This window comes from Lampetra fluviatilis, chromosome 2, assembly GCF_964198595.1.
Source record: "Lampetra fluviatilis chromosome 2, kcLamFluv1.1, whole genome shotgun sequence".
NCBI classification, from domain to species: Eukaryota; Metazoa; Chordata; class Hyperoartia; order Petromyzontiformes; family Petromyzontidae; genus Lampetra; species Lampetra fluviatilis.
The window spans coordinates 6,755,001-6,867,957 of record NC_136276.1 but is presented as its reverse complement, the minus strand read 5'-3'; the positions used below and the strand labels follow the sequence as shown (position 1 = coordinate 6,867,957).

The 112,957-nt window shown below is 46.0% G+C and overlaps 5 protein-coding genes across 8 annotated transcripts; 1 reads left to right on the top strand and 4 right to left on the bottom strand.

Moving 5' to 3' along the window:
- Positions 1 to 1,385: 1,385 nt before the first annotated feature.
- Positions 1,386 to 11,725, bottom strand: LOC144937669 (keratin, type II cytoskeletal 8-like). Its single transcript, XM_078865071.1, has 9 exons — positions 11,287 to 11,725; positions 10,489 to 10,697; positions 7,680 to 7,740; positions 7,412 to 7,507; positions 5,728 to 5,892; positions 5,099 to 5,224; positions 3,382 to 3,602; positions 2,631 to 2,785; positions 1,386 to 1,801 (listed from the first exon to the last, which is right to left on the bottom strand). Exons 1-9 carry the CDS (start codon positions 11,641 to 11,643, stop codon positions 1,755 to 1,757), a joined length of 1,437 nt encoding a protein of 478 aa, XP_078721197.1. The 5' UTR covers positions 11,644 to 11,725; the 3' UTR covers positions 1,386 to 1,754.
- Positions 11,726 to 18,658: 6,933 nt separating this feature from the next.
- Positions 18,659 to 29,892, bottom strand: LOC144937660 (intermediate filament protein ON3-like). The gene is made up of 9 exons (XM_078865059.1): positions 29,599 to 29,892; positions 24,401 to 24,615; positions 22,674 to 22,734; positions 22,449 to 22,544; positions 22,140 to 22,304; positions 21,415 to 21,540; positions 20,731 to 20,951; positions 19,772 to 19,839; positions 18,659 to 18,801 (listed from the first exon to the last, which is right to left on the bottom strand). The coding sequence occupies exons 1-9, from the start codon at positions 29,890 to 29,892 to the stop codon at positions 18,659 to 18,661; spliced, it is 1,389 nt and encodes a 462-aa protein (XP_078721185.1).
- Positions 29,893 to 42,315: 12,423 nt separating this feature from the next.
- On the bottom strand, positions 42,316 to 56,871 carry ARPC2 (actin related protein 2/3 complex subunit 2). The gene is made up of 10 exons (XM_078867097.1): positions 56,671 to 56,871; positions 54,825 to 54,859; positions 54,418 to 54,530; positions 52,002 to 52,047; positions 48,462 to 48,648; positions 48,050 to 48,143; positions 46,706 to 46,832; positions 45,036 to 45,136; positions 43,701 to 43,801; positions 42,316 to 42,770 (listed from the first exon to the last, which is right to left on the bottom strand). The coding sequence occupies exons 1-10, from the start codon at positions 56,742 to 56,744 to the stop codon at positions 42,746 to 42,748; spliced, it is 903 nt and encodes a 300-aa protein (XP_078723223.1). The 5' UTR covers positions 56,745 to 56,871; the 3' UTR covers positions 42,316 to 42,745.
- A 2,935-nt stretch (positions 56,872 to 59,806) lies between these two features.
- On the bottom strand, positions 59,807 to 90,177 carry TOPBP1 (DNA topoisomerase II binding protein 1). 2 transcript variants are annotated; one of them, XM_078867175.1, is made up of 29 exons: positions 89,948 to 90,177; positions 88,113 to 88,219; positions 87,871 to 88,005; positions 86,920 to 87,063; positions 85,754 to 85,935; positions 84,522 to 84,718; positions 83,936 to 84,124; positions 82,516 to 82,706; positions 81,939 to 82,102; positions 81,104 to 81,375; positions 80,401 to 80,750; positions 79,458 to 79,630; positions 78,810 to 79,009; positions 77,776 to 77,993; positions 77,198 to 77,368; positions 75,762 to 75,938; positions 71,747 to 71,856; positions 70,197 to 70,320; positions 69,679 to 69,828; positions 69,020 to 69,119; positions 68,660 to 68,849; positions 68,024 to 68,250; positions 67,197 to 67,327; positions 66,591 to 66,699; positions 65,363 to 65,526; positions 64,001 to 64,141; positions 63,207 to 63,299; positions 61,884 to 62,045; positions 59,807 to 60,179 (listed from the first exon to the last, which is right to left on the bottom strand). In XM_078867175.1, the coding sequence occupies exons 2-29, from the start codon at positions 88,197 to 88,199 to the stop codon at positions 60,039 to 60,041; spliced, it is 4,692 nt and encodes a 1,563-aa protein (XP_078723301.1). In that variant the 5' UTR covers positions 88,200 to 88,219; positions 89,948 to 90,177; the 3' UTR covers positions 59,807 to 60,038. The 2 variants fall into 2 exon arrangements, with proteins under 2 accessions (XP_078723301.1, XP_078723292.1); XM_078867166.1 differs by lacking the exon at positions 89,948 to 90,177 and adding an exon at positions 89,173 to 89,253.
- Positions 90,178 to 90,611: 434 nt separating this feature from the next.
- SMARCE1 (SWI/SNF related BAF chromatin remodeling complex subunit E1) lies at positions 90,612 to 99,131 on the top strand. Of its 3 annotated transcripts, XM_078867241.1 has the most exons (13): positions 90,612 to 90,678; positions 92,903 to 92,971; positions 94,070 to 94,119; positions 94,304 to 94,408; positions 94,598 to 94,675; positions 94,838 to 94,969; positions 95,289 to 95,457; positions 95,910 to 96,082; positions 96,477 to 96,578; positions 96,699 to 96,893; positions 97,132 to 97,333; positions 98,245 to 98,288; positions 98,973 to 99,131. In XM_078867241.1, exons 2-13 carry the CDS (start codon positions 92,965 to 92,967, stop codon positions 98,988 to 98,990), a joined length of 1,275 nt encoding a protein of 424 aa, XP_078723367.1. In that variant the 5' UTR covers positions 90,612 to 90,678; positions 92,903 to 92,964; the 3' UTR covers positions 98,991 to 99,131. The 3 variants fall into 3 exon arrangements, with proteins under 3 accessions (XP_078723367.1, XP_078723350.1, XP_078723359.1); XM_078867224.1 differs by having other exon boundaries at positions 98,245 to 99,131; XM_078867233.1 differs by lacking the exon at positions 90,612 to 90,678 and adding an exon at positions 90,962 to 91,062 and having other exon boundaries at positions 98,245 to 99,131.
- Positions 99,132 to 112,957: the final 13,826 nt, after the last annotated feature.

Here is a 112,957-nt window from a genome sequence, read left to right as displayed (position 1 = left end):
GTGTGATGTGGCGGCGGCTTGGAGAGGCGTTCATCCAGCAGGAGATCGACCATGGCTGCTCGTGATGGAAGACCACACAAATGCATAAAGGCAACAAATATTGCCACCACAGATGGCACTCAAAGTTAACCATTTGGTCTGGGTCAGTTGAATAAATAAAATAAAGAATTGTAGAGCTGGTGATGACTTCAATTAAATGCTTGTCTTTTTTCATTTAACCTTAAGGTCAGTTGTGGCATGTCTATTAGCAGATACATTGCAGCAGCATTTGGCATATGCGGTGTTGTCGCCAGCTTCTCCATTGTGAAATTCTTCATTTCGTGTGGCATTTTGGAGAGATAAGCAACTGATTTTTGGAACAACAACAACAACTGTGATAAATTAATGTCGAGGTTTTCTGATCCATTCAATGGCCCTGGTTCTAAGTTGATGATTTGCTTTGGTGCCACGGTTTGGTGGTGTTGATGACCCCCATTGTTCTGCTCAACGTCAAAATGTGATATGAATTGTGCGTTTACGCATCCTAGTAGAGTCAAGGTGTTTTAGTAACGAAAGTATAGTTTGCCCAAATGTGTATCACTTTGCCAACAGTGCTACACCCACCTAAGAGTGCGTGTAATATAACTGGCAGCAGGCATCACTCGCTTTCTAATCGTTGAACTTCTTTTGCACCGTACGTAGCCAACCGTGCTAATCGCGTCACACTCCGCATGATTGTGAGCATCGTATACATTTGTAAGTGTTTTGTAGGAGACTTAATACATTACAACCTTAGGTTGAGCGCAACCAACCTCCAGGTCATAATTATTGGGGAACTAAATCTCAATAATAATCGCCGCTTTTTAATGTATCTCGTTATAAGCTCATACTTGACATACTTGACAGCTGTAATGTGCAAATTTTCTGATTTACTTCGCTTCTTGAATACCATTATAATTGACATCAGTATTTGATCCTTATAATGAATACCAATACTAACTTTACGTAGAGTATGTATTATATCGATGTTGAATGTTGTAGTGTTTGTGTGGCCAGTATTTACACAAAAATATATAGGTTAAAATAACTAATGTCTAAAAGTATGCTTCAAATGGACGGACTGTAATGAGACCATGTGTCCAGAAATAGGAAGACATTAAACATGAAACATTTGCTAACCATTTAGGTTATTTATTTGATGTATTCCGAGGTGGATTATTACATTACAGGATCGTGCGAGATGCAGTGGATTGATCACGGTGTTATGATTGGATGTCTCCTGCGACTCCCTGCCTGTATTATTATCATTGCTACTGCCAGTGCAATGTGCGAATAAACGATCGTGCCCACTGACGCCCGGATCTCACACAGCAATCACACCCAGAGTTGAGCACAAACACGCGTCGTTAAGTACCAGGAGTGTTTCTTTATTCTTTCTATTAAAAAGGGTGCATGCAGAGATAGTGGCCAACAGCGTGAAAGATCGGAGAACATCAGGCTTATTAGAAAACGTACAAAGCTTTTCCCTACACGCCAAGACCAGCAAATTTGTGGACCCAATTACGACGCCCTCTTCCAAGTCTCACAACCCGCCACCCATTTTCTTTACTGTCACTTAAGGATACACATGCAGTAAAAATGTTATGCCTTCCGACGGCCACTATACCCATGCAACGACCTTTTGTAAAAACGAGCACAGGCGACCACCGGTGTCAGTTGGGGAGCATTGGCTGGTACGGACACTTTCGTTGTTGATGTTCTTGTTGAGTGTCGCTTTAGTAGCTCCTCTTGCTGCTCATACTGGAGGACTCGTAGCTGAATCCTGGGGAAAAGGAAGACGCAAAGGCACCGCGCCGGCACGTCAGAGGATGCATTGAGTTGCACTTCTGGTTTGCGGCAGGCGAAAAAATAAATGAAACAGTTACGACGGGAAAGATACGTTGAGCTTAGGAAAGAACGATATGTCTTAAATGAAATCACTCGTTAAAAGTATATGACGCAGCAAACACATTTCAAGCGCTAGAATGTCCCTACGTATGACAGGCATCACTGATAGGTGGCTATATAAGTAAACGCAAGTGCTTGGCATAGCAGTTATCATTTCTGGATCATAAAATGCTTTCGCTTACGTTAAGGTACAATGTTCCGCAAGTTAAAATAACACCATAAAAAACACATGCTCCAACCAAAGAAAAGGCTGCAAAGTTCTCCTAAGTGCTTTCCAGTTTTATCCACGTGTTTTTCGGCACGATGCCTGACAGTTCGCCTCAAGTGCTGGGAAAAGGAGCTGAGGAAGCCTCAGCACATGGAGTGAAACGTCAGACATGGTGCCAAACGACACGCGACAACGCAAAACCACATTTGAGAGCTACACAGCACGACCATGCAAACCTATGCCGCCGTGGTCGTCGTAAAAGTCAGTAAAAATACGACGGGAGTCGTGCCGGTAATATTCATGCGCTTGGTGAACCGTTCCGACCAATGAGAGAAAGAGAGACGCTAAAAGTATAAAACGAAAGTATTTTGATTTCATCGGGCAAGGTGTGGGCAATATAGCTCAACTTCGGAAGCGACCTGGACACAAATGATCGTCCAACGAAGTGGCTTATCACGTGGACTTTTATAGCAGTCAAAATTATCGAAGCGCTCACCTGACCCGCCGCCGCCGCCACCACCACCGCTTGAGAAGCCGTAGCTACTGCCGCCGCCGCCGCCACCACCACCGCTTGAGAAGCCGTAGCCACCGCCGCCGCCTCCGCTCATGGCCCCGGCAAGGTTGGCAATGCCGGACGCAACGGCATTCAGCCTGCGCGTGCCGGCCCGAAAGAAAAAGGACAGCATCGGAAGACCAGTGTCACGGCAGAGCTATGTTCACGATACCACATTAGCGGAATGGAATCCAAGATACTAGAGTGTCAGGGTCAAATCCACAATACCAGGGTCAAATCCACAATACCAGGGTAATGTCCACAATACCAAGGTAATGTCCACTCGCTTTGTCTGGTATTGCAACATCAATACCAGACTGAAGGAGTATGCACTGCATTGCCAGGGTAATTGACAAGCAATGTATTCTGGACCACACCTACTACTGCAACAAACGAATTTAATATGTTTTTTGCAAATGTACCGCCTGCAAAAGAGATACACTAATTTACATTAATTAGACATATGCTTGTTTGGCTAACTGCTCGCGAAGCATTCATTTGCTGCGCTCAATATACGGTTTATCAGCTCTGCAGAAAACTCAAGCCGGGTCAATCCTAAACACCCAGACCAAGAGCCTTGAATCAGCCCTGGTGCCCGAAACGATCATTACCGCAGCACCCACTCCCCACAGTCATCCCCACCCTTCGCAAATGGACCGCTGAGCTTCGACAACAAAGTTTCTCCTCCGCCCACCTGGACTCCTCTCCCTCCAGCAGCTTGCGGTAGGTGGCGATCTCGATGTCCAGAGCCAGCTTGACGTTCATGAGCTCCTGGTACTCGCGCACGTGCTGCGCCATCTGCTGCTTGGCCTTGTGCAGCTCCTCCTCCAGGCGGGCGATGGTCTCCTTCGCCTCCTTGATGGACATCTCCCCGCGGCCCTCCGCCTCCGAGATGGCTGCCTCCAGCTGGGCGCGCTGTGCACGCGGAGCGAGAAAACACAACGTGCAGACGTTATCTCAACGCCGTGGGTACGGCGCGCAAGAAGTTCAACGTGTGAAAAATAGAAGCTCAACAAAAACAGGTCCCACAATACACATGCATACGTACGGAAGGGCTTCCCACCAGAACGAGCTCTCGGGAGCGACTCTAAGTGGGTATTTTGAGCCCACACTTCCACGCTGACCAGACGTAATTGGAAGAGGTGCGAGTAGCCACACTCTACACCATCACGTGCAACCTGCCGGTCGACCAAGGTAACTGTGGCACATCGCTTTGTTACTGATGGGTAGACACAGGCGGGGGTGGGAATTTAATGAAACTGGTCCATTGTTTCTACTGCCGTGCCGGGTTCTAAAACCTTGGCACTTAACATTTTACTCTACAGTTTTACTCGGCACACGTTTGCCTAAAGTTTTACCATTCAACAAGCCAGAGGCCAACAATTAAAATGATGAGATGTAACCTTTGTTCTCTACGACGACTTAAATTGCATTTTAAACATTCCTCCTGTGCGAATATCTGAAGCAGCCTGCTATATTTTGAAAATGTCAAGTGCAAATTGCATTTTCGAAGCTTGCAGTTTTCGCTAACAAGTGCCCGTGCTTCCAGAGGTTAGATGCAATGACCAATTTTAAGTGGGGAAGCATGTGCTTATGCATGCATATTCAAGCTTTGTTTAGGGCTTCAAAAAAGAGTATTAATGGCCACACAAATAGACGATGTTACGTATACCAACTCTACCCAATAATGTTGTTAAATTATCTGGTCTTTATTACGAATCTAAGTTTTTGTATAGTTTGAAATCATATTGCCAAGGCCCTCGGGTACAGTGCTTTATTTTAGACTAAATGCATTGTACAGTACTGTATTTCATATCTTCTAAGTGTTGGGCATTCGTGTAAATGTTGTTTTATATAAAGCACTCTTTATTGCTTTGAAGTGGGTTGCATAAATAAAGACTCATTGGTTGCGTGAAAAAAACAGGCAAGTGAGCCAATGTTTGTACAATGCCTGGCGTTCATATTTCACGGCAAGTCCGCACACGTGAAGTGCCCAGTGGCGATTTGTGGATTTGGAATCCCGCAGGTGGGAGGGGGCATGGGGGGGGGAGTCGTGGAGGCAGGGGGGTGCAGGGTACACTTATGATGGAAGTTTAATAATCTTTGCAGTGAGCAGAGCGCATCTGGGAGAGCGTGCATCGAGCACAGCACGTCCGTCGAGGAGTTGGAGTGATGAAATCAGTTTGTGTAACGGTGCTTGGTGTATTTTTTTTGACATCGTGAGATTGCGAGAGGAGTAGGCGGCGGCGGCTTGGGGAGGTCTTCATCCAGCAATGGATTGACCACGGCTACTGATGATGAATGAGCAAGGAAAGTATTGTTAAGATTGTTTTCGTTTTACTGTTTTCCACGAGTGGGGCCCGCTCTCGCGAGGAGTTCTCACAAACCCATCCCACTCCCACTGGCCGTACCTGTTTCTTCAGAGCCTCGATCTCTGCCTTGATGCGCTGCATCTGGCGGTTCAGTTCGTTGATCTCGTTCCTGCTGTTGCGAACGTCATCGTCTCCCTTTCCAGCGGAGGAGCTGAGTTCTGTGATCTGTCATTCGTTTTTTTCCCAACGACAGGGGGCAGAGGTCGCATGTTGACGCGTAAACAATGGCTCGTGAAAAAGCTGTTACCTTTCACCATCTAGTTGGTTCTCAAGTGCCACTAACTGGTTTGCGCAAATAGCTTAAGTGGTATTTTTGCAATTCAATTAACAAATGGGAGCATTTTCATTTCAGGAGGTTTATGTACCTGGCCACAAGAGGTCTTCTCCACAGCATTACACAATGGAGAAACATAAACGTGGCAGCACTAAAGATGCTATGATAAGTACGATGGTAAACTTACTATACATTCCAAATCCATCTTTTGAATATGACTGGAAAGGCAGTTCAGTTAACGAATATGCATACGCGTTTCATAAATGTTATTCTCACCAGAGGAAAAGCGTTATTTACTCACGTTGGCAATGTCAACATTCATGGAGTGTCACAACTGCACACAGACAAACACACCTGCACCACCCGGCATAACACATAGCACACATGCATTTACCTTCTTCTTGTAGAAATCGTCAGCTTCTGCCTGGCTCTTCCTGGCCATGGCCTCATACTGGGCACGCACATCAGCGATGAGACCATCCACGTCCAGGTTGCGGCTGGTGTCCACGCTCACGAACAGTGACGTGTCCTTGATCTGTGACTCCAGCTGGCGCAGCTCCTGATCACATGCGGCACAATCGAGCAGGATGAGTGGGGGAGGGGGGGTGAAGTGACTCCTTGGTGGAGTTGGGGTGAGGTCTGCGGTGGGGGTGGGGGTCTGGGCAGGCATGTGGATGGTGGGAGCTGGGTGAGTACTGATGGATTGGGGGAAAACAACAGGAACTTTTATGTGCACAGGAGCTGTAGCCGAGGGGGTAATGATAATTCACGGTCGGCCACTGCGGATTCCAACCACACCACCCACTCCCTCTGGCTACAGCGTCTCTCCACTGACCAATGCTGTTTAATAGCTCAAGTCATCCATAGTTAAGTCTGTGTATACGTGGGACGTAAAAGGATATCACACATATATTTTATTTATTTATTTGAACAATATAAAATAATGTGTTAATAATACATGCTTGTTACCGTTTGAATACATTAAATGTCAACTACAGTTTTATTATTTTCTATTGATTATTTTTACTTTTATTTAAAATATTTTTATTTTATTTTATTTTTTGGGATTTCTTTATTTATTTATGTGACTTTACCGAAAGAACCAAGAATATGAATTCTTGCAGTCACGAATGTTTTAAGTCAAAATGTATGGCAACCACAGGATTCACTGCCGTATTGCAAAGTAATTTGTAGTTGGAGGGTGCGGTTGACGTTTCTGGGGGGCTCACTGCCCCTCCCCTTCCCTGGCCCTCACGCCGTATCCCAGAACAGACGGACACCGTAGATTCGTAGTGTTCCAGTGGGACACGTATAATAACGTCTCAGAGGTCCCACAGGTGAGGTAGTTTGAGTCGTGTAGGCTCGGTACCACAGGTGCACGATAGGCACAACAGTTAAACTCGTGTTAGTGGCTGGCAACTGAAGAACACTGAACCATCAATCGGAAGATCCTAATGTCGGATCCGGGTTGGAGGTCGACTCAGCTCTTTAACCCTCTAGGATCGGTAACATGAGTTCGTTACCACCATGTGGGGAAGCGAATAGTGGTTGCGCTCTGGATCAACTTGCCCCCGTCATAGGAAGGTGGAATTTCCAGCACTGACTCAGGCAGCAGGGCATCCATTGACTTTTGAGTAAGAATTTGAAAGGGAGGCTGAGCCTTCAGTAGGGCGTGCTCAGCCCCCCACCCCCTTCCAGCACAACGTCACATATCCGACTCACTGGGAACTGAGGCATAGGCAGAGAAGCAAAAAGGTCGGATATGTGAACAACTATAGAAAATGTCTGTTCCACAATGCAACTGGACACTTGTGAAAAAGAACTTCATAGCTCATCGGCTATGTCATGGCCGGATATGCGACGTATTGTCCCACTTTGTCAGAATTTCAACAGTGGCCTTTCCATCGACAGACTTCCACCCCGCCCCTTGCACGGTGGTAATGTGGACCTTCCAACCCACAGGTTCAGGGCAGCCAATGGACACGAGGGTGGTCGTCCGATGCTCTTTGAGCTCGCGGGCTTTAGGGACGTAGTCGATGTAGTGAATGTTTTTTGTGAGTGTGGTGTTCTTTTTTCACCTCGGCGAAGATCTTCTTGAGGAACTCGATTTCGTCGTTGAGGCCATCCAGCCTGGCCTCCAGCTCCACCTTGTTCAGGAAGGCATCGTCGACTTCCTGCAGCACAGAACCGACACACGTGCACTTCTTAGGATCGCTGTGCCAAGTACACAACAGCCCCTGCTGTCGAGAATGCCTGAGAACATTTTACAGGCAGCACAAACGAGCTGTACGTCTACCTATAGGGTCGCTCGTGGCACACACATCGAGCAGTGAGGACTCCACTCACCTTCTTGACGACCACGAACTCGTTTTCTCTCTGGGTGCGGGTGTTAATTTCTTCCTCGTACCTGCAAAGCACCGTGCGTTCAAAGTCAGCTCAGACGCATCTCAAACGTGTTGCCCGTTGTCAATAACGTTACACAAATCTGATCACACACACACACACCGGATTATAAGATGAAAACCCCAACTTTTGCTTTAAATTACTGGGAAAAACATGCGCCTTGTAACTTGGAGAATATATTATTCTTGGTTCTTTCGGTAAAGTCACGTAGATAGAAAACTAAAAATCTAAATTGAAAGCAAAAAAAAACCCACGACGTTTCGATCGCAACACAAGCGGTCTTCTTCAGGTGGAGAGAATTTAGATTTTTTTTCTATCTACGTCACTTTAAGAATATGAATTCCTGCAGTCACGAAAGTTTTAAGTCTAAATTGGAGAATACCGTAATTAATGATCGTCGCGAAGTTTAGGGCATCCTGAATCATTCGTTTATAGATACCGCACTCATTTCTGATGACCCTCCCTTTTTATTCCTCAACAAATGAGTGAACACTGTGAAAACATTGGCTCCTATAACCTTGCGTAGGAGAGAGTTAGAGTGGAGTGAGATTGGTGGGAGACCATGTAAGAGACATTATAATCGAATGTAGTTTTCTCTGGGGTATCTACAAATGGACCCAAATATAATCTCATGCGTGCATTTAATATACAGTTCACCGCTTCTTATCTGCCTTAATCCTATCCGCAAATTCTCTTGTCCGAGATATCTTCCCTAAACTATAAATAAAACGTGTAGTCTCCATGCACAATCAATCTCAGCGCACTGAGATATAAACCGGGCCACAGCCAACATCAGTGGCAAGTGAATCCCCCCACCCTCCAGCACCCGACGACACCAACTCGGACTGACCGGCGTGGTGGAGTAATCGTCAAACTCTATGGCCGACACAGCGTGGGGAATACCTTCGGCAGTAGATTGTCAAAGGGATGTAAATTGCGAGATGTATTTTTCACCAAATGCGGCAGCTTATTTGTGCCGACTCCAGCGCACACGAGATCGCATCGCACGATCTCATGTGCGCGTGAGACGTTTTTGTCAAATTCGAGAGAAATGTTTTTTTACGATGAGTCCATACATCCTCCGCGCTCCTAAAGCGCATCCGTACTTCCACACCGATCCAGAATCCAACCACTGGGATCTGAAGGCTCCTGGATCCGACGAAACTCGTCCGCTACAGCGTCCTCGAGCAGGAACGCACGGTGGGACGGGGGGGCGAGACAACGCCCTACCTCTCCCCTCCTCTACAAGCGAGAGCTTCGGCCTCAGGGGCACGGCCGACCACACCCCGGCTTCAAACACCCCGCCCCCCTCTCTCGCTCCCCGTGCCCTTCAGATCTCAAGTGGATCTCAAGGTGTGGCTCGCCGAGAGACGCGCGGACGATGAAAGGGGTCACGTCGCGTACACAGGCACCGAGCGATGTCAATGCGCGTTCAATGTACGGCTGAAGTGTGTGGGGTGGGGGGGTTCTTTTGTTTAATTAAAAGTTATCCGCCCACGTATTGTTAATTTACACTTGTACGTGAAGCGTAGTGTTTTACTTTATGTTATCACGTACGTGCTGTTCGATATTCTGCACTGATTGTGTATTTTTATTGTATTTGCACTGATACCATCTTTGGTCTTGGCCATTCTACTGCTGGAGGCTACCTGGGTGGGTGCACATGTCGTGTACCTTTCGTATCTTTTCACGTTTTTGCATTTAGAAAGTTCCCGTGGATTTAAGATATAACACAAGAAGAAAAAAACACTCCCGAAAGGCCGTGTGGCTGATTGGATGTGTAAAGGGACAGATTTTAAAAAAGGTGTATTGTCTGCGTATTTAGTTTATGGCATGAATATAGTAATTCTAATTTCATTTATGAAGCGCTTGTTATCAAGGATCGCAAAGCGCTATACAAGACGGAGTAGCAAACACTCAGCATAAAGCATAACTTATTTAACAAAAAATACATTCTCAAAGCCAGTTTCTGAATTAATTTGTCGGTGAATAAACAGAAGTGTATAAATACATTTTAGGACGTGTTTTTTTTTTAAATGTCCACAGACTCAGAGATCCTGATATCTCGTGGAATAGAGTTCCAGAGTCGGGGGAGGGGGGGCTACAAGGGGGGAAATATCGGTCGCTCCAACCGACCGTAGCCTCTATGACCTGAGGATGCAGAGAAGATCTGCACCCACAGATGTTCGAGGCGTTGAGGGGACGTATTGGGTGCAACGTGTCTCTGGTGCCGGTTTGGAGTCAGGTGATTTGGGCAGAGTCAACCGAGTCTGAATGTGGCCGCAAGTGTCGTCTTGACGCCCGGCAGTGTTTTATACCCGGTATATACGCATGTATGCGTATATACTGTACCTAGCAGCCACTGGTTTGCATTTCTAGATACCTACAGATCAAACTTAATGGCTTGGTGTGAAATCACAGTAAGAAAAAATACACATGATCAACGTTTTGGGCAACGACTATTCTACAGAGCCAGATTACTGTCCAACACGTGAGTTTAATATACATATAGTTCTGCTATCTGATAATGATTGTCACGGCGAAATTTATTTATGTTCTTTTGTGATCTCTGTTCGGTGTCTTTGTGGTCTTGTGAGATTATTTTATGATATCGTGGGATGTCTGTGGTCTTATGCAATGATGCTGTGGTTACGTGATATGCGGTCCTGTGAGATACATCGCATTCAGCAGAGCGTTACGCTACTTTGCCCTGTGACGGCCACGAGCCGCCCTTCGTTCGCCCTTCACTCACTTGGCCTTGAAGTCTTCGACAGCGCCCTGCATGTGCTGCAGCTCGCCCTGAAGGCGCTGCTTCTCGTTGCCGAGCCCATCCAGGTGCTGCTTGAGCCCGTTGATGTAGGCTTCGAAGAGCGAGTCCAGGTTGGAGCCGCCGCTGCCACGCTCCTGCAGGGCCCTCCACTGAGCCTCCAGCACCTTGTTCTGCTGCTCCAGGAAGCGCACCTGCACGGGTGGGAAGAACGCGTCTGATCAGTGCTCCAGGTGTGTGCACGTCTCGATGGATATGCATGCGTGCGTCGGCGTGACTGCGTGTGCGTGTGGTGGCCGTTTGCGTGTATAGGTGCTCGCTAACAGCGCTTGCCCCAACAGTCTTAAGGCATTCATAAGAGGATTTTTTTGGAATGATATTGGTCGCGAAAGCCTACGTGCTAGTCTGTTAAGGCGATACGGGGCATCTTTGTTTGCGTGTCTCTATGTTACTGTCCGCGTGTCTGTCACAGTTCTTGTTAGGTATATATTTACTCTTCCCGTTACCACAATTAAAACAAAACATGAAAAACGAAGACCAAGATACGTTGCAGGTCTGTCATACAAACTTACTGTCGTGACAACAGGCTACTACGAGAATGTAAACATCACTGTAAAAATACACACATTTTGCAATTCATCACATTTGCGACACCAGTTAGCAAAACAAGTTCCGCGATGCAGCGATCTCAAAAGCTTTCCGTCGTCTCTCTGCAGCCAGCCAGCCAGCCAGACGGATGAACGTCAACGCTCAAGTCACGGAGTCCTGCATGCGCGCACCCACCTTATCGATGAAGTTGGCGAAGCGGTCGTTCAGACCCTTGATCTGCTCCTTCTCCTGGTTGCGCACGGGCAGAATGCTGCGGTCGATCTCTGGCGGGGGCCCCGCTGCCACCTGGGATGAGAAAGACGCCGAGATCCCCCCGAATCCACCACCACCACCACCACCATAGCTGCTGCCGCCGGACTTGTAGCTGCTGCGGGAGCGACTTCCACCGCCGCCGCCGAAGCCTTGGGAATGGCTGCTGAACCCTCCCGACCTTCCACCGCCGCCGCCACCACCAATCCTGATGGAGCTTCCGCCAGAACTGCGGCTGCGGCTCACGCTGGACACACCACTGGACTTGATGCTGTAAGACATGGTTGGCGGTGCAGAGTGGGATGCGTGTCCCGAGTGTGCAGGGAGAAAGTGGTGCGGTGTCGGCAGCGATCAGACAGCGCCCAAAATCCCACCCCAACGGTGCGCCCTTTATATAACGCTGGGGTGGACGCCACTCGAATCGCGAGCGCGGGCGTGGACTCTCTCATTGGCTGGACCCCTCCTTTTCCCCTACAGGTGAATGCGTCAGGGTTCGGCACCAGGCTGTGTGGATGGCGCTCATTGGATCACGCGCGTCTCGGCAATTGCCTTGGTCTCGTCGAGGCGCGCCAGCCGCCTTACTCGAGGCAAGCCACTGGGGTTGATGATCAACGAGACGTGCATTCAGACACCTCGTAACGTGTTAAAAGAGACATGTCAAATGTGCCAAAGCAGACACTTAAACGAACAAACAAAAACCTCACCACCTTCGTTTATTAACGCAGCGTTTTTCAGATTTTTTTTATTTTATCGGATAACGTTTTGGGCAATGGTCCAGATCTTTCGGTATTTTCCGGAAAAGATATCCAACACTTTACATGTTTTTCTTATATGACGGTACACATTTTTGAATTGTGCTCTGCACCACTGCCGACGTAAGTCTTTTTTAAGTTCGGTAATTATTCTTGCTAAAGCAAAACCAGCCACTCAATTAAAACAATCTCTTTTGATTATCAAATTAATTCAAAATTCAAGGGCACGCAAAATAAAGCGGCATGCTGTATGTATATTGTTTGGTATAGACTACACATTCTACCGTACACGTGTCAGCTTCATTACCTGGGGGGGGTGTTCGGCTCTTTAAAATAACACAGCTGCTACTCTCGCTGTACGACACGTGCTCACATCCATTGCACGTGTCGACGATTCCTGAAAACCGTGCTTTGACAAAGAGATCATGTGCGGGAGTGGAAAATACACACTCCGTGAACGTTTGATAATTGTGCGAGAATGACACAGATTGAACTTATTATCATACGTATTAATGTGCATCCCACTGTCAGTCTACTATTTAAAAACGTATCCACGCCGTGTCGGTCGAATGTACGTATGTTGAAATTTTTCCGCAGCGTGCGGGGAAAGGACAACAAACTAAACACAATAAGACAGTTGTAAAGAAACGAGTTCTCACTTTAAACTTAAAAGTGCATAGTCCCCAGTGGCTTCTTAATATCGGAAGGAAGAGCGTTCCAGACGGCCGCAGAAACGCATCTGAAAGCGCGCGATGCAAGTGACCGTCTTTGTTCGATGATTAAGCCAAAAAGGTGCCGCTGCTGCTGCTATCACCACCGGAGTGCGCGTGGTGGTTTACGCTCCTTGGTCGAAGGGTTGTTTGACCACGCTTCACTGCGTTGGTCAGTGCGGGTTGGAGAAATGCAGGGGGGTGAGATGAGGGGACGGGGGGGGGTATGACCGTTTCATATCTTACTCGCCACTGATGTCAATTAGCGTTCAGGAATCGAAATCAGGTATCTGGGTTCATGGCGCAGTGCGCTGACCACGGCCCCACCGCTCACATAAACTTGCCTTTAAAAAAAGTGAATTATACAACGTCTTACATGGAGGCCGTGCTTGCTTGAGCAGCTCTAATTAGCTAATATCTAAACACATTGTGGACAATGCCTTCCGTGTATGTATGTTGAACCTCTTCTTGGTTCTTTCGGTAAAGTCACGTAGAAGCGAAATAATAAAATAATAAATTGTATCATTTCCCTTCTACGTGACTTTACCGAAAGAACCAAGAAAATGAATCCCTGCAGTCGCGAAAGCTTTAAATCGATATGTTGAACCTATTTCGCACCGTACGCAGCCGACTGTGTTAGTCAGTTAACTAAGTACGCAAAGAGCCGACAAGCGATGTGAGCCCAGCAGACAATCAACAGGGGCGCGGGGGTGGAAACGCCCAATCCTCAAAAGATGTGTCTGTGCGCCGAAGCTCTGTGGAGCAACAAGTCACGTCCAAGCTGCCTATACGCTGGCATTTCGAGTGGAATCGAATTCAGGATTGAGTCCTGCCGTCGAGTGTCGACTGCGGCGCAGCACGTGACACCAGATCAAGGGCGCACGTCCATGTCTGCACCTTGGGCAATGGACAGCACAGACGTGCAGACAGTACACGAGGCGTCGCGTAGTGAAATGTGACTCGTGAGTTTTTCCGACTCCGCATACCGCAGAAATACGGCGTCTATGGTGTCTGTTACATAAGCGCCACTGAGGCCCCCTTATTTGCCTCCTCCCCCCCCCCCACATCGTGATTAGCACATATAGGCCGCGGTGCAGTTGCACCGCCTGTACACTCGATATTTCTAAACGCATGCGAATTGTGTGCAATGCGTTCAGCGCCGTGTCTTGTGCTGCGTCTGCCCGGTAGGCGCTGTGCACCCACGTTCAGCGACACTTCACGTTGATGCTGTTAAAAACACTTTAAACTATTTTTTTTTTATTTTGCCAGGGAAAGTCCACTGAGCTATATAGTTCTCTTTCAGAAGCGACCTGGCCACAAATGATAGCTCAGCGAAGTGGCTTATCACGTGGAAATGTATAGCAGCCGAATACTTTCAACGCGTGTTTCTAAATGTGGAGGGAAAAACCGGAGGACCCGGAGAAAAATCCACGCGACCACGGGGAGAGAGACACGCAAACTCCAAATATACAGCAGGCGTCAGGGTCGGGATCGAACCCACGACCTCCTGCATACCAGGCGAGGTAGTTAACATCTCACCACCGCGGCGAGATGTTTAACATGATGTGTCAGTAATCCACTGCTGGATGAGTTGTTTGGCAGCACGTCTTCACGCCGGGCACCGCGGGTTGATGAAAGGGGGTCTCGAAGCGGCTCATGTATCACTCACCGCTGATCTACACCACGGCGGGGAATCGAACTCAGGTGCTGTGATAGTATAGCACGGTCACTAAGCAATTCGAATTTGCCAGTTTACCACAGAGTAGAATTAATAATGAACGTCAGTCCTTGTGCTGAGTCATTAACTTGCTAAGTTCGCAGTCAGGGGCACGGGCGACGGTGACCGACATCAAAAAAACCGGCTGTCGAATATGCCTCCATCATCGCGATCATCAGCCATGGTCAATCCACTGCTAGGCAAAGGCTCCCCCCACCTCTCAGCAATTCGCCTTCTTGAGTCGGCATTGTCGTTGTGAATGTTCGCGTCGCAAGCGACATTACACGGCACCACTCCTCGTGTGCATTTACACGCAGCGCCGCTCGCTGCGACGCGAGTTCGTTACCGATGTTCAGACTCACTCCACCCCCCCCATATTTTAGGTGCTCGTGTGTGTGACCAGATTTGTACAATTGTATTGACGTCGCATACCCGTTTGGGAGTGCGTGGAGAATACGGTGCAGTAAATAGTAGCATCGAATCTTGACTTAAAGCTTTCGTGACTGCAGGAAATCATATTTTTTGGGTCTTTCGGTAAAGTCACGTAGATAGGTTCAAATTAATAAACAAAAAACTACGACGTTTCGATCACAACGCAAGCGATCGTCATCAGGAGGAATATTGAGCAACTGATTTTTTACCGCATGCTGATTTTGCAGGCACGAGGAAGAAACGGGCACCCGCACGCAGAAGTTTGCATGCGACTTTGGGGTTAATTTCAATCAACAAACGAATGCCGCGACCGGGACGCACCCTGTGTGAGAAGCGGGCGTACACATTGTGGGGAAGTCTCCGTAAACACTAGGCGTGTGTCTTTGCATTACCACTTCAGTAAACTATTGATCCTCGGCCAGAACACTCCTCGCTACCCTTCCACCTACTTGACAACCCACCCCTACAGCCTCACATCCCACTTCACAAACCCACTCACCTGCATCCCACCCCTACAGCCTCACATCTCACTTCACAAACCCACTCACCTGCACCCCACCCCTACAGCCTCACATCTCGCTTCACAAAGTCACTCACCTGCACCCCACCCCTACAGCCTCACATCTCACTTCACAAACCCACTCACCTGCACCCCACCCCACCCCTACAGCCTCACATCTCACTTCACAAACCCACTCACCTGCACCCCACCCCACCCCTACAGCCTCACATCTCACTTCACAAAGTCACTCACCTGCACCCCACCCCTACAACCTCACATCTCACTTCACAAACCCACTCACCTGCACCCCACCCCACCCCTACAGCCTCACATCTCACTTCACAAACCCACTCACCTGCACCCCAAAGAAAACCTCACCCATCCTCAAACCACACTCACACCCTTCCACTCCCTTCCACGGGCGTGCAGACAACTCCACCTACACATTGCTCACGAGTTCTCAACGCAACCGCACACCTCCCTGCACACTCCCTCCTCGTGGTTTCCTCTCAACCTCCTCCTCTACGCATCGCCCCACGGGGTCTCCTCATGTCTCGCTCCTCCCTCTCAGCCCACGCGTGTGTGCTTGTTTGCCCGCAGGGAGAGACACAGGGAGCGGCCATGGTACGTGGCCATCGTACGTCTCTATCGGCGTATCCTGGCCACAGTTTATTAAACATTAAGGCAGCAACTGCAGTGTCTGCTGGCCCATTGGAATGCCCTAAAGCAGAAATCACTCCCGGGGTCACCCCTTTCAAATTAGAACCTCGCAATGAAACTATGGAAGAGCTGTACACAAGAGATGATGGAGATGATGGAGATGTGTCCAAAAGATATGAGACGTAATGAGGTTATGAGAGAGATACGGATGAGACATAAATGGAATGATATGAGAGAGATGTGGATGAAACATAGAGATACAGCGAGATGAGAAAAGTGAACTGCAGAAGATATAGAGATGAGAGAAATTCATCAGACATTTACGTTTATTGTGTCTGAATGATTAAGCTGTGAATTTGAGCTGTTTTGGGCGCGTTCCTATTTTATCATGATACCAGGGTCCCTTGAGGTGGTTTGGGGCCTTTTGCTATTTTGTAGTTTGTGTGCCTAGCGCCACCACTGGGTTGACATCTCCACCGATAAGCATGGTTGACTACGTACGGTGCTAAAGAAGTTCAACATACATGCATACGACCCTCCAGATTCAAACCTGTGGCACTTTCCCCGCACTTTAAAGTGGAAGGTGCCCAAGAAAAAGTATTTAGCGCAAGCGGGCCGCGTCTAATCCCTAACAGCTGCCAGACATAAAACGGGTGGCCTTTACCTCGTCGAGATGATTAAAATTTTACAAGATCTATTGTTTACACGCCACAAGGTCGTAAACAAAGTATAATAGGTGTGTATACATAGCGTGGTGTCGTTGCCCGAGGACCATTCGTGTTTTTTGCCTGTTGAATATTGAACACGCAGGCAACTTTGATGTCCCCCCCCCCCCCCCAATAGTGGAACTCCTCGTGGGGCCAATGTTATGGCTTTATTGTGCATGCATTAAAATGGTCCTACCAGGAGGATGCGATCGAGACTCACGGCAACTTCGTGGCAGCCGAAGGAAAAAATAAACACACCCGAGAGGATGCCCACCGCGGAGATGGAGTGATGAAATCAGGTTCACGTGCAGGTGTCAGATGGGTTGTTGCATCGCGGGACAGCGAGGGATTGGCAACGGCTCGGGGAGGCTTTTATCCAGCAGTGGATTGATGGTGGCCGCTGCTAGATCCGTTCAGTTTATTTTGAAGTAACTCCTCGTTCACTGTGGTGGTCATCATTGCACGCTCGTTACACGCTCATCACCGGCCCAGTATAATCGTAACAAATGTCACAATAACCCGAAGGCTTTGCGAAGCCTCTCGAGTTGTCTTGTGAAAGTCTGCCGGTCTTGCACTCGTCTCGTCTCACAGCTGATCAATTTTGCAATGTTTAGATGTAACAAACAAAAAAAGCACATTGGAAGCGCACCGTCGTTTTAACTTCAACTTTATATTGCACGCGTTTCGACTTCCAAATGCAGATAGGCACACGATTGACTGAAAATATAAACACATGTAAATAGGAAGTGTCCTTATATAATGAGAATACATTACATTCACCCGAAACAAAGTAAATATATGTACACCACAAAACGATACAGTAGATTGTACTTCACTTGTAAAAACATACTTCACTGAAACATTTACATCAGTTGCGTTGCAAGAACACACTTGCCGAGATAATGCGTTGCATTATATCGCTCACTCTCCCTCGATATGAGGATGTCATTAAACATAAAGGGGCAGCCCTGCAATTGCTTGCTCGCAACAACTGCTGTCAGAAGGGTTTTCACAAAAAAGGGAGCTTTCGAGAGCCGTGATCAATTCGAAGGTATTCGCCCCTTTCATCCAAGCTGGCCACATGTCTTGGAAGAGGTGGCAGCACCCACACTTCACCCCCAGCACACGCGCCCGACCGATCGACTCATTGAAGGAATGTGTGTTGTCTTGGTTCGCTCTGGGACTGTTGTCGCCGTTGTTTTGCAGCCTTCCCCAAGCTTGGGAATTGGTGCACATCGGCAATTTGAACTTCATAGACTTGATCTATCTTCTTGGTTCTTTCGGTAAAGTCACGTAGAAGGGAGACAGCTGTCTCCCCGACAGACCTGGTCTTCACCTGAGGACGGCTGCTTACGTTGTGGCCGAAACGTCGTGAGAATTATTTTATTATGTTTTATTTTTATTATTTTATTACTTCCCTTCTACGTGACTTTACCGAAAGAACCAAGAAGATGAATCCCTGCAGTCACGAAAGCTTTACATCGAAATGCTTGATCTATTTTACTTGTTTATTTTTTAGTGATTTACTTTGCACGCCGATAGTTTCGTGTATTGTTTGTTGTTGTAGCTTTCTGACTGGACATTTGTGAAAAAGAGCTTTAGAGCTTATCTGATTTCTCGAGGATAAATAAAGATTCAGATTCTCATTCCGACTGTGGTGAACCCATTTTTACTTCTGGGTGGACAGAGGTTCAAATAAATTTGGCAATTTTTTTTCATCAACTTCCGCGCCGGGAGAACGAATTGTCGACCTCAGAATTGTAAGTCAAGTTTGCTAACTGTCACACAACAGCAGAATCCCCTGGAAAGTCAATAACCTAATGGATGAACTCTGAACTTGCAGAAAGAATTCGACCATTCCTGGTCTCGGTGGTTCTGATCTCCACTGTTTTCTTGGGAGGCTTGTACAAGTTGATCACCTTGTCAAAATTCGTCGTGGCCTGGAAACTGCCACGGTGACCTGATGTGAAGAGGACAAACGCGAGTTTGAATACAGTTGTACGATACAAATCGAAAGCAGAAATCTTATTTCGCAGTTGTTTGCGATTGCATTGTTTAGTATAGCTCTGAGAAATATATTTCTTGGCAAGAAAAACCACAGAGAGCGATCTGACTCAAGTGTCACACTCAACACACATTCACGGTGTGCTGACTTCATCCAAACTCCCTCCACTTTCAAGAAGCAACTAAAGGGACATCTGTTCTGATGAGCATACAAAAGTGACTCTTCGTCTGTCCCAGTCGCGATCGAATATTAATTTGTTTGTGTCAGACAATCTGTGTGTGTTACACATTGTTTCATTATTTTTACCTCTGCACACATAAGTGCGCAGGTCACATCTTTTAATAATATTCACGCGGGATTAAGTCAGCATAAACTTAGTACCAAATCACCTGCAATGCACCGATCATGTCAGATATCGAAAGCTAAGCAGGTTGAGCCTGCATAGACCACCATGCACAAACAGGTTGTGATAAGCTGCAGGTCTACATGTTGGGCAGTGGAAAAAAAAATCCACTGTTGTACTCTACTCCTATGTACCCACGTCTATGCTCCCCATCTTTCAACCCCCACGGCCCGCACAGCATACGGAGGCCCTGAGCCAGCAGCGGATTGCGAGGACAGCCGTACCAGTACACACGTCCAAGTAACCACATGCCTACTCGAGTATTTGGCTGCTATAAATTTCCACGTGATAAATCACTTCGTTGAGCTATCATTTTGTGGCCAGGTTGCGTCTGAAAAAGAGCTATTTAGCTAAGTAGGCCTTACCTAGTAAAATAAAAAAAATCTGTTGAATTGTTGTTACGTTTTAATAGAGCACATGCCTATTAAACATGAAAGGTTCAGCTTCGAGACGTGCCAAAGCAGTGCTGCCCCTGTTTGCTTGAGCGATTAAATCAGGGCCCTCCCTTCTCCTTCTCCTCACCTTTGTTGACAAGGTCACTCCCAAAGCTGAGGCTGAAATGCTGCTTCTGCGATGTTACACACCCGAGTCTGTAAAATGAACGAGTTTCAATTAGTTACAATATATTTAAATTATAAAGCATATAAACTAAACTAACCAATGTAGATCTGAAGTTTCCGTGACTGCAGGGATCCATACTCTATGGTTATTTCTGTAAAGTCACGTAGGTATAAAATGAAATTAATTAAATCACGACGTTTCGATCGCAACACAAGCGACCGTCATCAGGTGGAACAGATACAGCAGGAGAACTGCTGACAGTCAGCGGTATCTGTGTTGCGATCGAAACGTCGTGATTTTATTTTAATTTTATTTTATACCTACGTGACTTTACCTAAACTAACCAATTAACTAAACAATTTCCAAGCAAAGTCCACTGAGCTATTCGCTTTGTTTTCAAAGGAGACCTGGACACACATTATAGTTTATCTAAGTGGCTTATATCATCACACGTGGTACTTTATAGTAGCAGTCAAAGTCTGAAGGCATGTTTCTAAATGTGGAGGGCAAAACCGGAGGACTTGGAGAGAAATCATGCGAACTCCAACTATACTGCATCGCCAGGGCTAGGGATTGAACCCACAACCTCATGTGTACCAGGCGACGGAAAGAACATCTCGCCACAGCTGTCTGAATGTGACGCGGGATAGCCAAGATACCCGACAATGGAGCGAGGAAGAACTATGGCAATTTTGTGCGCTTGGAAAATTTGAGAATTATGTTTAGGCTATTATCGGAGCGGTGTGGGCGAGCGATAGGAGGGAACGGGGCAGAGCAAATGAAGAATTGGGAGTGCCTGGGGACCTCTGACCCGTGGTACCCCTGTTGTGCAGTTGCACTGCCTGCGCACTCGACAACTACACGACAAGGTTGTTGGTCAGGAGGGAGGCGCCGGGTATAGAAGTTGCTGAGGCATCCACCTGGACTCCTCTCCCTCAAGCAGCCTGCGGTAGGTGGCGATCTCGATGTCCAGAGCCAGCTTGACGTTCATGAGCTCCTGGTACTCGCGCACGCGCTGCACCATCTGCCGCTTGTCCTTGTGCAGCTCCTCCTCCAGGCGGGCGATTCTCTCCTTCGCCTCGCGGACGCTGAGCCCGCCTCGATCCACGGCCCCTGCCATGGCAGCCTGCAGGCTGGCGCGCTGGGGTATTCACAAAACGGAGTCACAGCACCGCTCGGCATCGTGGTCAAGCAGGTGGTGGGTGGTGCTCACCCTCTGCTGAGCCTCTGCCCAAATTAGGGGGTGCGATGGGGATGATCACCTCCAACAAACAAAATAAGCAGAGCTCTGTGACCCCACATATTTAAAAAAAAAAATGAAATTATTCTATCGCCTTACTGGATTTCCAGGCCAACATATTGAGCAGCATTTGATAATCAAGTAAATATATAGATTGGTTTTGACTTGGTAGGTCTCATCAGTAAAATCAGCCTCATCAAAATCAAATGCTGTGAGAATTTTAGATGTTATTGGCAAGAGTGTCCCATTTAAAATAAGGGAGCCTGTTGAATGCAAAAATCAATATCTTAACACAAACTCATTCCGTGTCTGCACATATGAAAACAATTTTCTGTGGCTCAAATATAAGTGCAGCAGCTCGTACCTGCTTCTTCAGAGCGTTGCCTTCACCTCTCACGCGCTGGATCTGATGGTGCAGATTGTTTATTTCGTTCCTGTTGCTGCGGATCTCCTGGTCGGTCGGATCGGCCGAGAGGCTGAGAACGTCGTACTGTAAAACAAGCAAGCAGCGCGTGTTTGCGTCATCTCGACGCATTCTGGATTTCCTCCCCACGTGCCAAAATGGTCATCAAAGAAATGTGCCAACCAATCGAGCAGGAACCTCCTGAAAAAGTCTTGAAACTCGATCAGATATTTTATAATAAATAACAAACACTTATTATAATAAAAATAAACTTTTTTACCATTTCATCATTTCATCTGACTAAGCATTAAAGAACAGCTGAGACCACCTCGGATGAGTTTTTGTGATCGAATTTCTATCAAAGCAAATCGTTTGGGTTTGATGCAGTTTCAACACCAGCAGGCTTTGTAAAATTCAATCAAATCTGCAGAGCACAGACACAATTAATAATGATGATTGAGTATGAATGTGGCGAAAAGGAATTTATTGTAATGTATTGGTCAGGGTGGCGTGGTGGGAGGGTATGCCTAAGTGAAATAAATAAAAAGTCTTGATACTTGACATTCTACTTGGGAGACGCTTCTCAGTGATCGTGGCAGATAAGTGGGCGGTGTCGCTGTCTCGCCGAAATCCCCTTTCACGTCCGTGGCTTCTGCTGCTGCTGCTGCTGCTGCCGATGTGTTTACCTTCTTTCTGTAGAATTCATTGGCCTCGGCCTGGCTCTTGGCAGCGATCAATTCGTACTGAGCGCGGACATCGGAGATCATCCCTTGCAGGTCAATGCTGCGGCTGGTGTCCAGCCCCGCAGACACCAAGGTGTCTTTGATTTGCGGCTCCAGGTCACGCAGCTCCTAAAATGGAGAGTGGGGATCACGTTCAGGGCACTGGCGTGGGACTGCGGTAAAACCCGGCCTGACTGAGTACCGTGTTCTAAGATTACACACCGTGAATGGAAAAAAAACACATATGGGTGCGGCCAGGTAATTGGTCCTGACCTTTTCAAAAATTCCTCTGAGAAAGTTGATCTCATCTTTCAGTCCTTCCAGTCTAGCTTCCAGCTCAGCTTTCACTAAGCAAGAGTCGTCGAAATCCTGCCAAAGACGACAGACATTGTTGGTTGAGTTTATTGGAATAATTCTGTGATTGTGCTTCCGGGCATACAGTTATAGGCCATTGTGTTTATAGGATGAACATCTCAGCAGAAATGTTATGAACATCACCTGTTTCACCGCATCAAACTCGTTCTCTGCCTTGTTGCGGATCGATATGTCTTCCTCGTACCTAAAAGAACAGAAACATAATTTCTAAGTGGAACTCAACTTTTAAAATGCTAAAGGTTTACACTGTATGTGATAGTGTGACATTAGTGCTACCGTTGGCATAGTGGGGGGTACAAATCGTGCATCGGCCAGTCACTCAGTCAGTCAACCCATGGCACCTGGGTCTGTCCCGTGACCTCCTGCCAGTGGGCTGTCGACACTTTACATGGCCTTAAAGTGCACAGAGCCTGGCACAAGCGCCGTGGAGACGTCACCGCCACTTGGTGGTGAATGGCGGTTGTTGTTGTTAATGCTCCCTGGGGAGCGGTAGTGGAGTGGTTCGTGTGGTCGAAATAACCCTCACAGCCTGCATGGTGTGGGGAGACAAACGTCCAGTCGTGAGTTGACACACGGGCTCTTTATACGTGCAGTGGTGGCGCAAGGCATTAATCCAAACACATTCCTGTGGAGGGAGCTGGTAGGAACGTTGGGTTGCTCGGTCAATGGCCAGGGTCAACGGCGGCGTGGTGTATTCCGCAAATATGCCCGACTGTGAGAGCGGGCACAAGCCGGCGTGAATCGGTTAAACATTGAGTTTTATAAGGGCACCACGGGGTGACCAGCCCCTCCCCACCCAGCCCCACCCCTCCCACCCCCCACCCAGCCCCACCCTCCCCACCCAGCCCCTCCCACCTAGCCCCTCCCAACCCTCCCCAACCAGCCTCTCCCTCCCCACCCAGCCCATCCCTGCACGACGGACACAATAATCCCCTGTGGGCTGGTGTAACCAGGAGGTTCCTACCAGTACTAAGAAAACACTTAGGTCCCCGAGTAACTCAAGTGGCCCCATGTGCATGGAGAATAGGGGTGCATAAAATATCAGCTGAAATTTTAATCATTACACGCATGAAAAAAAGTTAAATAAGATAAAGTGCATGAATAGTTCACGTCCCTATCCTGTCTATCTCTCCTTAATCCCACTCTAATATTTGTATCGTCTACATCCAGTAGCATAACTAGGCTGGGGACAGGGGATGGATGCTGACAACTACCATGAGGTAGGTTTTCAACACGTTGGGGCCCCACCTTCCGATTGCCGCACCCCGCCGAACTGATGATCGAGTTACGCCACTGTACTTATCCCTTTAATTTCACTACATCTCTGTCTCACCTGTATCTCTCCAATCTCACTCCACATTGATCTTTTATCCGCATTTATCTCATCTCGCTACATCTCTCTCTCTCTCTTATCTATACATCTCATTCTATTGCAATTTAATTCGGAGGTTATGAATAAAATGGCCTTCAAAAATAATTTCCGCTTAAGATCCCCAATGGGCGAGGCAAACAAAGACAAAGATCCCCCGTATAGCCTGTACCAAACTGTTGGGGCAAGTACTGCTAGCGAGCAGCTATGAAGGCCGGTATGGCACAGGAGGTGGTGGATGGCCAGCAAGACGCCCGACCGCATTTGTTTCCCCACCAGGACATAATTTGAGGTTGAATCGACCTAGGGGAAGCCCAGGACCAGTTCAGATAATCATCACTGGTGTTGGCCGTGAGCAAAAATTCAAGTCGGGTCGCCGGGTTCGTAGTGCGGCGCGCTCACCGCTACACTACTTGCTCCCCTAACGGTGCCAGGCGCATCGCTGTACACATCCCTGCACATCCGCCACGTCGACGCGCACTTGTTCTTGAAGTCCTCGACGAGGCCCTGCGCGAGCCGCAGCTCTCCCTGCCGCCGCTGCTTGTCGCGCTCCAGAGTGTCGAGCTGCCGCTGAAGACCGTGGATCTGGCTCTGGAAGAACACGCTCGCCTCAACCTTGGAGCCCCTGGCTCCACGATCCTGCAGGAGCAGCCACTGCACCCCCAGCACTTTGTTCTGCTGCTCCAGGATGCCCACCTGTGGTGGGAGACACAATGACAAAGAGGATACTAAGGGGACAGGGTGGGGTACGAATTCATGGCCCACAGCCAGGGCCGCTTCAAAGGTTTTTGAAGTCCGAGGGCGAATTGCCAGATGAGGCCACTTCTGAGGCCTCCTCAGCCTTTTCTGAGCAACCCCCCCTCCCCAACTTGCCCACGCCCTGGATCTGTAACCCATATCACACTTCAGACTCTGTCTTATCGACAGACCTGTTCTTCACCTGAGGACGGCTGCTTGCATTGTGGCCGAAACGTCGTGAGAATTATTTTATAATGTTTTATTTTTATTATTTTATTATTTCCATTCTACGTGACTTTACCGAAAAAACCAAGAAGAAAAATCACATCACACTGTTTCACCTCGCCCCTTCTCTACGGTCATGGACCCTCACACATTAGGGCTACCAGGGGCAGGTAACTAACTTGCGGCCCAGCCTGTATTATGAAAATATGTTTTATACTATTTGGTTCTTTCGGTAAAGTCACGGAAGTGAAAAAAATAATAAAATAAAAATAATAGAAATTTTAAATAAATAAATGTAATCACGACGTTTCGATTACAACACAAGCAATCATCATCAGTTGCGTGTGCGCAAAGCTCCCCCTCCCCTTATCCCCCCCTCCCTCCCCCCCACCGCCCTATCTGACTTATATAAACCCCTTAACTCTGGCATCTTTCCCACTTCAATAAGAAATAATTATTGCTGTGGTTGTCACACCTGATGATGATTGATTGTGTTGCAATCGAAACGTCGTGATTTAATTTATCTATTTTTTATTTTAATTTTATTATTTGTATTTTATCATTATTTTCACCTACGTGACTTTACCGAAAGAATCAAAGAGTATGGATCCTTGCAGTCACGAAAACTTCAAATCTAGAATATGTTTTATATTTAGCTCGAAAGCTATAACCAGGGAATAGAATGCATTTGACAGGACATTTCCGAAGAGATGGAGCAACGCAATCGGTTCGTGTGCAGATACTGTGTGGTTTGTCGCATCGCGAGACCACGAGAGGTGGAGGCGACTTGAAGGAGGTCTTTATCCAGCAGCGGATAAACCATTGCTGCTGCTGCTGCTGCTGACAATGATGAGCTTGGAACGTTCCACTGAGCCAAACTACTAATTTTCTCAAGGGCCTTGATGCGAATGTTTGGCCGGTTTATGTATGCGCCTGGGAGGAAACTGAAGTGCAAAGAGAAAACCCCGGAAAAAAGGAGCCGCTGACACTCAAAACTCGACACAGGCTGTGAGAAACCTACTTGCTGCACTGCTCCATACAGGCGCTTGGCTGCGATTGCAGATGGGCGTCTCCCGCGCGACACGTGGGATCACAGCGCCGATCCGCTAACCCCACTTCAAAGTGACTGGATTATAGGCGAGTACATAATAACCACATCCAATATTCATTTTAAGTTCACGTGAAGGGACTCGCCAGTCATAAAGTGTTTCTTTAATATACTTTAAATATTTAATATTTACCACTGGCAAAAAGTGCAGCACAAGATGGGCAATTGCGCAAATGATGGTTCCCAGGACTGCATCTCGGATAGAAAAACAAGTTGGGTCACAGATTACTTTCATGATTATAGACTCTGAGGTCGGCACGACAACGTCCAGTTATGCTCTACTGAAAGCCCCTCTGTATGTTCTAGATTTGAAGTTTTCGTGACTGCAAGGATTCATACTCTTTGTTTTTTTCGGTAAAGTCACGTAGGTAAGAAAATTAAATAAATTAACTCACGACGTTTCGGAAGCAGCACAAGCCTCCGTCATCAGGTGTAACTGCTGCAGTTGCTTTCGAAACGTCGTGAGTTAATTTATTTAAATGTTTTACCTACGTGACTTTACCGAAAAAACAAAAGAGTATGAATCCTCTGTTGTTTTAACACTCAACACTTTCGTCAGTAAAACTGCCCTCAAAGGGAAAGGGTATACAGCAGAGGTGGGACAAAGTCATTGTTATGCAAGTCCAAGTCGAGTCGCAAGTCATCAAATTCATGACTCGAGTCTGACTCGAGTCCAAGTCACATGACTCGAGTCCACACCTCTGGTATACAGTGCAGTATATGATAGTTGACATTTTGGGGAACGGCCCTACTTCATAGCAGAGAAATTAGTGTTTTCATAGCCAGACTTCATGGTAGAGAGATGAAGATCACTCTCCTATGAAGAAGGGCCATTTCCTGACACATTGCCTATCATGTTTCCTCTTAATGAAGTATTATTGATTTGAAGCTTTCGTGACTGCAGATCCATACTCTTTGCTTCTTTCGGTGACTTTACCGAAAGAACCAAAGAGTATGTATTATTGACGTTAATGTTGAATTTGTACTATTCGTACTTGTGCACAACTGTTTCTTTAATAAGACATCGTGGAGATGGGAGTGGAAGCTCCAGGGACTTAACATCCACATGTCGCGCATAGCTCAAGCAGTCATAAAGGACTTTTAAAACGTCCCTGTCAGCTTGAAAGCGACAGTGGCATGCGTGCCAAATGAAAACCGGCATTCACACATTCCATGCATCGCCACCGGTCCTCAGGACCCCTAGAACTGCCCCCAGGTGACTGAGCTCTGAGGGGTGGGGTGGGCATAGACCGTGTACTTGTAGAGAACCCTTCTCTCCATCCACGGCCAGATGAGGAATTCCCAATGCTGCATGGCTCGGTGGGGTGGGGGGTCATTTGAACATCCTTTAGCACACTGGTGAGTGTGGGGTTACAAAACAGGTGTTAAGGTGTTAAAACACCAAACTCAAACCTTTTGACAAGGAATCATGTCTGCATTAACCACGATGCTTGTGGTCAGAATGCAAACAAAAAAACATACTCTGATAATATATGCATTGTCTTTGAAACTGATTGGTCCACACCAGAGACAGCTTTCTTTTGAGCCTCGTCTCAAACGGGCTGAGACCAGAGGACGCCAAAAGGCTCACAAGAAAGCTGTCTCTGGTGTGGACCAATCAGTTTCGAGGACAATGCATATATTATCAGAGTATGTTTTTTTGTTTGCATTCTGACCACAAGCATTGTGGTTAATGCAGACATGATTCCTTGTAAAAAGGTTTCAGTTTGGTGTTTTAACATTTTAACACCTGTTTTGTTGCCAGAAAAAGGGGAAAAACCTATTATCATATTTTGGTACTGGCAAAGGAGGTCCAATGATGAGTGTGGGGTTGTTTTTTTAATATGGGGAACATAGATAGAATAGGCATAATAATTTAATTTGTTGCAATGCCATCTGCTGCTCACATTATAAACCCGCAGCAGCTTAGAACACCCTTTTTGTCCACGGTGGCCAGTCATCTAAGGACTATACAAACTCTACTGAGCTCTCGAGCGAAGGCGCATTGACAGTGATTTGGTCATCGGCAGGTGTCACGTAGTTCACTGGAATGTAATCGACTGCAGTAATGTTCGGCCCACATTAGCGTTGTTCTGGAATTCCTTAAGTCTCAGGTAATTATGGCAGGCATTAATCGACAAAAGACGAATTTAAGGCATGGCAATTTTTTTTTTATGACTGACAAAGTTTTTTAGAACCCCCAAAAAAAAAAAATCACGTAATTTTGCTAGGATGTACCATTTCCTGTTCATATCCCCATTCCATCCATGCACCGCTGTACGGACAAAAGCACAACGTTGTCACACAAGACTGCACATTAGTATGTCTACTGGCTATTGTGGTGGGAATAAGTGTGAATCTCGGTGAGCAGTGTTAAGATATTTAAGTGTAATAAAATAATGAACGTTTCAGGGAATAAACGAATTTAATGCAATTCATACAATCGTGATACGTGCATAGATGATTTCCGTATTCTATTATGTGGTTATTAGAAACCCTATAGATCTTACATAAACCACACAAGAATATGTTTTTTGCCTAAAAATCGTGACAATTCAACAACACATGCATGGATGGGTGAATTGTTACATCTATAATATAATAATGCGTCATAATAATCATAATATAGAGCCGTGTGTCAATCCACTTCTGGATGAAGACTGGCCCCCCGTGTAATGTCAGTAATGGGGGCTATGTGACCATACTTCACCACGCTGGTCAGCACGGGTTGATAAATCAGGGAGCCCAGGACCGATTCAGATAACCCTCGCTAGCGATGTTAGCCGTGGAATGGAATCGAACTCAGGTGGCAGGGTTCACAGCACATTTTTGCTAACTAACCACAGTGCCACTTCTAAAACGATACGGTAAACTATGCAGTCTACACTTAACATGTGCAGTGCGCGCACCGAGGTGTACATGAAAAAGAATGCTTCAGGCAAATTTCGGGCCAGTGATAGCCAGACATTGGCCGAATGACATGAACATCAGTCGGTTACTAATGACACTCTAATAACGGTGTCACTGAGCACAACGCAGTAGTGGCAGACAGTGCAGGATTATCCTAGTAGCAAAAGTAGCAATGCTACGGCCCCCGTATTTTCAAGGGTCCCGCGCTAAAATGTTTCAAGCTATCAATTCCGGTTCAGTGATTCTGCACTTGCTCTATTACTATAGTACTATACTGCCTTCAACTTTTATGGACGACTGGGTGTTTAAGGTTAGCGATTTGTTATATTGTCTGGCTGTGAAGCAAATGAAAAAATACAATAACTTTACTGTGCAAGTAAAATATTTGTGTTTTAATATGTTTGTATTTTTTTTTTATTTAGCGCCCCTTTGTAACATATGCGACAGACCCCGCACTTGCTTAATCCGGCACTGGTGACAGACACGATCTCCGCCCCCATGCTGTCCGCTACTACCACCTCCCTCGCTGGTTACGCCACCAACCCCCCCCCCCGCAAGCCCGCACCCCCAAATCATCATCCCATTACATAATCATTAAAATGATGTAATGCCTCCCAATCGAACTCAACAGCAGATTCAGCGCAGTGCGCTAACCAAAGCACCACCGCTCCCCCCACCACCCCCACCGCCCATGAGACCTTCTCGATGAAGCTGACGAAGCGGTCGTTGAGCTTCTTCATCTGCTCCTTCTCGTGGAAGCGCACGGGCAGCACCCCGCGGTCGATCTCCGGTGGCGGGGCCGGAGGGCACCCCCACGAGCGCGCCCGGGAGGTCCCTCCGTGGGGCACGAAGGCGACCGGGGTGCGGGGCCCCTGCAGGGAGGGACACCCGTCACCCGCGGCGTACGAGCCATTGACGAGGCATCTCCTGCGCTGACGCTGGCTGTGGCACGACCCGATGGGCTGGACATAGCTGGAGCTTAGCGAGCTCATAGCTTAAAGCTTCGCCTGCTCGGCGAACGGCTTGCGTCGTGTGCGGGGCTCTTAGATGAATCGTGACGCAGAGATAAACTGGTCAGAGACGAGCCGCGCTTGCAACGTGCAAGTCCCCGAGGCGAGACGCCCTGGCTCACGTAGCCCGCGGGGCTTGTTGTTTATATAGCCCGGCGATTACCTGCGGGCTCGCACACGTCACCTGGATACACAGCGAGCCGCGCGCAATTGGCTCCTGCCTGGACTACACCGCGTGATGGACGGGCGGTGATGATAACGGTGGTGATGATGACGGTGGTGATGTGGGGAGGGGTGGTGATGATGATGTGGGGAGTGTTGGTGATGATGATGGTGGTGATGATGGTGATGATGTGGGGAGGGGTGGTGATGATGATGATGGGAGTGGTGGTGATGATGGTGGTGGTGATGATGGGAGTGGTGGTGATGATGATGGTGGTGATGATGGTGATGATGTGGGGAGTGGTGGTGATGATGATGGGAGTGGTTGTGATGATGGTGGTAGTGGTGATGGTGATAATGATGATGTGGGGAGGGGTGGTGATGATGATGATGGGAGTGGTGGTGATGGTGGTGGTGATGATGATGGTGATGATGTGGGGAGTGGTGGTGATGATGATGGGAGTGGTGGTGATGATGATGTGGGGAGTGGTGGTGATGATGATGGTGATGATGGTGGTGGTGATGATGATGATGTGGGGAGGGGTGGTGATGATGATGTGGGGAATGGTGGTGATGATGGTGGTGGTGATGGTGATAATGATAATGTGGGGAGGGGTGGTGATGATGATGTGGGGAGTGGTGATGATGATGATGATGGGAACGGCGGTGATGATGATGATGATGTTGATGTGGGGAGCGGTGGTGATGAGGATGGGAACGGTGGTGATGATGATGTGTGTAGTGTTGGTGATGATGATGATGATGTAGGGAGTGGTGGTGTAACGGTTAGCGTGCCGTGCTCCGAACCCGGCGACTCGAGTTCGATTCCCGCTCACGGCCGAGCATCACCGGTGACGATTATATTGAACCGGTCCTGGGCCTCCCACGAGGTCGTCTCAGCCTCAAATGAGTACCGGTGTGTAAACATCGCCTCTGGGGAGACAAAGGTGGTCGGGAGTGGTGCTGGCCACCCCCTCGTGTGCCGTGCCGGTCTTCATAGGTGCTACTCGCTAACAGCACTTGCCCCAACACTCTGTTCAGGCTACACGGGGGGTTGTTGATATTTTAGTGGTGCTGGTGGTGATGATGACATCCTCACCGCAAGCGGAATAACATCCTCCCCGAGCGAGACGTGTGTGCCCTGGAGTTAATTCACAAATACATCACTGGATGTACGACTACACACGTAAGGTGTAGGACGACATGCAGACGCAGACAAATCCACACAGATATAGCATAATTGTAGATATACTGTATGTATAAACAAGTAACGTATACATACTGACAAACACAGAGATGCACATAAAATGTACGGATATGTGGGGGTCGCTAGCCCCCGAGATCCCTCCCTCGATAATACTAACGGCCGGACTAACATCATCAATCGCCCCCCCGCTGCTAAGCGAACCGCCGCTAGGCTCCTCACCCAGGGTGTGGGAGCCGTCACCCGAGGATTCCCCTCCACCGCGGGTCCGCGTAGCAGGCATGGATAACCACGTACGCGCACACCCACACACAGCTCTGCACGGCACTCACCCAACACTGACCACTCACGTTAGGATCGCGCACCTGTGTTACACACGTCGTGAACGTGCGCGCACACACGCATACAGCTCCACACGCGATACCCACTCTTGCGCCGCTCTGCGCCGCGCTGGCCGCTCACGTTACGATCGCGCACCTGGGGTACGCCGATTACGCACGCCGAGAGCTTACGCAAGTAACGAGCGCACGCAAGCGGGGCACACGCCGACACGACGACTCGTCCCCTCCCCCACTCGCGCGTGCACGTCAACACAAATATCGTACAAGGACGATTCTCCTCTCACACGGCTGCGTAGTCACGCCAACACACCAAAAGTGCTCTCCCCGGGCGTTAACGCACACACCTCCGTACCCGCACAATCGTACAGAGACCACGGCCTTTATGCGTACAACGACCACACACTCGCGAATGCAGTGCACGCTAATACCACGTTCCAAAAACACCCAACAACACGGTTTTGTTACTACGCTCGAGATTTTATTAGCCCTTGCTAACCAACCGAGCCACCCGTGTGTGTGTGCGGGACAGCAAGGCGCTTCTAACCCACGCTCTGGTGCCGTGTAGCCCTATTCTATGCTGCGCTCTCTGCTAAACCGCTTTCCTACCCGTCCTTACCCCGAACTAACCCTCTCCTACGGATCCTACTCTCCGCTCTGAGGTGTTGTAAGGCGCGCAACACGATACCGTCTGTAGTCCTTGGTGACCTTGCGGCGCTCAGATCGTCCTGCAGACAATCTAGCGGCTCGCCCGATGACTCCTTCGTCGCTGACCCCGTGTCCAAACTCCAGAAGAAGAGAGTTCCCTACTGCCCCTGCGTTTTCTTTTAAACTATTCACATCAAAGGCTAGGCGCCCCCGTCCCGACCGCCTTGGTCTCTCGACCAATCCTGAGCCTAGGATTTCCCGCTCTTTTGCGATCCCGCCGGCCTTTGAACTTTCGACCAATCAGTCGTCCCGGGTCCTGATCCCAGCTATCTGCCTTGCTGACCCGTGTTTGTGTTTGTATGCGTTTCTAACTGCGGGGCTCTCTGAGCTCGCCGTGGTCGTGCGATCTCAAATCCGCCCACGGCGCCGCAGTGTTACTTGGCCTGGGAAGGGTCCTGTCCAATTCCCTGGCCCTGAGAAACCGTGGGGTAACCCCCCTAGGGGGCCCTCGGGTGAAAACTCAGGGTAGGTGACCCGACCACGAGGCCCTACGTGGGTGCGGGTGCGTGTTTATGTGGGGGGGGGTGATGGGGGGCAGTGCGGCGGTGGAAGCCGGGCGGCTCCCTGGCTCGGCCGAGTGGCCCCGTCGCTGTGGCACCACATAGCCCCCCGGGGTGCCAGTCCCCGTCCCGGGTTGACTGGAGCACCTCGCCTGGGTTGCCCCCACGAGGTATCGCCGCGGGGTCCGCGGGATTCGCCCGGCCCTTGTGGCTGGCCTCGGGGGTGGCGGCTCCGTCTCCTGGGGCTCCGGCGGTGGTCTCCTCCTCCATTCCAACGGCTCCCCTCGGTCTCTGGCACCTGCGGGCTGGGGAACAAACTCAGAGGCGGTGGGGTCTAAGGGTCGCCGTCCTCGTCGCCCCCGGCCCCGCCCGGGGCCCCTCGGAGCCCGGGGCTCCGTGGGGCCCATATACTGCGCGAGGCCCCCGGGCACGGGGGGTGGGGGGACCCCGGGGTTTCGGGGTACTTGGACGGCGGGGCTCCCCCCCTCGGGGGCTGCTCGCCACGGCTTCAGTCGGCGGATGTTGACCACCATCTCCCGGCCCCTCTCTCCTCCCTGAATCAGCACCGTCCATGGTGAGATCTGCCGTCTCACAATCCAGGGTCCTCGCCAGTAGGTGGTCAGCTTCCCCACCTGTCCGGCACCGACGCGGGGAGTGTACAGCCACACCTCGGAGCCCGCAGTGTAGAAGGGGGGCTCCATACGGGGTCGGGCGCCCTGCTCTTGCCGCTGGTGCGCGGCCTCTCCGTGCGGGTAGGCTCGGCCCCTGGCCCCTCGCAGGGTCTCCAGCAAGTACTCCACGGGGTGGCTCCCTTCCTCCCGTTGTGGCGGAGGGACACCGAACAGCAGATCTGCGGGCAGGCGAGACTCGCGACCAAACATCATTAGGAACGGGGTCTGTCCTGTAGATGTGTGAACGGCGGTGGTGTAGGCGAACAGGGCATAGGGGAGGTGTTCGTCCCAGTCCTGTTGATTCGCGGCCGCCATGCGTTTAAGCTTCCCGGCCAGAGTCTGGTTCATCCTCTCTACCATCCCGTTTGCCTGGGGGTGATATGCCGTGGTTCGGTCCTTCTGGATCCCGAACTCTCGGCACAGCGCCTGGAATAGTTCGGCCTCGAATTCACTACCCTGGTCGGTAATGACTCGTTCGGGGATCCCGCACTTAAGTACGTAGTTTTCCACGAAGGCCCGGGCCACTACGAGGGCTGTTTTATCCGGGATAGCCACCGCCACTGGGTAGCGGGTGAAGTACTCCACCGCTACAAGAATATATCGGTTGCCCCGGTGGGATCGTGGAAAGGGCCCCTGCAAGTGGATTCCGACCAACTGATTCGTCCGACTGACTCGGAACGGCCTCAGGGGTACCTGGTACCTCGCCGGCTTTTGCCCACACTGCTGGCAGGCCCGGCAGCCCTGCACCCAGGCGGCCACATCTTGTGCCAATTTAGGCCAGAGATACTGGCGACGCAGAGTCTCCCGGGTGCGCCGTTCCCCATCATGGCCCCCGAGCGGGTGGTCGTGTACCAGTCGTAGTAGTTGGGGTCGCACATGGGCGGGAACGCAGATGCACCCAGGCTGCCCAGCGTCGGCCAGTTCCCTCACCACCCCGTTTTCCACACACAACCGGGCATACAAACCGCTCCAGGGCCCTGGTAGTGCATCCTCCTTCTCTCGCAGTGCCGCCTCCACCGCCGCCAGATCCGGATCTCGCTGCTGGGTCTGTCTCAGCTGCTCGTCGTTCAGGCCCGGGAAGGCGCAGCCGACGTCCTCCTGGATCCGTCCGATCGGGTCCCGAGCTGCGGGTCCCGCGCTTGCCGGGCGGTCAACGGGATCCTCGGTGCCACCTGCAAGGGTCTCTGTGGCGCACACTGCACTCTCTCTCGCTGGGGGGGGGTCAGTGGCCGCGGCCTCTCGGGGGTCCGTTGCCTGCCGGCAGCGTCCCCCCGTGAAACACGGGCAGGCCTCCTCCGCCCTCGTCTCGGCGAACACCGTGGGTCGCCTCGACAAGGCGTCCGCGTTTGCATGCGTCCGGCCAGCCCGATACTCGATTTGCAGGTTGTACTCCTGCAACTGCGCCAACCACCGGGCCATCTGCCCCCGCGGCTCCTTGAATGTAAGAAGGAACTGCAGAGCATAATGGTCAGTGCGTACGCGACATCTCCTGCCGTACAAATACGGCCGGAACTGTTTGCATGCGAAAATTACGGCGTACAACTCTTGGCGGGTCACGCAATAGTTCAGCTCGGCCCCACTCAAGGTCCGGCTGGCGTACGCGATGACTCGTTCCGTCCCATCCTGTACCTGTGACAACACCGCGCCCAGCCCGCTGCTGCAGGCGTCGGTGTCCAAAATAAAATCGGTGGTAAAATCGGGGAAAGCGAGGGTGGGGGCGTGGGTGAGGTGATCTTTGAGAGTGGTGAAGGCCGTCTGGCAGGCCCCCGTCCACTGGTAGGGGTGCTTAGGGGAGGTGAGTTGGGTGAGAGGGCGTGCAATCTCACTGAATCCCTTTACAAATCGACGATAATAGGTGGCGAGCCCCAAAAATGATCTGATCTCCGTCAGATTCCTTGGCCGTGGCCACTCCACTACGGCGCGTACCTTCTCCGGATCGGTGTGCACGCCTGCCTCGCTGACGCGATGCCCGAGGTACCCCACCTCGCGTTGTGCGATGTAACACTTACGTGGCTTGAGCTTGAGATGAGCCGCTCGCAGTCGCTGGAACACCTCTCGAAGCCTGGACCAATGCTCAGACAAAGATCTACTGAACACTATCACATCGTCCAAGTAAATCAGGCACTGTTCCCACTGCAAGCCCCGCATCACCAACTCCATCAACCGCTGGAACGTCGCGGGCGCGTTAGTGAGTCCGAACGGCAACACTCGAAACTCAAACAGGCCCATCGGGGTGGTGAATGCTGTTTTTGGCCGATCCTCCTCCGTCATCTCCACCTGCCAGTACCCGGACGCGAGATCGAGGGTGGAAAAATACCGCGCTCCTGCGAGACTGTCGAAGGTGTCGTCGATGCGTGGGATGGGAAAAGCGTCGCCGAGGGTGACTGCGTTCAATTTTCGGTAATCAACGCAGAACCGAGTCGATCCGTCCTTTTTCGTTACCAGTACCACCGGGGCAGACCAAGGGCTCGCGGAGGGCTGGATTATGTTATCGCGTAGCATATCCGTGACTGCCTCTTTGATCTGGGTCCGTTCAGGCGCGCCCACTCGGTATGCGGGGAGTTTGATGGGTCGGGCTGCACCTGTGTCAATTTGGTGCTTGACCAGGTCGGTCCGGCCCACGTCCGAATCGTGCTCACTGAACACGTCGGCGTACTCCCGCAATAACCCGCGCAGCTGATCGGCCTCCCCCTTAGGTAAGGCTGCCCAAGGCACATGTAACGCATCCTGCAGGGGAACAATCTCGGCTCGGGGGGTCGGGCCGACCCGCCAGGCCAGATCCTGGCTGTCCTCGGGGCGGCCAGGGTCCTCCGCCCAGAGTGCGAACACCGAGTCGTTCGAGTGGCGAGCGTGCAGGGGGTGTACGGTGGCTACCGGGGTGCGTCGTCGTATCATTGCCGGGGTACTGTGTGGGTTAAACACACGTATAAACAATCGGTCCCCATCTGCGTTTACCAACGTGGCGGATCCCACTATCCCATACCGTTTTGCCAACTCCGGGTGAGGAGTTAGCATTACCTCTCCTGATGGTCGGAGCGCGGGGTCGGTGGGGGATGTTGCCACCGGCACCAGCATCTCTGTGAGTGGGTCGATGGTGACTGCCGTCGCCAGGATAGCGACCACAGGTGCGAAGCGGGGGCGCGTTGGTTCTCGTCCCAGGAACGGTATCCGCTCGCCGTTGCTCTCCATGGTGGCGCATCGCTGGCGGGGTTGCACGTTGAGTCCCAGCCGTTCTAAGAGGTCGGTACCTGCGATACACTCGTGACACAACGCACTCGACACGTAGAACTCCTGGGTGCACACCTGACTGCCTATGCGGACCTCTAGGGTGGCTCTCCCCAGCAGCCCCATTCCGGCTCCGCTCGCCGTGTGCAGCGCGCGGTCCGGTGCCTGCAGGTGACGCACGTCGACCCCGATCGCGCTGCAGTGCGCTGCGCTCACGAGCGAGGCCACCGCCCCCGTGTCCAGCAGAATTCGGGTACGCACTCCGTTTACCTCCCCTTCCACGAGCGACGTGGCCCCCGTGATCCCCGCCACCAGCTCCCGTAGCCAGTCGCCAGGAGTCACCGTTTCCGTGGGCGTTGTTGTTGGAACCTGTGTGGAGATCACTCGCTCGCCATTATTACCGTCTTTTTGCATCGGGACCGCTTCGAATGCACCCCCAGATGGTCCACTCTCTAGGGGGCGTTGGGGTTTAACCCCGGCGCGTTTCTAGCGCGGGCGATCTGCGGACAGTCTCTCACGAGATGCCCTCGCCGGTCACACAGGTAACACGCACGGGGGGCCGTCCCGTAGGAGCCCCCCCGTCCGTTCCCTATCCCCCCTCCGGCACGCCGCTGCCCCGACTCTGCCTCTAGTCGGGCTACCCTCCCAGATAACCCTCCCACCGTGGCGCGTAGGTCCCCCATTTCGGATCGGATGGTCTCAACGGAGGATTGCACCTGGGTTACCTGGCCGGCTATATCTCCCATGCCGGTCTGTAACCCAGCTACCCAACCCGGGGTTGTCTCGCGGGACACTGGAGGTTCTCTTTCCCGGCCCCTTACCGTCCTCGCGAGCTCCTGTTCCTCCTCCTCGTCTTCCGAGAGCAGGCTCGCAATGGCGCGCTCTCGTCCCAGCCCCCGGAGCTGCGCGCGTTCGCTGTGAATTCTTTCACACTTACGTGCGCGCTCGACAAGGGTGTTAAAGGGAAGACGTGGGCAGCTCACGTCTGGCTGCCACCACGCCGTGCGAGACAGGTACCGCTGGATTTTCTCGGCAGCCAGTTCCTCAATAACCTCAGTTGCGTACCCCGGGCGTGCGATCTTTGTTAACTCGCGCACATCCTCGGCGTAATCACGGAGATCTTCGCCAGGTTGGCGACGGCGCGCCTCTAAGGCCGATTTTGCTTCCTCCTCGTCACGTGTGCCAAAACGCTGATCGAGTCGGCGCATCAGCTCCTCTAGCTGTGTCTGTGCGCTCGCGGGTAACGCTTCTACAAAATCGGCTGCCAGCCCATCAAGATTCATATTAAGTTGACGTACTGCCTGCGCGTCCGTCCATCCATTAATTTCCTTGACCCCTAAGAGATTGCGGGCGAATGCCTTCCACGAAGGGGCCCCCCGGCCGGTAAATATCAGTCTTATTTTAGCGTGAGGTAACGCGGGGGTCCGTACCGCTTCTGACACCAATTTGTGGGGGTCGCTAGCCCCCGAGATCCCTCCCTCGATAATACTAACGGCCGGACTAACATCATCAATCGCCCCCCCGCTGCTAAGCGAACCGCCGCTAGGCTCCTCACCCAGGGTGTGGGAGCCGTCACCCGAGGATTCCCCTCCACCGCGGGTCCGCGTAGCAGGCATGGATAACCACGTACGCGCACACCCACACACAGCTCTGCACGGCACTCACCCAACACTGACCACTCACGTTAGGATCGCGCACCTGTGTTACACACGTCGTGAACGTGCGCGCACACACGCATACAGCTCCACACGCGATACCCACTCTTGCGCCGCTCTGCGCCGCGCTGGCCGCTCACGTTACGATCGCGCACCTGGGGTACGCCGATTACGCACGCCGAGAGCTTACGCAAGTAACGAGCGCACGCAAGCGGGGCACACGCCGACACGACGACTCGTCCCCTCCCCCACTCGCGCGTGCACGTCAACACAAATATCGTACAAGGACGATTCTCCTCTCACACGGCTGCGTAGTCACGCCAACACACCAAAAGTGCTCTCCCCGGGCGTTAACGCACACACCTCCGTACCCGCACAATCGTACAGAGACCACGGCCTTTATGCGTACAACGACCACACACTCGCGAATGCAGTGCACGCTAATACCACGTTCCAAAAACACCCAACAACACGGTTTTGTTACTACGCTCGAGATTTTATTAGCCCTTGCTAACCAACCGAGCCACCCGTGTGTGTGTGCGGGACAGCAAGGCGCTTCTAACCCACGCTCTGGTGCCGTGTAGCCCTATTCTATGCTGCGCTCTCTGCTAAACCGCTTTCCTACCCGTCCTTACCCCGAACTAACCCTCTCCTACGGATCCTACTCTCCGCTCTGAGGTGTTGTAAGGCGCGCAACACGATACCGTCTGTAGTCCTTGGTGACCTTGCGGCGCTCAGATCGTCCTGCAGACAATCTAGCGGCTCGCCCGATGACTCCTTCGTCGCTGACCCCGTGTCCAAACTCCAGAAGAAGAGAGTTCCCTACTGCCCCTGCGTTTTCTTTTAAACTATTCACATCAAAGGCTAGGCGCCCCCGTCCCGACCGCCTTGGTCTCTCGACCAATCCTGAGCCTAGGATTTCCCGCTCTTTTGCGATCCCGCCGGCCTTTGAACTTTCGACCAATCAGTCGTCCCGGGTCCTGATCCCAGCTATCTGCCTTGCTGACCCGTGTTTGTGTTTGTATGCGTTTCTAACTGCGGGGCTCTCTGAGCTCGCCGTGGTCATGCGATCTCAAATCCGCCCACGGCGCCGCAGTGTTACTTGGCCTGGGAAGGGTCCTGTCCAATTCCCTGGCCCTGAGAAACCGTGGGGTAACCCCCCTAGGGGGCCCTCGGGTGAAAACTCAGGGTAGGTGACCCGACCACGAGGCCCTACGTGGGTGCGGGTGCGTGTTTATGTGGGGGGGGTGATGGGGGGCAGTGCGGCGGTGGAAGCCGGGCGGCTCCCTGGCTCGGCCGAGTGGCCCGTCGCTGTGGCACCACAGATACACGGACATATACACATACACATTTATACAGATACTAGTATGCACAGACACACCAGCATATACATATACAGACACCTACACAGACACACCTAAACACATGGACGCACACAAATACACAACAAATATACACACAACAACCGCAATTCGCCACGAAAGTGGCGATGACGTAGGTACGGCGCTCAATAGACCGTCCGTTGGTGCAGGTACTGCAATCAGGAACCATGATTCTCGTCACCGCACAATGGGTTAGTGTAAGGTAACAACCACTACGAATTCCCACAAACGTTTATATGGCCAAATTCATCACTTTATGGACGTAATATCGTTTTTAAAATGTTCGCTCTTTATTTTTTTCCAGAACACAGTATTATTGACAAACATATGATTTGTTGATTGAGTGTTGGGGTAATCGTGACAGAGGGATTCAAGATGAAACACGCTTGGGTCAAAGTTTATCCAACCTTGAAACACCGCGGAAGTACAATTTGGATTTAGCTTCACGAATTATTGATGCTTTCACATCTATATCACTTTATAAACGCGTCGAAACAAGTTCAAACGATAATAGGCTGCCAACCAGTCTGCGATGAGATGTAATCCTCGAGAACAACATGATTATGTATCGGACTTGTCTGCCGCAAGGCAAGCCACTATCCCAGGAGATTGGTCATCCAGCACCAGTCTCAGTCATTATTTGAACTGGTGGAAAATCTATTCACGGCATTACATGTTCGCATATAATCTTCTGACGCGTATTTTGTGTGATTTTCAAGATATTCATTACAGCTGTCATAAATATTTATGGTTTTGTGCTTGCGTGTTAAAATGCTCCCCCAGTAGGTTTTCAGTGTTGGGTTTCTAATCAAGGAATTGGCTAGCCATCTGAAAGTAGGATCAACCGAAATATTAATATTTTATAATTTGCTACAAGGATCATTTATAATTTGTATCCAAACGTAGTTCTGAAACGACTAAAATACGAAATAAATATGTTCACTTCATGGTTTGGAAGGTAGAACAGCAGGGTAAGGGAGATGGGGCAAAGAAAAGGTTTAAAACATTTGCACTGCCGGTAGTCAAGTGACTAGTCAGATTTCAGCCACCCTTTGCTCTCTCCCCAACACAATTGCGCCTCATAAGGTTAATTCCAGGGCTTATTTAAGGACATGGTCGGCTAAGGAATTTAGAGGCTATTTACCGTTGACATCGGCCAAAATCTAGCCCGAGCAAGTGCGTACTGACCGACCATGGACCCTCAAAGTCGGTTCATTGCCATGGCTATAAATTAACCTCCATGTCACGTGCGAGAAGCTGAAAATGATGGTAACCTGATCTAGCTAGCGTGGCCTTGTATCTTACGAACATTTTACATATCTGGTTATATATTTCACAAAATGTCATCATTCATTCAATTTACATTACGTATATGGTAATATAATATTAAATGACAATGTCGAGGTCTGCTAGCCACGAGGGTTTCGGGATCGAGTTCGTGTCATTGTGCTATTCCCCCCTCAGTTGAAGGAGCACGTTAGTGATTTACTATATGTTCCATAGTGTGGGTTGCATGGACAATCACACCATGGCTTGCCTTTAATTTCCATTTGTGAAGATGTGCACATTGACTTGTTGATGTTCTGATGCGGTTGATGGTACACCAGTGTCTTTTAAGAATGTCGAAGACATGAAGAACAATGTTTGGGTCTCGAATTAGTTGTTAATTCTAGGCATCTGCGTTGTTCCACGCCGCTCGCCAGCATTCTTCGATGTCTGGGTGAGATTCTGGGATGTCGACAACGTAATCCCAGAATGGAGATTGGGACTGTGGCAGTGGCGAGGTATATACTTGAGGTGTTGGTTGATGGATACGTTGTCGTTTGCAAAAGAACGTGTAAACTCCCTTGAGATTGGCATGTTTCTGTAGATATTTGGTGACAGAATGTTGAACATTACAGGGAGCCATGGAATTGCTGTCCGTATTCTGCTTTAAAAGCACATTGCATTATTTATACATCTAGCAGTTTTGTGTACGGGTTCCCGTACCGGCCTGGAGCACAACAATTTGATACCGAGTATATCAAAGATTGGGTAAAAGCTCACAGCACAGTAGCTGAGGCACCCCAGGTCGTTCATGCAAGTTTGTGTAGTAGGGGCATTCTTGACTTGAAATTTTCACAAATCTATTTTGTGGGGCTTGAAGGTCAGCCTTCTATACATGTATATATGAACTTCTTTCACACCGTATGTAGCAAACCGTACTAATTGGTGGGGTCATAGCATACCGATAGTGGGGTTATAGCGCACTGAGGATAGTCCTTTAGACCTTGCTTGATGGTGGCGAGGCCATGTTCAGGGTGGTAGATGGCGACCGAAACGTCGTGTTTCTTTTATTATTTTTTCTACCTACGTGTCTTTACCGAAAATACAAGAGAGTACGGATTCCTGCAGCCACGAAAGCTTCAAATCAAGAGAATAACTATTTATCTTATACTCTACCATTCAAGTCAATGTTATTTTCCCTTAAGTTTAATGTCGCTGCCGAATAAAAGGAGCTCTGGTTTCATATTAAGTTTAAAAAGTTTACACATCATGTAAGAAAAGAACATACAAGAGCTAACAATATGGTTTTATTTGAGAGCAATTTTGGTTCACAAGTACCGTTACTGTCAATGTTAATACAAGTGGAAAGTCATTCAAAGGCCTGGCATTAACATTTGATGGGGCAGTGTAATTGTGATGAATCCAAATCAACTCACTTAAGAAATTAGCAAATTCCCCACATTTAGAAATTAGAATGAAAATACAAACCAGGCAGGAATAAATTGCATCTTTTTTGTGTAGATTTCCATTAACATGCACATGATTGACATACAATATAAAAAAAATTATAGGAACAAATGAACATTTGGATACATTTCATGAAGGACAAGGTAAAGGAATGGGCATCTAATGAAGATGTGTTCAACATGTGCAGGTGTCTGTCGTCGAGGCTGCTGAAGCGTTGCTGGGCCCTCAGCTCGCAGCTGCTCCCCTGTGGCTCCCAGCTAGCGCGTCGCAAATGTCTTGCCGCTGAAAAACAAAAAGGTAATGTCACTTGCGCACAAACTGATCTTGTTGGAGAATTTTTCTAAAATGTATCGTTATAGGATATCCATGGGTCACGGGTCATGATCTCTTCCAGCAAAATGTTTTGCCCAAGCACCCTTTATTTTCCTGAACAGTCAATGTGTCTCTGATTTGTGTTTGTTCTCAGATTCATGTGTTTCTCTGTCTCTTGTGCAATTCTAAGCCTGCATCTCTCCATGCTTTTTATGTTTTTCAGCTTGTATCCTATTTGTGAAGTTTCCCTTTTTTGACTGGTATGCCATAGCAAATAATATACTCCGATGAAAAAACGTTAATCGTAAGGTACATAGGTATATTACAATGATTTGCAGGAGTAAGATGGATTTTGCAATCACAGGATTGTGAGGGCTGGCGAAAGCATAGGGAGGCCTTAGCCCACCAATAGCTGATAATTTATTTATTTGGTTTGCAATAAAACTTAAAAACTGCCACAAGGTAAATACCACGGTACGGCTGTCACGTTAAAAAAAATTAAAAAGCTATAAAAAAGGTGGTAATAGATCTGCAAGAAAGCAGTGAACCGAGGGCAGTCAAGTACACCGGTGTATGCCCGGATGCCTGCAAGCTTAGCAGCAAAATCCTCAAGCTGAATACACATTTTTTTTACACTGCCTATTTTTCCCAAATACCAGGTCATTCAAGGCTATGATGTTTTGTTGCATACCATATCACCCCACCTGAACCATTTCTTAAAGCATGTACATTTATTTTTTCAACAATGCAACATCCTCCAACAGCGTGGCCCATCTCCCCTAGCCACTTATAATATCCCTCTGCTTTGCTTTGACTTTGATACATATGCCCCTTGTCTTGTAAACCAGAGATAAACACAATGGGATGTCTGGACTTGGTACTCAAAAACACAAAACTCACGACATGGTCTTCATCTCCTTCTTCTCGGCATCAGGCCGGGCGCGGTTGAGAACCTTCAGGAAGTCGGAGGTCTTGGCACGCATGCGAGTGTGGATGTAGGCCTGGTGGGGCAGAGTAAAGGGAGATGCGGGAGAGAGAGGAAAGAGGGGAGAGACGACTTGGGATGGGGCGAGTGCAAACATGAAGCTGAGCGCAGAATCGTGCGTAACATCCACCCCCTACGGGACGGCCCTGCTTGCCCGGCCTGCCGTAGCACGTCGATACCTCCTCTCACGACCGCACCACCTGCATTAATTTCCTTTTGACAGTATGATCAAGGATGTCTGTCAAATCGGCGTACCTACACCTCCTGCGGCCATTAAACTGTCACTTTGCCGTTTCAGTCACTTCAAAGCCAGAGCACACAGAGAGCTGCGGACACTATGGGTATCCTTGCAAAACAGATGATAAATGTGAGCAAAATGAAAAAAATTACATTATTTTTTACCTTGCACCACTAACCACAGTGTGAACTTTTGGTTATGCAGCCAGTAAATCTGAACTTTCCCAAGGGTCTTATCACTGTGCCAAATATAAAAAAAATTATAGCTTTCTGAGTTGTCATAGTTTATCCAAACTAGTTACAAAAAACCAAGACATTCTGACTGTGCTGATACATTTCGATGAGTCTCTTGCACTGTGTTGTCAAAGTTGTCAGAAAAGCATTTTTTGATAATGCAACCATCAGTGTGTACTCACTTATGACTACGACTCTTGGATGCCTCAGGCAATTAGTATACTTTGTGTTCACAACATATTCAACACTCTTATTTACACGAGGCGGGGAAGCGTTGGAACATATTCCTCACAGAATAGTGTTAGTACAAAAATGCTACATCAAGTGGAACGAGTTTCTCTTGCATGCAGCAGGAATTCATTTGATCCTCATGGCGGTACCCCAGGGTACCAAATAATACAAAATGGCCGAGGCAATTAAATATTTTATTTCTGGGACACTATTTTTTCCAGGGGTGTACTTAACTCTGCGACTGGGGTACCAATCAATCCGAAATCAGTGTTACTCTGCGATGTTGAAGCGCAGCGGGGACGATTGCGCTGAAACCCTGAACGCTCGTATGCACCGTAGTGCACCGTGTACAGCTCGTCGAGATGAGTCGATTGCCGCATCGCCGACCATCAACAGACTAAAAATGACTGCATCGCGAACATAATGCGAGAGCCGGGGTACCATGGTACCCTGGGGTACCGCCATAAGGTTAAATTATCAAGTGCAACGGCACGATTGACGAGCTACAAAGGCTGATAGTGCACGGCGAACAAATACTGAAGGCGAACCTTGGAGCACTTGATGTGGTAGTGCAGATAGTCACGGAAAGTGTGTATCAGGTTGATGGTGTTGTCGCGGGCCTTGGCGTTGGTGTGACGCGGGAACAGCACTGCAGGCACAAGGGAGGGACAGACGCAAGCCCTGAACCAACCATTTAGCAGTCAATCCAATTTGTCAAAATACACCAGGATAAATGAGTCCCTCAATAGACTTTAACCCACCACTTCACCCAACTGAGCAAAGGCAAGCTAGAACATGAAGCACATTTTGAAAACATAGACATGGACATCACAGTGCAAGTAAACATTTGAAGGAAATTAACATAATCAATTGTATGCACAATGCCTTTTTTGTGCCATCACAGGAAACTGAAATGCAAGACAAGAACCAAGGATGCTGGCAATGTGGGCCCAATACTCTGAGCCACTGCAAGCACAACGCATTACAATCGCCACACTAAAAACACAAACTTCCAATTCACAAAGGGACAAAGGTAAAAGAAAACTGTGCCGCAGTTGCGTTGGCGACTGCTGTGTGTTGTACACACACGGTAACTTATTTTCTTTGACATTTTTGAGACGTTTTTTTTGTGCTCTACAGTCGACTCCCTTATTCAGCGGAGTCAAGTGCACAATCACCGAGTTCGGTTTCTGGCGAGCCAGGCCCCTCCCTGTGGTGTGGCAGCTAAACAAGGCAAGCTCAGGCACTGCGGCAACAGAACCGGTTATGGCAAGGTCATTTGAAATGCAAAGTTGGGAAAGAAAATACCAGCTCCAGTAAAACTGCAGTAAGAAGTGTCACCAATGAAGCAGAACTGCCAGTGCTCATGATGGATTGAAAACTTTGCAGGTTTGCAAAGGAAAAGATTAGTTTACAACGTCTGTCATATCGGTGCAGCAATGTTAACAACGCAGTGCTGTCTGTGATTGTTACAATAGAAGCAACGTGGCATCTGGACGGCAGGTATTAGAAAGCTCAAATAACCAAAAACTGCTCTTTTTATAGTACTGTAGCCTCACACCTTCAATACAGGTCAAAGTGAAAAACTTTGTTTGTGCACAGTTACTAAATTGTGGAGGCACATACAGCAAACGAACCATCAAGATGCTCTGAATAGTTCACAGTGGGACATTTTCAGATGGATGTGAACAGTTAATACAGAATAAAAGGATTTCATATGTTATGCCCCAAACACATTTTATTTCTCTAAGGTTTGGAAACCCAAAACTATAATCAATTTGTTGCAGACTGATTTCAATGCTCACAATAGATCAGGACAATCTAGAATTGCAGTCTTCAGTGACTCAAAACTCTGCAAGGGCAGAAATGTGTTACTTGTGGTCAGTGTGATTCTCACTGCATGGCCACTGGGGCATCTGTGTGCACTGATGACCCTGGTCTGGGAATGTGTGCACTTCTCAACTTCGGGGTGGGACTGTGTGCAGGGATCACACTTTGCACTGCTCACTTTGGGCTGTGCCTGTGTCCACCGATTATCCTGGGCTGACGCTGCGCACGCCAATCACTTTGATGGGGCTCCTCATCAAAAGGTGCTGTAGCCCAAATGTGTTACGTGGGCTCAGAGTGAGATTCACTTCGTGCTTGTTGGCGATCACATGTGCTGCCCACTTTGGGCTGCAGCTGTGTCCGCCGACCACTTTGACGGGGGGTTGCTCACCGAAGGTGATGTAGCCGATGTTGTCGCCCACGGCAGCATCGGTGTCCTTGAGCTCCAAGGGAGGGTCGCGGTGGTTGAAAAGCACCTGTGGGGCCGTCTGGCTGGCACGCCTCCCCTCCTTGAATTCCTGCGCACCAACACACGCAGGGGCACGTACCGGTGAATGCATGGGAAGGGGGGTGTACGTGGACACGCCCACTGCACCGCCCACATGGGCAAACCCAGAGAGCACACCCAAGCCCTGCAAAGGGCCCTCGGCGCATGCCGACGAAGGAGAGTCCTGCACATACCTGCCTGTCACCGAGGGTGGGTAATAAACTGTGCACAAAACGAGTTCCTAAAAGGATCGTTATCACATTAATTTAACTACACACCTCAAAACTCCCCAAACATAACTTTACTAAAACTCCTTCCAACTTACCGACATCCTTATCAGCAAGATTTTACTTGTGCTATTTTCATTTTTTCCATCTCATAAAAGATTGTTGAGTTATGCCACAAATTGTTCTCGTCAACTTTGTGCCGGTAAGGTCCTCCACCACCAAACACAGCAAAACAAAAACTGTCATGTGTACTAGCTTTAAATGTGCCAATTTTTTTTTGTTTCAGCTGACCAGCAAGTTCAAAATTTTGCGAGTAGATATGTTTTTTTTTACACGATGTCAACCATCAGCAAGATCCAGGAAGTCAGATTAAAGCTCCAGGAAGTAACTGTGTTAACCTGACCTGACTTATTAAATAGGCATCAAGGACCTCACATGAGAAAAACAGATACAAACGACTGTATACTAACAATTACTCGTGAATTAATTTAATTTTATAATTTATCCGCGACAAGTGTTAACATTATACTAAATTATCTGCTTGTGTACCGCTGCGATTGGCCGTGGTGCTTGGGCCAAAGCGCTCTCTCACCGACAGCCGGTGTGTGCGCTGCCAGGCAAGGTGAATACATTAGCCCTGGGCAGGGTGTGCCTCACAGCCGCATACACTGAACGTGAAACATTTTTCACATCATCATTCTCAGTTGTACAACACACGCTTCCAAATATGGTTATAAAACTCTTGCTTCAACACTCGCTTTCAATCAAAAAACACAAGACTTGACAGACAGCGCTTGGCATTTTCACCCGGCTTCTTAAGTTTAACAAAAAAATGCCTCCCTGGTATGTACGGCATATCTTATGAAGTTTCTCAAGAACTTGCGCATTCTAATGCAACTCACCTTAGTGACCTTTATACGCAAAAATCACAAACCACTGCTGCCAAGAACAAACCAATGCTTCAAATGCACACGGGACACTCAAAAGTATGTAAAAATAAGAGCACTTGCCCTGCACTCACCTGCATGAACACCTTGCCGATGACCACATCGTCGTCATCCTTGAACACGGTGCTGAACACGACGGTCACACGATCACGCTTGGCCTCCACGTACCTGGGAGGACACGAAAGACCAATCGGCCTTCAAGTCAGCGCGAGCCGTGCAGGAGGCGCTGGTAACTCGACTACCCAGGTCTTACTCATAAAAGCAATACAATTGCAGCAGGCTCTTAATCGGGTTCTAAAGGAATCCTCTCATTCATACATTGCAGTTTGATGCAAGGCAGGTCAAGTTCACATTGATGGCGGTAATGTATTTTTCTGCCTGTACCACTACTGTATGAGGCGTCTATCATAAAAATCCAGGTATTAACCCATTCCATGCCACAAATTGCACGCAGCAGTTTTTACGCCGTCCTACGAGTGCACGCACATGGTCTCGTCATCGCGGTAGTGGATGACGGCGCGGTTCTCTCCCTCCATGCCCTTCTCCTGGAACTCGAAGTACTTCTCGAAGACGGAGGCAAAACAGTTCCTCTTGAGCAGGCCGGCACGGGAGATGTCCTCTGCCTTGTTGGCCGACACGTTGTCCAGGTCGTACAGCAGCGACACATTGTAGCCTGAACACACCATGGCCATGTCAACACGCCATTCCCAAAAGATTAAAAAAACGCTGATGAGGAACAATTTTTAAACAATTATATCCATGGCACATTCATGTTTAATGTTTTCCAGAGTGCACAGTGAAAGTGAGAGTTTGGAGTAGATAAGTGAGGTTAAGTACAAAATCTGTTTAATGCATCTTGGTTGACTAATTACCACTGGCTGGATTAAAGTATGTCAAACACAGACAGACCTCTTGCATAATAGACCGCATTTTACGAGAAAAGATGAATAGTTAATGAATAGATATTTCAAATTAAATCCCAGCCCATCCGGCATTTTTACACATGTGGTTTTTAATTGGAGTATTCAGTAAAATAACCTTCCACAGATGTGGCCAGAATGTGCTACAGACCATGTAGAGACATGCGGCATATGCTGGCACATTAAAATCAGCACGGCTGTGCAAATATTACAGTATTGCAGTGTAACATCTCTCATCCAGTGTTTTAATTAAATGTCGAGCCTGATAAGCACATAATACATGTAAATATAAGATAATGTGTGTTAAATTGGTAATGTCCAATAAGAGCATTTTTCCACGATGTATTTCTGCAGTAACATGTAGATTACGAATGCTCACATGGGGATTCCGCAGAATGTTATTTTTTTTTACCAACGAGGAACCTTGTAAAGTACTGCATTGTGTTTGTAAATGAGGATCGGTGGAAAAAAAAAGTTTCCATTCTGCAATTTAATTTCAACGCATATTTCATTTCTGCAATTTTCCTTTAGTTAACGTTAAGTACTAAGCCAATGTTGTGCAATGTTCCCAAACTCGCAGAAACTCTTGCACGGATCTAAGTGGTGAAACGTACGATAAGTACCCGACTCACTCTAAGAATAGTAAGACTACCACAAATTATGACATATGCTACTTGTGCAACTTAATGTACACATCTGCTGTGCAACCTGTCGAAATCGAAGCCCGACACAAGCCGATGATTGACTCCTTAACATAGCAAGCCGGAGTATTTTTTTCCAGTTTGTAAAAGAGCACTTTGCTCAGAGCGAATTCTTGATCGTACCACCTACTGCTCTCCCTTATGTTATGGTCATCACATCTGCCCTAGTCACCTAGGCAATGAACCACAGTCCTGTGTTTAATTTGGTAGGCATACACACTGCACATAGTTACACATAGTTACACTGCACACAGTGACCAGTGCACACTGTTCCGTAATTGTCCTGCTGGTTTTCGACACGTGCATTAAAGCCATTCACAAACTTACGCCAAAGGTGCTAACTGCAGCAAACAGCAAAAGTGCACTTTCCTTTGCAACACTGTTTAAGGGTATGAGTAAGGTTAGCTTGCTTTCAGCTGAATGAAAGAGGAATTTTCCCAGCATCTACCAACAACTATTATATATGCCATGTGGCAGTTGTAAGCCCAAGGCTAAGGCAGGGCACAAAAAGTAATTTATAAGGTGGATGACAGGCACGTATGCGGTGCAGGCTACAACCCACTGAAATGCCGCACCTTTATACATTTTTTTTTGGAATGGCACAACTATAATAATGGTAAATTACACTTGTTATATACGAAATATGTGCGGAAAAAAATCCCATCAATGAATCAGCAACATACTAACTACGTGACTTTACCGAAAAAACCAAAGGTGTACAGCAATATACTGTTCTATGAAAGCCAACAAAACAGAGTGCATGGAAACTAGTGTGTGGAAAACTAATCTAAATGTCACGCCGGTCATCAGGGTTTGTGTTCGAGTGCCTCACAAGGACGTGCCATACTCATTCGTGGCTCTGGGAACGCCACCTGAAATTGTGCAGGGTGTACACTGTAGTGCAGCATGTATACAGTGTCTAGTACCTATGACCACATTACGTAGAATTCACACCCTTCTCTTTAGATCTCAGAATCAGGATATTTATTTATACTGGAGGAATCCTATGAGCTATAAATGCTCTCTTTCACAGTAGGGGGACAGGTCAGAACGTTACAACAACAAACAATACAAAAACATAATAAGTGTGCGAAGTATAGGAAAGGTAAGATAATCACTTTCAAATTTTTTTTATCTCACCAGATAAAACCCACTGAGCTGCAAGCTTCTTTTTCAGAAGTGACCCGGCCACAAATGATAGCTCAACGAAGTGGCTTATCACGAGGAATTTTAGGGCAACAAAATAATCTGAATAATCTAAAGGCATGTTTAGATTATTTAGGCTAAGCAGGGATTTTAGCCTGGATAGCGTATGGATGGGCGACCAATCACGAATAGGTGTCATCCGCCGCTACATGGCTACGTTGTCAGGAGAGGGCAATGCAGTAATATCCGTTGTTCTACTGCACTCCCTGTCTTCACCAACCAGAACCGACCAGTGGCGGTGATGTATGGTAACAAGTAAACCCGTAAAAACAAAGTTTTTCACTCTAAATCCTTTATATGCGTGGCGGCTAGAGTCTTCTCGTCCTCTGGCTTGAGATGGCTGCCACCTATGGGTCAGATGATTGTCTGCCAGTATTAAGCAATTGGTAATAAAATATTTAATTTGTTTTCCCTAAACAGTGTAAAATTTTGGAAAAATTTTTTCACTAAAATTAATTGTCACACACAACGAGTCCGTGTGGAAAATGTCAGCTCGATTGGATCACGGGAAGTGGGTTAAAAAACGAGCGAAAGATTTGCACGATCGTAAGCAAGCAAGCGAACTTAATATAAAGGATTTAAAAATATATTCGCCTGTGGAGGACGCGGGGATCGATCCCGCGACCTTTGGCATGGGAAGCGAGGGCGCTACCAACTGCGCTACTCCGCCACGGCCTGTGGAGGGCTTACGCTCTGGGCTCCTATACTGTGACGTTCAGCCAAAGCCATGAATGAGTTCTATTTGAATAAATGTAAAATAATTTTTTTTTGCCTAAAAAGTGTAAAATGTTTGAAAATTTTTTCACGAACATTAATTGTCTCGCACAACGAGTCTGTGTGGAAAATGTCAGCTCGATTGGATCACGGGAAGTGGGTTAAAAAACGACCGAAAGATTTGCACGGTCGTATGCAAGCAAGCAAGCACGCACGCACGCACGCAAGCAAGCGAACTTAATATAAAGGATTTAAAAAAAGAACCCCATGACCCACACGGTGTGGGGGAGGCCCTCATTCAGCAGTGGATTGACAAAAGGGGATGTACATATTCACGTAAACATAGTAGTGCTCGGGCTTCCCATAACATTCTATTTTTGCTTCACTGCTGTGTTTTGTTGATTTATGCCAAAACAATCCCGTCTTCACAGTTCTACGAGTCTGGTGGAGAGCACAACACGCGGGTGGATGCAGTTTGAGCTCACCCGATTCCGGCTCCACCAAATAGCTGCCGTACTCCCTTTTCAGCAGCTGCAGAACAAAAAGATCCCCCAGTTAGTCTTGCAATCAGGGCAAGGGCTGTTAGTGAGCACCTATGAAAGGTGGAGGCACAGCATACACCAATGGAGTGGCATGACCAGCACCGCACATGGCCACTCTTGTATCTCTCCATTATTGCTGCTCGTATGCTGCATGCACCACGTGCCTATTTAAGACTGAGTCACACTTACGGGTCTTCGGGCAAATCACATGAATGTGCCGGATGTTATCATATCTCGGAAGCTTAGCAGAATTAAGCCTGGCTAGTGCTTGGATGTGAGACCACCATGCATGCACAAACAATGTCATTGGTGGCTGTTGGGCTGTGGTTGGCAACACAAGGCATTGCAGAAATATACATTGTTGCACAGTACTTCCCATACTCTCATCTATGCTCTTTGCTTTTACTAAGCCACACTGACTGACCAGCGAGGTGAAGCATGGTCAAATAACCTTTAATGATCCACACTTTGAGGGGAGCTCTCATCCTAGAGGTCTAACACAGGGTCAAATATCAAGGGCCAATGGCTATGTTCACCTCCGATTAGCACGGTTGGCTACGTACAGTGTGAAAGAAGTTAAACATACATTAGAAACCGGGTTATATGGAACGCACTGCCGTGTGCAAATCACTATGCCCACAGGGTTACACATATGTGGACACACGCATTTGGTAAAAATAAATGTGAGCATTAATATCACCTTGAACCTGTACTGTAATTTATTTCTATTTATAACTTTGACAATGAATATCACCGAAACATGACCTTAGTGCCCAAAAAATTGTCACTGCAGTTGCGATTAACCCCCCTCTGCTCCTCTGCAACAGGCTCCAATGCATAATACCCAATGAATAACCCCCTTTGTGTTGAACATGTGGAAAATACATGAGTAAATTCAGTTCTAGATTTGAAGCTTTCGTGACTGCAAGGATTCATATTCTTAGGTTTTTTCAGTAAAGTCACGTAGGTAAAAAATTAAAATTAATACAAGCAAAATAAAAAATAAAATAAAAATCACGACGTTTCGGAGGCAACACAAGGTGGAACCGTCACAGCACGATAAGCTGTATCAAGCTGTATCGTGCTGTGACGGTTCCACCTGAAGACGGAGGCTTGAGTTGCCTCCGAAACGTCGTGATTTTTATTTAACTTTTATTAATTTTAATTTTCTACCTACGTGACTTTACCGAAAAAACCTAAGAGTAAATTCAGATTCAAGTGCATTGAACCGTGCATATTTTTTACGTTTTCCAAGCTAAGAGGACATGAATGCTGTACAAGGCTGCAAAACATTAAAACTCCCCAAAGTGCATAAATGTGCACATTAATACCGTACATGTTACATTAACACCAGCATACAGACCAAAAATACATCATCAAGAATAATCTGTACATGAAAACTTAGTTCAAGTATTCTGCTCACAACAGGATGTCAGAGTAAGACCAGCAAATTGGTTGCAATGAAAATCACAAAGGAGTTCCTCCCAATCACCACTGCTCCTGGCCTCTTAGCCACAACGTGACCACTGCTGGAGCGGAGGTTCCTGTTCTGGGCGTCATCATCCCATGTGCTGGCAGTCAGATAAGAATGCCCTTATATGGGCTGTTCTTATATTTTTACATCCCTCTATAAAGGATGCAGTCGGTGACTTACATCAGAATGCAATGCTGTAACAAGTAGTTAATCAAACATAAAAAGATAATGCAAGCATGTCAACAGCATACGTTTGGCAAATTAAAGGTTACATTTAAAATAAGAGCTTCACAATTGTAAGAAGTAAATAGTAGATTTATAAATAACTCATTATTTGAGCTCGCTCTTGTACATTTGGATGTTGTTGCTGTCAGCCTGTAATGTCCCTCGAGTGAGAAAAGGCCTCCCCATTTCATTCTATGGGTTCATTCCCTAACTTTTTCTTGTTCAGTAGTGGCTTCTGAATTCTTTGATGTCTCTTCAGCTGTCTTCCCTTGCTTCTTTTCCTGCTCTTGGTTGCCACTTTGAAGCAAACTTTGTGCATCTCGTCCGTTGTTCTCTCAACATGTCCCTGCCCATTTCCACTTAATTGATTTTGCCTTAACAGCATCGGTGATCTGTTTGTTTACTTGTATTAATTCCTTAATATATTTATTTGACTTAGATATTTGAGAAATGTGTAGATATTTAACCTGTTTCTTGGTTGACAACCATGTCTGAAATCAGTAAACAAAAACTAGCAAAATTCACACCCTCCAAATTTCTTACATTTTGATAAGTACCAAAGCATAAAAACGGAACAAACATTGTTTGTATTTATATTTAGTATTACCATGCATGCAGTAACTGGTAACACGACTACGGAAACGAATGTGGCCACATCACCTTGTCAGCATCATACTTCTGCAGCTCAGCGTAGAACTTGAGGGAGATGCTGACCATTACTTTAGACTTGTCACCACCAGGGTTGGATATGTGGTAGAGAACCCCATCAAAGTCTGGTGGTGATACGGCACAGGTGGTAAAGCAGCTCAAATACAGTCCACTCTTAACAGGAATGATTGCTAGGGCTTACATATAAAACCACTGCTCAGCACAAAAAATGTGTCAATTATCATGTGAATTTTCAATTATGTGAATGAAAACAAATGTCATTGTTAACAGGTAATACAATTTTGTAAAAACAATTATTCAGTGTTGTTTTGTATTAATGCACACAACTTTCAAATATATTCCTAAATAAGTAGTGTCACGGAAATATGATTAACGAAACGTTGTATACAGTACAGTACCTGCAAATGTGATGTCAACAGAATCTGGCTTATTTCTGTGAAGTGGCAGAAAAAACGACATGTGCGATAGGGGTGGGGGCACAAAAAGAACGTTAATATCACACCATCAGGGGTGTCCGTGCAACTGCATATCAGCACGAATCACATAGCAATGAGTTCACTCGTAGCATAATTGAAATGTCACTCCTATCATTACGGGCTTTTCAGTCACATTTCAATAAGATAGATCACTCGCATCATCAGGCAAAAGTTCACACTCACAGAGGCCCCTACAACTTCCTGGGCCAAATTAATTCCAGAGCAGTGCTATCCATGCTAGTCATCAAGGTACACTAATTTCACACCACAGCCTGCATGATAGCATCAAGGCATGCCTTGAAATGGATACGGATACAGAATTGGCAGGAGTGCTGTGAAAGAAAAAATGCATTCTAAAGGCCTGCAGAGGATGCTGAACGGGCAACGCAGTGCCATGAGCACATTCGTGCATTTGAATGCACGTTAAGTCAATAAATGTTCACTAGCACACCGGAGCACGATTAACTCTGAACATGGTCAAATTCATGACCGAACTACAGGCAGGTTGAGCCAGGAGCAAGCCCAATCCAGCTACATCACTCAAGATATGCAGAAAATAACATCAACACACACGATGACAACACAGATGCCAGGATGTGTGTAATATTATAATAATGAGTCATAGTAATCGCCATCGTACATCACTGCGATGCCACAATTCATCTCTCTCGTGAAAATGAACCGATCTCATCCCTCTTTCTCCACGGTGGACATCCATTCCGGTACGTTGTCTTTCCCAATGGATGCAAGTATATTACCAGTCTCATCCATTGGCCATTGAACCTTCTAGCCATGATGTGTCCTGCCCATGCACACTTAATTTTCTGAAATTCAATGTCTCAATGTGTATTTGTTGCGCAATATATACGTGTTTTTAATGTAATTATCAATGTTTATGAAGCGGCTTATATACGTAAAATGTCAGTGGTTTGACACACAGATTTAACTTGCATGCACCGTCACCGGCGAAAGGTTGTAGTTAGTCCCAGTACGCCCCACGCCGTGGTCGTTAATGAGCATTTCTCCCTCATCAAGGTGGACAAACAATTTACAGTATATACGAATTATAGTACTAAACGTATGAACTTCGTTCGCATCGTACGTTGCCAACCGTGCGAATCGGATGTGCTGTAAAAATACTACACGCAAGTAAAAAAAAGCCATGCTTATAGCGGTCAAATATGTACAAGGAAACACGCGTTCCGCTCATCCACCGTACGTGTTGCGTGTGTAAACGTGTACACCTGTCTCGTTAGACTTGCGACGTTGGTGTGGAACGCGCCTGTGCTGTGTGAATATCCTGCCCACATCACCCCCCGTTCTTAGTAACGGTCAATACCCATCGGGGATTTGCGTTCGCTTCCTGACAAAAACGCTCCCCCCAGTTCCTCACATCTCTCCGTGTTAATCAAGAAACATGCGTTTATCACTTTAATAGCAACTGCTAAAAAAACACAAAACACCCAGTGACATTAAACACATTTCAAACTGCAACTAACAACATACATCCACACGATTAGGCCAAGGTAGGGGTGGGGGGCGACGCCCTAAGAACAACACGGCCGCAATCAACGACGCACACAACCAACTCGCATCAGATACATCGCACCTCGCCGTGTAATGTTTAAACGTCGTTTTAATCGAAGCAGCAGAATTTGTGTTTTACACTCAAAAGCGAGAGGGTTAAAGATTGTGTGGTTTAAACGTCCGCCGCGGCCAGAGGCCTGGGACCAAAGCAACTAGGCCACACCGTTCGCTTCGCACCTACCCGGCCAGCGCATTGTCAAACTTTAGAGTCAGCGTCTCCTCGATAATTCTGTTGTTGATTTCTAAGAGGATCATGATGTCGCTGTGTTGTTGTTGTTATTATTATTCCAATTCGTTGTTATAAACGGTGTTATGAACTGCAGCTCGGATTGAGCATTAAACTCGCTCCCGCTTCAGCTCGGAGAGGGAGGGGCTACGAGGAACCCGGAAGTACGGACCCGGAAGTGTGGGCACGCACGTTGGGTGTGACGCAACCGGAGGTGGTGAGCTCATTGAGATGAACCGTTCAACGTTACAACAATAAATGCACGAACGGCGTGCAAAGTGTAGGAAAGGTAAGATAATTGAAAAAATATACATGAACTAATTTTCTTAAATCTGACCAGGTAATAGCCCGCTGAGCTGTGTAGCTCTTTTTCAGAAGCGACCTGGCCACAAATTATAGCCCAACCAAGTGGTTTATCGTGTGGACATTTCTAGCGACCAAATAATCCAAACGCGTGAATGGCGTGATGTGGAGGGAAGAAACCGGAGGACCCGGAGAAAAATCCACGCGACCACGGGGAGAGAGACACGCAAACTCCAAATATACATACTGCAGTAGCTCTATATTGAACACATATGCTTTCGCGACCAATATTCATTATAAAGGTTTTTGGGTTAGATCGCGTAAGTATAAATGTGTCGTAACCCTCCACCACCCGACAGTACGTTTCGCTGGTAATTACATCGAACATCTGGAAAATGTGGGCTGAAGTAATTAGTTGGCGCGTTGTTTACGTGACAAACCTTACTGCCTGTGTCGGGTGGTGGAGGGTTACGATACATTTATACTTACGCGATCTAACCCAAAAATCTTTATTATGAATATTGTTCGCGAAAGCATATGTACATTAGCTGGACATATTATCTATGAGGGGACATTAAAAAAAAACGTTTATTACATTTGCAACCTTTAACTTTTAAATACAATACCGAAATATTTCACATACACTAAAGAATGTATATGATTCTTGTGCATATTCCCTATATGGTAATACATTAATACAAATACAAGCACTAATTATTACATCTAAACACTACATTTGCAATGTAATGCACACAACTATAAATTATATGCCAAATGTTATATGTCAAGAAACTAAGATTTATGTGTTGTCAACAGAATCCGGCTTATTTCGTGAAGTGGCAGAAAGGAGCATGTGGGGTTGGAGTGAGAGGGTGGAGAGAGAATGTGAAAACAGGCACAACATTAAACATTAATATCACAGCATCAGGGTGTCCACAACACTGCAAATTTGCACGAATCAGTCATGAGATGGTTCACTCAAAGCATAATTGAAATGTCATATGGGATTTTCAGTCACATTTTAATGGAATAGTTCACTCACATAATTGTTGTTGTAACATTCAATAGGCCACTTACAACCTTATACAGGAAGTTTTGGTCTCCTGGGTGGAAGATGATAGCCTTCTCGTGAGCCACCTGACTTGTTTTAATATCTTAAAACACAAACTAATACCACCATCCATGGCGTGGGTTGTGACCGAGCCATGTGAAAGGAGGACCCTCCCCACTAATGCTCTGACAAAGACCTGCAGGACCAGTGGCCAGGGATGCAGTGCGTTCTTGCTTCCCTCCCTAGCCCAGCTTTCAAAAGGCCCTAGTGGAGGGAGCCGAGGGGGCGTGGTTCCAAAGGCCTGACCTGCATTGCTGGACATGGATCTCGAATGCCAGCAATGCAGGAGATAGATCACGTTCTTGTGGGCACCTGCTGGAAGCTCCTGCAGAATTGCAGGGTTGTTCAGGAGTGCGGTTTTCCTCAATACTGAGCATAGGCTGCTGATAGCAGACCTCAACATCTGCCGAAAGTCCCAGAGGATCTTGAGGTGCAGTGTTGAAGCGCTGGACCTCAAGAAACTCCAGGATAAGGGAAGCGCAGAGGCATATGCTGCCGAGGTCTCAAATCAGGTTGATGCTCTCGCTACTCTTGATAATCCAGAGTAGATGTGGGAAGTCTTTAAGTGGGGGACCTCAGAGACAGTCAGTGAATCTGCTGGAGTCAAGTAGAGGTCAAGGCGGGGTCTCATCTCGTCGCAGCCACTGCAGACCACAGCGTAGTGGCAGCACCCGGCTAGAAGATAACTCCAGCCTGCACAGGCAGCTGATGCATCAGTTGAGAATCTTATTGTGAAGGGATAGGGAGAAGGGACAGGGAACGTTTGGTTGGGGATCTGTCATCAATCCATCAGGACACGACTCCAGACCAGCCTATCAGGCCCTCAAACACCTCCACTCTTAACCCAAACCTGGAGGGGCCTCACTGAAGGTGACTGATGGATCTCTTGTTTCAGATCCTGGAGAGTATAGGGCTGTGGGCCAGGTACTTTTGAGCAGATCCTCGCTGCCTCCTCTCCGGTTGTGAAGCCGGATGTGCCTGATGCTGCGTCAAAGGCCGCCAATCCCCTGATTTTGGAGCCGCAACCCATCTCTAGACAAGGTTTGGAAAGTGGTAGGGAAGCTGAAGTGGCAAAAGGTGGCTGGGGTGTGCAGCATCACAGCCAAACTGCTGAAGGCCGATGGGGAAGATATGACAAGGAGCTCCACGCGGTGACTTGCATTATGATCGGGCTCTGTACCCCTAAACTGGATCTGGGGAAGATAGCCGACTGCAACAATTACCGTGGGGAGACTGAACTAAGACTCCCTTCGTGCCTGGTGCAGGAACGCTTGCTGTAGCTGTTTGGACAAGCGACTTGCTTCCCAGAGGCTGAGCCAGTAGGGCAGATTCTACAAATCGGGAGTACCTGCCGGCTGGAGAACGAGGGGGAGGCTCGTGTTCTCATGGCTGCAGCAGGCTGTCACCTCCAGGAGTTGGGACTTAATAGCGAGCTGGCCATGCAGCTTGCCGTTAGGGACACGAAGGGCAGGAGCTGGGAGGTGAATGCGGCGACGTGTTGTGTGTATGGCCCCATGTTATCTGATTACATTTGTATAAAGCAGTCTCATATCATGTGTGGCTAACACCCAAAGCGGAACTAGACTAAAATGGCCTTAATTTCAGCAGAGCTCAACTATTATTCTGAAAACAATATTGGGTACAAATTTAACGTTCCATAAAATTACATTTATTAAACAATAAAAAACAAGTCTTAAAATTACTAGTTTACCTGTACAATGCATTGCATAACTTCAAGACATAAGATATATAGTAGTTATAAGCTGCATATTTAATATGGATAACTACTTTTCCACAACAAATCAATGTTTATGTTGTTTTCCTAAACAAGACAATGCTGTTCTTTTAACACAATGTCAACAGAAACAACAATCACAGTGAAGCAGTTAATAACTGGAGGGTGATGGGTTCATTGGAGTCGAGATCGTTTTTCTTTCAATGCTGAATCTGTGGCTTTTCGTTTTCGGGCAGTGGAGGGGCCAGATTCCTCGCCTGCTTGTGGTGCTGGCACATCTGGGATGTAATACTGCTCCAGATTGGGTGGGGAATCCTGCACACAACAAAAACAGCATAATAAATATAAATATTTTAAATTATAGTGGCATAAGTTTACCTTTTCTTTAAAAATGCATTTTAATATCATGACAGATGTTCACTCTATAGTACACAAATATAACTATGTTATAGATAATTGGGGTTTAGCGGTGATGCAGTGTATAGCACACTATAAACTCAACAATTCCCAGCCACGGTAATATATGAACCGGTCCCAGGCCCTCCTTTTGCAACCTGCACTGAACAACATGGTGAAGTATAGCCAAACAACTTCCTCAATCGATATGGTTTGGGTGGCCATCACATAGCTATTTGTTTATTTCTGTTGTTCATATGTACTAAAAATGAAAATGTTTTATTTCAAACCAAGCATAAAGTATAAATCAGCATTGGAAATACATCATGGGACCTCCTGTGCCAGTACCAAAATATGAGAATAGGTTTTCCCCTTTTTTCTGGCAACAAAACAGGTTGTTAAGATGTTAAAACGCCAAAAGGCGTCCTCTGGTCTAACACCGTTTGAGACGAGGCTCAAAAGAAAGCTGTCCCTGGTGTGAACCAATCAGTTCAAAGACAATGCATATATTATCAGAGTATGATTTTTGTTTGCATTCTGACCACAAATATTGTGGTTAATGCAGACATGATTCCTTGTAAAACGTTTCAGTTTGGTGTTTTAACATCTTAACACCTGTTTTGTTGCCAGAAAAAAGGGGAACACTATTCTCATATTGGAAATACATGTTTATCAATACAAATATAAACTAACTAGACTTTTGCCCATCCAAGGACGGGTGTATTGCAGTAAATCTGAAACTTGCAAGCGAAAAGCAGACCGCGACGTGATAATCATTGCATTAATGAGTGTGCAATTTGTAAGGCCGCGGTGACACAGACTTATTTCATTTAAAGGTTATAATCCCTTGTTCATCATGACGTCCTTTTTACTTTGATGTCTCAACAGCGTTACGGAGATCGCATGACGTGAGGGTTCTGCCTTTGTAGCGAGGGTTGTAAGTTGACGCCGAGGAGGGGGGAGGAGGCGTCTCGGCCCCCCATGTGGAGTGACGTAACCCACTAATTATTATCCATCTTGAGAATGTCACCTTATGATTATTAATTAGAGGGGCTGTTCGATGTGGAGTGACGTCATATGCTCATGATTATTAATGAGGGGGGTCCATGTGGAGGACGTAACCGGTTCATGATCAATTAGGGGGGCTGGTCGACGTGGAGTGACGTCACGAGCGTTGCAGACATTCTTGGCTCACAGTAGATAATAATGGGGGGGAGTGTCCATTTGGAGGACGTCACCTACTCATTATTAATGAGGGGGGCTGTTCGATGGGGAGTGACGTCACTCGCGCATGATTATTAGTGAGGGGGGGGAGTATTACATATTGAGTGACATCACCCGCTCATGATTATTGAGGAGGGGTGTCTATTTGGAGGACGTCACCTGCTCATGACTATTAATGAGGCGGGCTGGTCGATGTGGAGTGACGTCACGAGCGTTCAGGACAGACATTCCTGGGTGATTATAGTAGGTATGAGATGGGCATGTGAGGCCAGGTGTTTGGTTTGCAGTAATACAATTTAATTTCACAAACGTGAAACATTATATTTCTCTGAATCAAAGTAACAACCCATCTGGGATTTCTCCCAGGAAAGTGACATTGGCCAAGAGTGTGGCACGTGCCATGATGAGGAAGTCAGCGATGTACTCGGGACGTAGGCAGTGCACATGTCGTGCCGCGGCCTGCAGCAGCCCAGTGCGGACCTCCTCCGACCGCAATCGCGCCACGTCCACAAACAGATGTGTGGCCTCTTCTAGTGCCTGGGCCTCCCCGCTCGACAGCACCTGCCACATGCAACAATCAGCTCCCACTGTTCAGATGTACATATACAGACATTTACATTTTTTTCTATTTTACGAGGCAACGCCAACTGAGATATATAGCTCTTTTTCATTCGTGACCTGGCCACAAATGCTGGCTCAACGAAGTGGCTTATCATGTGGAAATTTAAAGCAGACAAATACGTTTAAACGCTGGCTTATCATGTGGAAATTTAAAGCAGACAAATACTTTTAAACGCATGTTTCTAGATGTGGAGGGGAGAATCGGAGGATACAGAGAAACGTCCAAACGGAAAACATGCAAACTCCAAATATACAACAGGCGTCAGGATCGGGATCAAACCCATGACCTGCTAGGTGTGGGCCTCCCCATGCTATGCGGGTCATGGGAGTTATTTGGCGATACTGCACCATACTGGTCAGTGCAGGTTGGCGGAGCCCAGGATGTGGAGCCATATAAGTACAGGTCGGTGAAATGGCCCAGCTGCTTGTTGCAGAGGTTTGTGGTTCGAACCCAGCAGGTGGCCCTAGTTATAACTGTAGTTGTATTAACTGCAAAATAGACACTGCTTCAAAGTAGACGTTAAATATGCTGAGATGTCATTCTAAATGAGTAGGCCATTGTTTGCGAGCGTCATAGTTAACTTTGCCAAATGGAAAATTAGCTGCAAATTACTCAATTCAGATTATACAAAGCAACATCACCTCCTCCTGTAAACTACTGCAGTCTATGTGTAAAAATATCACCTTCATGATAGCTTTGTACTGTAATGGCACAAATACCAAATGTACTAAATTACTTGTATTAAAGGATGATGTTTATGCACTGCCAGAGAGCAACCTGCTGTGAATGGTGGTCATGCATCCAAGCACTACCCTGGCACAACCCTGCTTAGCTTCTGAGATCTGATAAGCTCAGGTGCATTACAGGTGAAAATGACGAGGGACTTCTACTCAGATGCCACTTTTTAAAAATGTTTCTTTTATTGTTGCCATCTCCACTGTGCGGAATCCACCAATCCTTGGTCATCAACATATTGCTTCAGGATGTAAGGCTTTATTTAATCACTGCTTTGATAAACATGCAATTGCATGGAATAATTCAACATACTTTGCTTTGACAAGGCTGTTTGGATTCAATGAATAAAGTTCACGGTTTCATACCTCTGCGCCTCCCGACTGCAGTAGCCTCCTGAAGCCTGACTCTTTGCTCTGTTCAATATTCAGGATCACCTTCCAGCCACCGAACGCACCGACCTACAACACACAGTGGCATGTTTCATCTAGTATCAATTGATGTGCCAAATCATGATCAATCAATGCGTGGCTTTGTGAATGTAGCGTTATTTATGGCCAAACAAAAAACTAATAAAGCATCCCACGCAGGAATGCATTTTACAGAAATGCAAGTGGAATGTTATTTTACATGCCAAGAGTAGCCATGAGGTGACAATCACACTTTTATTAAAAATCTCTCGAAGGGTAAAACTAAGATGTCGAATAATATGCAATACTGTACTCTACAAAATGGAAAGTATAGGATAACCATACATAATGCACATCAGAGCAACATAACATTTCATTTCAGCTTGGACAGCAATTATGTTTTGTGCACCCTGTTGTATTTTTATTAATCTGCATAAGCAATGCAAGATCTAGGCTGCTTCCTAGATATAATGATAGTGGAAAGAATTTTTCACAGACAGGTAATGAAGGAGATGACGGTGGTGGTTGTAGTGTTGGTGGTTAGGACGTGACGGTTACGATCATGGTTGAAGTAGTAGTGGTTTGAGTCAAAGTGGTGGTAGTGATGGCTCTGGCGATTGTTGTCAAGATCGTGATGGTAGTAGTGGTGGCTATGGCCATGGCAATTTTGGTAGTGTGATAATCTTGGTGGTGATGGTTGTGTTTGTGATCAGTGGTGGCCGTAGAAGCCGTGGTGGTTGCGGTAGCAGCACCTGGGCTCCAGGCTCCTGCCGACGTTGAAGTTGTAGCTTTTTGCGCCAACGCATGGCAGCTGCAGCGAGGCGGCGCTGCTGGGTGCTGAGGTTGGCTAGGGCATCCAGGATGTGGCTGCTACCCCACTCATACTCCTCCTCCTGCTCCATGGCACATCGCACCACCCACCACAATTTGGTCAATGTTTATCAATTGTGGAGCTGCCATGGTGCAGGGCCTAACAAAAAGCAGACTCAATTCAGATCATTATCGGCATTCAAATTGGAGAGAGCACAATTCTTAAATAATACATCTTTGTCAATTCATTGGTAAGGAGCAATGAGTAGAGCAGTAGCCACAACCTGCTTAGCCATTCTCCAATTTAAAAAACACAATTTAATTTAACCTTGTCGTTACATAAACCACACTGGAAATTGTACTACCGAGGGACAGGCCCCACTTATATAAAGGATGTATATTGGCTCTCGTCCATGCTTGCTGTTGCTTTGCGCACATGAAGGGAAATGCCAGACATGAACATTTTCTGTGAACATGAACATATTGTTGTCCACATCACCCTCACACACATAGCTCTCAAGTGCTTGGAAAAAATTACTTCCTTACTCATTCAGTGTTGGTGAAGGACCTGCCAAGCTTGAATAATTACCAGGTACGATAGCACAAGTGTGCGATTACATAACATGAGTGGGCTGTGGCAATCAGAATACCCACTCATTTTCCTGCTACTACCCCCCACCACCTTACCTCCTTTCCTCCCACTGACACCCTCACCTCCTTCCTTCCCACCAACACCCACACAACTTCTTCCCACACAAACCTGCTCACCCTCCCACACCTACACACCTCACCTTCCCACCCACTGACTCCCTCACCTCTTTCCTTCCCACCAACTCACAAAACTCCTTCCCACCCAAATCTGCTCACCCTCCCACACCTACACATCTCACCTTCCCACCCACTGACTCCCTCACCTCTTTCCTTCCCACCAACTCACAAAACTCCTTCCCACCCAAATCTGCTCACCCTCCCACACCTACACACCTCACCTTTCCACCCACTGACTCCCTCACCTCCTTCCTTCCCACCAACACCCACACAACTTCTTCCCACACAAACCTGCACCTCATCGCCCTCCCACCCACACCTACCCACCTCATCTCCCTTCCATCCAAATCTGCCCATCTTGCCTCCCACCCATACACGCCCACCTCAATGCTCACCGACCCACACCCTCCACTTCGTCTCCTTTCCAGCCAAACCTACCCACCTCTCCTAACTCCCACCCACGCCTGCCCATCTCGCTGCCCTCCCATGCACACCTGCCCACCTCACCGCCCTCCCTCCCATCCACAACTGCACACCTGCACAAAGCGGCCCATGGATCGGCACGCTTCCAAGTAGGATTTGTGTAGCACCCACTTCCCAGCTGCCATTGACGCCAGGTACTTCTCATTGCGCAGAGGGTTTCCTACGATGATGTGGCTACAGCTTGGGTCGAAGTACTGCTTATCCAGCACCACTCCACCTTCCACACGAGAAGAGGGAGAGGTTATGAAGTCTTTGCCAGCAGCAAGAGATACATTCTTCGACAAAATATATTAATGCTCAAAGCAATTCTTCAAAAGATCTGTCAATGATCTGTCAATGACTGCAATAACTTTAAACAGTATTGCTATAACACTGTACTTTTTTATGTTACGGCATTTAAAAAATAAAATGTTAAGGACAAATTCAATAACAGCAGAGATGAAAGCAGAAAGCACAGTGTACACATGAGCCATTGTACAGTACAAGCTTGGTATTTAAACGTATGTTTTAGTCTTATTCATTTAGAAAATGAACATATAATGCAATTGCAGCTTTTCTTCTCCCAATTCCTTTTTTAGTACAGGCTTGGAAGATGGAAGCCATCACGCAGTCCACTCTGTTAAGTGAGAAATTACGAATAATGCCATCCACAACCAGGCGACTGAACGTTGATCAATGATCTCAGTCTCCACGGCAACAACTTAAGTACAGGCTGGAACATACGTTTAAATTCCAAGCTTGTAATGTGATAATGATACATTTGCTATGTGGCGATGCCTTCAAGACGGGTTGAAGGGAAGGGGGCCCTATACTTGTTTTGAGTATTTAAATCCAGTAAAGAGTGACGAAGCCAACATTTGCCAAGTAATATTGATGTACTAGGTTCGCTACCTAACCATTCCACTTTTAGTTTCATTGAATGCATAGACATGGGATTTAGATGACAGCATAATCATTTCCATGAAATGTAACTGGCTGACATTTCAATGAAATTCATAAAAATATAACTTCTAGGAAATGTAGCCATTTTTCCATGGAGATATAGCCACAAGTAATTGCTTTGACCTTTATTTACCGAGATCCTGTACTTTGACAGATATTCAAGTGAACACGTTCCCAATTACAATAAACTATTCAAAGTACGATACAAACTTTTTCTGTGTAGTCACCCCAGCCATATCCAACGTCGTTGGCCTTCTACACAACAGTGTATTACATATACACATGTAAATAGACCTGACAATTCTAGCAGAACTGACACTCAGGTGCAGTCTTACTTACCAAGCTGCTCAATGAGCTGCAAGTAGTCAATGCGCTCCTGGGCACTCATGGAAGAAAGCTGGAAGTAACGATGGGGCTGAATGGCATCACCCTCATGGCCACCACGCTCCTGTCACGAAACAGGGAAAGAAAGTTGTGAGCATTGCACACACCTTTCTGTATATTACCAACAGCACAAAACCATACATGTGGTAAATGAACTGCTTTTATGCTTTACATAATTCAAATTTACATTATATTAATAAACATGATTGTCAAATAAAACATTATTCAGAGGTCAATGTGAGTATAGAATTCGTTTTTCAAGATATTAAATGTAAGGTAATGACAAATAATTGTCAAGCCTATTGTCAATCCTTTGCTCCACTAAGGAATCCCTGTGCCATGTTGGTAATGTGGGTTAATTAACCATACTTCACGTTGGTAAGTGCAGGTTGATGAAGGGGTGGATACAGAACCGGTTCAGATATCACTCACCACTGGCTTGTAAATAAAAATCAGGTCGCCAGGCTCCTACCACAATGCACTAACCACTCTGCCACTGATCCCCTAAAAATATAAGTGAGCGTAGACAGAGTTCTGTTATGCAGCTGCCATGTGTGGCACCGTCTCTGGAGGTTGTGGCGCCACAGGAGGATTTGCGAGTGGGAACGCGATGCTGGGTGCCTGTGGCGTGGAGTCCGGGCCGGTAGGCAGCTTCACTGCCTGCTCAGGGACCTCCTGCTTGCTCTTCTCCACTGAGTCCATTACCCACACACACAAACATGAACTTATTGAGCATTAAGAATTCAGACTGCTCATCTTTGTTTAAAGTTTGCTTTGTTTTCCCTGCATTGGCTTAAACAAGACTTCACTGTGCAAATGTATAGTTTTATTTACAATTGTTGATATAAAGTGGCTGTTTCTGTTTATTACTGGCATTGTTTTATTTATATTTATGTCCAAGTTTCCCCTGCCAAAATGTTTTTTCAATGAGCTCTTACTGGTTTATAATTCATTAATGGACTTTTAAATACACGTTACATGCACAGAGGTGTTCATTTGTGAATTGTTAATGAGTGTCTTCTGGTGGATCCAATCAATATTAGTCCATGCATGAAAAAATATCCTATTACATTAACTCTGTCATGAAGGTGTTGTTTGGAACATAAAGGTGGCCTAAACAAAATAATTCTTAATGACTATGCTTTTAATCCAAACATTCATAAACAACATATGACTTATGTATCTAGGACAGACATTCTATCTCACAGCAATTAGCATAATGACATTTTAGACTGTTTGCCACGTGCTTACATTTTTAACTTGTAGTCTAATACTTCACATCATGGTGCTGTGTTGTGCAACACACTAAAAAATACAATCAAACTTGACTTCACAATTCAAGAAACGATCATTTATGAATTTTTTTTTTGCCAAAAAACAGCTGGTACCGTTCGCGAGCGCAGGCTGGACAAGGGGGGGCTGCTGCTTGGCTGTGCTGGATGTAGGAATGGGGTCAGGAGGCGGCCCAGAAGTCGGGCCGGGTGTGGAGTTCATGGCTCCACAATGCAGCTGAGTTGCTAGGCGGGCACGCTCCTCGCGAGCCGTGGGGTCATCCCACGTGATCTGGTCGCCCTGCGACTGCTCAGAGTGCGTGTCCAGAGGGGCAGGAGACGACCTACGGCGCGCGCCAGGGGGAAGCAAAGCGCGCTGAGCTCGCCACTAATGAGGCAGCTCAACCAGCAGTGATCGCTGCCAACATCCACCGTTTTCTGTTGCCACCCCCACGCAGCTTGACCGCAGCCAAATAGGTCAAGAAAGCTGGTAGCCAAATGGAACAGGAGCTTTTTCATGATTCAACATACGATCATAATAAGTGCACAAGTAAGATCATATGAAGTGAATTTGCAGGGCGTTTTATGCTTGGCTCTGCCTGTGATGCGGTGAAGTGGCCGGTTAAAACTAAGATTCACTCTGCAGCTGTGTTGTGCTTCATCTCACAGCACGTGGTTCACAGCGTGTGCAATTCATGCCCAGAACCTTGGATCCAAAATGTGCGGGAAGGAATTAAGGAGCCAACAACTTACCTCACATTGTCCCAGGTTCGACTGCGGCTGATCCGTCCTGAGCGCATTACCCCGCTGCTTGTGTCTTGCTGAGGCTGCGGGGAGTTGGTGCCCAGACGGCTGGGGCCAATTGCTCCTGCCTTCGTTGCCATCATGATCTCCTGGAGCTGTTGCTGCAAGTTCTCCCGCAACTCCAGCGTCACCAACGCATCTGCCAGGGCACAATGTGGTATGTCTATTATGACATGCTGATGTGTGCTAATTACAAAGGCTTTTTAAGAAGCAAATTTTAATCAATACAATACATTGGACTTACAATATTCCAATAAAATTATTTACCACGTTTTTATATGTCTTTTTTTTCTTCCCCACTGTACTCACCATTTTTTCCTATAATTGTATCTTTACTCTGCTCATATTGCTGGTTGGACTGTTTTCCATGCTGGGCTATATATTCATCCTCATCATCTGTGTCCAGGTCCTAAGGTGAAAACAAAGCACCACACACACAAGCTTGAACTATGCTCATATAGAACCTGTGATCACAATGCAACTGTATTTCTGTCAATGGTGGGGACCCCACAATTGACGCATCATAAAGCTCCTTCGTACTTATGCCATCTCAAGGAAAATATCTATTCAGGATGGGTGATCTTGTACAATAGTGGTGATACAGGCTCAATGAGAACTCTGTAGTTAGGCTACCTGTCAATGCACAGCTGGATGAGGGCTTCCCCATGCCATGTTGGTAATGGGGGTTACTTGACTATATCTTACCATGCTGGTTTGTGAGGGGTGAAGGTGGGGAGCATCGAAGTGGAAGCATGTAAGTACAGTACAAAGGATGTTTTTGTACTGTACACTGTTGCCCACGACATAGTCCTGCTGCCTATCACAACCAGTCATGCATAGTAATCGTCCATTAAATCACTATCCAGCTTTAAACCTGCTTAGCTTTTGCGATCTGATAGTCCAAGTGATTTGGTCATAGACAGTCAGGAAATCTGCCTCTGTAAGTACATTTAGACTGGTGGCATCACCTGGCTGTTGACAGCGCATGAGCCGGGATGCTGCCGCAAGGTACGTGTCACACGCTGTGGCTGCTGCACTGCACTCAGGTCCAGGCTCAGGCTGGGGTTGTAGGAGTGTGGGTACAGAGTCTCAGCCACGTGCTTCTGCTCCTGAGCACACTACACAAACAGCACAGGCAGCTACGTAAGTACAGAAGTGCGTACTCACTACCAAGTTTCACCTAACATCATTTAGAACATGACATCCCCAGCAAAGGTTGGTCCTTGAAAATATTCTGTAAATCATATTCACAAAAAAACAAAGTATTTGTTTTTACTAACCATGACCAATGCTAATAATGGTGCTCAAATACATTCTGTAAAATGTATTTGCTGGTGAATGCTGTTGAAAACAAGGTATAAATACAAAGGAGAAAATCACCAAGGTGACATTTTAACCATTTTAAAATGAAAATGTTGCCTTGTATGCGGGAAAGGTAACATAGGCGTTGCTGTGTTTTGTTGTGTCAGAAATTGTAGGAACGTACAGCGTGTAGCCAGTGCTCGGACACGACGTGGATGCCACGATCACGCACGACACGGTACTCCTGCGAGTTGTCGTGAGCTCGGCCCTGATAGACGAAATGCGTCACTTCCTCATCAAAGCTCCACCTGGAGATGGGTAATACATTACATGAAATATTGTTAATGTGCAAACATAAATCGCCACTTTGTGAGGCGGCCTAGATGTTTTATCTTTTGGTCGTGAGTGCATGCTGTGCCCATAGGCTTGCTACCAGACATGGCTATTCAGCAATAAACGTTCATTTAATTTCAAATTAATTTGCAACAAGAATGTTTGCATTACGGAGCAACAATTCTTCAGCTGTATTGATTTAGCAAAACCCCCAATTGCAGACTTTTAGTTGTTGGTCTGTCTCAGTAAAACATTTGTGAATTCAATTATTTTAGTGATGTACTTAGCTGTCATGATATAAGCAGTGATGATAGGTACCAGAATTATTTCTCAAGCACCCCTAAGATAGGTGCACCTTAATGAACGCAAGAAAAATGTACCGATTGGGCATTGGGGCTTGTCATGCAAATTTAAAATACCAAATCAATTGTTCAAGGGCGTTTATTGAAACCTTGGATAGGCCAAACATAGCTCGTTTAAAGCTTACCACTCATTGCTTGGAATGCATTGAAACACCCACAACATGAATGTTTAATACTAACGCCCCTGACATCTGAGAACCCACATTAACAAAAACACATTTATGGCAAGGGTGGGGAAGGATGCACTATAGTAGGAATTTAGAGGTAACTCAACCAACGTGCCCATCAATATAGATTTTAAACAGAGCCCAAACACCTAGGGGGTTATGAAAAACCTCACTTTGACTAGTTCAACTCCCTGGAGGGAGCTGTCATTAACTTTCTGGGACTGAGAGGTTTATAGGATTACTCTGCCTTTCAGAGATCACAGCCTTTCAGAGTGCAACTCAGCCAAGGTCTTGCTTACGTTGAAGTTTCAACATATAGACAAAATCTGCCCAATGCAATTTGGTTTATATGTATATGTACAGTTATTTTATCAATCCTCCACATGGTGCGTAAGTCGTGAGGTAACATGACCATATTTCACCACACTGGTCAGTGCAGGTTGGTGAATGTGAGCAGCATACATGTTGAAGCATAGTATAGTGCAATTAATTTTATTTCACTCTTCTCAGCAGTCCATAAACACCTGCTGTATGCGGTGGTCACATATCCCAGCACTATGCAGGCTCACACCTGCTTAGCTTCCAAGGTCTAATTATATTGAGAGCATTGATGTGTCATTTCATCATAGTAGGTTACATAGCGCCCATGTAGACAGTGGGTGTTATTTTAAAGATTGTATACTTTGCTGAAGCCAATCAACAATGCTGGGGACCATCCACAAAGATAAATTCCTCACCTTCAAGTCCACACCTCTTAACCCAAGAACAAAGTAATTGCAAGCAGACTTTTCCATGTAATCTACGAATAAAATATACAAGTCCATGGATGCATGCGACTAGTACGCGTGTCTATGGTACGTAGATGCGCGCACCGATACTCCGCTCCCAGCGAGGCAGCGATGCTGTTCAGCTCTGCCTGTCTCTTGCTAAGCTTCTTGCTCACGCATATCACCACTCCTGATAAAATGCTCGTGGTTTCTTTCTGGAGAAATAAACAAAAGAAGTACTCATTTAAACCATTGCATGCTTTGAATGACAATTTTTTTTACAGCAAAATATAGACATTAAAAGAAAAACACCTAACAAAAAGCTAAAGTTACAAGTCGAAAGTATGGTGTGCACAACATTGAATTGCACGAATTACTAATTCTATTAAACAGTTTCATGAAAATGTAAGTGTTGGAAGTGTACCTTTAATACCATAAAAGACCAAGCACTATATTTTAAGAGGTATAAACCAGACAAACCTGTATATAATTTACAGTTATGTATATACAAACTGCCAACACTTAAAGTGAACACTTCATGTCCAGGCATCTAAAATTCTGAAATCACACGTAAACATGTCTTCAAAGCAAGCTCAAATGACAATCGTGTATAAAGCAGGCAGTGGCTTACAACACCATACTCTTATTCGTTCCAAGCACAAATAATGTTTTGCAGTTTAAGCATCAATGCATCAATCACCTATAACCAAGCTCATTTGAAAGAAACAAGTGCATAGTTTAACACATTAGGGATTCCAATGTTGATAAATGTGACAGATATTATTGTTGGGCATATGTATTTTTTATATGTATACAGTAAAACCTCAGCTAGCCGGACGAATATGTGCAGAGGAAATATAAACCACAACTACAGTATGGCCATGTTTCCGAGATTGAGGGAACCTCGTCGGGGCTGCCAAGGCATACAAACATCCATCTGTGTATGGACTGACAACACCTACAGTCGACCAAACACAGAGGACAGCACGCCCCTCCCGAAGGCTGCCTCAGTGGATGCAGCCTTGCGATGGCCAATAAACTTAGCTGGTGCAAATCAGGTGGCCACCCTTCAGATCCCTCGCTAGCTTGTGGCTACTAATCTATGAAGCCACCATGGCTCTCATGGAGGGCACCGCTCCCATCTGCATTGCGTGGCTCCTCGAAAGCTCATTACACAATGAGATGCAAGGCCATCAGCCATGCTGCGATAAGCACCTTTGAGCCCCCCCACCCCCCCTTTAAAACCCCCTTATGCCCCAACCCTTAATTTTACAGGCATCTATGTACACCTTTCATATTTCGTCTACAAAACATTGGATATGTGTATTTTTCAATTACACAAGGGTGCCTTCCTTTATTGAACATTTAAACGGTAGGTGCAATTAAAAAGTAAAATGAGACTAACACTCATTGAATGTTTAAAAATGCTACATTTTTGACCGCAAAAAAATAACGATGGGGCTAGTGAACATTACGTGCTGACCAATTCAGAAATTGTATTGGAAGTGTGATTACCAGTATATAAAAACAATGGCATTGTGAGAAACTAAATAAAAGGGTGCACGACTTAGAAATTAAGATATGCAAATGTTGTCAGAAATACAAAAGACAGCATTGCACCCCAAATGATAGCATACACCCACAAGCTGGAAACATCCTAATACTTTTCTTTAATCGCTTTCTGTAGTTCGAGACAGCCTGCTACAACCTGCTATGCAACCGGGTATTTCCACCGAGGCCCAAACCACTGTTATGATGGGCCTCAGGGCTTGACAACAGAAAAACAGGCAATTTTCCAGCCTGGTCTTGCTTCTGTCTCATGTCGGCTCTGGTGGGTGGAGGGATCGCAGGTGAGGGGGGAAGTACAGAGGTGTGCGGTGGGAAGCAGGCGGTACAGTGCTGTGACTCAAAACCACAGAGAATGACGGGAGGGGTTTTGAGGAGAAGGAGGCTATTGAGGGGGGGGGGGCGTTTTTAATGTGGGAAACTATGGTAGGGTGGGTGTGGCATGCAGGTGGGGTGATATGCACAATGCTTAGCCATTGGAGGTTCTAGCAAAGCTGCATAGGGCAATGAATCATGCCGCTAGGGGCTATGCAGTGCACACCGAGCCACCAAAAATGTTTCAGATAGTAAGGTTTATGAACATTTTAGAAAGTTTTACACTGCACAGTGCATTATGGTCAATGATGCAAATCTCCGAGCTTAAATAACAAACATGAATCAGCATCCCATCATCCAACCTGATGATAACAAATACTGCTGTAAACAAAGGTACATGATGTAAAGAGGAGCTTGTTTAGCGATCACCAAAGGATTAAAGTGAATACAGTGCAATAACCACATGTTGTTTTGTGCTTGAAAGTTGTAGATGAAACTCTACATTTAGAAATGCTGCAACTGGTAAACTGGCATTGGAGTAGTATTGTGGGAAACAAATGCAATGACCACATGTAATTGTGTGCAGAATGACCTCATAAAGAGGCAAACCCTTGCATCGGGAGCCAAAAAGGTGACACATTGTGGCTTTCCCACACTGCCAGTTAAGTAGTTTTTGAGAAAGTGTGCATTGTGTCTGAAAGGGGAGGAGGGATGGTATTGTGGGGAGGAAAGTCCACCGTTAAAAGCAAAGATATAGAAAACAGAAGGACTTTGCCAAAACCAATTAGGGTAGGCAAGCACACGATGAACAGCACACTTGCCCAGAGGGAGAAAACTACAAAACACTCCGTGCATTAAATTTCGATTTAAAGCTTTCGTGACTGCAGGGATTCATCTTCTTGGTTCTTTCGGTAAAGTCACGTAGAAGGGAAGTAATAAAATAATAAAAATAAAACATAATAAAATAAAATAATAATATATAATAATATATAATATATTATTTTATTATGTTTTATTTTTATTATTTTATTACTCCGTGCATTCTTGATTTATTAGCTTGAAATTCTACAATGAATGATGTATACAGGTATTTACTTGTCTATAAAGTGTACATACTATGGTTTGCTCATTTTAGGTTGTATTTAAAATACTCTTTCTAGTTGCATTTAATTAAGAATAAAATGTTAATTTGTGGTACTCATGAATTCGGTATAAAATAGTTTAAACTAATTCAATAATCGAAATATTTGATTAAAAGCTTCAAGGGGTTTACCATCACTTTAAAGTATATAAGAAAAGTGGTTTTGACATCATGTCACCTATTTGCATTGTGTTATTTTTGTTTTCTTACCCAAAAAAAATAAAGCCTCACTGAACCTCGACTCTTTTCCAGCAGGGCCCTGCTAAGTTTTTTTAGTGGGGGATGATGCTTGCTATGTATATTCCAATTGAGTAATTTTCAGGTAACATTTTCAAACTAGGCAATTTTTACCATGATGCCGGAACACAAGCGGTGAATGCGCTACTGCTGTTGGTATGGTCACCTCAAGTTTTAGACGTAAATATCTAAAAACTCATTCACATCAATAGTGAAAATAAATGACAGCTATTTAAGCTAAGCGTGACTATAGAAAGAGATATAGGCTTACAAATGAGCTGCAGGCTCACACGGCAAACTTGAAATTCAGCAATTGTATTGCGAGGCAGGAGTTGCTACATGCAAAGCACAGCTTGTTCAAAAATAGAAAATGAGAAAAGATTAAGTAAAGTTTAAAATTTTATATATTCGTTTATTCTAAAATGTTACCCAACATATTTTTTTACGTAAAAGTGGTTATCCTCGGACACTGCAATGTAAACCACAAGCCCGCAGATAACTCCTCATGCCACAGCCATTCACATTGAAAACTTGGGATGCTCAAACTTAAACTTAGTATGTTTACCTCATTTATAAAACTCAATAAATGCAAGTGTATACACTTTATAATAGGATGTTTATTAAATGGGGCCATTGAGGTGTATTGACAATGTAAAAAAACATGACACGAGTTATTTATTATTATTAAAATATTAAAAACAGCCCCTGTGTTAAATAAATCACTGTTCCACCTAAAATTTTCCACATTTTATTTATCCAATAGAACCCCCATGCAATCGAATCAGTGGTTAAAAACTATACTTAGGCCTTTGGTCCTGTGCTGAGCAACCATGATGATAAAATAAAAAAAATATTACATACCTGCTCACGCTGCACGGCCTTGGGCAACTCGGGGCTGGCAGGGTCTACGGGCCGGGTGCTGTTGGCCAGGGCTACGTTGAGGTTGTTGCGGAAGAGCTGAGACAGGGGTGTGCCGCTGGCCGAGCGGTCAGCTGCGCCCTGCCCGCCCTCAGGTGACTCCAAGGCCTTGAGCGAGTCCTGATGGGAGCCACAAACTACATCCATCAGACCCTGCGCTAAAGCCCCAACAAATTACATTGCCATATCTAGGCTCTAATTGCAAGTGCCCTTGAATATTAATTGTGATGAAGCTGAGAGAGCATCTTATCAGTAATTGTCCACTGGACCATCCCACCACCCACCTCCTCCTCCTTTGCCATCCATGTTTTTATTAACACTGTAAACCCTGGCTTGCCAGGCCTCGACTAGCAACATTTCACATTTAGCCGAACCAATGATGGCGAAATAATTCAATAATTCAATTTAGCCTCCACTACCACCGACAGCACGAGGCTGCAGTGCATGCACCTCACATAGCCGTGCATCCTGCAGCTGTGTAACCCAGCCTCTCTATTGCCCTGCCTCTCTAGCTTTCTTACTGTCCCCCCGGTTTTTGTTTTATTTCTCGCACGGCATCAACAAATCTCAAGGATGGGTAAAGTGCAGCAATACAAACTGTAAGTACATATATCTAGCATTAAAACACACGAAGTGCATTAAATAATGTTTAAGATATGGTTCATAGAGTATATAGGACTCGTTATTATATTTACTATATTGTTTTTTAATTTTGTTTTAGCAGCTAGTCAGACTTTACAGCAAGCCAACAGATGATGCAACTGAATGGTTGTGATATGGAGGTATAAGTGACTTTGGTGATTTAAAAATATGAAAACCCCAAGATGAGTTTAAACGCGTTACCAGCATCCTAGTGCAGCCATAGTTACAGAATTATGAAAATAAGCTTTCTGTTTCCAATTAAAACACTTGTCCTCTCATAACACTGGCTAATTTGTTAATACTCCAGTTTGGAATATTCTCCAAATTTTTATATGTGCATCTAAGTCTATGAACCTCTCATGGATTTAAGTTTCTACTCAATTCATATCCATGCCAAAGATGAACCAGCTCTCATGGAACATTATGTAAAAAGGCATATAATTTGTCTGTTGCCTCAGATTGTAAGAATATAAATATTATTTGAAGGCTCGTTTTATACAAAAACACATATAAACGTAATTAAGCAATTGTGAATGTAAAAAATGCATTGTATGCATTTATCATCACAATGTTTATCACAAACGCCACAAATTTAGTTACAACTACTGTACTTGTCAGGTCATATTTAGGTAAGTAAACATAATGCCATGTTACTTCTGTTGGCACAATATAGAATGCCCCTAATTTATTGAGCCGATGTTTCCCCGGTGAATGCACACACACCCATCCATCTGTACCTTCACATCAAAGCAGGGCTTGATGAGTTTGTCTCGACAGAGGAATTTGGAGGGTGTGTCCTGGGGAGCCTCTGACCCACTGCCACCGCCTGCCACTTTCCGAGCAGTGTCCTTATCTGAGGCAGCCTTGCCGACAGCTGCACCCACCTTCGGATCCTTCGCAGCTGCTGCCTTGACAGCACAAATGGACATGTGCATGTACGCATGCATTCACACATGATGAGGCTGCCAACATGCTTACCGCCCAATAATTGTACCTCTTTACTCACACAGATATAAATGTAAAATTTCGCAATGACAACAACTGACCATAATGTGTGAGAATAGCTATGCCAGACGTGGATACGGGTGCAGGGTTTTCGCCAGCGTGTGGCCAATCAATACATTTTAAAAGTGTAGATAACATTACCCTAGATGCTAGAAAATATCTAATTTGGACAGCAAAACAAAGCATAATACGGATTTAACTTCAATAAAAACATTTGATATAAAAAAATGTTGCACGAGCTTAGAGAATATTTGAACATTACCTGACATTTGTAATGACCATTGTTTATTGAGAAATCAAAATGATTTACCTCAGATGATGCTGTGCCACCCCTCTCCGCTGCTAGTACGTTTTGGAAGGTTTTGCTCCGAAAACGATTATAGTCCAGTGGCGTCACAAACTTGGACTCCAGGGCGAGCGTTGAATCTGTGGGTGTGTGTGCTGTGTCCACCACCGGTGCAGCATTGGGCATCTCCTGTTCACGGCTCTGGCCAGCATTGACTGGCGTACCAGGCTCTGTGGTTTGGGCTGTGTGAACATATAGACATAAGAAATATACACATAAAGAGGCAAATAATTATTTCTCATTGAATGTTTAAAACACGTTACATGTGCAAACAGAAAACTGTTGTCCGTTGTTTCTGTCAGAAAATAGCAGACACTTTGGTGTTTTTTTTCCTGCCATACAATGGCAAAAAATGCCTTGTATCAAATTAACTACTATAATATATAACTGTAATGTCAATTCACAAACAAACCTTGGTTAGCAATTCATTTGGGTATTTTAAAAACATGACTTGTACAACCATAAAAATGACATCACATGCTTAGTTTATTCAATTTAATAAGGAGCTGAGTTTGTTTCATAATGAAAATCCAGGTGGTCATTTGGCTCAGAAAGCTAAGTCCTGGGTTCGAATCCAGGAAGGTGCCTGTGATTAACTGGGTTTTCAAGTGCAGTGAGGTGATAATGGTCTTAGGCCAGTTACCAATGACTGCACACAAAAAACAATGAGATTAAGTTTGGCTAAATTTCAGCAAGAGGATTAAAAACTTGACCGTCATGAAAATAACTTCAGTATCATGAGAGCAGGTGGGAAAGAGCTGTCTCCTATTATGTGGAACAGGTGATTTAAATAAATCTCAGAGGTAGCTCGCTCGATGAAATCCACTTTTGTGGGCCACTAACACAAATGGCTGCCACTGCTCTGTCAGAGAACAGGATACATCATATCATGACATGATGCCAATAGCTCAATCGGAATAAAACATGCAAAAAAAATCAGGACAGTTGAAACTTTCCAGTGAATGGCAATGGCTGTGTGTACACGCGCGAGCCCTCACCGAGCCGCACAGTGTGCCCGTGCTCCTTGGCGCGACGTCCCTTGCGAGCCGACTCAAGCAGCCAACCCACGCCCACTGCTGGTAGATCCCACTTGTTCGCTGCCTCAAACTTGCAGCCGCTGGCCTCTCGCACCAGGAGGTGCGTGCTCGCATGCATGTTCTTCTTGGGATTAGCCTTGCGCACAAAAAACTCCTGTACCCTACGCCGTGGCACAATATTCGGTGCTTAAAACAATCACTTGCATAGACATATAGCAACAAGAAATTATTACACGGTGATCTATTTATAGATAGCCCACAGATTGTTAATGACCCTCTTACTTTCTTCTCAATAGTGTTTGAATATTGTGAAAGCTTTGTTGAGAGAGTGTATCAGGGAAACGTTAAACGATCTAATAATTATATTTAGATTGGTGGGTGACGTGGAGAGGTTATGAATTAAAATGTAGTTTTATCTATGATTTCTCAATATATTAGTTTCATGTATGTAATTCATGTACAACTCGATGGCTTTAGTGATGTGACAAATTTCAACAAAAGATATACAAGAAGATGGCTCCTGTCATATGGTCCCCAAACAGCCTTCATTCATCCATCCTCCAATCATAAGTGCAAGCACAATACATTTGCATCCAGAATTCATAATACCTTGCCCCAAGTGTTTCAGCCAGGAAGATGAGAGAGTCACGTTCAGTCCCTGTGAACTGACTGATTGACAGGACGCAGGCGGACAGTGGGTAGTGTCCCTCCAGCACGGGCACAGGCGTGAACAGAGGGTTGGAATTGAGCTCCAGCAACTGTTGCTGCTCCACGCACATCACCTGTTATCAGACATTGCGCACACAGATGCACGTCTCATATAGGGCTAGCAGGCAAGACAACTACAAAATAAAAATGTGAACTGTAGAGAAGATGGATATATTATTTGATTAAACTAAACTCTTAAGCTCACAATTGAAACATTATTTTTTTTATTTATAAGTTGCATATAAACACATTCCTGCGGAGGGAGCTGGTAGGAACGTTGGGTTGCTCGGTCAATGGCCAGGGTCAACGGCGGTGTGGTGTATTCCACAAATATGCCCGATTATGAGGGCGGGCACAAGCCGGCGTGAGGAGGTTAAACGTTGAGTTTTATAAGGGCACCACGGGGTGACCAGCCCCTCCCCACCCAGCCCCACCCCTCCCACCCTCCCCACCCAGCCCCTCCCCTCCCCACCCAGCCCCTCCCTGCACGACGGACACAATAATCCCCTGTGGGCTGGTGTAACCAGGAGGTTCCTACCAGTATTATTTCACATGAACCCTACAGCCACTCGAGAGGTATTACTGTCACCATAACGAAAAACTAAATCCATTTTTCTATCTAATTGTGACCCAAATTTATAATTCTTCAAATCATGACAGAATCCTGAAAAAGAGGGAATACCAAGTCCACCAGTTTTATTGTGTGCGGAGAGGCAGAAAGCTACGTTTTTGATCTGCACAGCATGGTGGTTGAACAAAGTGTGGATGAAACAATAGTCAGTCTGGTTGACCGAGCCCTCAAAATGAGTGAAGGAACCAATGAATAAGGGTCATGGGGACTTGCCAGCCATGTGTTGGTGACGACCTCGTGCACAGTGTTCTCCACCTCGCAGCCCAGCAGCGGCACCACGGCGTAGTGGGCCACGGCGCGAGAATTTGTTGGCAGCATCTTCCCGCCGTGCTCGCTCACCAGCAGTGCCAGCTCGGACTCCTCGTTTGCAGAGAACCCCACCACCGCAAACCGCTTGCCACTGAAAATACCGGCACCTGAGTCCTCGCAAAGCGTCGAGTCGCCCTTGGTGTCCATGCTCGCCAAGAGTCTTGTGGAAGGCGTCGCGTTGCTGATTGTTGTGTTGGTGTGAGATTCTTCCGTGTACGTTCTGTCTGTTGCATTTCTGCTGACCATGCCATCTGCTGCTTGAGGATATAACACAAAAGGTATTAGAAAGCATTTTCGTGACTGATAAACAAGCAATGATGCACGCATAAAAGCCAAAACAAAAAATACTATTATGTGTAAGGATATCCACTGCAAAAATATTTGTAAGCCACTCTTGTCAAGTCAGCAAACATTCCATGAAATTGTCTCCTAAAATATTGTCAAGCAAATATGAAAATAGTGATGTTAACAAAATGGTACATTATTGTTTGTTGTTGACTTATATGCTATAATCAGGAAACAGAGCTCACTTATAAATGACTCATTGACCAACTATTACCAGTTAATAAAAACATAGGGTATGTAACTTCAATGCTGCATCACGTACTTGACTGTGAATACTGCAACATGAGCTCATCATCTGCTCGTTCCATCCCGTCACCGGCATTGCTACGGATTCCACGGCCTTGCCCTGCAGGGCCCTGCTCAGTGAGGGGCGGCACTCTCTGCTGACTCGGGGCACTGGCTACGGGGGCCAGAGGGGCCTGCAGGAGGATCTCCTCTGGGGCCGTGTAGTCGGGATGAAGGTACAGATCGGTTGGCAGTAGGCGGCGCTGGGTGAAGCAGTCTACGAGCCACTTGGCCGTCACAACGTTACGCCTGCACAGAAACATGGAATCGTGGAGTTTTTAAAGTAATATTAACATTATACAGCTTGCAAGTATTTATGTCGCAAAAGTAAATAGTGACTATGTTATAAGTCTATAAAAAGCAAATGTAGCTTAAAACAAAAATAATCCGCGATGCACCCTATCTTGTAAGATCTCAGATGGTAGCCAGGGTAGAGCTTGCATAGTGTTTGGTTGGGCAACTACAATACATAGGCTACTGGGCTTTATGGTAGTCAGTGCATTAAAATACATCGTTGGATTGTAATTTCATCCTCAAACGTCAATGCTCCCTATTCTTCACCAACTGTCAATGACCAGTGTGGTCAAGTATGGTCAAATATAAACCAACATGGCATGGAGAGGTCCTCATCCTGCAGTGAAATGACAAAAGGGCTGTACATGCACATGTGCAAAAAATATATATTAGGTTCACAAATGTTAATTTGAATGCGAAAAACCAGATATGAAGATAATTATAATTAAAGCGAGTCGAGTCGTTTGGTAAACGATTGCGTGGTGCTGCGGCCCTGCCGAGTACAGTATGATACATACATGGAGTTCTCCTGCCCAAGAGTCAGATCCCGCTCCCGGTCACGGTCCCCGACGATGATGTGAGTCACATCTGCACTGTTCTGGTTGTAGCGTACTCCTCCACCGAGGTTTACCAGCCTCCGCAGCTTCTCCAGACGTTTCCCAGAAAACCCGCACACAAAGATCTGTGCCAGCAAGAAAAAAAAAAAACTAAATGCAACCATAAATAATCCAGACCACCAAGTTATAAGCTTCTCTGGAATGAACGCAAGTTGCTCTCGATTCTATAGACGAGTTCATGCAAGTTTAAAACACTTAAGGTAATTCATTCTGGTTAAAATTCCATTACTAATGTGATTATGAAATCCTAAACTAACTTTTTACCACTAATCCCTTCTCTTAATTTTAATCCACTAAAATAATAATCACCTTAACCTCAAACATACACCTAAGCTGGTGACAACCCACAATCAAAATTAGAGCCTTACCAGAAAACCACAACTACATACACACCAAAGTCAGCTCTATTTCAATATATTATCTTAACATCCGTCAGCTCGTTACAGAAAAACAACAAATTGGCAGCGATGATGTTCACCTTGCAGCCGTCCAATAGAGAGTCAAGGCCATACAGATGTGCAGGGTCCAGGGAATCCAGCTCGTTCACCTCGGCCCGAGCCCCCACTGCCGTCACCTCTAGCCGTGTGGCCATGGACGTGGCGGAGACCGTCTCATTGATGCGACTCATGCTTATGTTCGAGATGCTGCTTACGTTCGACATGGCACAGGCTGCAAGAAGTACAATGAATGGTCCGTTATACTTTGAAGTTCACTGAATTTATGCTCTAAGCATTACCGTCAAATGAAAAACATTAGCAATATTTTTTGTTCTCTCTTTTGTGGCATCTATATAAATAAATATCTTAATGTTTGTCTCAAAAACCTTTAGGGTACTTCCCGACAAGGTAGAAAGCTGAAATTTGATACGTAAGTAGCTTTTAGGACTAACAACAGAAAACATCTGAAAATCTGACATTTTTCATTTTAAGGCCTTCAAATCTCGATTTTAAGTGCCCCGTAAATATGTTTGTGCGTGTCATTCAGAAACCGTTCAAAATATAAGATTGCGTTTTTTTCCTTTGATAAAACATTAAACAGCAAATACAATTAAAGTGAGAACTATTTTTCTAACATTTTTTTTTTTTAGATATTTCGGATTAAAGCGGTTTTGAACCAAAAAAATACGCATTTTATGATAGTCAAATCTCAATAATTCGAAAATGGTAAAAGATAGGAGCTTCTTCTCAGAGTATTAAGTTTATTAATTTTAGTTATTTCTAATAAAAAAAGAACGGAATCTTTAAATTGAGCGATTTTCAATGGATACGTCGTCTTTCAATATAAGTTGGATCACGTCGTCAACGACTTTTTTTTGCAGAAAAATACAACAATTTGGAGCAGTTGTTAGCGTTTGATTGTCGATCAAAACTGTAAAAAATTCATATCAGGTTAATTATTATATTTCTTGAAACTTTTGCCTGGCGAAGACAGGCTTAATGAACTAGTGTTGAAATAATGGACACGTTTCTTAAATCCTTCTGCCTCAGTCCACGAAATTAAATAAATAGGTACACTTCAGTTAGTCAATGGGCAGGTTAATTGTGGCGGGAAAAAGTCTGGGTACGTCTGGTTAACGTGGAAGACGAGGCCAAAGTACCCTCTAGAATGGCTCTCAAGCTCCCTTTAAAGAAAGCCCTTCTCCCAGCAGTGGTGGTATGAACAAGCTCTCGTTGGGCTGCACCACTACCTTTTACCATAGAATAATGTGCGAATGAACACTTCTTTAGAAATCAATTCGTATCACAAATTAAGTCACCCTTTACTTCAGGAGCACCGCAGCATAATCATATCACATTCACATGATTAAGGTGAAAGTACACTACATCAGCCACTGTGCCTGGCATTTTGCCCATGATGAAAGCAACCCACAGCAAAATGCAATTGTAGTTGATCCTTACAGCCGGGGCGGCCGCGTGAGGGGGAGGGTGTGGAGGTGCTCGGCTCCTGGGGGCCCCCCCCCATGTCATCGAGTGGCAGCACGGCGTAGAGGCCCTCGTCCTGGCACGCTCCCCGCTCCACACTGTCGTGCAGCCACTGCACCGTCACGCACGCCACGTTCCACTTGCGTGCAAATTCATACTTTTGCCCTGCAAGCAAGGAGAGGAAAAAATGCTCAACGAAGACCTTTAATTAATCCTTGGGTTTCAAGGCAAAGCTCTGCAGTTGTGATCATCATCAGCAACCATCACCAGGACAATGAAGGAAGTCTGCCCAAACTGTTATCTCTCATCCATTCGGCTCCAGCACGCAAATTGAAATCATGGTGACATCCTTTTGGGCATGTTCCTCCTTTTGTCTGCCTCTCCATCATTCATCTCAACTGCTGCCCATTATCCCTTCTAGCTATATGTCCTGCCCAAGCCTACTTACTTCTATTAAGCTAATGTCTATAACTTGTGTACGCCCTAAAAATAACGCATTCCTCTTCGTGTCTCCAACAGTATGAAATAAAAATTCTCAAAAGAATACAAATGCATTACGAACCCTGTGGCTTGTGCACAATGAGGTGCGTGCACTCGTTCATCTTCAGTTCTCCAGAGTAGGTGCCGCCATGCTTGGTTACGAGGCGCTGGATGTCCCGTCTCTCCTGGGTGCTTAGCCCCGTTACACTCAGCATGCAGCCCTGCAGTGGTGGGCACATGTGCTTCTCTAGCCACTCATTGTCCGTACCGCACACCATCCTGAGACACAAGGACACGTAGCCCAGGAACACAGTCGTGTTGAGGTTAGGGCTGCCAGATTTGTCTGCAACAAGTACACACTAATGGCATAAGCATCTGAAAATCTCTTTAACAAGAATTTTTAATTTTCAAATGCTTCCCCAATCACTGTTTAACACACAATGCATGAAATGCACGGCTTCTAGCGGACTAATAAAAAAAACGCTTTGCACAAAGTAGGTGTGTCCCACAAATCCTGCTCAGTCCTATTCATCACTCCAAATTTGATCCCATCACAGATCTGCTGTGGCTCCATCCAATTAGGGACTGCGCTAGACAACACTGGCACTGTGACATTAGCATTTCTTCGTGCATACTGTCCATCAAGGTGGGGCAAGCCATGTTTGAATGCGGCATGTGCTTAATAAGGCATTTTAATACCTGACCACCATGGTTTCACGTAACAAAATAGTAATAATACAGGAAAGCGTCTTGTCTCAGTGTCCTTAAAGGAAAGTTTGCATATGCTTATATATCTTAATGGTGCCTTGGTCTGTTTCTATGAGATTATGAAATCTATGACAAAGTATAGTTCTAGATTTGAAGACAAAGTATAGTTTCATCATTCTAGCCAAGGAATGCCCATTTTGGCATAGAGATACTTTTAAAACTTCAAATAATCCACTTGAATTTGACTAAGCAAGTGGTGGATCACAAAGATGCCTCCAGCAGCTTCTGTCAAGTGATCCAGCCAGCCAATGTGAATTGCGCTTACACCTGCTTGGCAGATATAAACTAATTTTCCATATTGATGCAAATGTTTGGCTCCTTTATGCTAAAATACCTAAGCCAGGTTTAAATCAACACTTGAATTGTGTCCAATATATTACAGTTGAACAAGTATATAAAATAAAAATCATATTGGTAATATAACTATGATTTAAAAATGTAATTACCAGCTTATGGCCTGGCATGTTAATCTAATCAGACCCAGCTATTGATTAACAGTTGTTTGTACATGTTGCTGTTACACTAATATAAAATCCAGTGGCCCACCTCTCCTGGGAAGCTTCCCAGCAAGTGGTGATCCAGGAGACTAGCATTATGGGCTTCTTCAGACTGGCAGCCACCAAGTACTTCTTGCTGCCAACCTCCCCAGCCACCAGGTGAGTGACGGCACTTGTGAAGTCCCTCAACACCCGGCCTCCCATCAGCCCTATCAGTCTGTGCATTTCCTCCTGGATGTACATGACAATCGGCAGCACATGGTTTGCGCATTCAATATCTGAAATTCACCTAAGCATCTATAAAATCTTTTCAACTGTTCAAATACCAAATATGCCACTGCTCTATTCTTTGGATCTTCGGTAAAGTCATATAGATAGGTTAAAAGAAAATAACAAAAAACCACGACGTTTTGATCGCAACACAAGTGATCGCAGGGATCTTACATTAACATGCTCTCACATTATCATAGCCACCTTAGCGTGCTCACCATGGAGGCTGCTCACAGATCTTAGATTAACATGCACATTTTTACCTGGCAGCCCTTTAATTGGTGGAAAACCCACCACCGTCGCGGTCGCTGCCCACCAATTACATTAACATTAGCTGTCCTGCCCATGCTGCTGACATTTGGGCTACGCCCATTTCCAAACAGTTTACCTTTATAAGCTAACCCCCTTTCCTGGTGACGACCGCTTGTGTTGCGATCGAAATGTCGTATTTTTTTGTTATTTTCTTTGAACCTATCTACGTGACTCTTTACCGAAAGACCCAAAGAATATGAATTCCTGCAGTCACAAAAGCTTATGTTGCTTTATGCATCACCGGCACCCTCCTCCCATTTCGTGCTGCAAGAACACCTCATTGCCATGGGACTGTAGAGGAGTAATCCATTCCACTTGATTTAATTATCCGCAATTGTATATCCATTTGTGAAAGAAGGCATCTTTACATAAACATCCCTCATGTTTCTGCGATGCAATTAACCCATAACACTCCTTCAGATGGATGGACCTTTTTGCTCCACCCACACTATTTGGTCCTTGCGATTTAATAAAAAATATAAAAAAGCATTTCCAAAAATCTTCCTCGAACATAACTATTCCCCTTAAATGTCTTTGTGAATTGTAATATCCCACACATATATATACACACACATAGATATATGGATATGACGTTTGTCAACGCTAATACTAGTGTGCAAGAACGTGACGTACACGGACATCCTTGTCAATGTTGGTGCAGGACAGTACTGCGTCTGCAAGAGCCATATTAAACACAGGGTGCTCAGCCTTTGGAACGCAGCGCTCCCTGTCCAGGCAGAACAGCACCACTTGTGGCCCCACCACTCGGCACCCCATCTTTGAGTAGCAGTCAGTAGGAATGGAAATGGTTGAGAGTTGTGGTGGAAGAAGGGACAAATGGGGGGGGGGGGGGGGAGGCACACATTCAAATTGTTTATATCAATTCTCAAATAAACAATACAATTACATATTAACCTGCCAGTAATGTAATTATTCATCAATGTAAATCAATTATACTCTCCGTACACCTAAGAATATATTATTGTAGATAATATGTTCATACAACTACTGATTGCATAGATTAATGCAACTATGAGTTTTTTTAAAATTGATTTCTTTAGAACTGCTTTTTGTGTTTAGTTTCTTGTCCTGCCCCCGCACCTCCAATTAGCACAGTTGGCTACGTACGGTGCGCAAAAAGTTGAACATACATACATATAACTATGGATTGTACAAGCACCACAATCACAGACAACAAACATTTGTACTCTTAGGTTTTTTCGGTAAGTCACGTAGGTAAAACATCAAAATTAATGAAAATAAAATAAAACAAAGATCACGACGTTTCGGAGGCAACAAACGTCGTGATCCTTGTTTTATTTTATTTTCATTAATTTTGATGTTTTACCTACGTGACTTACCGAAAAAACCTAAGAGTATGAATCCTTGCAGTCACGAAAGCTTCAAATCTAGAAACAAAGATTTGTTTATTGAATTATGGCCACAAATTGAACAGGTGAATTGTTTCTGTCTAGTATCCATGTATTGCCCTCATCCTTTACTTGAATGCTTCCCCGTACTCTGTTCGGGAAACAGTGAGGTGTTTGATGGACAGTGTTGGGTGGGATCGGTGAAGCTGCTTACTTTGACAAGGTGATCAAAGGCGACTCCATGAAAGGGGTCGCACACATAGAGTGACCTGTCCGTCTCCTTCAATGTCAGCACCTTCGCCACATCCACTCGCTGCAGTAACGACTCCGACTGAATTTTGCAGATTTTCTATTAAGTAGAACAGGCGCTCATTAAATAAACCTGGATGCTGACAGTATAAAAACTGCAAGTGAAATAGCGATGAACATGCTGACTCTGTATTATTGCGACCTTACCTCATAAGCTTCTTTGAAATATTTTGATTCATTTTCATTGTCTTCAACAAACTTTACAAACAGCTTCTCAGCACTGCGTTTTGTCATCCTCCCTCATCAAGTCAAATCTTAATACAAGGAAAAATAAGGATACAATATTCATGCAAAGGTTTACATTATTTTCTATCAAATAACAAAAAAACATTTCATATATTTAATTAACCCCCCCATTCAGCATTCTAGTACAAGAATAACAATTAGGTAATTAACAATTATTGATTGCCCTACCTCATCCCCAGTCCAGAGATTGACCTTTATCAAGGAACAACGCCTTGCAATTAAAATTATTGGTATCGTTTCATGAGTAGTAACAATTTAAAAACAGACATCTTAACATCTAGGCTGATATGGCTCAAAACAGATGGTTGGTAATACGAAGCATAACTGCTGCTGCTGCCGTGGGCAGCATTTAAATCCTATACTGCATAAACACAGTAAAATCCCGTATATAAGGCCCTGACCCATCAACTAAGAAGCCGTGGCCAGCACAAATTGCTGTCCCACAAAGACGATGACACAACAATCATTGATTAATGTCCTTTATGGACCCAGGGAAAGCTCGACTATTGGTAATATTTTTCAGAAGGGTATTGCCACTTTTTATATTTGGCCAAATGCTAAAATATATCAGTGTCGCGAGAAATTCAGGAGAAAACCCACCACACTAACACTAGAAGCACTACATATAGATTCACGAATCCAGTGGTATGCTTCCACATACTGGCCACCTCCAGTCCATGAGACATAAATAATAACACAAATCGTGCTGACGCAAACATCACTCTTGTGTCTCCTGTAATCAACGTGAAATGATGGATAATGTCATGTCGACTGTCGGTCGTGATACACTTGCGTTAAACTCCACGTTACCGTGACGGGGCTCAGCACATCCCCTCAAATTAAAAGAGCGCAGTGTGATGCGTAAATCGGTTAAGTAAAACTGTGGTCGCGTAGTCGACTTCGTTTTCAAAGAGACCCCCTTCTATTACATCTGACCAGAGTCGGGTCCATTCGACGTTACCGTGCCGGGAGCAGGGTATTCCCCGCGGCCGAATGCTGCCGTGCGTGACGTGACGCAGATTTTGTTGTTGTAATAGTTTAACTATTGTTTCGGATGATTGTGTTGATATCGTTGATGATGATAATAATGTTGATGTTGACTTTGCTCTCGGCTGCGAGTTCCCAAGCGCCGCTCTCGCTTTGGCGCCAAATCTCTGGGCCCGAGGTTGTTGGCGAGAATCGATTCGGTCGGTAAAATCGATTCATTGGTATCCGGATCCTTCACAAAAAAATGTTCGCGTACGATAAAACTAATACAGTACTTCGCAATCGTGCCAATGCTACGCAGTCGTTTGTCTGCAGCTGTTCGGTGAGAAAGAAACAAAGACAAGCGCAGACAGTGCAGACAAATCGATTCTTGTCGCGGCATTGACGTTTAAGCATCGTTCCTCGGGGTTCCCAGAGAGAGACGTCGATCTTAACGCTGACACACGACGGGGATCCGTGCGCTTAAAATAAAACGCAAAAATCCTGCGTGAAAGTTGTAAACGCACGATACGTTGAGGTAGAATCAATCATTTATTTTAATCGTGGTACAGAATCGAAACCGACGGTCTCTTTACTGCTCCTTTGTTATGTGGCGCACGTTTAATTTTTAATGTCACGATCCGTGAGCGGAGGCTGCAAAGGTGCAAAAACAACAGCCAAGCGGTTAGCAACAAACCGCACTAATGAAGGTGTCAGAGGTTGCATGCAATAAGTTGCGGGCGTCGTGCTCGTCCGTGGCCGCTGCTTACCTTGCAGTAGCCACTTCCTGTGCACAACATGACTGGCGTGTATTTAAGTTAAAACTTCTAATATATATTTTTTTTAAAGTATTTTTAATTAATACAATTTAAGGCGTCAGGATAATTAACAATTAAATTCGCTCGCAAGTCACGTGACTCCTTTCTGGAAGTCGCGAACCACGCGGTCCTGACGTCGTCACCCTCCACTGCCGACGTCATCACGCTCGGCGAGGACGTGCGTCGTGACGTCAGCACGCACGCGCGATGTTGCGTCGTGACATCACGCGCGCGCTCGGCGAGGACGTGCGTCGTGACGTCAGCACGCACGCGCGATGTTCCGTCGTTACATCACGCGCGCGCTCGGCGAGGGCGTGCGGTCGTGACGTCAGCACGCACGCGCGATGTTCCGTCGTTACATCACGCGCGCGCTCGGCGAGGGCGTGCGTCGTGACGTCAGCACGCACGCGCGATGTTGCGTCGTGACATCACGCACGCGGGCCGCGAGGGAACAGCGAGGCGCAACGCGCGCATGAGGTCGGCCTCTTCCTTGGCGATTCCACCCGCCCCCCCCCCCCGGGAAGCACGTCACGACACCAACGCGATTGCGTCACGCGTAGATTCTCTTTCGTACGGCACAAGGGGAGTTCTCGCGCACGTGACGTCATGACGCACGGTGACGTCAGACCGTTCGCCCGTGAATGAATGAGCGGCCCCGGCAGCGGAGAACAAAGGACGAAGCGGTGAGCGGCGCGCAAACGTGGGGAGTTGTTTGTTTGTGTTATTTGTTGTTGGGTTCGTTGTTGTTGGCGCCGTCGTTATGTTCGTGATTGTTGTTGCGTCGGTGAGAAAAGAGCAGGGAGGGGGGGGTGGATGAGGAAGAAGTTGTGTTCGCCCCGTGATCTTGCCACCACCATCGCTCTGTGTGTTGTTGGAGACCCCCCCCCCCCGTCTGCGAACTTAATGTCCATTTCTTAAGTTGCAGCACGGCGCGGGTTTATTTCGCTTCTCAATGCGTCTCCAGAAGTCGCACAGAAAGAGTGAGTGCGCCTATTTCTTCGGAGAGAGAAACGGGGCAAATCGGAAGAACTTGAGCTTGGGCATGTCCGGGGCCAGGACATGCCAAGGTGTGGATGATGATGATAATACAGAAGTGATATGATCATGATTCCATACGGAGTACACACCGCACTCCACACACACACACATTCACCAACCTCGCATTGACTAGCGTGGTGAGGTATGGTCAAACTATCTCTCGCCGCCCATAAAGCGTGGGGAGGCCCTCATCCAGCGTTGTGGATTGATTGAAAAACAATGGTACTGCGCGCTTGCCTGTACCGTAGACACAGACACGCGTGTACCGTTATGCAAAGCAAGGCGTGGATGGTGAGGGTGTGTTTGTGGAGAGAGGTCAAGCACCTCCGGTCAAAAGGCCCTCTGATTCGCAGCTCATCTCCCATAGGTGTGCCCTCTTTCTCAAACGCCAGGCCCCTCCACAGCCCTCGTTGTTTAGGGGGCTGTCGTCAGTCCGTAACTTCCCACTGCTCTGGGCTCGGGCTTCCCCTATTTGTTTTCCGGTTCCTTTTCATAGTTATTCATGTCCCCAAAGTGGCCTCCAGATTATTTGATTTCATCTCAGGCACTTATTATTACTGCTATGTCGTCCTGTGTCTCTTTTTTTTGCCTTATCTTGGTAGCCACAGAGTTAATCTTGTTCATCTCTCCATCTCATCGTTTCATAATTGTTTTATGTTCCGTTGACGTTTAAATGTATGCGGATTTGGGAAACAGTTCGCCGCATGTAAAGTTGGCTTACACGGATAGCAAGTGGTATCACCCTGGCCAGTGTTTTGGGACCCCACACCAATTCTTATCTCTAAATAGCCAATTATTCTCCCTAAATTGGCAATTGTTGCTATGTTGGTTTTGTACCAATATATTCCAGCCCTTTTGAATCCAACAATGGATGAAGGTCTTCCCACGCCATGCCGTTTATAGGGCTTTTGAACCATACTTGAATCTGGTCAGTGTGCGTTAAGTGGGGGAAGATAGGACCCCGTTTCTGATATCACTCGCCAATGATATTATCTGTGGCCGCGAATCAAGACGGAGTTCGTCGGGGTTCTTAGTGCAGCTTTTCATTTTGGAATTTTAGTTTTTTAAAAGCACACCAATCTGCTCTCATGCAAATCTCGAATTCATCGTTTTCATTCCGGTCAGCCTCAATAACTTCACTATAGCGGCGTAAAAAACATGTTTTTTATTAGTGTATATTCATTGCTTGTGGCATTTTAACAGAAACATGTACATTGCCAAAGAAAATTTAGCAAAAGCTGAAATTGCACAAAGGACATGGAGAGGTGCATGCATGGAATTACACTGACAGGAAGAGTAACACATGGATCATCTAACATCTGCAAGTTTAACATGTAGGCCGCGACATCGGCAAATTTAACACGTAGGCTTTCGCAACAATCGGCAAATTTAACATGTAGGCTTTCGCGACATCTGCAAGTAAATTTGGCTAGAGGGGATGGCATTCACTGGTCGACAAATAATATCAAGAGGGAGGTCAGTCCACCACGGAGATGGAGTGATTACATTGGTTCTTGTACAGGCGCACGATGGATAATTTCATCGTGAGACCATAAAATATCAACGGCTTGGGGAGGTTTTCATCCAGCAGTAGATAGAACATAGCTGATGATAAATGGTATAGCTAAGTATTTTACTATTTAATATATGTACACACACGCATATGGTTTTAGTGGTCAGCCCTTAATGTTTACACTTTAGATGCTTAAATCCACGTGCTCGGGGAAATGTGGCGTTTGTTTTACTTTGGCCCATAAATAAAAGACAGCTGACTGTGACATGTCTGCTGTGCTGACCTTATTTGTTGATGTTTTTCAGTGTACGACTACTGCCTCTGTAGTTGGTTTTCTTGTCTTTTTTTTAATCCAGATTCGTGGAAATTGAAAGACGAAGATTAGTGCCTTTCATCGCAGAAAGGGGGATTCCACAATATGTCCAGTAAGCAGACTTTATAGCTGCTTCTCATTCTCATCCAAACCTCCCCTCAATTCATGGGGGTCACCTGCTCAGATATTATTTTTCCATGTAAACCTCTACCAAAGTTGCTAATACAGTAAACTCCTCATTCGTGTTGATATTTGAGTAGGGGGGTGGCCACGGATCGCATAACTATGATTAAAAGCAATTTACCGCTATTATGGCTGCATCTTCTTACGCGAGGATTGATCCCTGATAACATGACCCACTTGTCTAGCCGTGAATATACGCGGATAATATAAATTTGCCGTTCGATTCGTGTTCGTCTTCAACAGCATCGCCACCGTCATCAATAATCCACAGTGGGAGGCTGCAGATAAATGCAGATATCTGTAAGAATCTGGCACGCACATCTTCTTATCTGCTAAATAGCCACGGCAGTGGAATTTTTCGTCTACTTTGATAAATTAAATTGGAGTCATTTGTCTCCCAATTACCAGTGGTGACTAATTTTCCTGTGAAACATCACGCAAAACAGGAGAAGCAATCTCTGTGCAGATAGATTCTGACCAAGGATAACAGGAGTTGTGAATGAGTCCACTGCATTATCTCTTCACCCCTTGCACAGAAATTCTGATGTATGAAATTGCATCGAAAACACAGAAATTTAACTGGATACACTACACTACTGTAATTCCATTTCCGATTAATATGTAACGGGCTCTGAATAAAGTTGCAGCAGACTTTGCCTCGGGTGGCCTCGGCACCTGAATAATAAACCTCTCAAATGTCAGCTGTGCCTGCCTTGACAGTTTTACATGAACACATTAAACTGTTTCGTGCCACTCAGTTGACTATACATTTAATGTGATACCAGATTACAATGATTTCTCCAACAATCCTATTTATAGCCCATCTACAGGAGATATTTATTTTCCTGAATTTTTGGTTAAATCAGTTTTTATTATCTCATGTCAGAGCTTTTAGGAACAAACAGGAACTACAAGTAGGAACTTTGTTTTCTTACATAAAAAAAAATGCACTAATGAAGGTTCCGCCTGTTTCACGTAAGATTTGCTGTTGTTGCAAAAGTGGCACTATGTCTTCGTGTTCACACAGGGCGCATCCCGTATGCTTCCTCTCCTGCCCCGGGTGTCTCGACGCTATCGGTAAGCATAAATGCTCACCTGACGCTGCCTTAGGAGCGCGCCAAAAGAACCGTACCCTTGGTCAATCAGTTTGGCCAATTTCTCACACCTACGCCCATGTGTTTGGTTGAATGGAGAGCTGTGGCAATTTTGTCAATATTACGCTTTCCTTTTGAAATAATGGCTTTGTGTTGTTTCCCTACAGCAAGCTGCGAGCACACCAGGATATGTGGGCATCAACATTTACAGCCACTTGGCTTATAACAACTACAAGCTGGGAGGAAATGCAGGAAGCAATGCAAGATCCATGGTATGCTTACAGCCTGCATGGGAAAGAGCCCTGCTTTTGTGCAAAAAGTTACAACTTAAAGCAAATTAATTCACATTTCTCACCAATTATGTGTTTTTAAGTGTTCTATAGTTGCTGCTTAGGCCATATACAGTTTAATGGATTGTGTGTTAACAAAAGTTATGCAAATGTTTTTTTTATCTATTCAAGGCCAGCGGTATCAATGTCCCAAAAGCCCCAAAGGCTCCAGACAAGCCCCTCATGCCTTACATGCGGTACAGCAGAAAGGTTGGTAATCATCTACAGTGACACAGCATAACTTTGCACACTTAATGTTTTGCCACAAAATGAATGTACATGCTGCAGATAACCTGAGCTCGTGCTGTGGGCACATGCAGAGTGCTGCGACGGCTCATGCTGTCGCATTCATTCCTTCGTCGATTCTTTTAGGTTTGGGATCAGGTTAAAGCAGCCAACCCTGACCTGAAGCTCTGGGAGATTGGGAAGATCATCGGCAGCATGTGGCGGGACTTAAGTGAGGAGGACAAGCAGGAATATCTCAATGACTACGAAGCGGAAAAGGTAAACAAATATGCCTCTCTTCTCCTGGCTGGACACAGCTTAGTGATGCATCTCAGTGATTCCCATAAAGAGCCCAGTCTCTTTAGTTCCAATGGGATAGCATGATCGATAAATAATAAATCCAGTGGGACCGGGTTGTATTATCAAGAATGTTCAATTGCGTATGATGGTGAAATACGTGAAACATGCTATTGTAACAGTTGACTAATTCACTGTTCTGGCAGAGTTGGCTGACATGGCATTGACGATAACAATAATAATACTTTATATATAATCAGGATAGAGAGCCGCCTGATGAAGTGTGTTTTGCTGTTTTCAGATCGAGTATAATGACTTGATGAAGGCGTACCACACCTCGCCAACATACCTGGCCTACATCAACGCGAAGACGCGTGCGGAAGCGGCACAGGAGGAGGAAAGTCGACAGAGGCAGCGTATGGAGAAGGTGGACCCATATGTCAGCATCCAGCCTGCCGACGACCCAGACGGTACACGCCTTGCTGTGAATCCAGACCTTTCCCTGATTCTAACGTTAGTCATGGTCCTGAAAACTGAGTCAGCATATAGGCACCTACCCGGTAGTACACCCCCACTTTAAACCTATTCATAAATGTGAACTCAAAACATAGTCTTGGTTGTGATTCTAGATCATGTCACCTGAGGTTTGGATGGCTGAGAACACCAACACATAATTTTGCTGTGCAGTGCTAGAGGAATAAATAGTTTAATATTTTAAGGTGGAGCAGTAATTCATCCACCACTGCAACCAACCCCACGCTGACTAATGTGGTAAGGCTTGTTCAAACAATCCCACACTCAAAATGGCATGGTGAGACCTCCATCCAACAGTGGATTGGCAAAAGGCTGGACGTCTTATTTGTATTGTTATTTTATCATGAAGTGACATGTATCACCAGTGTCGTCCGATTTGTGTTGGCAGATCATGATGACGGATCCTCCTTAAAGCACCTCGGGGCTTCGCGCTTCCAGCGGAACCACCGCCTCATCAATGAGATCCTCAGCGAGGTCGTGGTCCCAGATGTGCGCGTGGTGGTGACCACCGGACGGATGCAGGTTCTCAAGCGCCAGGTGGACTCGCTCACCGTGCACCAGGTGAGGCCCCTCCCAACAGCAGCGTCGCTTATTCGCTTGCGGGCCATGATTTTATCCAGCCCTTGAGCACCATGAGCGTGGGCTGTTTTCCACAATTCCTCCGAACTATACCCACTGGGAATCTCCCTCATGGCCCGTGAGGGTCATGTGTAAACTTAGCAAATGTGACGTCACTCCTAAAAATTTGGCGCTGCGTTCTCAAATATGATGCTGCGTCTGAGAACATGCCGTCACGTTCATCAATATTGACAATCCTAGGAGATTATCAATATTGGCCACGGGCTCGAAAATGGTTACACACGGTTGCTCTATGCATTGGGTCAAATGCATCGGCATGACTGATGGGCTGAAGGACTTTCTAGAGAGTGACTGGGTCCCATCTTGTTTGTTGCAGAGGAAATTGGAAGCAGAGCTTCTTCAGATCGAGGAACGCCACCTCGAGAAAAAGAGGAAATTTCTGGAAAACACAGCAACATTCAACAGCGAAATGAAAAGGGCAAGTGCACTTGTATATATTTTTTTATTTGAAAAGAATATAAACATTTTGTCGCCAAAGCATGTGCCTCCCACACGCACATAATCTGTTGCATTGTTGTCGGTGTTGTTTGCTCCTCAGCTGTGTGGCATGAAGGTGGAGGTGGATCTGGAGCGGATCCTGGCAGAGATGGAGGCCCTGCGGCGGCAGCAGAGAGAGGAGGCTGCAGCTAAGGCCGCAGCGGCTGCAGCAGCTACAGCTAAGGCTGCAGCGGCTGCAGCGAGCGCGGCACTTGCTGCCGTGGAAAAATCTGCAGCAAAGCCCGATGATGCGCCAGTAAGCTGTCAAATACCATCACCTTAATCATTGTGTACCATAGTCCAATTAATTAGCTCTCTAATCACCTAGTGTCATCCTCATCACTTAGATATGATGCCCATGACAGATGCTTTCCACTTTTCGCGATCTTCGGTGTTTGTCACAGAGTCCAGTCAAACTTCTCACAGTTTTATTGCTGTAGGCAATTTCTGACGAAGCTGAATTTCTGCACGTGCGTATGCGCACGTGTGTTTAGGCGGTCAACGGAGATACAACCGAAGCCGCCGCAGAAGAGGAGATGGAGACCGACGTGGGAGAGGGAGAGAAACTGCCTGCCCAACAGATGGAGAAGAGCCCCTCCTCCACAGGCTCTGCAACGGGGAAGGTGACTCCTCCCGAGTCCCCCAATGAGGCCGTGGCCGAAGTGGCGGTGGAGAGCGTCAAGGAGCAGCAGACAAGTGCGTACACTACATACCGGGGGGTGGAGCGGGGGCTGGGGTTGGTGGGTTAGATCCAGACCGTCGCGCCTGTATATTTAGATTTTGCATGTTCTCCCCGTAGTCAAGTGCATTTCTCTCCGGGTCCTCCGGTTTTTCCCACTACATTTAGAAACACGCGTTATAGAGTTTTTGGCTGCTATAAATTTCCATGTGAATAGGCCACTTCGTTGAGCTATAATTTGTGGTCAGGTCGCTTCTAAGGAACTATATAGCTCAGTGGGCCTTACCTCGTAAAATAAAAATAGTTAATAGGAATAGTAAGTTATACATTTACTTGGCCCGAACCACATTTTGTGCTCTTTTTATTCTGTATGAGGGAAAAAAAACATGGTCGCACTTTCATTTTTTTTTTGCATGTACTGCATAAGAAATAGTTTTGGTCGGGTACGAATCTACTTAGGGAGAGCAGTGGCGTGCAGTGGTTTGCTCAGCCTGCTATGTACCTGGCAATTGCAGTTTCATTTGCAGCCCTTGCTAACACCGCTGACGAGTGACGTCTGAACTGGTTTTGCCGCCCCTTTCATCAACCCTCACTTTTAGGCAATATGATCAAACAATCTTCGACTGATAATGGGTTGGGAGTTATTTTAACAGTTTGTTTATTTCATCATTGAGTTATTTGATTACATCACAAAGATGTAAAAATTTTAGTATCAATTAAATTGATCGTACAAATCCATTTAATTACATGTCCATCATTTTATGTTGTGGTAATTACTTTTATGATTAAAGCACATTTATGTCCTCAATGGTTAAACAGAACAGCCCTTCCCATTGTTTTAGCCATGGGGGCCACTGGCAGGAAAAGTGGGAGGTTAGCTGAGCTGTTCTGGCTATTCTCACGCTGTCTTCCTGATCTCCTCCCACAGAGGCAACACCTTCACCGGAGGAAGAGAAGGAAGAGCAGAAGGAGGTGAAAGGAGGGAAAAAGAAAAGGGCCGACAAAACAAATTTAAAAAGGGTGGAAGGAAAGGAAACGAAAGGCGAAGCTGCCAACTCGGGGAGGAGGGGAGAGGCAACGGGAAGGGAGATACAAAATGGTAGCTCTAGCGGTGACGGAGACTCGGGATAACCTTGAATATGAGCAACACAATGCCACTGAAGATATATCTTGTCTTTACCTGCATATGGCACCATTGAACTCACTCAGATGGCAGAACATACGTTTGTTTAAAAAAAAATGAAACTTATAATTTCCATTTGGTTATTTTTGTTGCCAATTTGTTTGACCAGTGCAACATTTTGCTCTGCTATATTGCATTTGAAGGTGTCTGGTGTTTGTTGTGTGTTAACGTTCATAAGCTGTTTCCATTATCACTGAATATTCTGCTTTAGGCAGTGCGAGTTGTTGGAAGTCTTTTCACCAGCGTAATACCAGGTCTAGTTGAAGATGCAGAAATTTCAGCGAAACACGTGGGGAGATATTGTTCTGGAACCCTGGGTTATGTTGGGTGCATCAATGGACCAGCTGCAAAATAGTTTATTGTGGCTTTAGCTTAATTAATCAATAATAGATGTTTTGTATCTTGTAGAGTTTCAATTGTATAACTTTGTTTAGATATTTTATATTGTTCACGAGTACGATTGTTTTTTTCAGGTTTATAACTGCAAATAGATGAAGGTATTCTTCAAGCATTCAAGTTAGTTCTCAGGGGTTCTTCTCAGAAACAGGTTCAGGTAATGTTGATTATTTAAATCCAACGCCAACGTTATTTTTTTGCAAGATGGTTTACTTTTAATATTTAAAAAAAACTATTAAAATATTGACCAATATTCCATGTCTGGTGGGAGTTTTCATATTTGAAATGGTTCCATGATTTGCATTATAAAATGCATCAATTACACAAACTAATGAAAGGCTACATATTTTTAGTGGAGGATGGAAACACGTGAAGGGGCTAGGGGAAGAGGAAGTACCGTGGTGCTGTGACTGGACATCAAACACTGGACAAGATGGGAGCTATCGCGGTTGAGAGGCAGCAACGCACGGAGAGGAGTGGAGAAACTGCTGCAAGGAGATGTCAGTTAAGGCAACGATCATGCCCCAACAGCCCAAATGGCCGAGGGACTAGGACAGGGGTCGGCAACCAAAATAACAAGAAGAGCCATTTCTTTCCAATTCGGTACAAAATTCAGCATTTCAAGAGCCGCAATGCATCTGAGTACATACTATACATACGTACATATCGTCAAGAAGCAGCCCGTAAAGAGCCGCATGCGGCTCCGGAGCCGTAGGTTGCCGACCCCTGGACTAGGAGGACGTGATTACGTGTCAATGTATCGTCTGACAAACACGATTGTTGGGATGTATTTAAAAAGCCCAGAGGTAAAATGCACGTGAACATGATATGCAGCAAAACACCTGCCTCAAATGTCATGCACAAATGTACACGAATGCGCGAACAAATTCTAAACTTGAAAGAATGATTTGTCAAAATCAGAAATTTTACTTTTATAAAAAAAAAATTCCCTTATTGCAATGATTTGTGGCCAGGGCTGGCTCGGCCAGCGAGTTCATCCAGTTGTATACTACCACATCAAATGCGTGCGTGACGGGAGCTGTCGGGCTGCCAAATCGTCAGTGGGTGTCTGCTCGCGGCCTTCGTCTCACCGGTTTGGGGCTGCTGTTCTGCCTGAAGTCACTGCAAAGTTGTGGTTTTTACAACGCCATTTGTATTGGCTACGTTTTCAGAGGGCTTCAAGTATGGTACCGTATCGCCAGATTTAAAAACAAGCGATTGCCCAAGCTGACATTTAATGTACTCGCGTAGTTAATTGATATGTGCATTCGTAAAAGTTGGCAAGAAAGGCTTGAAAATATATACGTTTACATTTTATGCTGAAACGTAGGTTCCCTGTTACAGTATAATAAAACATGGAATACTGCAGGCTGTAAACAGCTGTGAAAGAATTACAGGAACGACCAACTGCATTTATGCTTTGACCGAATTCGAATGGAACTCCAGTACTGCAGTGATGAATCAGTTTGGGGTGTCATGCCTCCTAGTGGTATGACTTGAACGTTAATGCTGTACGGTCCTGCAACGTGTTGCCGTACAAAAGTACGCAGATACATTTAAATAGAATCACACTGAATAAGTATTAATGTGGTCAGGTTTTTGCCGATCCTATCCCTGCACACTGAAATTGCTTAGCGGCTGCTTCGGAGATGAGTAAAATCGGTGCCGTTATCATGCTGCAAGATGCATTACCCCCTAGCCTACAGGCTGGCTGCTGGTTAGTTTGAGGTTTATTTTGTTTAACCAGGTGATAACTCAAGAGACCAGGATGAGACTCATTTGCAAGTAACCTGGATTCATGCTGGACTAGACAATCTAAAGAGGGAAACATTTGAGCAGCATTGGGTGTTTTTTTTAAAACTGAGTTTGATTGCGAAAAGCAGCACAACTAATGTGACTGAAGAAATCCATCCGTGATGCCAGCTGTGCCAGTGAATCAGAAACGTGGACACTGATTAAAAAAAAACGGAAGGTACACAAACAAGCATTTTAGGAACGGCTGTCCGCCGAGAGACAGAGGAAGACGTGGATCTGAGAACAATATAGAGTCGGGGGTTCTTCTCAGAAACAGGTCGGAGACTTGTGGGCTTGGGCAGGACAGGGCGGAGAAGGGATGATGGCCGACGAACGGGACGAGTTGAGTGGCAGCCAAAGGGAAGGTGGCCAACCACCACGGGAGATGGCGCCATGAGATCAGCTCGTGTGCAGTTACGAGACGGGCAGTGGCGTCGCAGGACCCTGAGGTATGATGTCGGCTGGCCTTCATCTTTTAGTGGATAGACCATGGCTCATGGTAATGATGAGGAAGATGATAAGATGTGTGCATATTATTAACCGTACCTAGTGCTTGGGACATGTGTATGTATGCATGCTGAACTCCCTTTGCACAGTAAGTAGCCAACCGTGCTAATCGGAGGTGTGGGACGAATTGGATGACACGTCAATGAACACTGTAAACTCAGGGGTACGGTCCAGCCCTGGCTTAAGGAATACTGAAAAGGGTTAGGTGATGACACCTGCCTGTGCTCAGGCATACACACTGGAAGCACTGGTTATATGTGAATTGTAATTATTGCGGGTAGCAGAGTGTTTGCAAAGATAAGATATGAAATGTAAAATGACAAGCTGCCAATTGGGCGTTTTCCCCCTGAGTGAAACCACAAGGGGTTACTTGGTTGAGTCATGGTTTAGCACTTATGACAACTTGGATTTTATCCAAAAAGCTGATCATAGTATTTGGGCACCTGTAAATATCTGTAAATATTGGGGTTTAACATAAAAGTCGTGATGTGATTTCATTTTCAGAATGTCAAAGCATCTACAGTCCTGCTCTGGGCGTCGTATGGGAAATGATAATTCCATGACTTCTCAGAAAACATTAAAGTTGTCATTTTAAAAAACAGTGGCAATACAAATCAGCCATGTATTTAGTTATGTCTAAGGACATGCCTGCGTTTATCGATTGTAAATGCATACATCAACGATCGACTTTTTATATTAATAATTCTCATCTCTGCACTGCATTATTTAAAAACGTTGCTATTTAATACTGCATCTGAAATGCCACTTTATTTTTTTTTAATCTAAAAACCTGTTTGAGCACACATAACCAGGGAGCTAGACTTATGGTGTGGTCAGTGGCTCACTGCACAGCTCCACACCTCCAGCAAAGGCCAACTGTCCCACAAGAGCAAATATTTACAATTGATCGGGTACATTAAAAAGGTAAAGATTGAGCCCTGCAATTGCTTGATTATGCCACTGCTGGCAGAAGGGCCTATGCTCGAGGGAGTACAAGAGAGCCCCTCCAGAAAGTATTTAGCCTATTATTTCAGACGTCTCAGACGAGTTGGGACTATCCACACTTTACTCCACCACGTGTAACCTTGTCAATGGACTAACTTTGACGTACCCGATTATACTGCTGGGTGGAGGGAGGCCAGGGGTATATTAGTAATTGACCCATTCTTTCACTTGCCATAGCAGGAGACCAAACCGGCGACCTCTGGCTTTCAAGTCCAGTGTGCATACCATGACTTGCGGATGCAATTATCAGAAATTGCTTTTTGAAAGACTCTTTCATACCAATGTTCCGAAGTACAAATTAAACTCGATGCCTCCCGTCTATTGTCTCGTGATGCTGGGGAGAAATACAACTATACTTCGGCATTATCAATGTGTCACTTATCCACTGGCGTCGGCCCCATGTTGAATTTCATTTGCACTGTACGTAGCCAACCGTGCTAACCGCCAAATGAACAAAATGTTTCCAAAGTCGTAATAAGGCACCTTGCCAATCAATTCACCCAAATCAAAATCTAACTTTAGTGGGACGTTTCGAGCATATTAATTCAGACACCCATGGGTTTAAGTCGAACAGCTGCTGGAGGCCTCGTGCCACATAGATGGCTGTGGGAAACTGGCACGGGCGAGCCCAAACTCGAGGCTCATGCCTGCTCACGTTCTGGGATACTCCCTCAATATTGCTGCCTGCGGCTCTAGGGACCCAGAGGGGCCCATTATTCCACGTGCCACTAGATTTTCAAACCAGCGTGTGACTTGAAACATCAACTGGGTATGCTACTGAATGTCGTGAGTTTGTGTGTGCGTATGCAGTGTTGACAATGATGGTGCATGGTTTGCACCGACTGATGAGTCGTACCTACGGTTTGGTTTACATTGGTAACCAATTTTATAATGCATTATCATCACCATCCAAGAGCAATATGCTGCTGGATGAAGGCCTCCTCACGCGGTCGCCATCCCTCATCGTCCTGCAGTGCCACGATCCATCTAGCTCCTGCGCACGAAACTGATCTCATCACTAATGCAGCAGTGGATGTCTTCTTGGGTGCATGCTCTCCTTTGGCTGCCACGTCAATAAAAGTCTCATCCAGCAGCCATTATTTATTGGTATGATGTGTTCTGTCCCAGCAAAATGATATTACTTAACAACAACATTACGACTCTGATTAGCCTTTTTTTCCCCGATCATGTAACTTTTTCTGTCTTTTTAATGGAATCCCAAGTGAAACAAAAAGTCCATTCAACACATTTTCCAATAAAAATACAAGATTGGAGGAATACAAAATAATGCAAGAGACGAACAATAACTCCATTTGTGCTTTGGCAAAAACAAATTCGATCACGAAAATCAGCAAAACATTGTGCCTGAGAAGGAAAGTTTCCAGTCAGTGCACAATGACAGCTTTGCCACATGGATAAAAAATGTAGACATTGACAAAAAATGGAACAAAGGATGAAATGTGTACATAGAAGCATTGACATATACGTGTGTGGAATTCAAATAGCAAGGAACACCCATTATTAGTCGAATACACATATTCATTGAGTCAGGAGGCTGTTGCTTTGAGATGTGTTGACGTGTTTAAATCACTATGAGGCTGTGACTTACACCAAGTGCTCTTGCAAATATGAGCTTGATAAAGTCGTAATTTCCATCATTGTACTTTTACATTGCCGATTCCGAATTCACCAAACATGCATTTGATCTCGTCAGATTTCAGAAGCTAGGCAGCTTTCGCCTGAATAGGACTTGGATGAGAGACCATCACGCACAAGCAGGTTGTCGTAGGCATCTGCAGCGCTGTGCTATGTTGTGGGTTGTAGAGGAAAGTGTTTCAAAATCATATGTTGTACTGTGCTTCTATGCTGCCATGCCTACGCGTCCCTGCCTTCAACCAGCATTGGTAAAATATCCCTCACGAGCAGCTTGGCGTGGAGAGGTCTGCATCAAGTAGTTGATTGACAAAAGTGTTAGATAGAGATGAGCATCTTCAGGCAGGCATCTGGAGATGTGCATTGGTCTCTGTGCTGCGCTGCTGTTCCCCCAATGTATCAGACAGACATGGTTTAGAATTGATATACTGTAGTACTGCAGGTCTCACAAACATGGTACCTTCTTTATTAAAGGTCCTGACCAGCACCTTTAGCAATGTACATTCGTGTTCCAGCATGTGAGCATATGTACGTGCCAAGTCGATTAAGCCCCCAATGGCGTGCAGTAGACGAGGCAGCCTCCAAGGTATACCACAGCTTGTCAGGTGATTCGAGACTCATACGAGAACAACAATGCCCCATATACTCTTTGGTTCTTTCAGTAAAGTCACGTAGGTGAAAAGAATAAATATATATATATAAAAAATAAAAAAATACTACAAATAAATTAATCACGACGTTTCGATTGCAACACAAGCAATCATCAGGTGTGACAACCACAGCAATTTTTCTAGAATGCCCCATATAGCTTATATTAAAAGTACATTTTCAAGAATAATTTCGTTTAACACTAATTCTTGCACATTTATAACCTCGAAGTGTGGATTTCATTGAGGTGGGGTTTTTTTATTATTATTATCTTTGCTTGAAAAATTGGGGTATTGGGTGTGGTGATTGATAAATGATGAAATATCGCTGATCGGCCCCACATTATCGTGCGGGTACACGGTACAGACCGAGCTGTGGCAAAGTCTGATTGGCTGGACTGAGGTTTTAGCCTCCAGATATGAAACCAGCTGAGCAAGAACTATCAGGTTGAACGTGAAACAATAATCCCAGATTTTTGGCGTTGTGTTTGCTCAAATGAGTGAAACTTAATCTTGATTTGAAGCTTTCGTGACTGCAGGAATCCATACTCTTTGGTTCTTTCGGTAAAGTCACGTAGGTACCTTCGTGACTTTACCGAAAGAACCAAAGAGAGTGAAACTTAGTTTGATTCATTGTCATGGCCAACATCAGTGGCTGTGCACCGCCCTTCACCAAACCGCATCGACCAGCGTGGTGAAGTATGGTCGCACACGTCCCCATAACCAGCACGGCATGGGGAGGCCTCCTTTCCAGCATCGGATTGACAAATTGATGTAAAGTATTTAATTACTGTACGGTACTTAGTTCTAAATGCATTCAAGTGTGCACACATACTTCATGTAGACACACACTAGGATACACATGTATACATACACATGAATACACAAATCGTATACTTGGTTAGTGTATATAGAATTAAGAACTTGAAGAATCCCAGAGCCAGGATTCTGTTGCGGTCCATAGGGCTGGGCTCTAATGGTGCCATTTTTTGATTTGTGGAGTGGATGAGGTATCGAGTGTGCAGGTGGTGCCACTCCACGGGGCCCAGACAATGTGCTCCGAAGACAGAGAGATCAAAAGGGAAGGTGGGGGAATTGGATAAGGGGGCCCACATGTTATTCCTTATATCAGGGCCCATGTCAACAACGCTATGCCACTGGAGCTGTGGGACCGTTCTGAACATGGGTCACATGATCAGTGTGGTTGGTGAGGTTGCGTTGGACACTGATTTTGGATGGTGAGCTAGAGTTGGTATGTGTACGATTTTCATGTACCATCTCTTGTGTGTCGTTGCTAACACCTGTTTTCCATCTCCCCACCATTGCCCTGTTGATCACATTTCCGTGTGTTACTTTGATATGCAACAGCATTCAAGGGATCAATACATGCAATATTTTTCCTTTTACTTAAGAACCCATCTTTTTAAACAAAATAAAATATTCTTATTTTGTTTAGTTTAATAAAAAATATATTTCAATGATCAAAAATGTGTGTGTGATTAAAAATGAAAATGAGTAATGCAATATTAAGATTTGCACCATTATCACGCCTTGCTTGGTCTCTGGTGAATGCACTCAATGAACGGATATGGAGAACAAACAGCACAGCAGCACACACACACACTTTTGAGAAACTGTGACCCTTATTCCATTAATGATCTACGACGTATTGCTATTTTGATACTATTACATGTTCACTAAAAATTTAAAGACTGTACAGAAATTTTCACAATACGGTACATGCTTCGTAATGAGGGTAAATACATCACCGGTTCAAGTGACGTTAATGTTTAATTTTAACGAAATAATGGGCAGCAGTTTCTTGGGATCCCTGGAGCTCAAATGAAATAGCTCTTGATGAGGTCTTGGTATAGACCAAAATAGAACGTATTTAAGTTTGCATAAAATCCAACACCACAAACCTGTATCAACGTACAGTACTGTATTTCGTTTCTCATGTAAATGTTATTATTCCAGAAAAGCGTGAGACTTAAGATTCGTTTTCAGGAGGGTCCCGCGGTGGGATATTTCGTCAATCTAGTTGGTAGGTTTTTGGAATGAAAACATAGGCATACAATGGGGCTAATGTCAAAGCTCCACACAGATTCAGTTTGCAGAAAGCACCAGTTTATTGAATCAATATGTAGACTTGGACACATTTGTGTACTGCCGTCTCCCGGCCACCTTACAGCAACACGTGGTAATACCCAGCAGTCATCCATCCAAGTATAATCCAGGCTCAAATCTGCTTAGCCTCTAAGATCTAACGAGATTGGGTGCACAATAGTCAGGCAGCTTAGGGTCGGATTTTGAAGAAATGGGGACAGAGTGGATAAAAGCATAATATTTTTTAGATGATCTTCATCGGAAATGCTTTAAGTTTTTTGCTAGGATCCACGAAAACAAGTCATTAGGGCAGTTTTTACGAGTCAAAATATTATTTTTGTTCATTCCACACTGTTAAAAAAAACTGTTTTGGTCAAAAACATTCACATAAAGGTGACGAAAGGACACAACATTAACAGAGTGTTGCAAATATTACCACACAATGATCATGGCCACATATGTAAGCAAAACAATTTTAAAAATATGATTTTGTCTTTATTAAATGATTTGGGTCTCAGTGTCAGCTATGACCGAATCTTGCAGCTTGAGAATCAGTTGGAAACTGCAGTCTGTCTCTATACTGAGAAAGAAAGTGTTGTGTACCCGTCTCAGCTACGTCATGGTCTCTTCACTGTTGGTGCCTTGGACAACCTGGATCACAACCCTTCAAGCACTACGGCGAAAGGTTAATTCCGTGGCACAGGCAGTCTCCAACCAAGTCGAACATGGGACATTGCCAAGAGGCAATTAGACTTCATTCTGCAGACACAACAAAGTGCCATTCATTGTCTGATAGTTTGACTACATCGCTAGCTGTTGCTCTCAAGGAAACCACAGTAGCAGTGCCGAAACTTGTCAATGCAACAGAGACAATTGGTGTAGACCTAGTGGTAGCAAGGGCATTTGAACTTAGAAAGAAAAGGAAATTGACAAAATGCGACAATGTAGCATGATCAGCTTACCATGCATCTCTGCAAGATGACTCCAACTTGGAGGATAAGCAACCAGCTCTCACGCAACTCTTGCCACTCTTCTATGAAAAGGCAGCAACATCCACCATGGTCAATCATGGCATAGATGTTCAGCGTCAAGCCACACAATTTCTCAACCCTCGCTAAATTCCTCTTATGGCCGTGGATGCTCCGCTGTATGGCCGAGCAAAGTACATTCACTGGAATTTGCCTCAGACACATGGGGAGGACAAGTATGTCGTCATATTTGGTGGTCTCCACATTGAAATGGCCATGTGGAATACAGTTGTAGACTACCTGGAGGAGTCAGGTTGGACCACTGCATTAACACAGGCGGGCATTGCCTCCTCAGGCACAGCAGATTCATTTCATCGCAGCTCCCAGCTCACCAGAACAAGGTAAGCAACACCAAATTTGTGCTTTGGCCTTGGCCAAGCTCCAGCAGGATGCCTTCTCTTGCACGGAGCAGCCCCACACAAATGAAGCCAAAGAGGGTTGGAGGCAAGACATGAGCAGCAAGAGCCCAACATTCCAGTACTGGCGTACAATTCTCAGCATTGAGCTTCTGGGTCTCATCTTTATCAGAGCTTACCGTGAAGCAAACTTCCAAATTCCGATGTAAAGCTTTCGTGACTGCAGGGATTCGTCTTCTTGGTTCTTTCGGTAAAGTCACGTAGAAGGGAAATAATAAAATAATAAAAAGAAAACATAATAAAATAATTCTCACGACGTTTCGGCCACAACGCAAGCAGCCGTCCTCAGGTGAAGAACAGGTCTGTCGGAAAGACAGACGCTGTCTTTCCGACAGACCTTCTACGTGACTTTACCGAAAGAACCAAGAAGATGAAACTTCCAAATGTATGTGAAATCACTTTTATCCCCTTCCTTTTAGTAATCTGCCTGGTTATAAGGGTGATCTGGGCATTCACTAATTAAAACTAAATAATGACTGAGCTGTGCTTAGTAAATAGTGGACGGGTAAGACAAGAGCTGCTCCAGCCAATGAGCTGCTAGTGTCAGATCCCTGAGGCGAGGGTGTCTCCCTCATGTCATCCACCCACACCCCATCACCTTCCACCCACGCCTACCTCACTTCCACCCACAACTACCTCACCTCCACCCACAACTACCTCACCTCCACCCACATCCCCGCCTCCACCCACACCGACCTCACTTCCACCCACAACTACCTCACCTCCACCCACATCCCCCGCCTCCACCCACACCTATCTCACTTCCACCCACACTTCCTCTCCTCCAGCCACGTTGACCTCACATCCACCCACACTCCCTCACCTCCACCCACACCTACCTCACCTTCACCCACTCTCCATCACCTCCACCCACACTCCATCACCTCCACCCACACCTCCCTCACTTCCACCCAGACTCCCTCACCTCCACCCACACTCCCTCACCTCCACCCACACTCCCATCACCTCCACCCACACTCCCTCACCTCCACCCACACTCCCTCACCTCCACCCACACCCCCTCACCTCCACCCACACTCCCTCACCTCCACCCACATCCCCGCCTCCACCCACACTGACCTCACTTCCACCCACAACTACCTCACCTCCACCCACAACTACCTCACCTCCACCCACATCCCCCGCCTCCACCCACACCTATCTCACTTCCACCCACACTTCCTCTCCTCCAGCCACGTTGACCTCACATCCACCCACACTCCCTCACCTCCACCCACACCTACCTCACCTTCACCCACTCTCCATCACCTCCACCCACACTCCATCACCTCCACCCACACCTCCCTCACTTCCACCCAGACTCCCTCACCTCCACCCACACTCCCTCACCTCCACCCACACTCCCATCACCTCCACCCACACTCCCATCACCTCCACCCACACTCCCTCACCTAGCATGGTATAAACATTGTTACATCCACTGCTGGATGAAGGGCATCTCCCCAAGCCCTCTCACGGCGTCGGTCGTGTGGGTTGTTTCAATCAGTTGATTTATCAGTCTGCCACTGATGGTAGCCGTGGCCCATGTCACTGGGCTCATAGCGCAGAGCACCAACCACTGCGCGAAAACCACTTTGCAATAGGGTCCTTGTTGACGCCAAGTAATACTTTCCAGACCTTTGTAAATCCACTGCTGGATCATGGCCACACCCCACGCCGTGTCACGGGCGTTGTTGGAATGGAGGTGAAACCTTCACACCCCGGTGTATAAAATTTATAATAATTTACATTTACGAGGCACAATTAACCGATGGATTTCAAAGTAATTCGCCAAACGTGAAGCTAATGCTTTTGAACAGTAGTGGATTATTTGTCTTTATTTTAAGTTGAGATCAATCAAGGGGACCCGGGGAGTTAGTTGTTGGTTCCACTGACATTTTCAACTTTTTGGTGGCAAATAAAATACCGTACTGCCACCTTCTGGCGGTGGTGGAATAAACCGCGACACATCGGCGTCAACGATACGGCAAGTGTATCCATCATATAACCACATCAGCCATGATCCATCGATCTGTCGTCCGCTGCTGGATGAACGCCTCCAATCATATATCCGCCTTTCTTCAGAGCAACACTCCGCTGCGTGCTAGCAATGATCCGTCGCTCCATCTCCGCGGTATGGAGGCCCTCTTCCTTTGGCACCCCACTCAAAGGAGTGACTCCTCGCACGCCATCCGCAATTCCTTCGAAGCGACGTGTCAAGCCCAAAGCCCACGTCACTTCTCTTAGCAATCAAACTTAATCTAACGCGTAGGATCTCGCCGCCAGTAATACGATTCGTAATTGATGTTTGGGTGTAGGCCAGGTCATCATCGTCGTCGGACCAATGTTGTGTCGTAAACACCCTCCACCAAATCAATTAAAGTGTCACGCGTACAGGCGTTTAACGAGCCAAATGTAAAATTGTTTCAGCCAATTCTCATCAGCCGGAATGCGCCCGATCCCGTCAGATCTCGGAAACGGTGCTGGGCTCAGCCTCGATAGACGGCGGCTCCACACACCTGCATAGGGGCCGTCCATAAATGACGTCACGCGATTTTGGACGATTTTTGACCCCCCCCCCCTTTCGTCACACGGCGTCACAAAAGTCAGACCCCCCCTCAAATATCACGTCACAAAGCTCTGCCCCCCCCCCCCAAATTAAACATGCTTCAAATCGCTTTAAACTATTGTCATTGTAGTGCGTATTTAATGTGGCGCTGCGCTCTGATGTTGTAGACGAAACATTTATTAAAAAGTCTATTTAATTAAGTAGAACGTGTTGTCTATATTGATTTAAAGTTGCGCATTTTGATGTGACGTCACATTTCTCAAACCCCCTCCCCCTCGTCACACATCGTCACAAATGTCTGACCCCCCAACCTAGGTGCGTGACGTCATTTATGGACTGCCCCATAGCAGTCGTCATAGGCTACAGGGCTGTGTTGTGGACAGCATAGGGGTGGCCAGCAAACGCCGTTGTCTGGCTGTACATTGATGCTCCCACATCTATGATGCCCAGCACTCACCAGCGTGGTGAGTGAGGTATGGTCAAATGACCGCCTCCCTCCATGACCCGCAATGCCATAGAGAGGTCTTCATCCAACAGCTCATAGACACAGAGCTCGTGGGATGTAAATTAAGTTATATCTTATTGCGCAAAATAATCTGCTAATTAAAATGAGGATTCGTTGATTGTGAGAACATCATGGTTACCCTGGCTGCCACAGATAATAAAATGAAGAGATTGCATGCAGGATAAGAGGATTACGGATAAGACGCACCACTCGAGTTGCATCCTCCTCTTAATCTTGGTTACAGACCTTGGCAAGGTAACCGTGTTGAGGACATTGGATGTGTGCTGCATGTCATCTCGATTGCTCAAATGGGCCTACGAATGAGTTTGTATATATATACAATTGGATTACAGAAACAACACGGGGAATGCACATGTTGAGTTACAAGGTCCTTGTTACGCAGCCTTAGTCTGCGACATTTAAGGTTGCCACACACTTTTGGAGTGAAAGGCTGTTTAAGCACCAATGACTTTCGCGCATAATTGTGGCAGCGATATATATAACACATTTCTGTGGAGGGAATTGGTAGGAACGTTGGGTTGCTCGGTCAATGGCCAGGGTCAACGGCGGCGTGGTGTATTCCGCAAATATGCCCGACTGTGAGGGCGGGCACAAGCCGGCGTGAGTAGGTTAAACGTTGAGTTTTATAAGGGCACCACGGGGTGACCAGCCCCTGCCCACCCAGCCCCAAACTTAACAGTTAAGGCAATTTGCTGTCAACATGTACAACATACACACGTGGGCAATTAAACAATATTTTGAAAATCTGAAAAAAGGCTTAGTTGGTGTCAAATGATGAGTTTATTTTGCGCTGTGTTTTTTGTGTGCGATCTTATTTTGTATTTGTATTGTCACAACATAATATAAGTAGTGACGTATATGTGGATAAGAGAAGCAGGTGCATTAAAACAAAGCACATCAGCTGATGCACACACAGCACTTTGGAAACCGACTTGTTATTCAACACCCTTTGAAAGTGCACACACACAACAGAGCGCAATGAATGATGCCCCTTGAATTTATAGAGGCCCAATAACCTTTCATATTTAATTGTATTTTTAACCACTGCAACAAATATACTTTATGGCCATACGAATATCCACAGCAAAACACACAATGCTGAGCATGCAGAATTTTAGAAGACTACAGATGTAGGTAAAACTAGTCATGTAACCTGTCCTTCATAATTAGCTGTTTTACTCTGATAATTATATAATGCCATACATTTCAATACTAATAAATAAGTGATCCTTCTATAACTGGATACGACAGGATATTTTTTTTACCCATATTGTCTGATTTTAAGACGAAGTTACTTTGAAAACACTTTCTCATTACATTGAATGTCAGGTTTAAGTTGAATAATGATGTTAAAATATTGTCACAATCATCCTAGATCATACAACGTACCCATTGTAGTCTTATAAAAGAGAGTAATGTTATTCATCTTTCTATGTGCACCTAAAATGCTAAATTAACCATTATACCATGATCATGTGATTATAATTACGGGATAATTTGGATCTATGAAGCTACGACCCAGTAAACATTCAAAGTTGGGCCAACGTTGGCATGTGGTTCAAACCGTTGGATCAACAGTGGTCCAATGTTTTTCCAACATTCCATATTTACTGGGTAAATATGACGTGGTCTTTATATTGTACGTTTTATTTTGGTATTACGCATGTTTTCCCAGGAAAGCCTCACTGAGTCTCGACTCGTCAGGAGGGTCTTGCAACGTTTTTGCACTAGGAGGCGACAATTGCTATGCATTTCCCCGTGAAGTAATTTTGCGAGTAATTTTAAACATGTTTAAAAGATGGCCCACGACG

Bases quoted from the DNA above. Each gene is read 5' to 3' on its own strand.
- TOPBP1 (XM_078867175.1), bottom strand. From the start codon at position 88,199: ATGACAAAACGCAGTGCTGAGAAGCTGTTTGTAAAGTTTGTTGAAGAC. The intron at 87,064-87,870 runs GTAAGCAGCTTC...TGCTACTCAAAG, and splicing joins CCTTTGATCACCTTGTCAAA to ATGGGGTGCCGAGTGGTGGG. The intron at 75,939-77,197 runs GTACAGATGGAT...GGCTCCCATCAG, and splicing joins AGCCCTGCTTTGATGTGAAG to GACTCGCTCAAGGCCTTGGA.
- LOC144937669 (XM_078865071.1), bottom strand. From the start codon at position 11,643: ATGTCTTACAGCATCAAGTCCAGTGGTGTGTCCAGCGTGAGCCGCAGC. The intron at 7,508-7,679 runs GTGAGTGGAGTC...TCTGTGCTGCAG, and splicing joins AGTTCGTGGTCGTCAAGAAG to GAAGTCGACGATGCCTTCCT. The intron at 2,786-3,381 runs GTGGGCGGAGGA...CGGCACGCGCAG, and splicing joins CTGGAGGGAGAGGAGTCCAG to GCTGAATGCCGTTGCGTCCG.
- SMARCE1 (XM_078867224.1), top strand. The intron at 94,676-94,837 runs GTTGGTAATCAT...CGATTCTTTTAG, and splicing joins ACATGCGGTACAGCAGAAAG to GTTTGGGATCAGGTTAAAGC. The intron at 96,579-96,698 runs GCAAGTGCACTT...TTTGCTCCTCAG, and splicing joins TCAACAGCGAAATGAAAAGG to CTGTGTGGCATGAAGGTGGA.
- LOC144937660 (XM_078865059.1), bottom strand. From the start codon at position 29,892: ATGAGCTCGCTAAGCTCCAGCTATGTCCAGCCCATCGGGTCGTGCCAC. The intron at 22,545-22,673 runs GTGATGTTCATA...CGTCTTTGGCAG, and splicing joins AGTTTGATGCGGTGAAACAG to GATTTCGACGACTCTTGCTT. The intron at 19,840-20,730 runs GTGGATGCCTCA...TTCATTTTACAG, and splicing joins CTTGAGGGAGAGGAGTCCAG to ACTCGGGTGTGTAACATCGC.
- ARPC2 (XM_078867097.1), bottom strand. From the start codon at position 56,744: ATGATCCTCTTAGAAATCAACAACAGAATTATCGAGGAGACGCTGACT. The intron at 43,802-45,035 runs GTTCGCCTTCAG...CTGCCCCACCAG, and splicing joins ACCACATCAAGTGCTCCAAG to GCCTACATCCACACTCGCAT. The intron at 42,771-43,700 runs GTGAGTTTTGTG...TTTGTTTTTCAG, and splicing joins AAGGAGATGAAGACCATGTC to CGGCAAGACATTTGCGACGC.